Raw genomic sequence first — 124,898 nt, 5'->3', positions numbered from 1 at the left:
AGTAAATGTGGAGACAGAAATTGTTATAGAGACTATTCCAAATGGCACCGACACCTGTATTTATGAAATTTTTAAAAGGGTAAGTTAGAGTTGATTTTTAAAAAAAAAAAAATCCCACTATAGTAACACCACATCATCCTAGGTGCCCAGTTCTATCCAATTACATAAGATGGAGAAAGAGAGCGAGAGAGAGAGAAACAGAGAGAGAGAGGAGAAAGAGAAAGAAGAAAGGAAGAAAACCAAGTACTTATGTGTAAAGTGTTGCTCCCAAAGTTTGAGATTATACTCAAGCATCAATGAACAGAAGGAAAACACTTACAAATTTACAAATGTATTTCATTTATGGTATGAGGGACACAGGTTTAGATTTGCAACACGCTCCCACAAGGGTCAAATTGACCACTTTTTTTCTATCTAGTTGCTCTTGAGAGAACAAAACAATTGAAACAGATGCCATTCAATTCCAAGTCTATAGCTTAGACCATGTCACTGCACATGAAATATTGTTCATTCAGAGTCAGCACATAGCAAGAGTAATTTATACTCTCAGAGTGTTTGCTCTCAAGTCAATAGCAGAGAAGCCTTGACTAAAAACGTTCCCATTAATTGCCATTGTAATATATCTTACTTATAGCCCATGAAACAGTGGTCAGGGGAGATTTAGTCTTTGGACACCATACTATATAATCTCTCCACTTTAAGCCATCCCCCACTCGGCGATTATTTTTTAAATATGTTACTCGTAGTCAATATTAATTTACATTTAATCTTTCTTAGCATTAGGAGAGTATTATTTTATACAGGCTCAGAAACAAATCTCCCGAAATTCCTCCCTGATGCTCCCTTCAGGCTGAAAATGCATTGCAGGGTGGCTGCAAGTGACTTACTTCTAGTTGGCAGAGCCCTGGCCACACACTAATTTCATTAGCCTCAAACTCCTGGATTTGAAAGATCCACTGAATATGATTCCTGTCCTCTGACATGTCACTTACTAACCAATTCAGTGTGCATACAGAGGAGAGAAAGGACTTGCTCAGCTCTGGCCCACCGGCAGGCAGATGAGAATTCCCAGTCAGAGACACTGTTTACATCTGAGTGGTCATTCTTGCCCGGGTCCTCATTTTCAGGAAGGAAGTTCAATCCAGGCTTTGCTGGCAGCTGCAGCATCTGTTACATCCATTACTAGCTCCTTGTTCCTTCTTGCCCCCCAGTGCTTAGCATCCCCCATTTCAGTCACTAAGTCTTCCTTCCCCCAGCCTAGAAGCTTACCTCACTGTAAATTTTTATCTCAAATGATAGGTTTGGCACATTCCCCACAGCAACCCACAGGGACTGGGGAAAAGAAAACTCAGATCTCTGGAGAGCTAAGAATTCAACCATTTAGAGGAGTTTCTTTTATACAGGACAGTCTTCATTGAGCTGAACCCTGCAATCCCAGAGAAGATTCACCTACCCGTTCTTTTCTTCTTTCCCTAAAGTGACTGTGTCTTTGAACAATGGGTCTGTGTTCCACTATTCTCTCTATTCATTTTGCAGGTTTACAGAGGCTGGGAAACTGGGGACTGGACTTACATGCCAGGAGCTTCTAAGATCACACGCAAAAATAAGGCTACGGGAAGAGATTGTTGGAATCTATCTCTGTATATTTGAACATGGGCAGTGGTTAACCAGGATGCTCACACCAAGCTTATATCCAGCTTGCAGCACAAGCTACAAGTTGGTGCATCCCTCCTACTACCAGCCTCTTCTCAAAGATGCAGGTGAAAACTGGGGGCTCTTTTCCCTCAGCTGTTCAATCCAACATGAATAGCTGCAATTTGCAAATTAGAGGAAAATGACAGTGTTTTCTCTGAATGGTTTTGGTCCCAACCCACACTGCTAATGTTGGCATTCAGTTCCTTTCCTTCCCAGCCCAGGGAACGGGGGAACTAAGCATAAGGCAAGCGTTCTCTTTTCTTGCAAGTGCCTCAGATCCACACACCAGAGAAGGAATCAGCTCCCCCTGGAATCTTTTTCAGCAAACACAATCCTTCAGCCTAGTCGGCAAGCTCTCTCTTGACTTTAAGATTTCACTCTTTTTTCGACAGGCAGGCCCATCTGCAGTACTGCCCAAGCTCCAAGTGAAGGCACCAAAATAATTTTAAAAATGTCAAACAGCAAATGTGCCTTCAACCCCCAGAGCTCCAGTAAAACTACTGTGAGTTGCCCCTGTGGTTCTCAGGTGACCTCTGGCCTCATCCTCCCTGCAGCGCTGCCTCCTCAGGTTCTCTAGTTTAAGCTCAGAGGTAAAGGAAGTGCTTCTGGGTTTTGCTTACAACAACCCAGTCTCTTCCTGAAAGCATTACCTCAAAGTGAAGGCTGCCCAGAAGCACTTTTGGCCTTGCAAACATCTAGAGATCTCCATGGTGGCATACTCAAGAGGTGCTAGAGATGCTCAGAGGCTCAGAGGGGCCATACCAGGCTGCAGCTTTAGACAGGCACCCCTCCTTCTGGCACAAACACAAGCTTCATACTCCTGGGTGCTGATGTAGTGACAGCTTGAATCACAAGGAGTCCCCTCCAGAAACCCAACATGCTTCAGGAAAGGCACTTGAGAGGGAGCCAACTTTTTAGCTATGGGGAGCATAAGGGTCAGCCAGAACATCTGGAGAAGGGACTAACTGAGCTTGGGTCCTACCAGGCAGGGAGAGAGCTGTGCATTAGGAAAGGATCACTTCAAGACAGAGATGAACAAAAAACTTGGATATAGGGGTAGAGAAGGAAAAGAGAGGCAGAAATTGAAAGGGAGAACATAAAAACAGAGAGACCAAAAAAAAAAAAAAAAAAAACAGCAGGGAGAAAAGAGACACAAGGAGAGAGACACACAGGAAGAAAGACAGAGAAACAAGAGAATCCATAGTCACGCAGACCCTGAAACTCAATTTCTTCATCCAGAAGCCATCCATCTATACCCAGGGCGGCACAGGAGCCGTGGGGCCGAGGCTGCGGGAGCAGGCGGTGAGAGAGCACTGCAGCACCGCCCACGGCTCAGCTGGCCCGATCCGCCGTCCTCGCATCTTCCGCCGTTGCCCGCCTGCACCCGGAGCTAGAGGACCGCCCGGCCTTGCTCAGCGCACCCTACTGCCTCCCTCCAGGCGCCTTCTTGTCTGGCTCTGAGAATCGTCCTCAAAACCCAGGACTGGGGTTGGGGGCTGCGTTAGGGAGGTCGTGGGAAAGGATGGGCACAGGGTGGGTGCAGAGAAAGCGATTGTGCTTCGCAGTTAGCATGAGCTCACCTCCGGGCTCTGAGCTGGCAGGAGTAGAAAGCTGATCGCCCGGCTCCTGCCAGTGGCCAGATCGCAAAGGCAGTTTAGACGGTGCAAACAACTGCCCAGAGCAAATCGCCTGGGGGCACGTCTGCGGGTGGCTTCTCCCCGCTTGAGGACAGTCCCCACGCCTTCCGCCCCATGCCCTCGCAGAGACAGGTTACAGGTCGGGAAATCCAACCCGAGCGAAATGGGCAATTCACGTCCAAATGTAGGTGAAGACCTAGCCTTCGGTTTAAGAACTGCCTCCCTAAGCTCTTCTCGAAATTTTCCAAGGCAGCTGCAGCTTGTCGGGCGGCTTGGGGCAGGGAAGCTGGGGAGTTGAGAAATGCCTAGTTTCTAGGCGTCTTCTCATCTTTCATATTCCTTGCGCCTAGGTGGCTCTCACAGGAGCCCGGCACTTTTACAAGCCTGTTTTGGAACCATATTTCACTCGAATGCAAACCCATTTAAATCATCGCCTTGTTTTTCGGAGACTGTTTCTTCTAAATGGGGCCATAAATCCAGAATGTCAAGCCGGATGGAGTGGAGCGCGGACAGGGGAGAGATGAAAGGGAAATGAATCAAGCAGGGAAAGTACCTCCTCGGGTGAGGTGGGAGGGATTCGGCAGGATCTCCAGGGTGGAAATGAGCGAAGGCTGACCAGACCCCGCACCCCTGGAGTCCAAGCCAGCCTTCAGGATAAAGAGCGCGGGGAGCTACGGCGCGCTCTGCCCCGGAGGGAGCGCCCCCCTACCTGGAAAAGCCTCAGGATGTTGGCTACCATGATGGAGACCGAACTCCCCGAAGCCCCAATCACTCCAACTACTTTCTCGGGCTTGACGAAAACCGGAGGCTCGCCGTTGGTGCAGCGCACTTCGGAGGTGTCCTTCTGGATGAGCGCCTGGACGAAAGTGAGCGACTGTTCGAGCGCATAAGTGTCCCTGGAACAAGTGTCCAGGATCCGCGCTCCCAGCGTCACGTTGGGCAGCAGGTTGGGATCGCTGTTGATCTGGTCCAGGGCGTAGAGCATCGCTTCCAGCCTGTGGATCCCGTTCTCCCTCTTGATGTCGCCGCAGGGCACTCCGCTGGGACCCTTCGCGTGCACCGGGAACAGCCCCCCGAGGGTGACGTCCCCCTCGATCCGAATGGAGTGCGGGGCGTACGTCTCCTGGCCGCGCGCCGCCGCCGCCAGCGCGCACAGAAGCACCTCCAGCACGCAGCAGGGAAACTTCATCAAAGTCAGGGCGCGGAGCAGCTTCCCCAGCTGGACCGTGCTGCTCCCGCGGCTGCGGCGGCGGCGGCGGCGGCGGCACTGGAGGGGACGGTGGCGGGCCCGCCGGAGTCCTGGCCCCTTGGGGTGAGCTCCTCCGGTGAAGCCCAGGGTCTCCTGCGGGCGAGGAGGGTAGGGGCGCCCGGGGAAGGGCAGCCGGCGAGGGTGGGGGGTCCCGCGGCGCCTGCCAGCTTGGGGCGCCGTGCGCTCTCGGGTTCCCCGGCCAGCGCGCCGCGCTCGAGCTCGCGCTCGGTGGCTTGCAGCTCGAGCTCTCCAACAGCCCAGCACTGGGGAGAGAGCGAGGATGGCTATCGCTTTAAATGCGCGTTCGGCTCCCTCTCCTCCTCCGCCCACTCCCTCCCACCCTCGCTCGCTCTCAGGCTCTCCCCACCCTTCCCAGCGCCCACCCTCCCCACGGTTTTGCAACATCACGCAGGGAGGGGCTGCGTGCTGAGGTAAGGGGGGAGGGAATGGGTGGGCGGCTGTGGGGCGGGGGGAGTACCTCCGATTGGGAGTTTCGAGGTCCCCAGGGAATCTGGGGATTGCAGGTCGCAGGCGAAGGCTGAGCTCCTGCTTCGGTCTCACTGTAGAAGCCGCTCGCTCGCCCGCCTGCACCCACATGCACATTCTAGGCACAGGGTGGCATCAGCTCCGGACAGGGCGGTTCTAGCTGGGGCTGACTGCTTCCAACCCTGAGGTCCGGAGCCGGGGCTGTCAGCGCCGGGAGAATGCGAGGTAGTCGAAGGTGATGCCGCCAAGCATGAAGGGTAGTAGGGAGACCCCAGTCTCTACTGCTAATTCGTCTGTGCCAGTTTTTCCTAAGAAAAACACACATACACACAGGAGCCTGATTTATGACCTAAAGAACCTTTACGCAGAGACTTCTCCGGGGCCAGGCACTGGGCTAGCCTGTAGGGAAAGACGCCAACAAGAAATGCTGGGAATGGAAATGCATCTTTGGTCTTCAGGGGTTACTGTGGCCGGAGCCGGATGAAGTAACCCTGGTCTCCAGTAAATCTGTGGCGGATTCGCTCCTTTTCTTCCTTTCATCGCAAGAGATGGAACAACTGAGAACTCTGCAGAGCGCACTTTCTTCTCTGGCGCTGACAGGTGTAAGGCTCCCTCCTACCCATTTCCAGAGATGCTTTTGGGCTGATGTCAGGTTTCCTCGGGCAGGAAATAGCAAGAAAGAGGTGACAGTAGGAGGAGCAGACAGAAATCTCCCCATCGATCCAGTGATCCAGTGATCCATTCTTTTTTTTTTTTTTTCTGGCTGAAGATTTGGGGGGTTTGGGGAGTGGAATCAGGATGCCAGAGCAGGTAGTAGTGCAGTTAGGAAGCTGTTTTTCAAAGGTGTCCCATCCTGCAGGTCCAGCCCAAACTTGGCCCAGCAACAAGTGGCCCTAGTTCCTACACAAGGAAGGGCAATGTATCTGCCCTTGGTGCCCACGTGTACTGCTTATGGTGGTCTCTACTCTTGCTGAGCCTTTCCGTTGGAGGGCAGCGAAACTGTCTTATACAGAATTGAGGGCGCAGAGAAAACCAAAACAAGACTATACTTTCTGTTGTAATGTTAGTGTACTAAAGAAAAATGTCCTTGCACATAAACAAAACAACACACACACACACACACACCTAAAAAGTCAGAAGTTGGGAAGTTGGTTGTCTCTTCCACCAACCACCTGTATGACCTTGGCACTTCTGTTCCTGTGCCTGAGTTTTACTTTGCCCATCTGTAAAATGATGAGATTGAATTGAATGTTTTACAGGTTAACTTTTAACTTTCAAATCCTCTGTTGAAATAGGCCATGCACCTTTGGCCATGGTGTTCTTTTTAGACCAATATCCTTTGTTGCTTTAAGTGTAGGGCACCCGTTTTTTGATACCCAAACAACACTTCAAACATTTCCTGGTACAGAGGATATTTTTTTTCTTGTTGACCACCCATTTATCGTCCTTCTAGGGAGAGTCCAGTCCATCATTTTCTTTTCAGACATGCCCCTCCTCCAGGTTTCAATACTTAAGGTTTGAGGAGGAAAAAAACCTTCTGGCTACAGTGTTCAAGGAAGGGAATAGAGGCTAACAAGAGCTATGCAGGACTAATCCCTGGAGTTCTGCTGGAGTAACGAGGGTGATGACATAGGGTTACCACTGTCCAATAGACAATCCGTGCCGGAGTTAAAAGAAAAAGGAGCCTCCTTCCTCTGAATGCTTTATGTATATCTTTTGGACAATGTTACACTATTTGATTTTGTAAAAACATACCATTTTACTGCCATCTTCAAGAAAAGTGATGTAAAAGCTATGCGAAGCTACCCCTGTATACAATGTGATCATCCATCACTCATAGATGTGATGCCCTGCTATATAAGTGCACACCTTGTGCAACCTTATGCTGTGATGCGCCCGCCCCTTCCAGCCAGCCCTGGAGCTGCGAGCGTATAAGCCTGCAGCTGTGCCAGAAGCTCCCACATAAACAGGGAAATATTTGAATCCCATAATGAGAGACACCAGAGAGGAGAAAAGGCAGAGAGAAGAAGGGGTGGGGAAGAGAGAAAGGGACCTGGTTAAAACATGTGAACTCCTGGATCCACATGTGCCTGAAAGATTGCCTCTTTTTTTTCAGTTATATAGTATTTTATTTCTGTTGTTTGAAGTCAAAATATCCTCTTGTAACTCACCTATTCTGCTATTCAATACATTGGATCAAAAAGGCTGGAACAAGTGAAATAGATATCCTGTTAAGGCAGCATTAGCTAATTTGGAAAGGGGGAAAGAAGCAAAGCAATAGAAAGGCATCCTTGGGAACACAAATACTGTGATCCTAGTATTTAGGCATCAGTACCTCAGGCTATATTTGATAGAGACTGTATCCTTATTTAGTTTTTAATTTAAGGCTATTTAGTAGGCACTTGGTGCCAAAAAATATATTTGAAGAGCTGTGTTACAAGTAATAGCACTTGATTTTTCACCTGCCCATGTGAAGATCTATGTTCTCCTCTTCCATTTCCAGGTCACAGCTTGCAACTGCTCAACAAATAATTCTTGGCTGACTGTTGAATGTTGCCTTGTTCTGTGTTCTCTCTTTGCTCTACTCATTCTCCCCAAACATCTGGCAGCAATCATTATCTTCTTTTTGTTGCAGTCATCTGTGTGCATGTTTTATTTCCCTTGCTAAGCTGGAAGATCCTTGAGGGTTAGGGGCTAGGTATTATAAGGGGCTAGGTATTATTTATCTTTTTACCTCGGACAATGTTCAGAATGGTGTTTTGTACCTAAGAAGCACTCATGTGTTGAATGAATCAGAATTGGTTAGCCATTCCCCACTGTCTTTATCTCACAATAACAGAAACATAAAGTGGGCAGAGCAGAAACGACGGCAAATAAATTGTCCTCTTAGTCACAGAATGCAGTTTCTAGAACTTAAAGAATAATTAGTAGATTTTGAAATAATTTTGTTTTACAAAAATTTCATAAGATTGAAATACTCTAACCTTAAAGCTCTCGATCAACTCTAAAGGAGGGCTTTAATTGGCTCTTCCTGAGTCAAGTGTTTATTCCTGGGCCGATAACTGGGGCCATTGTCATAATAGAAAGTGTGATTTGTTACCAGAGAAAGAGGAAAGTGACGCTGGGCTTGCAAGATATTTATATCTTCAGCCAGAGTGCATAGGATCTGGAACTTAATTGGTGACGCAGTGTTTGTTTGAGATTATATGAATGAAAAATCTTTGTGTAAGGGTGATTAATCTAAAACTTGGCCAGTCATTGTCCTAGTGTCATATTAAATTGCAGGAGAATCTAGTTTTAGGCACAAAGATCATAAATATAAAATGTGTTCCCAGGCTTTGTTCTGTGTAGTCAGTAATCTATACTCACCCAGTCATTAACAAAAATGAAAGTTAAGGACTCAGTCCTAACTTATATGCTTAGCATTGTATTTTGTTAACAATCTCAGTTTTATTTTCTTTGTTCTCCCCTGTCCATCATCTTCTGCAGAAAATAATGTCTCCACTTTCAATTCCCTGTCTATTTAAATCCGATTTGTAATTTATAAAGTTGTCCTCCTTAAGGGCTGCTGCTTCTGCCACAGTAATGTACTCTGGCCATTATTATACTCTTCCATCTTTCATGTAGGTCTCCATCCATGGGTTTTGGTTTCATAGCTTTTTTTTTTTTTGGCGGTACGCGGGCCTCTCACTGTTGTGGCCTCTCCCGACGCGGAGCACAGGCTCCGGACGCGCAGGCTCAGTGGCCATGGCTCACGGGCCCAGCCGCTCCGCGGCATGTGGCATCTTCCCGGACTGGGGCACGAACCCGTGTCCCCTGCATCGGCAGGGGGACTTTCAACCAGTGCGCCACCAGGGAAGCACTATACTTATGATTTTATATTTGCTTATTTACTTTTGTCTCCCCCCTCAGCTCAAGAGAGACTATATTCATCTGTGTTAATCACTGCTGTATTTCCTGAACATGCCTATAAATCATACTGAAGAATGGTGCCTGAAATTTGGTAAGGAATCAATCAATTTTCTTGGCTGGATGAAGAAATGTGTTCATAAATTAATGAACAGATCTTCGGGGCTTCTGACTTGAGGACTAATGGGAAGAGGATGGCAAATGTTTGGGACAGGGTACTGCAAGAAGTAGTATTTGGAGTACTCTGATAGCTATCCTAACAGATAAGATTGTGTTCATTTAAGTAGTTTTAATGAGAGAGCTGGGAACTAGGGACACACAGCATTAAGGTTTTTATAATGCATTCTGTAGAGTTCTTTTTAAGTCTGTACAAATATCATTGAAAATATATGCATACATATACACCTCTGTTACTTTACTTAGTGCTTTACAAGAGCCCCTCAAGGAAGGGGTAGTAGCAACTCTCAGTATCCTTCCTTTATGATGAGCTTAATTTATTCAAAGTTACATCATAATTTATTTGTAACTGTGAAACTAGACTTAGTTATTGAATAGACCGTCCCTAGAAACGTATGACATTAATAAAACCAACAAAAATTTGTTCAGTTTCCAATGACAGACACACTACAGACTCAATTTTGGGCCATCCAGTTTAATGAAGGGAAGAAGTGATTTAACAAATATAGAGCAAACAGAATATGAAGTTTTATCCTCCATTAATATTAGTAACGGATAGTGTGGGCTCCAATGCCTTCAAGATAGCTTGAGACCATCATCTCTGTGTCATGGGCAGGGGGATGTTCAGCCAGGATGTCTTTCACTGTCACTGAGAAAAATTTCCATAATATATAATGATACCTACTGAAACTGATATGGGGCATTCGGGTAATAAGGAATCCGTTAGCATATTTTTCCGGAAGCCTTGACTACAAAATGAAGACAGTAGATTTGGACACTTTCAGCCATGAAGAAGTTGTTTGGATATTCATCCTTATGCCTAATGAAATAAGCTTATTTCATCTCTGCAGCTTCCCATATACCATTTTCCCACCTCTGTTTTATGTTTGGAAAGACTTTTAGAAATTGAAAGTCAAGTTAAAAAGTGAGTGACAACTTAAATGATATATGGAATATTTTGCTGACTTACAAGAGCATGCAGAATTAAATATGACCCAGTTCAAATGTTTATTTTAACGTGCATGTTGAGGTGGAGTTTTCAAGGTGCCAGAAAATGAGAATTCACCTTCCAGTGTGTGTTACCAGCTCTGTTCATTGCACAGAATCATCTTCATAAAACATACTGTTTTCTATGTACCTGGTATATATCTCAATTAGTTTGAAGAATTTCTCAGATACCTCTTAACATGTAATGCTCCAATTCCAATCTTGCCATGTCCTGTACCAGTGACACAGCACACAGGAGTTTTATTTCTCTTTATTTCTCTGGGTTGTTCAGAACCCAATGAAAGAACAATGGAATGGGATCAAAGAGATCAGGGTTCTTGTCCCAGATTTACCATAAAATAATTGTGTCCTCTTGGGAAAATTATAGTCATTCTAGGTCCCTTTTCTTTACTTTGACAGAGCTGCACTAGATGACCCCAAGTAATATAGCACTCTTTCAGTAGTAGCTTAGATGTTATCGGTATTCTGAAACAAATGAAGACAATGACACATGGAGCTGTGCAACATCTCTGTAACTCTGTTGTCTTAGAGTTGCCTCCATTTTACAGATGATAAGATGACTGTGCATAGAAGTAGATGTTTGGAACCAGCAGTTCCAAAGTAAGTGGAGGTAAACCACAAATTTCCTTCCTTCCTGAAGCTCACTTAGCCAAAACATAGGCTTCTGAATATTAAGCTGTAGAGCATATTATCAGTACATTTTAAAAGAAGCTATTCTTCTAGGATTTCCAATTAATAGCAGGAGGTTTTGAAATTCTTAAAAGATCATCTAATTTTGTGAGATTTACAGCTCTATTTTCCTGTCAAGCAAGTTGTATTAGTGCCAGACAGTCATCTGAGCTTCTGGATGCTTCTCTGAACCTCTTGAAGTTTTCTTCTTGCTATCTGAAATTCATGCCAGATAAGCCTTTTTCTAGAGCGTATGTACAGACTTGTGTATTTTCATATAGGAAAGCGATGCAGTGAGTCAAGTCGTGGGTTAAGCCCTCATTCTCAGAGTGGTATTGAGCTCCTGGTGAAATATAATCATCATTTCCTCAGAATCGAAAAGCAGTTATCTCAGGTGTATAATCCCATTAACTATTTATACATTTACGTATGATACATGTATTTATTGTACCTACGAGGTGTGTTCTCTTTGGGAAGTACAAAGCTCTTAGAGACATAGGTTGTTCATTTTTTTGTTTTCCCACAAATACTGTGACCCTTTGAGCAGGAAGGTCTATATTTTACTAACATCTAGAACCAGCAGTTAACACGGTGTCTAAGATGTAGTCAATAATTATGAAATAGATAAATGAACACATTTTTATGCAAGGGCCAGGACATGGACAAATAGAAATTTTTCATTTTCAGTCACAAAGCAACAACAGACGTAAAAATGATACCGACAACAAGTGCTACGGTCATTCAAAGAAGGCATAGAATAGATAGAAGGATCTCCTCTATGGCACAGGGAACTATACTCAATATTTTGTAATAACATCTGCATGGGGCACCTGCTCCACACCAGGCCCTATGACAGGTGCTTACATACTTTCCCTCTCCCCCATCCTATGGGGAAAGTACCTCTGCTATAGATTTAACATTTGCCTCCCCCAAAATTCATACGTTGAAATCCTAACCCCCAAAGTGATGGTATCAGGAGGTGTGGCATTTGGGAGGTGATAAGGTCATGAGGGTAGAGCCCTCATGAACAAAATTAGTGCCCTCATAAAGGAGACCCCGCAGAGGTCCCTCGACCTTTCTGCCATGGGAGGTTACAGAGAAAACATGCCAACTGTGACCCAGGAAGAGGATACTCACCGGACTGTGAATTTGCTCGCACCCTGATCTTAGACTGCCAACCTCCAGAACTATGAGAAATAAATTTCTGTTGTTCATAAGCTACCCAGGCTCTGGTATTTTGTTATAGCAGCCCAGATGGATTACGATAACCTCTGTCCTTAGGTTTCAGACCCAGAACCTCAACTTTGTAGAGGTTACGAGGACCCTAAAGCCACTCAACCAGGCAGAGGCAGATTTGAAATTTAAATCTCCAATTCCACATGTAAGTCTATCAGACCCTGTCTCCAGACATGATGTCATGAACAAGAGCTAATGCAACAAAGAGTTTACATGCAGCAAAACAATTAGCAAACAAAGTAAGAATATAGTAGACCGACTGTTTTTGTCACCCAATAGCCATTCACCACTCTTCCAGTTGAACAGAAGCCATGCCCTGTGGGCACATTCAGCCCTGCTGTTTTCACTTCCCAGATTTGAGGGGTAGGAAATTATTATCCCTCCTGGCCATCAGCACCCTGACCTCTACCACCCACCGGGCCAGCTTCAAGAACAGCTGGATCCACCTGTTCAAATGAAACAGGTCTGCTCTCTGTGGTGTTGGCTTCTAGTTCAAGCAGCTCTCCCCACATGAGAGCAAAGCTGGCTCCCAGCAGTTGCAAGCATGAGTCCTACCAGCCTAGCAGTCCCAACAGATACCTTTTAAGTATTTTTTCCCCAAAGCTCCAGTTAAAAGTCCTAGGCTGATTCCAATTTGAACTGCTCTGGACAAACATTTTCTTTAGAACCAAGAAGGCTGCCAGACAAAATACAGGATGCCCGCCTCGTTAAAGCTGAACTTCAGATAAACAGTAATTTTTTTAGTAGAAGTATGTTGCATGCAATGTTGAAGACACCCTAAAAAGTCGTGGTTTTCATCTGCGGTTCAGCTTTAACTGGGCGCCCCGTGTGGGCTTTGCCGGCTGTGGTGGGCGCCGAGCGGGGTCGGCGGGGACGGTGGGGGACTGTGGCCCGAGCCGGGTTGCACACCCAGCCCACAGCGTGCAGGGAGAGAGGGGCAGCCTCGTCTCCGCTGCAGGAGCTGAGACGGGGAGAAAGGGAGCGCCCCAAAAGGAAACCAGCTGCCCCTCCCAGGAGAGAGGAGATGGCTGTTCAGCAGCCAGAAACAGCAGAGGAGCCCGAGCACAGAAGCGGCGGCCTCTGAGGACGCGGCGCACATATTTCTGGTGGGCGAGGGGCACGCGGGCCGGTCCGTGGGAAAGAGGGGAGCCCGCGCCGGCCCCTCCGCCTCCCGAGCCTGTGCGTTTCCCTAAAAGAGCAGCAGCTGTGCAAACTGACGGTTCACAGTTGTGATAAATCGCCTTAGGAAAGCACTTCGATTAAAGTCACATCTAACTAGAACGCAAGAAGTCATCCCTGAACAAATCAATTGCGAGAGGGGCAGCTCTGGGCGCGCACCCACCCCGCTGCTGTTTTGCTTTCCCCGCAGGACGAGGGCCGCTCACCGGGTCGCGGGGACAGCGCGCTGTCTCAGCTGGGGAAGAGGCGCTTCCTCAGGACACATGCAAAACCCAAATTGTGAAAGGAGGCCTTTATTCCATTCCTTTGGGGGATTTCTTAATGACGTAAAGCCCAACTTGGTTTCAGATCTGCCTGTCGTTTCCGTGACAGAACCTTCCTGGGGGGTCCACCACCAGCGGCGTGGCCAGGCGCCACAGGGCTGTGCTCTCCTTCCCAAGCCAGTTCATCTCCATCTGTAGCATTTTCAGAGAAACTCTCGGATAGGTTTTCTCCAACAGGTTCTTTTTCCTTCAGTTTATAAAGTCATTCTCCTGCACAAAATGAACGGCCTGAAGACATCACTGAGCCTCTTTTTCTCCCAGGGTCAGGGCCAGCACGGTCCCCAGACCACAGGAGCGCAGGGCCTCACAATGGGCTTCAGGCCTTCCCCTCCCCTTCCGCCCCTCCCCCCCCGCCCTACCCCTCCCCTCCTCCCCTGCAGAAATCACATCCCTTCCTCCAGACTCCCCACTTCAGCTTGACTTCCAGCAGATCTTTACCCTGCCAGTTAGTAATTCAGGACTAATTAGGTGATTGCTTTCATTTATGGTAGCAGTTGGGGTGGGGGGGATGAAATGGCTTTGCCCTTGTTCTTGTTGGAAAAATAAATTACACCCACTGTCACTTGAGATCTTATTTTCCCCCCAATCAAGCAAATTCGCAGCGTGGTTCATTTCCCCAGCATTCACTCCTGAACAGAGGGCAGTGCCCTGGAACGTGGCTTAGAGCTGTGTGGTCAGTGCAATTGTTTGGGGCTGTTTGTGCCGACAATGACAGGAGACGCCTGTCTCCCGAAAGAAGAGTGGCCCTTGTCTTGCTTAGGCCAACGAGCTGCCCAGAGCGCTGCCCGCCTGGCTTCTGAGGAAGATGTACACCGCCATCTAGTGGAGATGGGGGCTCCCTGCAGTGTGCTCGTTCTCCCGCCTTTCCTTCTGGCCGGTAAGAACAAGCAATAATGCTTCTTGTAAGTTCCTAAAAATAGGGGAGGTCTTATATCACCAGGAGTGAAATGTTTGCCTCAATGTCTGCAATGAAAGTGCAACCCCGTGCTTGCACAACGTCTGTCTTGTCAGTAGCCCTCTTTCATCCCGATGTTTAGGTCCAAGACAGGATCGTCATTGTCTGAGCAATGGGTATCTCTCCGAAGCTGGGTAGTTCTCCCCTGTCCCAAGTAGTGTGGGAGGAGACAGTCAGCACCTTCACAGACGCCTTCATCTCTGCAGCCTCGCCATCACTCCTCATCTCGCCCACAGCAAGCCCGATTCCAAAGTGCACAGGGTAGAGGCGTTCGAAAGTTGGCTTGTTCAACCAGGGGCATTGCCACTTCCCAGAGGGAGCCAGAAACACACCCACATCCTAAGACTCTTTTAAGTCTTGGCGTTGAGGGGGTTCCCACTCTGTCCCCTGACTACACACAAGTCAGTGTCTTTTTCCTTTCCGTTCATTCTACCTACATGAAGAGCACGTTGATCTCCCCAGTTTTAACACAGGAACCATGATTTTCCTGGGTTTTGTGTATGCGGGGGGAGAGAATGGGAGAGAGAGCAAGTACATCCCAATATGGAAGGGTTTGGGGCCGTGGTTCTCAACCAGGGGCAATTTTGCACCCAGGAGACATTTGAAAGTGTCTTGGGACACTTTGGATGGTCACAGCTTAGGGGAGGCTAAAAGTCCTTCCATCACAGGACAGGCCCACAGCAAAGAAGCATCCAACCCCACCCAGCAGTCGTGCTGAGGCTGAGAAAGCCTGGTTTAGGCTCGCAGATATCGCCCTCCAGCAAGCCGGTTAGAACACTGATTGTCCTCAAATGGCCCACACTGCAGAGGCTGTGGATAGATAATGCATCCTCTCCCAAGTCAGTACTGACCGCCGTTTTTCTTCTTTGAGACTCTTCCATTTTAAACATAATTTAGCTGTCTCTTTTTTTTCTCTCTGCTCTGCTGAGAAGAGAAAGGATTGGAAAGGGGGAGGGGAAGGTGACAGAACAGGAGGATTAGAGGCCTGACCTGTTTCTCCTGGAGAAGCTGGGCACATTCCTCTCTCACACGTGCTTTGTGACCGAGCAGGGTACAATTAAAGGCACAATAATTTGCTTGTTATTCAAGTCAGGCATTAGTCCGGGTAATGGTGTGCTTGGTGTAGAGATGGATTTCCTTGTTCGGAGCTAAGCACAGGACTAGCTGAATTCTCCATGGAGAAATCTTGATTTGTTCAGGTCTTTCATGTTTTCTACAGAGAAGGGATTATGTCTTCCTAAAGAGGGGCGTTGCTTAAAAAGCTACAAAGTATAAGAAAAGGATTTAGGGCAGAGGGGCCTGTGGTTACGTAGCTGAGGGGTACAGGGAATTTCAGAGCCAAGGATTATTTAAAGCCATAAAGTTAAAGAAATAATTGCTTTAGGGACTTCCCTGGTGGTGCAGTGGTTAAGAATCCACCTGCCAGTGCAGGGAACACGGGTTCGAGCCCTGGTCCGGGAAGATCCCACATGCCGTGGAGCAACTAAGCCCGTGTGCCACAACTACGGAGCCTGCGTGCCACAACTACTGAAGCCCACGTGCCTAAAGCCCGTGCTCTGCAACAAGAGAAGTCACCCAGTGAGAAGCCCGTGAACCGCAACGAAGAGTAACCCCTGCTCACCACAACTAGAGAAAGCCCACGCGCAGCAACAAAGACCTAATGTAGCCAAAAATAAAAATAAATTTTAAAAAATTTATTAAAAAACATTGCTTTAGCACTACTGCATCAGTGCTGGCGAGTATACTGTAAAGGCAATTAAGCATGAGCTAATATTCATTTTACTTTGCCTAATTACTGCATGGATCCAGGAGAGGGAGGGGAAAGAAAACATGCCCCTTCCCTGGCAATCAGGGAGGACGTTGGTTTTGGTTTCTTTGCCTTATAGGCACGCTTACTAGTTGGGGTGCCCAGAATCCAGCCATCACAAGGGCCTTATTAGTTAAAACACAGGAAAATTGTTCTCTCAAGGCAGAACAGTGAATGCTCTGCTGTCCCAGTGACCAAGCAGAAGCCACTATTAGTTTTAACTCCATCGATTATTGTTAGCCAGAGAGGACATGACATACACAGTCCTGACTTCACCCATGTGCCTGCTGAGCCTGGGTCAGGGGCTCTCAACCCAGAGCAACTCTGCCCCCCTCCCCCCAGCTCCCCGCGCCCCGGACAATTGACAAGTTCAGGAGCCATTTCTGCTGTCACAGCTGGGGAAGGACTGCTGGCGTCCGCTGGGCAGAGGCCAGGGATACTGTAGGAGTATCCCACAATGCCCAGGACAGCCCACAGCAAAGAATTATCGGACACAAAATGTCACCAGTGGCAAAAGTAAGAGGTCCTGGTGTAGACAGAGGCAATTTCCTCTCCTTGAGTAGGTGAAGGTCTTCAGAATCTTCGCTTCCTCAAATACATAATGGACAAGTCATCAGATGACCGTATTTCATGCTAACTAACACGCTTTTCTTCCCCCTTTGCTACACTGGGTATTCATTCTCCCACTTCAGGAAATCGAGTGACGCTAAGAAAAACTTGCCCTGGAAGAATGGTCCGCGGGGGCGAACCGAGACCCAAGTTGGTGCCCGCCCTCTCCTTCCCCGATTCACACACACGCACCCAAGAGAGAAGACAGCGAGCTTCTCTGCAATCCCCTGGTTCGGAGTTTTGAGAAGTTTTATTCCCTTCTCTGAGATTACCCATTCTTCCCTGCATGAAGCATGTTCAGCGAAGTCATTTGTCCTGCAGCTTTACAGGAGTTAAGAGCCCGCAGCAGTGAGATATCCATTTCCTCCCTGGAGAATGAGGACTCCCCCTGAGGGAGGTTAATGCTCAGGACAGGAGCATCCCTGGAGCTGGTGACAGCCAAGGGGCTGTGACTCAGGACTGTCCCAGGCAGGCCATCAACTCTCTGGGAGAGCCTCAAGGATGCACTTCGCCTCCGTTTACAGGAGGTGAGGAGGGCAGAGTGCTGCAGACGGGGAGCGGGGCGCCACTCCCAGACTAGACCCTAGCCGGCACCCTGCAAGAGACAGAAAACCTCTCCCCTCAGGTCCCACCAGCCCTGCTCTCCCCTTCTGTGCACCCCTTTCAAATGCGTTTTTCTGCTTTGCCCCCTCCCATTCAATCCGTTCTAGGTACAGTGGTCACGGTGATCCTGGTAAGTCCCAAGTCAGATCGTGTTGCTCGGAGCTCAAAACCCTTCAGAGGCTCCCATCTGGATTCGAATAAAAGCAGTCTTCTCCCTCTCTCCCCCTCCCCATCCCCCCCTCTGTCTCTCTGTCTCTGTCTCTGTCTCTGTCTCTGTCTCTCTCTCTCTCTCTCTCTCTCTCTCTCACACACACACACACACACACACACACACACACACACACGCCCCGTCCCTCCCCTTCCCTCAAGCCCTTCCAGACACACTGGCATGCTGTCCCTGGCTGTTCCTAGCAGCTCCCTCCCCATAGCCTCCTGCACTTACTATTCTCTCTGCCTAGAATATTCTTTCTCTCCATATCTACAGGGGCTGCTCTCTCCAGTCCGTCCACATGTCCCCTTCTAATTAGGGTAGCCCTCTTTCCCTTTGATGCTTTATTGTTCCCGTAACCTGCATCATCTGGTGACATGCTAAAAACTTCCATGCTTTCATTTGCGGGTCCTTCCCTACCCCACCTCTCACTCCCAGATTGCAAGGCTCTCTGTATAATGTTTTCACAGCTGTCTATCTCGAGGACCAAGTACAGTGACTGGCTCCAGCAAGCACTCAGATATTCGTTGAAGAAATTAGGAAATGGACCAGGCTACTTAGCTTCAGAAGCTCTTTCATGGAAGTTCCCATCCCCTCCGTACCAGTTCTCAGCTAGTTGACTGAAGACTAGCACCCTGACAATGAGGCAGCGCTAAACTGTGAATGACAAAAATATTTACTGTGTCTCCGAGGGCCACTTGTGTTTGGTGTTTTATTTTTTTAATAGTTTTTAAAAATAATTTTTAAATTAATTAATTAATTTATTTTTGGCTGCGTTGGGTCTTCGTTGCTGTGCGTGGGCTTTCTCTAGTTGCGGCGAGCAGGGGCTACTCCTCGTTGCGGTGTGTGGGCTTCTCACTGTGGTGGCTTCTCTTGCTGCGGAGCACGGGCTCTAGGTGCATGCACTTCAGTAGTTGTGGCACACGGGCTTCAGTAGCTGTGGCTCGCAGGCTCTAGAGTGCAGGCTCAGTAGTTGTGGCGCACGGGCTTAGTTGTTCCGCGGCATGTGGGATCTTCCCGCACCAGGGCTCGAACCCGTGTCTCCTGCATGGGCAGGCGGATTCTTAACCACTGCGCCACCAGGGAAGTCCATGTTTGGTTTTTAATTGTAGTGAAATGCACATAAAATTGTATCATCGTATCACTTATGAGTGTAGAGTTTAGAAACGTTCAGGAGATTCACGTTGTGCGGCAGCCAATCTCCAGAACTCTTTTCTTCTGGAAAAACTGGAACTCTCTGCCCTCCAGCAACTGCTACCCCCAGCCCCTGGCACCCACCATTCGAGTTTCTGTCTGTATGAACTTGACCACTCTAGGTGCCTCATGCAAGTGGAATCGAGAGCATTTGTCTTTCTATGACTGGTAGGTTAGCATCATGTCCTCAAGATTCATCCATGTTGTAGCCTGTGTCAGAACCTCCTCTTTAAGGCTGAATAATATTCTGTTGTGTATACACCCCGTTTTGCTTATCTATTCATCTGTCAGTGGGCAGTTGGGTTGCTTCCACAGTTTAGTTATTGTGAACAATGCTGCTATGAACATAGGTATACAAAGTATCTTGGAAAACCTGCTTTCACTTGTGTTGGGTATATACCCAGAAGTGGAACTGGACCATATGGTAATCCTACTTTTAATTTTGAGGAACCACCATGATATTTTGCACAATGGCTGTACCATTTTACATTCTCACCAGTAGTGCACAGGGTTCCAATTTCCTACATCCTCATCAACCCTTGTTATTTTTTGTTTTCATAGTAGCCACCCTAATGTGTGTAAGGTGGTGTCTCACTGTAGTCTTGACTTGCATTTTCCTAATGATCAGCATTTTCCTAATGATCAGTGATGCTGAGCATCTTTTGATGTGTTTATGGGCCATTTATGCATCTTCTTAGCAGAAATGTCTAATCAAGTCCTTTGCCCATTCTTTAGCCAGGTTGTTTGCTTTGTGGTTGAGTTTTAGGAGTTCTCTGTACACTCTAGATATTAATCCCTTATCAGATATATGATTTCCAAACATCTCCTCTCATTCTGTGATTGCCCTTTTCCTCTGTTGATAGGGTCTTGATGCACAGAGTTTTAAAAATTTTCATGAAGTCCAATTTCTCTATTTTCCTTTTGTTGCCTGTGCCTTCAGTGTCATATTCAAGAAATCATTGCCAAAATCTAATGCCATTAAACTTTGGGGCACTTGTGCTTTTTAAAAGGACCTTTTAATGACAAGTTCCCCAGTTTGGGGAGTTCAGAGCCCTGAAACCTAACTATAAGTGTTCCCAATACAGAAAGTACATAAGAACCAGAGTGCTTAATCAACATTTCTGTTGGCAAGCGAGGTCCCAAGGAGCGTGTGGAAGCACAGCAGAAGTAACATGGAGGACTTTTAGGAATGTTCTCTGCCACCTTAGTTTCCTCCCTCTTTCTCCATATATCCCTCCCATTTTTCCTTCCTTCCTTTCAGATAACATGTCTGGGGCAGGATATGGTGAAGAAAATGCTTTTACCTCACTCCCCTATAACAACACTGACCACCCCATGAGCCTTGGAGAAGCAATTTGCCTAATTTGGAGACAAAAACTCCATTCAAGCCCTGCTGGGATGCAAGTTCAAATCTGCGTGACCACAAAACCCACGTTCATGGACCCACTTGCCTCTATTGCTTTTTTAAGCTATAGGAATGCTGGATGAGGAATGTTGTCTGTTATTAACTAGAAAAACATGATCCCCCTTTGAGCCTTCATGTCATTACCTATAAGATGAAAATGGACAAGCACAGCACATTTCCAGTGTTACTTTTGAAGTTTTCAGTGCTATCTTACATGAAAATAACATGAAGAAACAGAAGCAAACCTGCCTGATTCCCCCTTATGCCTTGACTACTTGGCCTGCAGAGAGGCCTCCAAGACCCTCCTTGGACGATCCAGGGTTCAGCCCAGCACTGAGCTAGACGACCACGGGCTCCCCTTCCAGCCCAGTGAGTCTTTGCATGACTGTTTTGGGTTTTTTTTTCTAGACTCCCATTTCTTAAAAGTTTGAGAGCCAGTCACAGATCTCCATTTCACCCAAGGGCTGGCATGTCACGAGGTCACCAATATTTGTTTTATGTACTGCTAAGAGATTAAGGGGCAGTATAATTTCAGAGAAAAGTTAGGTTCCCTGGAAGTCAGGAACCCCAGCATCCTGCCCTTAAACACTCGAATGACCTTGAGCAATGAAAGGTCTCCAGACCTTCATTTCTCATCTTCAAATGAGAAGACAAATTGGACAACATCACTGTTTCCTAAAGTGTGGTGTGTACACCGCTGTGGAAAGTAAGCAATAAGTAGAAAAAAGTTAGGTGCTTTTATCTTATGTATATATCTATAAATACTTAAATAGCCTCTCAGCTCTACAGTATCTTAGCTATTATTGCTACAGCAAGGCTGAAGTCGGTGACACACACACAAGCAAGACCCAATGCTAGTACATGCAGTGAAGGTATCGCACCTTCAGGAATTGTCCTTTCCACCCAAACTGTCCAGAAAGATTGACACCGATGAAATGGATCGCTATTGTGGATCCTCATATACCAAATTCCCATGAGCTTTGCTGAGAAGACCTCAGCAGTGCATCAAAGCATCCCTTTGATGCAATGTGAATAAGGTTTAAAAAAGTTATTAATGGGGGAGGCAAATGTTAAATCTATAGCAGAGGTACTTTCCCCATAGGATGGGGGAGAGGGAAAGTATGTAAGCACCTGTCATAGGGCCTGGTGTGGAGCAGGTGCCCCATGCAGATGTTATTACAAAATATTGAGTATAGTTCCCTGTGCCATAGAGGAGATCCTTCTATCTATTCTATGCCTTCTTTGAATGACCGTAGCACTTGTTGTCGGTATCATTTTTACGTCTGTTGTTGCTTTGTGACTGAAAATGAAAAATTTCTATTTGTCCATGTCCTGGCCCTTGCATAAAAATGTGTTCATTTATCTATTTCATAATTATTGACTACATCTTAGACACCGTGTTAACTGCTGGTTCTAGATGTTAGTAAAATATAGACCTTCCTGCTCAAAGGGTCACAGTATTTGTGGGAAAACAAAAAAATGAACAACCTATGTCTCTAAGAGCTTTGTACTTCCCAAAGAGAACACACCTCGTAGGTACAATAAATACATGTATCATACGTAAATGTATAAATAGTTAATGGGATTATACACCTGAGATAACTGCTTTTCGATTCTGAGGAAATGATGATTATATTTCACCAGGAGCTCAATACCACTCTGAGAATGAGGGCTTAACCCACGACTTGACTCACTGCATCGCTTTCCTATATGAAAATACACAAGTCTGTACATACGCTCTAGAAAAAGGCTTATCTGGCATGAATTTCAGATAGCAAGAAGAAAACTTCAAGAGGTTCAGAGAAGCATCCAGAAGCTCAGATGACTGTCTGGCACTAATACAACTTGCTTGACAGGAAAATAGAGCTGTAAATCTCACAAAATTAGATGATCTTTTAAGAATTTCAAAACCTCCTGCTATTAATTGGAAATCCTAGAAGAATAGCTTCTTTTAAAATGTACTGATAATATGCTCTACAGCTTAATATTCAGAAGCCTATGTTTTGGCTAAGTGAGCTTCAGGAAGGAAGGAAATTTGTGGTTTACCTCCACTTACTTTGGAACTGCTGGTTCCAAACATCTACTTCTATGCACAGTCATCTTATCATCTGTAAAATGGAGGCAACTCTAAGACAACAGAGTTACAGAGATGTTGCACAGCTCCATGTGTCATTGTCTTCATTTGTTTCAGAATACCGATAACATCTAAGCTACTACTGAAAGAGTGCTATATTACTTGGGGTCATCTAGTGCAGCTCTGTCAAAGTAAAGAAAAGGGACCTAGAATGACTATAATTTTCCCAAGAGGACACAATTATTTTATGGTAAATCTGGGACAAGAACCCTGATCTCTTTGATCCCATTCCATTGTTCTTTCATTGGGTTCTGAACAACCCAGAGAAATAAAGAGAAATAAAACTCCTGTGTGCTGTGTCACTGGTACAGGACATGGCAAGATTGGAATTGGAGCATTACATGTTAAGAGGTATCTGAGAAATTCTTCAAACTAATTGAGATATATACCAGGTACATAGAAAACAGTATGTTTTATGAAGATGATTCTGTGCAATGAACAGAGCTGGTAACACACACTGGAAGGTGAATTCTCATTTTCTGGCACCTTGAAAACTCCACCTCAACATGCACGTTAAAATAAACATTTGAACTGGGTCATATTTAATTCTGCATGCTCTTGTAAGTCAGCAAAATATTCCATATATCATTTAAGTTGTCACTCACTTTTTAACTTGACTTTCAATTTCTAAAAGTCTTTCCAAACATAAAACAGAGGTGGGAAAATGGTATATGGGAAGCTGCAGAGATGAAATAAGCTTATTTCATTAGGCATAAGGATGAATATCCAAACAACTTCTTCATGGCTGAAAGTGTCCAAATCTACTGTCTTCATTTTGTAGTCAAGGCTTCCGGAAAAATATGCTAACGGATTCCTTATTACCCGAATGCCCCATATCAGTTTCAGTAGGTATCATTATATATTATGGAAATTTTTCTCAGTGACAGTGAAAGACATCCTGGCTGAACATCCCCCTGCCCATGACACAGAGATGATGGTCTCAAGCTATCTTGAAGGCATTGGAGCCCACACTATCCGTTACTAATATTAATGGAGGATAAAACTTCATATTCTGTTTGCTCTATATTTGTTAAATCACTTCTTCCCTTCATTAAACTGGATGGCCCAAAATTGAGTCTGTAGTGTGTCTGTCATTGGAAACTGAACAAATTTTTGTTGGTTTTATTAATGTCATACGTTTCTAGGGACGGTCTATTCAATAACTAAGTCTAGTTTCACAGTTACAAATAAATTATGATGTAACTTTGAATAAATTAAGCTCATCATAAAGGAAGGATACTGAGAGTTGCTACTACCCCTTCCTTGAGGGGCTCTTGTAAAGCACTAAGTAAAGTAACAGAGGTGTATATGTATGCATATATTTTCAATGATATTTGTACAGACTTAAAAAGAACTCTACAGAATGCATTATAAAAACCTTAATGCTGTGTGTCCCTAGTTCCCAGCTCTCTCATTAAAACTACTTAAATGAACACAATCTTATCTGTTAGGATAGCTATCAGAGTACTCCAAATACTACTTCTTGCAGTACCCTGTCCCAAACATTTGCCATCCTCTTCCCATTAGTCCTCAAGTCAGAAGCCCCGAAGATCTGTTCATTAATTTATGAACACATTTCTTCATCCAGCCAAGAAAATTGATTGATTCCTTACCAAATTTCAGGCACCATTCTTCAGTATGATTTATAGGCATGTTCAGGAAATACAGCAGTGATTAACACAGATGAATATAGTCTCTCTTGAGCTGAGGGGGGAGACAAAAGTAAATAAGCAAATATAAAATCATAAGTATAGTGCTTCCCTGGTGGCGCACTGGTTGAAAGTCCCCCTGCCGATGCAGGGGACACGGGTTCGTGCCCCAGTCCGGGAAGATGCCACATGCCGCGGAGCGGCTGGGCCCGTGAGCCATGGCCACTGAGCCTGCGCGTCCGGAGCCTGTGCTCCGCGTCGGGAGAGGCCACAACAGTGAGAGGCCCGCGTACCGCCAAAAAAAAAAAAAGCTATGAAACCAAAACCCATGGATGGAGACCTACATGAAAGATGGAAGAGTATAATAATGGCCAGAGTACATTACTGTGGCAGAAGCAGCAGCCCTTAAGGAGGACAACTTTATAAATTACAAATCGGATTTAAATAGACAGGGAATTGAAAGTGGAGACATTATTTTCTGCAGAAGATGATGGACAGGGGAGAACAAAGAAAATAAAACTGAGATTGTTAACAAAATACAATGCTAAGCATATAAGTTAGGACTGAGTCCTTAACTTTCATTTTTGTTAATGACTGGGTGAGTATAGATTACTGACTACACAGAACAAAGCCTGGGAACACATTTTATATTTATGATCTTTGTGCCTAAAACTAGATTCTCCTGCAATTTAATATGACACTAGGACAATGACTGGCCAAGTTTTAGATTAATCACCCTTACACAAAGATTTTTCATTCATATAATCTCAAACAAACACTGCGTCACCAATTAAGTTCCAGATCCTATGCACTCTGGCTGAAGATATAAATATCTTGCAAGCCCAGCGTCACTTTCCTCTTTCTCTGGTAACAAATCACACTTTCTATTATGACAATGGCCCCAGTTATCGGCCCAGGAATAAACACTTGACTCAGGAAGAGCCAATTAAAGCCCTCCTTTAGAGTTGATCGAGAGCTTTAAGGTTAGAGTATTTCAATCTTATGAAATTTTTGTAAAACAAAATTATTTCAAAATCTACTAATTATTCTTTAAGTTCTAGAAACTGCATTCTGTGACTAAGAGGACAATTTATTTGCCGTCGTTTCTGCTCTGCCCACTTTATGTTTCTGTTATTGTGAGATAAAGACAGTGGGGAATGGCTAACCAATTCTGATTCATTCAACACATGAGTGCTTCTTAGGTACAAAACACCATTCTGAACATTGTCCGAGGTAAAAAGATAAATAATACCTAGCCCCTTATAATACCTAGCCCCTAACCCTCAAGGATCTTCCAGCTTAGCAAGGGAAATAAAACATGCACACAGATGACTGCAACAAAAAGAAGATAATGATTGCTGCCAGATGTTTGGGGAGAATGAGTAGAGCAAAGAGAGAACACAGAACAAGGCAACATTCAACAGTCAGCCAAGAACTATTTGTTGAGCAGTTGCAAGCTGTGACCTGGAAATGGAAGAGGAGAACATAGATCTTCACATGGGCAGGTGAAAAATCAAGTGCTATTACTTGTAACACAGCTCTTCAAATATATTTTTTGGCACCAAGTGCCTACTAAATAGCCTTAAATTAAAAACTAAATAAGGATACAGTCTCTATCAAATATAGCCTGAGGTACTGATGCCTAAATACTAGGATCACAGTATTTGTGTTCCCAAGGATGCCTTTCTATTGCTTTGCTTCTTTCCCCCTTTCCAAATTAGCTAATGCTGCCTTAACAGGATATCTATTTCACTTGTTCCAGCCTTTTTGATCCAATGTATTGAATAGCAGAATAGGTGAGTTACAAGAGGATATTTTGACTTCAAACAACAGAAATAAAATACTATATAACTGAAAAAAAAGAGGCAATCTTTCAGGCACATGTGGATCCAGGAGTTCACATGTTTTAACCAGGTCCCTTTCTCTCTTCCCCACCCCTTCTTCTCTCTGCCTTTTCTCCTCTCTGGTGTCTCTCATTATGGGATTCAAATATTTCCCTGTTTATGTGGGAGCTTCTGGCACAGCTGCAGGCTTATACGCTCGCAGCTCCAGGGCTGGCTGGAAGGGGCGGGCGCATCACAGCATAAGGTTGCACAAGGTGTGCACTTATATAGCAGGGCATCACATCTATGAGTGATGGATGATCACATTGTATACAGGGGTAGCTTCGCATAGCTTTTACATCACTTTTCTTGAAGATGGCAGTAAAATGGTATGTTTTTACAAAATCAAATAGTGTAACATTGTCCAAAAGATATACATAAAGCATTCAGAGGAAGGAGGCTCCTTTTTCTTTTAACTCCGGCACGGATTGTCTATTGGACAGTGGTAACCCTATGTCATCACCCTCGTTACTCCAGCAGAACTCCAGGGATTAGTCCTGCATAGCTCTTGTTAGCCTCTATTCCCTTCCTTGAACACTGTAGCCAGAAGGTTTTTTTCCTCCTCAAACCTTAAGTATTGAAACCTGGAGGAGGGGCATGTCTGAAAAGAAAATGATGGACTGGACTCTCCCTAGAAGGACGATAAATGGGTGGTCAACAAGAAAAAAAATATCCTCTGTACCAGGAAATGTTTGAAGTGTTGTTTGGGTATCAAAAAACGGGTGCCCTACACTTAAAGCAACAAAGGATATTGGTCTAAAAAGAACACCATGGCCAAAGGTGCATGGCCTATTTCAACAGAGGATTTGAAAGTTAAAAGTTAACCTGTAAAACATTCAATTCAATCTCATCATTTTACAGATGGGCAAAGTAAAACTCAGGCACAGGAACAGAAGTGCCAAGGTCATACAGGTGGTTGGTGGAAGAGACAACCAACTTCCCAACTTCTGACTTTTTAGGTGTGTGTGTGTGTGTGTGTTGTTTTGTTTATGTGCAAGGACATTTTTCTTTAGTACACTAACATTACAACAGAAAGTATAGTCTTGTTTTGGTTTTCTCTGCGCCCTCAATTCTGTATAAGACAGTTTCGCTGCCCTCCAACGGAAAGGCTCAGCAAGAGTAGAGACCACCATAAGCAGTACACGTGGGCACCAAGGGCAGATACATTGCCCTTCCTTGTGTAGGAACTAGGGCCACTTGTTGCTGGGCCAAGTTTGGGCTGGACCTGCAGGATGGGACACCTTTGAAAAACAGCTTCCTAACTGCACTACTACCTGCTCTGGCATCCTGATTCCACTCCCCAAACCCCCCAAATCTTCAGCCAGAAAAAAAAAAAAAAAGAATGGATCACTGGATCACTGGATCGATGGGGAGATTTCTGTCTGCTCCTCCTACTGTCACCTCTTTCTTGCTATTTCCTGCCCGAGGAAACCTGACATCAGCCCAAAAGCATCTCTGGAAATGGGTAGGAGGGAGCCTTACACCTGTCAGCGCCAGAGAAGAAAGTGCGCTCTGCAGAGTTCTCAGTTGTTCCATCTCTTGCGATGAAAGGAAGAAAAGGAGCGAATCCGCCACAGATTTACTGGAGACCAGGGTTACTTCATCCGGCTCCGGCCACAGTAACCCCTGAAGACCAAAGATGCATTTCCATTCCCAGCATTTCTTGTTGGCGTCTTTCCCTACAGGCTAGCCCAGTGCCTGGCCCCGGAGAAGTCTCTGCGTAAAGGTTCTTTAGGTCATAAATCAGGCTCCTGTGTGTATGTGTGTTTTTCTTAGGAAAAACTGGCACAGACGAATTAGCAGTAGAGACTGGGGTCTCCCTACTACCCTTCATGCTTGGCGGCATCACCTTCGACTACCTCGCATTCTCCCGGCGCTGACAGCCCCGGCTCCGGACCTCAGGGTTGGAAGCAGTCAGCCCCAGCTAGAACCGCCCTGTCCGGAGCTGATGCCACCCTGTGCCTAGAATGTGCATGTGGGTGCAGGCGGGCGAGCGAGCGGCTTCTACAGTGAGACCGAAGCAGGAGCTCAGCCTTCGCCTGCGACCTGCAATCCCCAGATTCCCTGGGGACCTCGAAACTCCCAATCGGAGGTACTCCCCCCGCCCCACAGCCGCCCACCCATTCCCTCCCCCCTTACCTCAGCACGCAGCCCCTCCCTGCGTGATGTTGCAAAACCGTGGGGAGGGTGGGCGCTGGGAAGGGTGGGGAGAGCCTGAGAGCGAGCGAGGGTGGGAGGGAGTGGGCGGAGGAGGAGAGGGAGCCGAACGCGCATTTAAAGCGATAGCCATCCTCGCTCTCTCCCCAGTGCTGGGCTGTTGGAGAGCTCGAGCTGCAAGCCACCGAGCGCGAGCTCGAGCGCGGCGCGCTGGCCGGGGAACCCGAGAGCGCACGGCGCCCCAAGCTGGCAGGCGCCGCGGGACCCCCCACCCTCGCCGGCTGCCCTTCCCCGGGCGCCCCTACCCTCCTCGCCCGCAGGAGACCCTGGGCTTCACCGGAGGAGCTCACCCCAAGGGGCCAGGACTCCGGCGGGCCCGCCACCGTCCCCTCCAGTGCCGCCGCCGCCGCCGCCGCCGCAGCCGCGGGAGCAGCACGGTCCAGCTGGGGAAGCTGCTCCGCGCCCTGACTTTGATGAAGTTTCCCTGCTGCGTGCTGGAGGTGCTTCTGTGCGCGCTGGCGGCGGCGGCGCGCGGCCAGGAGACGTACGCCCCGCACTCCATTCGGATCGAGGGGGACGTCACCCTCGGGGGGCTGTTCCCGGTGCACGCGAAGGGTCCCAGCGGAGTGCCCTGCGGCGACATCAAGAGGGAGAACGGGATCCACAGGCTGGAAGCGATGCTCTACGCCCTGGACCAGATCAACAGCGATCCCAACCTGCTGCCCAACGTGACGCTGGGAGCGCGGATCCTGGACACTTGTTCCAGGGACACTTATGCGCTCGAACAGTCGCTCACTTTCGTCCAGGCGCTCATCCAGAAGGACACCTCCGAAGTGCGCTGCACCAACGGCGAGCCTCCGGTTTTCGTCAAGCCCGAGAAAGTAGTTGGAGTGATTGGGGCTTCGGGGAGTTCGGTCTCCATCATGGTAGCCAACATCCTGAGGCTTTTCCAGGTAGGGGGGCGCTCCCTCCGGGGCAGAGCGCGCCGTAGCTCCCCGCGCTCTTTATCCTGAAGGCTGGCTTGGACTCCAGGGGTGCGGGGTCTGGTCAGCCTTCGCTCATTTCCACCCTGGAGATCCTGCCGAATCCCTCCCACCTCACCCGAGGAGGTACTTTCCCTGCTTGATTCATTTCCCTTTCATCTCTCCCCTGTCCGCGCTCCACTCCATCCGGCTTGACATTCTGGATTTATGGCCCCATTTAGAAGAAACAGTCTCCGAAAAACAAGGCGATGATTTAAATGGGTTTGCATTCGAGTGAAATATGGTTCCAAAACAGGCTTGTAAAAGTGCCGGGCTCCTGTGAGAGCCACCTAGGCGCAAGGAATATGAAAGATGAGAAGACGCCTAGAAACTAGGCATTTCTCAACTCCCCAGCTTCCCTGCCCCAAGCCGCCCGACAAGCTGCAGCTGCCTTGGAAAATTTCGAGAAGAGCTTAGGGAGGCAGTTCTTAAACCGAAGGCTAGGTCTTCACCTACATTTGGACGTGAATTGCCCATTTCGCTCGGGTTGGATTTCCCGACCTGTAACCTGTCTCTGCGAGGGCATGGGGCGGAAGGCGTGGGGACTGTCCTCAAGCGGGGAGAAGCCACCCGCAGACGTGCCCCCAGGCGATTTGCTCTGGGCAGTTGTTTGCACCGTCTAAACTGCCTTTGCGATCTGGCCACTGGCAGGAGCCGGGCGATCAGCTTTCTACTCCTGCCAGCTCAGAGCCCGGAGGTGAGCTCATGCTAACTGCGAAGCACAATCGCTTTCTCTGCACCCACCCTGTGCCCATCCTTTCCCACGACCTCCCTAACGCAGCCCCCAACCCCAGTCCTGGGTTTTGAGGACGATTCTCAGAGCCAGACAAGAAGGCGCCTGGAGGGAGGCAGTAGGGTGCGCTGAGCAAGGCCGGGCGGTCCTCTAGCTCCGGGTGCAGGCGGGCAACGGCGGAAGATGCGAGGACGGCGGATCGGGCCAGCTGAGCCGTGGGCGGTGCTGCAGTGCTCTCTCACCGCCTGCTCCCGCAGCCTCGGCCCCACGGCTCCTGTGCCGCCCTGGGTATAGATGGATGGCTTCTGGATGAAGAAATTGAGTTTCAGGGTCTGCGTGACTATGGATTCTCTTGTTTCTCTGTCTTTCTTCCTGTGTGTCTCTCTCCTTGTGTCTCTTTTCTCCCTGCTGTTTTTTTTTTTTTTTTTTTTGGTCTCTCTGTTTTTATGTTCTCCCTTTCAATTTCTGCCTCTCTTTTCCTTCTCTACCCCTATATCCAAGTTTTTTGTTCATCTCTGTCTTGAAGTGATCCTTTCCTAATGCACAGCTCTCTCCCTGCCTGGTAGGACCCAAGCTCAGTTAGTCCCTTCTCCAGATGTTCTGGCTGACCCTTATGCTCCCCATAGCTAAAAAGTTGGCTCCCTCTCAAGTGCCTTTCCTGAAGCATGTTGGGTTTCTGGAGGGGACTCCTTGTGATTCAAGCTGTCACTACATCAGCACCCAGGAGTATGAAGCTTGTGTTTGTGCCAGAAGGAGGGGTGCCTGTCTAAAGCTGCAGCCTGGTATGGCCCCTCTGAGCCTCTGAGCATCTCTAGCACCTCTTGAGTATGCCACCATGGAGATCTCTAGATGTTTGCAAGGCCAAAAGTGCTTCTGGGCAGCCTTCACTTTGAGGTAATGCTTTCAGGAAGAGACTGGGTTGTTGTAAGCAAAACCCAGAAGCACTTCCTTTACCTCTGAGCTTAAACTAGAGAACCTGAGGAGGCAGCGCTGCAGGGAGGATGAGGCCAGAGGTCACCTGAGAACCACAGGGGCAACTCACAGTAGTTTTACTGGAGCTCTGGGGGTTGAAGGCACATTTGCTGTTTGACATTTTTAAAATTATTTTGGTGCCTTCACTTGGAGCTTGGGCAGTACTGCAGATGGGCCTGCCTGTCGAAAAAAGAGTGAAATCTTAAAGTCAAGAGAGAGCTTGCCGACTAGGCTGAAGGATTGTGTTTGCTGAAAAAGATTCCAGGGGGAGCTGATTCCTTCTCTGGTGTGTGGATCTGAGGCACTTGCAAGAAAAGAGAACGCTTGCCTTATGCTTAGTTCCCCCGTTCCCTGGGCTGGGAAGGAAAGGAACTGAATGCCAACATTAGCAGTGTGGGTTGGGACCAAAACCATTCAGAGAAAACACTGTCATTTTCCTCTAATTTGCAAATTGCAGCTATTCATGTTGGATTGAACAGCTGAGGGAAAAGAGCCCCCAGTTTTCACCTGCATCTTTGAGAAGAGGCTGGTAGTAGGAGGGATGCACCAACTTGTAGCTTGTGCTGCAAGCTGGATATAAGCTTGGTGTGAGCATCCTGGTTAACCACTGCCCATGTTCAAATATACAGAGATAGATTCCAACAATCTCTTCCCGTAGCCTTATTTTTGCGTGTGATCTTAGAAGCTCCTGGCATGTAAGTCCAGTCCCCAGTTTCCCAGCCTCTGTAAACCTGCAAAATGAATAGAGAGAATAGTGGAACACAGACCCATTGTTCAAAGACACAGTCACTTTAGGGAAAGAAGAAAAGAACGGGTAGGTGAATCTTCTCTGGGATTGCAGGGTTCAGCTCAATGAAGACTGTCCTGTATAAAAGAAACTCCTCTAAATGGTTGAATTCTTAGCTCTCCAGAGATCTGAGTTTTCTTTTCCCCAGTCCCTGTGGGTTGCTGTGGGGAATGTGCCAAACCTATCATTTGAGATAAAAATTTACAGTGAGGTAAGCTTCTAGGCTGGGGGAAGGAAGACTTAGTGACTGAAATGGGGGATGCTAAGCACTGGGGGGCAAGAAGGAACAAGGAGCTAGTAATGGATGTAACAGATGCTGCAGCTGCCAGCAAAGCCTGGATTGAACTTCCTTCCTGAAAATGAGGACCCGGGCAAGAATGACCACTCAGATGTAAACAGTGTCTCTGACTGGGAATTCTCATCTGCCTGCCGGTGGGCCAGAGCTGAGCAAGTCCTTTCTCTCCTCTGTATGCACACTGAATTGGTTAGTAAGTGACATGTCAGAGGACAGGAATCATATTCAGTGGATCTTTCAAATCCAGGAGTTTGAGGCTAATGAAATTAGTGTGTGGCCAGGGCTCTGCCAACTAGAAGTAAGTCACTTGCAGCCACCCTGCAATGCATTTTCAGCCTGAAGGGAGCATCAGGGAGGAATTTCGGGAGATTTGTTTCTGAGCCTGTATAAAATAATACTCTCCTAATGCTAAGAAAGATTAAATGTAAATTAATATTGACTACGAGTAACATATTTAAAAAATAATCGCCGAGTGGGGGATGGCTTAAAGTGGAGAGATTATATAGTATGGTGTCCAAAGACTAAATCTCCCCTGACCACTGTTTCATGGGCTATAAGTAAGATATATTACAATGGCAATTAATGGGAACGTTTTTAGTCAAGGCTTCTCTGCTATTGACTTGAGAGCAAACACTCTGAGAGTATAAATTACTCTTGCTATGTGCTGACTCTGAATGAACAATATTTCATGTGCAGTGACATGGTCTAAGCTATAGACTTGGAATTGAATGGCATCTGTTTCAATTGTTTTGTTCTCTCAAGAGCAACTAGATAGAAAAAAAGTGGTCAATTTGACCCTTGTGGGAGCGTGTTGCAAATCTAAACCTGTGTCCCTCATACCATAAATGAAATACATTTGTAAATTTGTAAGTGTTTTCCTTCTGTTCATTGATGCTTGAGTATAATCTCAAACTTTGGGAGCAACACTTTACACATAAGTACTTGGTTTTCTTCCTTTCTTCTTTCTCTTTCTCCTCTCTCTCTCTGTTTCTCTCTCTCTCGCTCTCTTTCTCCATCTTATGTAATTGGATAGAACTGGGCACCTAGGATGATGTGGTGTTACTATAGTGGGATTTTTTTTTTTTTAAAAATCAACTCTAACTTACCCTTTTAAAAATTTCATAAATACAGGTGTCGGTGCCATTTGGAATAGTCTCTATAACAATTTCTGTCTCCACATTTACTGTGTTTCAGCAAATTTACCTAACAGATGGTGAGTGGGCAATTTTTAAAGGGGCATTTTTTTAAAAGAGCGGAGAGGGAAGGAATTAGAGACAGGCACATACTATATTTGAAGTTACCTCCACGTGTATTTTATGTACGTATACCCATACAATTAAGAAGTCTTTGGATGTTTTATCTTCAAGAATAATTCAGATAATGGATTACTTGAATATCATAAACATTTAGGGTTTAACAGATTTGTTACATACAGACGTTGTATCATGGATTTAAAAGACCATAGCCAGCGGGCAGCGGCGGGCGGAACGACCGAGGGGCGACGCGGGCTGGGCGGCGGGTGCGGGGGTCCGTGCTTCCTCGTGGTGGAGGGCTGGGGTTCGCCGGAGACGCCGGGTTGCTCCGCGTTGCCAGGTTACCGAGCGCGTGCCCCGCGCCCGCTCTTCCGCCCGGGCCGCCCTCGGCGCCGCCTGAGCCGTGGTGCGGGCTGCGCGGGGCGTCGGTTCCGCGGAAGCCTGGGTAGGGCGCTGCGTGCGGGACTCTCGTCGCTCGTGGACGGGGCGCGAGCGCGCGGGGGACGTAGGGCGCCGACCTGGGGCTCCCCGGCGCTCCGGCTCCGCTCAGGGCGCCCGCTCAGGGGCCTCCGGCGCGAGGCCCCCTTTCTGGTCAAGATGGCGGCGCCCGGGCGGGCCGCGCCGGGATGAGCTGGAGCTGGGCCCGGAGAGGGACGAGTCTGCCACGCCCAGGACCTGGACCCCGCGCTGGTCTCCAGTCTCCCGGGGAGCGGCGGGTGAGTGGGTGCGGCCGCGCGTAGGTCCTTCTCGTGGGGTGGTCAGCTCTCCGTGCGTCCGCAGACTTCTTTCCTCTGATAGTCAGATCTGGGGTGGCCCAGGTTGGAGGCGAGGGTGCTTGATTGGGGAAACCTGAGGGGTTTAAGGACTCTGTTGGGATCGTTTCAGACCCTAGCAAGAAGCTGAGCAAGTTTTCTCCTGACTCTCTTCCCGGCTAAGTTTTCTCCCTTCTCTGAAGACGCTAGCTTTTCTGAATCACTTTGTTACCCGGGGGGATACAGTTGGTGGTTCTGACCGTGGAACGTAGGACCCGGCGCAGGGAAGCCTGAGCTGGTTCTAGTTACTTTGTTTGCAAAGCACTTGTCTTGTCTTTGGAATCTTTGTGTATGTAACCAACGTTGGGAAGAGCCAGCGTTTTCTCCTCCAAAACACTGCGAGGGGTAACTTTATACGTAAGAAACAAGTGGGCGTTCACATCCATCTCTTTTCCAACCACTGAGCCTTGGTTGTGTTTCCTTTCTTTAAGTTTGTCTCGTTTTGAAGTGATAACAAAAGCAAACAAAAAAGACCATAGCCAATTACACAAAGTATACTCTAGTCTCAGTCCTGCCATTAATTAGCTATGTTACCTTAAGTCATTTAATTTTTCTAGGCCTCATTTTTCTCATGTGATGTTTTTTCTTTGAAAAAGTATAGTTTCTAGAAGCCTCTAATCTCTGTGTCATAGTTCAGCTTGGAGAAAACCTGTTCTTATCCAAACTCCATGACATTGTATTTCCAGCTCCAACTTTGGACTTTGAGTGAGTTGGGGGCAACTTTTTAAGGATATTTTCACACAGCTTTTTTAGTTAATATCAGTCTAGCTGACTTGTCATACTCAGACTTTCTCCCATATTCTTTTACCAGTGTGTTCCTTAGTCATATATATAAAGACTGTTGTGGGAAAAATGACCTCCTGGGTCAGCTTACTGCATGGTCATCGACACGGGGCAGGGAGTAAGATTCTGTGGATTTTACAGAAGCAGATACAGGTTTCATTATCCATGTCCTCTCCCCTTTCATCTTACAAAAACAGCAGGCTTTTCTTGGAGAACTGCCGGATAATGCCATCCTGCCTCCTCACGGGCCCCGGGGATGAGTCGCCCAGGGACTGAACTCCAGTAAAGCAGGTGATTGGCTCATGGGTAGGCATCTGACCTCGGCTAAGTCTATCAGACTCCTCCCCAGGACTTTTCTCTCAGAGAAACATGGAAGAATTGTCTTTTCTCTCTGGAATTTCTAAGCTGGGGAGATATGACTCTGGGACTCCCAGTTACCATCCAGCACAAGAAGAGACTTTCTGTAAAATAAAGTCTTGCAGAGGTAAGCAGGGCTGAGCGATGGAGAGAGAGCTGGAACCCTGCTGATACTCTGGAACTTCCAGATCCAACTGTATCTGAATATGGCTGCATCCCTGAATTTCTAGTACTTGTTTGTTGAGGTTGTTGTTGTTGTTTGGTTTTTGTTTTTAAATTTCCTTTGACTATTTTGAATTTGTTTTCAGCCATGTGCATTTGAAAGCATCATAGCTAAAAGAGCTAATTTCCTACATTAATGTCAGGTTTGCTGAGTGGCATTCCTGAAGTGAAAAATAATATCCGCTATTTTCTTTAAATAAAATCCTTCTAGCTCAGGTTTGAGATATTCAAAACTCAGCCTCCTACCCCCCTCTTTTCCAACATTTACTACGTCACCTTGAAGCATTTGTGACCACATCTTTCCCATCTAGACGCAGTTGAGAGAGAGAGCAAAGACTTCTGATATAAACTGCAACCTATACGCCTCCTACCTGGAAGCTTTAGAACATACTTGATTCTTGTCATTAAAGCAAATCTTTTGTTGTTGTCTCCAGGGCACAGAAGCATTTTCATGGCATAATGGAGTACAAAGTACATTAAGCCTAACTCTACTTCTCACCCTCTTTTACTTTAAATAGGCAGAAAAGAACAATCTCAAACACATTTTCCCAACAAATAAAACACATATACGATTATGTTTAGAAGACGTTTATGCAGCATATAGTTAGACTGATTAATTAATGGACCTTTCGCCAATTGGCACAGTAAATATATATGTTCAATGTGCTTAATTAAAAAGAAGACAATAACATATTTTTACAGGTTAATTATCTGAGAAGAGTATTGTGCCAGCACACTTGATGCTACAGTATTTCATGTTTGACAGGTAATCTTCTTTCAATTCTATTTACCGCTAAATGTTTCTTGGATCGAGCTATTAAATTATAAGGTCAAAAGTAAAATGATATGAAATTACAATGATAAAGGGGCACATATCCCACTTTATGAGAATAGAAGTTCTAATTTCTTTTCAATGCTACTAGTAGTGACCACAGTACTAATTTGAGCCCTTACTATGAGCCACTGTGCCCATATACATTTAGTTCTTACAGTAGTTCTGCAAAGGGCATATAATAATCCACACTGTAAAGCTGAAGAAAGTGATTCTCATAGCTGAAAGTCACATAGCTGGTGAGTGGCAAAGTCTAGATTCAAACTTGGAGTCGTCTGACAATGCCCGGGTTGTTGACCACTATGTACACTGCTCAATTGTTGCACCAATAAAGAAGTGCTTGAAATAATTATAGATTTGCCTACCCTGAAACTGCAGTGATTTAAAGACATCAAAGTTGCCAGTTGCTTAACCACATCTACTTACAGTAAGAAATTATATTTTATTTCATTTCTCAAACAAGATTAATTCTGCAGGCCCATAGAAACTTGAGCACACAAATCCTACCTCCAAATGAAAGATGCTTGTTTTCCACTATTCAACAGATGGCCCTGTACAGAGGCAATAAATATATAGTAGAATTTTCATTCAAATAAATGAGAAGAGAGGTTTCTTCTTGTCCTGATTCAGTGCCCATCATTATGGATTATGATGGCTCTTCCCAAACTTTACTTCATTCACTCCACTCTTTCTACAAAACTCCAGTAATGGAATCCATCATTCAGATATATGTGCAAAGCGAAAGGACTGTATTAATACAGTTGCTGAAAGTCAAGTTGATAGAGCACAGGAAATACATCCTAATAAATGCAACATTAATGTTTGTGTGGGCCTTGGAGTGAGGGGTAGAAGAATTTTCAGTTTAATGGAATATTTTGCCTCTTGCTATGAAAGTGTGGCTTAATAGTCTTGTAATTGGTCATTTACAGAATCCTCCATCTCTGGGTTTCATGCTTTCTTTACTCTGCAGCTGTTGATTCCGTCTCTTGTTCTGGATGGAAGATAGCAACGAAGCCACTTCAAGGGGCTCAGCCTGCCTTTTTGTGTTATTGTTTAGATGAAGATATTTCCATTTATTAAAGCACACTATTTAAACATTTTTATCATGTTTCAAACTTGACTGTGTTCTGAAGGTATGAGCACAGGCAGACATAATGGGGGATGTTTTCCAGGAGAGAACATAGACCATACCCTTATCAAAGGAATTATCAGAATTTTCATGTATGGATTGAGAATCAAATTCTGGAGTTAGACCTGAATTTAAATTCATACTCACAACTTATTACCAGTCTCATCTTGATTAAATGGTTACCACACTGCTCATCAATTTCCTTATCTTTGAAAGCGGAATAAGAGAAGTATGCCTGGTGGAGTTACACATAAAGCTCATCTGATAGAATATTCATAAGGATTTTGCACAAAATATACATGGAAATATTTTAGCACCGAGTTTAGCATGCGATTCGTCTTCAGTACATTTAAGAGCTATTATTTTATTGTTATTATGCTATCATTAAATATCACTATTACTTAAATGTCATTATTGCTAAAATTGCTGTAAAACTACCGCAATAACGCATGATGAATTGCCCTCTTCTGTTTCCTTTGTTTAAATGGAAAATATATATATAAATCTAGACAGAGAACACTTTAGTGATCCTATTCAGTGGAGTGAGAATTTCCATGGCCCTGATTAAAACAAATCCTGAATTGCATGGACTTAAGATAGCAGAGAGGGGCTTCCCTGGTGGCGCAGTGGTTGAGAGTTCGTGACCCGATCCGGGAAGATCCCACATGCTGCGGAGCGGCTGGGCCTGTGAGCCATGGCTGCTGAGCCTGCGCATCCGGAGCCTGTGCTCCGCAACGGGAGAGGCTGCAACAGTGAGAGGCCCGCGTACCGCAAAGAAGAAAAAAAAGATAGCAGAGAGGCTAAGAGATTTGAAGTTAGACATCCCCAAGTGTGAATTCTACTGTGACCCTCTTCTAGCTCTAGAACCTTGAGGAAGTTACTTAAACTTTCTGAGCTTTACTACTAGTTTCCTCATCTGTATCTTTTTCAGGACTATTTATCAAGGATCTTCCTGTTCTCTATGCTTGGACGTATCAATGAATAAATTAGACAAGAGCCTTTGCCTGCTTGCGCCTTCTTGCATGCTTTCTCCCTCCTTACACTCTCGTGTGGAAACGGATGTTATAAATAAATTCTATGCTTTGTCACAAGTTGATGGACGCTACGGGATAAGGAAAAGGATGTGAAGCTCACTGAAGAGGCTTGGGTTGGGAGTGCTGGAGGAGTGTACAGGTAGGTTCTGATTTTAAATAGGGTAGTCAGGGTGGATTTTATAAGTTGACATTTGAGCAAAGACTTGAAGTGAGGGAGTTGTCAGAATGTATGATGGGGAGACCACTCCCTGGGAGCAAGAATAACCAGAATCCTCCATCTCTGCCAGAGTTTTCTGCCAAAACTCTAAGGCAGAAATATGCCGGGCAACTTGGAGGAATATCAAGGAGGCCACCCTGGCTGACTTAGTCAGTGGGGAGGAAGAGACAGCAGGAGGGCTGGAGGTCGGATATGTGATGGGATGGCTTGGGTAAGTCCTGGGAGGCCATCACATGCATTGTGTCTTTTACTCTAAACGTAGGCAGCCAGGGGCAGGATTTTAGCCGAGGTGTGGCATGAACTGTCTCTTGTTTGAAAAGCACAACTCTATCTGTGGCCTTGAGGATGTGGGGAGAGAGTGGAGTCAGGGAGAATCTCGGGAGGCGACTACAGGATCCTCGGGGTCTATGTTGGTGGCCTGCACCAGGCTGCTAGCGGCTGGTAATTCTCAGAAGTGGCACATTGGGAAGGTTGTGACAGCATTTCGTGGTAGATTGAATGCAAGAATGGAAAGGAAGAGGGGGTCAAGGGTGAATTCGAGATTTAGGGCCTGGGGAACTGGAAAGGTGTGGTTACTGTCACCTAAGATGGAAAAAGTTTGGGGTAGAGCATGTTTGGGGGATTAAAGACCAGTTTTGGAGGTATAAGATTTGAGATGTTTTCGTGACGTCCAAGTAGAGATGCTGAGTACACAGTTGGATACACAAGTCTGCAGTTCTGAAGAAAGGTGTAAACTAGAGATACACTTTAATACAATGGAGATATTAAGAATAATTACATGGAAGCGCTATTTTAAAGATAAAATGAAGTAATGCAATTAGCACTCTGTCTTCTCAAAACATTTAATAACTGTTAGCTAAAATAATTACCTGCAATGAAAAAATACCTATAGTTTGTTTTGTTGTTTGCAGTAAAAGTGAATAAAATGTCACAATTATTTTAGTAGTATTTGTGACACAGTAGTTTTAGTTAAGACACCATGACTACAAACATTTACAATAAACCTTTCAGCCTCCTACTTTTCACTCTGATAGGGTACTTGGAACCATATTTTGTAAGGTTTAAGTTAGTTGTCATAGGGTACCTCTTTAATTAGAAGTACTTCTGAACTGTCTAGTTCCATGCAGTTTTATATACATATATGTATAATTATTATTTTATGATTTATCAAACTCAGTTGAAAATTTGCATCACTGATATACATTAGAATTTAAGCATTTACCCAGGTATTCAAGGAAAAAAATGTACTTGTCTTGTAATTTCCATAGGGGTACTTACTTTCACATCTTCCCTTCACTTTGCAGTCGAAAACATGGCAGGGGAAATATTATCTTACTGGTCTTTGAGTTCCCCTTAGCTATCTGCAAGTCCTTAAACAGCCTTTGTGGCTTAACCAAAATTCTCTTCCATCTTCATTCCGCTAACAGATATTGGTCTAAGCATGTACTTATACTAAAAAATGCATGACCACGTTGTCTCTACACATCTATAATTTTATGTTAACACTATCATTATGTAAGCTATACTTTAATTGTAATTATAACAGATTTTATGTCAACACACATCCATTTCTAGTGTTCATCTGGTGTTCAAGGGGAGAGCAGCATCTCGTAAATGTTATCAAAATATAACATCTGAAGAATAGAACAGAGGGTAATTGTGTAATTCTGTATTCACTCTAATTAAGTTCAGTGGAGTTGGCATAATAGAATTAAGATGAAAAAAAAAAAGACATTGAGGTACCATGGCTCCCTCTCCTAACACACCCTTTTCGTATCCGAGAGCAGAGACTCAGCACCTTTCTGTACAGAAATGGAGACAGGAAGAGGCCAGAGGATGAATGACAGGCACGAATGAGGTGGAACTTTGAAGAGCAACATGGAAATGAAATACTTCTTTTGTATTTGGTAGGTGGGGAAAATGTACCAGCGTGTATGCCTACTGGGACCACGTTTTCCAGAACAGTTAAGCCCGGTGTCAACTATGCTGTCCCACCTTCCTCGTAAGTAGGAACATACTGTTACTTGAATCTTTGCTTCCTGTTTCTTGATACCTGGTTGAGAAGATTATCACAGGAACTGCATCTTGTTAGCAAATACACTGTTTTGAAATGATTGACACTCACTGAAGAGTGGCAACTCCAAGCTTGCTCTCTCTTGATCTTGGACTATTTAAGTCTGGAGTGCAGGAGTGGGTTATGGGGAAAGACCATTGGAATTCTTATGTCTTCAGCATAATGGTTATAGCATAATGGTTAGGAGTGTAGGTGCTGGTTCAAATCTCTGCTTTCCACTTGCTAACCATATGAGCTTGGGCAATTTACCTGATTACCTGAACCTCAATACTCCTGCCTATAAAATGATGTTAATAATATTTCATCCCCATAGACTTGTTTTCAATGTTAAAATGAAGTCACTTACACCAAGCACTTAATACAATGCCTAGAGCATAGTAAAGTCTATTATTATTACTATTACTACTACTACTACTATTATTATTATTACTATCACGATGCCAGGTGCTATTTTTCCTATGCCTTATTCCATTATCTTCTGCCCTGTCCCCCCATTTCTGTCTTGTTTCTGTACCAGGGTAGGTTTGTCACAGAGCATTTTCTTTCCCTAGTGTCTGACTCTTAGTCATCAAGGTGACTGGTCCACGACCCGGCATTCATTGCTGCTCGTTGAAGCAACCCATTTTGAGAAGGGGAGTTGGATGTTGATGCCAAGTTGGGTCAAGGAGAGAGAATTTTCTCTCTTCTGCACTCAGAGAGCTAAGTGAAATATTCAGCCCTCAGAAGGAGAATCAGGCAAAGGGCAACATGCTTAATTTCATACCTTAGTGATTAAGAACAAGTCAGACAGGCTGGATTTGAACTCATTTCCGTCATGTACTGACAACGGGATCTTAGGTGCTTTTGTAACCCGTCTGAGGCTCAGTCAACATCTGAAAGAGACGAATAACATTATCAGGACCTAGCTATGTATAGCCTCGTTGTAATAAGTGAGTAAATCCTTTTAAAACGTTCAGCACGTTGTTTGGCATATAAACACTTAATAAAATTTAGCTTCTTTGACTACTACCGCTGCTAATATTATTAAGTAGCTGAGCAGATCCGAGGCCCATTTTTTTCTTAGATTGCACATAATCATTTGGACAACCAGCTCACATTGATCAACCGTTGCTTATATATAAACCCCCATGAACCCAAAGGTGCTTTAACTCTCTCCCAGTCAGAGCCTGTTCTGGGGGCAGAAGCAACACCGGCACTACCCCCATCATCTTTGCCTTTATTGTCACTACACTGGCCTGCCGTACTGAGCACTTTCTGTTTGCCAGGCACCAAATTTAGCCCTGCGTATGCACTATAGCATATAGTTCTCACACTCAGGTGGGAGACATTATCATCATCCCCAATTTTCAGATAAAGACGCCAAGGTGTTGGAAAGGTAAGAAACTTGACCCACAGCAAGAGATGGAGCCGGAGTATTCAAACCCTTCTCTCTGACCTCAAGAACCCTTAAATATTAGCATACTACTACATCCTGGTAAGAAAATCTGCTTCCAGCCACTCTGGTGAGAGTAGAAATGATTCTCAGTCCCCACATTCCTCTATTGCCCATGCCACCCTAGCCTCAGGACTAGGGGGGAAAGGAAGTGATCTCTTCAAAGAGCAGCCAAAGGGAACCTACTCCCTTCTGCCTTTTCGGAATCAACTAACCAATATTTTATTTCCTTCTTAAGAGTCCCCACATGTTCCTTTTGGTACTTAGCTTGGCCTTTTAGAATTCTGACATTCTGTGCATGACTCATCCACTGTATTTCACGTTAATTTATTGAGGTCAAGTATAGGGTCTTACTCATCCTGAAGTCCAGTTATCCCCTGTCACATCTAACTCTGTTCTTTTCTTCTTGTAGGACATCTGCAGGTATTTATTTGAATTTTGTTGAATTGTTCTCATCAATAGTACATTAAAAGTTATACAGAAAGTGCTTTCTTATAAGGAAAACCATCTAAATAGATTTCTAGCTCTTTACTTTTTATAGCACTATTGTAGAGATTATAGATCTCCAGGTAATATTTTTTAGATTGAGTTCTTCATATCATCTTATTTTTACATATAATGATAAATCTGAATTTTCTCTATCAAACCTCCGAGACTTCACTGGCTTGTAACTTAGCTTGTTGATTATGTGTTGCTGACTTTTCCATTTACAATGATATTTGATCCTGGTAAGGATGGGGCTGGGTGGGAAGGTACATCTTAGGGCCATAAATTGGTTTTGTAGAGAACTAACATAAAGATCTAAAGTCTCATCATATTTCTGCAGAACTCATGAATCATTTTATTATAATTCCATTCATTCAGGGAGTATAAAACCATTTTCAAATTGTTATTCCTAATTTGTTCATCTTCTCTTCCTTAGTCGTAGTGAGAAGAGAGCAGGCTGAATGGAAGAAAGTCATTATGACCACTGGGGCCACTAGGGTAGGCATCAGTCCCAGAGTTTTGTTTTCATCTCTCCGCTATTAATATTGGCTAATGTCTTGAGTGCTTACTTGGTGCAAATTACTTAGCCGACCATGGCAAATGGATTGTGTCATTTCATCCCCTGATAGTCATACAATTAATGTATGTATTATTATGATATCCCGTAATGCATACATGGAACAGAGCCTCAGAAGTAGTTATTTGCTCACGAAAATATGGTAGATGTGGAATTTGGACTCAGGTCTGATAGACTCCTAAATCACTCCTAGTGATTTTTACCACTAAATTAAAGTTGTATACCTCTGGAGAGTAGATAGTTTCTAAAATTTCCTCAGCTCTAACGTTTTATAATTAAATTTTTGTCTGATGGCAAGCTTAACAGTTAAGATGGGTAGGAAGGAATGCCAGCCTGTTGAATGGAATTTCCCTGAAATAAGCCTGTTTTATGACACCAGTTCACTCATTCATTCACTCAGCATGTATTGAATGTTTGCTCTGTGCAAAGGCATTTTAGGCATCACAGTGGAGTGAGCGCCCCTTCCATAGACTCTCCTGCAGCACTCAGAGAAGTCTTGGACTGGTTTGCCTGTTATGGAATGGGGCTTGGTGATAGAAGCCTGGTTTGTCCTCCACTGATAAAACTAAGACATACTCATATGAGTTTGTAGGCATCTTGAAGCCGTGGGATAGTAACACACATGAATCTTACCATTTTTGCCTGGGATTAATGATATAAAGGTTTTGGATTTGGGTATGGAAAATGGGTGCAATTATGGGTGTGTTGGTTCTACATATATATGGACATCACGTGTCATCAGCCTGCAGCTACCTGCCATTCCTCACTACTCCTTCTTTTCACAAACCAAACAAGTACCTTCTTATCTCTCCTGTGGATAAGCTCTTGACAGTGGCACTAGGGCCTCCCTCAATAAGTACATCATTGGCTAAACCAGTGGTTTCTCAGATATGCTCATTGAACAACCCTTAAGGTGGATTGACATTCCACTGCCTAGAATAGAATATGGTGTTCTTTAGAAATCGGGGGGAAAAAATAGGCCACCGGATGTACTTTCTTTAATTTAAATTGTATATATATATATATATATGAACAATTGTTATATATGTGTATGTATCCTTGTTCATATATATGAATGATTTAAAATTGAAGATATATATATATACACGCACACATATATATATGTATATTTAAATTTTGGCTTCTGTTAGCAAGTAGTAAATTAAATTATTAGCAGATCCATACTGCAGGGAAATAACCAATCAGATTTCATTCAATAGCTTGCTTTTTTGTAGATTTATGGTTGTGACTTTATATCTGCAGGTATGTTTGCTGAAGAAAATATTTCTACCACTTTACACAAAATTAAATTCATTTAATACCAATGCGGCATGTCTCAAATGTCTTAATACAGTTTTAATCTTTAATCGCATCAGAAGTATGAAATTAGAAACATACCCCAAAATCATTTGAAGATATAATTACTTTCATTTCCCTTATACTTTTGAGACTTTTGAAAAATAAGTATTTAGTTGTACTTATCTGTTTCTGTCTCTCTAAGGGATAGCAAACACTGAAACACAATTCTTTTTAAAAGTCAATATTAAAAATATATTGTCCAAGATGATCAAAACTAAGGAAGTGGCAAAGAAATTCAAAAATTTAAACTTTCAAAGGGTGCTTTTTTTGTGAATGTGTAGTACTTGTTCTTCTGAAGGAATTAATCTTTTTAAAAATTTAATTAACTTATTTTTTATTGAAGTATACTTGGTTTGCAGCGTTGTGTTAATTACTGCTGTACAGCAAAGTGACTCTGTTATACATATGTATATACATTCTTTTTCATATTCGTTTCCATTATGGTTTATCACAGGATATTGAATGTAGTTCCCTGTGCTATATAGTAGGACCTTGTTGTTTAGCCAATCTATATATACCAGTTTGCATCTGCTAATCCCAAACTCCCAGTTCATCCCTCTCCCACCTGCTTCCCCCTTGGCAGCCACCAGTCTATTCTCTATGTCTCTGATTCTGTTTCTGTTTCATAGATAGGTTCATTTGTGTCATATTTTAGATTCCACATATAAGTGGTATCATGGTATTTGTCTTTCTCTTTCTGACTTACTTTGCTTAGTATGATAATCTCTAGTTGCATCCATGTTGCTGCTGCGAATGGCATTATTTCATTCTTTTTTATGGCTGAGTAGTATTTCATTGTATATATGTACCACCTCGTCTTTATCCATTCATCTGTTGATGGACATTTAGGTTGTTTCCATGTCTTGGCTATTGTGAATATTGCTGCTGTGAAGATCAGGGTGAATGTGTCTTTTTGAATTATAGTTTGGTCTGGATATACGCCCAGGAGTGGGATTGCTGGATCATATGGTAGGTCTATTTTTAGTTTTCTGAGGAACCTCCACACTGTTTTCCACAGTGGCTGCACCAACTTACATTCCCACCAACAGTGTTGTAGGAGGGTTCCCTTTTCTCCACACCCTCTCCAGCATATGTTATTTGTAGACTTTTTAATGATGGCCATTCTGACTGGTGTGAGGTGGTACCTCATGGTAGTTTTGATTTGCATTTCTTTAATAATTGGCAGTGTTGAGCATCTTTTCATGTGCCTATTGGCCATCTGTATTTCTTCTTTGGAGAAATGTCTCTTTAAGTCTTCTGCCTATTTTTTTGATTGGGTTGTTTGCTTTTATTGTCATCAAGTTGTATGAGCTGTTTGTATATTTTGGAAATTAAGCCCTTGCTGGTCGCATCATTTGCAAATATTTTCTCCCATTCTGTAGGTTGTCTTTTCATTTTGTTTATGGTTTCTTTTGCTGTGCAAAAGCTTGTAAGTTTGATTCGGTCCCCTTTGTTTATTTTCATGTTTATTTCTATTGTCTTGAGAGACTGACCTAAGAAAACATTGGTATGATTTATGTCAGAGAATATTTTGCCTCTGTTCTCTTCTAGACGTTTTATGGTGTCATGTCTTATGTTTAAGTCTTTAAGACATTTTGAGTTTATTTTTGTGTATGGTGAAAGGATGTGTTCTAACTTCACTGGTTTATATAAGGCTGTCCAACTTTACCAACACCACTTGCGGAAGAGCCTGTCTCTTTCCCATTATATATTCTTGCCTCCTTTGTCAAAGATTAATTGTCAAAGATTAACTGAGGTGTGTGGGTTTATTTCTGGGCTCTGTATTCTGTTCCATTGATCCATATGTCTGTTTTTGTGCCAATACCATGCTGTTTTGATTACTGTGACTTTGGAGTACTGTCTGAGTCTGGGGTGGCTATGCCTCCAACGTTGTTCTTTTTCTTCAGGATTGCTTTGGCAATTCTGGGTCTTTTATGGTTCTGTATGAATTTTAGGATTATTTGTTCTAATTGCGTGAAAAATGTCATGGATAGTTTGATAGGGATCGCATTAAATCTGTAGATTGCTTTGGGTAGTATGAGCATTTTAACAATATTAATTCCTCCAACCCAAGAACATGAGATGTCTTTCCATTTCTTTGAATCATCTTCACTTTCCTTTATTAATGTCTTACAGTTCTCAGCGTATAAGTCTTTTGCCTTCTTGGTGAGGTTTATTCCTAAGTACTTTATTTTGGGGGTTGTGATTTTAAAAGGCATTGTTTTTTTACATTCCCTTTCCGATATTTCATTGTTGGTATAAAGAAATGCAACCAATATCTGTATGTTAATCTTGTATTCTGCTACCTTGCTGAATTCGTTTATCAGTTGTAGTAGTTTTCATGTAGAGTCTTTAGGGTTTTCTATATATAGTATCATATCATCTGCATCTAATGACAATTTTACCTCTTCCTGAAGGAATTAATCTTGAAGTTCTACTAAGACTTTTGGGATACCTGTTTTAATGAGCCACTACTTCCTGCCTGAGATTGCACTATGCACCAGAGATTCTAGAATTAGCATAATAAAACTAATAATGCAAACAACAGCAACAAATCTTCACAAACGTTCCTTGTAAGGAAGTAAAGTCCACTGGAAAAACAGACAAGTGAAACACACATTCAAAATGGCAGTGATTCGCAAACATTTATGTGCTGAAAAATCACGACAAGCATGATAACCAGGGCAATTACTAGACCCCTTCTCCAGCTGGTCAGGTGTAAGGTCCTGTAACTCTATTTTTGGTGAATGCCTCCAGGAGAGTCTGAGACAGATGTTCTCAGTTGTCGTCAACCTTTAGTGTGCATCAGATTTGCCTGAGAATATTGTTAAAACACAGATTGCTGGGCTCCAGTGCCAGAGTTCTAACCAGTTCCCAGGTGTGGCTGATATTGCTGGCCCAGGGACCACATTTTGAGAACCACCTTTCAAAACTCTGCAGTATGCGGTTGTGTGTGTTGTGAATGAGACGGGCCCAGAGAACCAAAGGAGGGCAAAGGGACTCTGGCCTAAATTAGTCAAAGGTAACAATAGCAGCTAGAATTGATTGACCCGAGAAAAAATTATAAGAACTTTACCTGCATTTGCTCATTTAATCCTTTCAGTAAGGTACATAGGTGCTACTTAGTGTTCCTCTTTTACAGGGGTGTCCAGAGAAGGTAACTACTTTGCCCATGTCCTAAACTGGTAAGTAACAGATTAAGAATTCAGGTCTAGGAAGTCTGATTCCAGAGCCCACACCTCTACCCTTTCTGCATGTAGAGAGGAGTAAAGGGTTGTCAGTGAAGCCTTCCTGGGGGCCCTGGCCTCTGAGTGTAGATAGAAGGATGAGTGGACATAAAGATCATTATTTGTGTGTGGTGGGGGTAGGGGAGGAAGTATGAGGGCTTCCAGAAGAGCCCACCCTCCCCATACATCTGCTATAAGCAAGTCTGATGATCAGGAGTCCGGAACATGAGTATGACTATGGGATACTGAGAAGGGTTCTAGAACCCTGAGGTTAGAGTTCTGGATCAGTTAGTAGGTAACAGAAAGTGAATGAGTGATTTACCTTACTTTCCACGGGTAGCAGGAAGTTTGGAGATAGTCCCTCTAGCGTTAGTCCAGCTGCTGAAGGGCATCACCAGGGGACTGGGTTGCTTCGCTCTTCCAGCTTCCACATCTCTAGCACGTCCACATAGCTTCAAAGTGACCCCAGAATCTCCAATAGTGTTCCAACAATTTGGGCAGGAAGAAAGAAAAGGAAAAAAAACAGAAATTAAGTAAGAAAAAAAAGGCAGTGTCTAACTCAGAGAGCAAATTTTTTACCACAGATGGTCAGCAGACTTGCACTTAGATCTCATCAGCTCGGATTTTAAACTGGCCACCTTAGCCTTAAGGATAATGGGGTCTCCTAAACCAGGGCTCTGATAGTAAGGAATAAGGAGAGAGTGGTACTGATTAGCAGTGCCTGCTGTCCCAAACAAATATTATCCCCAAACTATTTTTTTATCCTATATTTTACTTTAAAGAATGGAGGGGAAACATTATGTATCTGTAAATAGCCTTTTAGAAAGGGTACAATTATATAGTTATACAACCCCCTGGAGGGCTCCTTTCTTCTAAAATCTCTTTAAAAACTGTTCAAGGTTAAGGACATTTTTATCTTAATTTAGTAACTCGCAGTCGATTATCTTGGAATGACATCCTCTCTCTGCAGATGTTCTGTCAGGCTTTAGAAAATTCTAGAAGTGGACAGAGAAGTGTTATGGTACATGTATTTGCAACATGCACGTCTTTGAAATGAAATCCATTTAGGGACCAAAAGGCATTTCATGTCTTTGCTATACATTTTCACATATTTGCCTTTCCAGAATTCCTTTGAGCAAATCTGTTAGATGTAACCCATCCGTTTCTCCCATCTGAATTCTTTATTACTAAACAGTCTTCAGTATGCTCTCACTCCCCTCTGTCAAAGGCGTTTCTCTGGGTCCTCACCCTTCTCATCTCATATGTGAATGCGTATCTTAAACTGAAGCAACAGTCTGCTATGACTTCTCCATCACTTGAAGAACCCGTCTTTGTGGGAAAAAAAGTAGACTTACTAAACTTAGAAGGTAAAATGCGCGCAATGTTTCTGAGAATTAAAAACTAAGATAAAAACATAAGCAATGGAAAAAACTTCCAGTGGATCCTTTTCAAAGACTTTATTTTACAGAGAAGGCAACTGAGGTTTAAAGAAAAAATGCGTTAGTTAAACACTAAATAATAAACCTTAAACCTCAGTGGAGCAACACATGGACAGTTCATTTCTCACTCACTCAGGAGTGTAGTATGGGCTTTGGTGGTCTGAGGGTCAGTTTTCTGCTCAGTTATTCAGGGACCCACCACCTTCATCAAGTGGCTCTACGTTTGTCCTAAAAAGGAAAGGAGAGAGGAAGCTGCAAGCTACAATTATCAACTCGTTATCCTTCAGACATAAACTCTTCAGGTCACCTCTGGTCACGTTCTTTGGGATAGAACCATACCCAGATGCAAGCGGAGATGGAGAATGTTGTTCCTATCTTGGTCCTAGTGATGCCTCTACAGGCTGGAGGAGCTAATTAAAGTGTAGTCAACAGCTCGTTGTTTCTGCCACAATGAGTGATTAGCCTAAGACTGTGGATTAATTATGTGTGTGTGTCACATATACATATAATACACACAAACATATATATGTGTGTGTATATATACATTTTTTAGCATGAGTTGACACATGGGGCTTCTGCCGTATCAAAAGAGTACAAACTGCCTCTTGTTGCTTTTTCTTAATTGAAGTTGACTACTACTATCTATTTCCCTTCATTTTGCTACCTCCCCCCCGCCTTTCAGTATTATATGAAAATTCTGAAAGAAAGAATTTCAAAGTTTCCAGTGCTTTTAAAGGTAATAGAATACTCAGACCTTAACAATTTTCCTGTGTGAAACTTTTGCCAGACTAAAATAGTTAACTTATGAAAAGTAAATTTAGATTGATACAAAAGAGAAAATAAGCTGATTTTTTTTTTACACAAATGCCCTGAGTCAGGGTGGAAAATAAATGGAAAAGTGGAGGAATTTAGATCCTTTTGTTGTAAATTTAAATATTTTTAATTGTAAAAATAATACAGGCTCATTGCAGAAACTCCAAAATTGAAAGGATTTAAAGAAAAAAGGAAGAATAACTCAAAATCCCATTTCTGATAAATCATCTCTGTAACATTTTTGAGGGTACCTTTGGAAACGTTTTTGTGACGGGGTGCATATAAATACAATGCAAGTGTAAAATACCTTTAATTATTATATCAAACTACAAAACAGTTCTATAACATTTTTATTTAGTAATATAAGTATGATTACTCATCACCTAATAAAAATCTGCAGCATCATTTTTAATGGTTGAACAGCATTCTATTATTTACTTAACCAGTCCCTACTGTTCAACATTTAGATTATTCCTGTTTTGCTTTGCTAAGCAATGAGACAAGCATCCTTGTTCATGTCTTTGAGCATTTGTTTATTTCCTTAGAATGGACTTCTAGAACTTGAATGGCTGGTTGTCAGTTCTGGTACATACTGACATATTGTCTTCCAGAAAGGTTACCGTGCTTTTTATTTCTACCAAGAATTTAACATCCAGTGTGGTTTCTTACACACACTCATCAGTACCAGTATTATCAATATCAATACCGGTATTATCAAGTTTTTTAAAACTGTGTCATTCTAGTCAGTAAAATATGACACCTGAATTATTTTATTTGTATTTCTTTGATTAATAATAGCAAGGTTGAACATATTTTCATATCTTTATTGGCTGTTAATACTTTTTAGTTTGTGACTTTATGACATCCATTTTTCATCGATGTATAACAGCCTTTTATATATCAATGTGTTTATTTTGTTTGTTGTAAATGCAATTTTTTTCTCTTCATTTATTAATTTTTATTTTGTGTGTGTTGAACTTCTTTAATACTGTCAAGTCTATTCAAAAACCCTTTAATGAACACAACAAATGTGGAAAATCAGTCATTCTCCTGCATTTTGTAATCAATTTATTTCCTTTTGGGCAGTACAGAAATGTAAGTTCTTATTTCATCTTATGGTTGGAAAGAATCTATTCCCTCGGAAAGGGATTATAGTCTCCATGATGCAGTAATGGGAGATTTTATAGGGTAGGCAGGGTCTACAGAAGAAAAAACCCTAAATCACACTCCATTGGTGGTTGCCTTATTTATAAAAATGGCATTTGAGGTTGTGTGACTGCCATCAGGTAAGCAAAATTAATTTTTAGCATGAAGTACTCCTATCAGCAAGAACAGCCTAGGATAGGCTAGCAGTAAGAAGTGAGGGGTTATGGGATTGGGGCATAGCCTCTGTTTCCTCCAATGCAGCTGGAAATTTAAACTCTGGGGCTCCTGCTTGATCCAATCAGCCCAGGTAGTATGTGTTGCCAGGTAGGGTGAATAGACTCAGAAGTACAAGAGCTCATCCTTGGTCCCCTCTGGAAATGAGCAGAGAATACTGTGTCAAGCAGAGGTGATCAGTCCATGGTCTGGAGACTTGGATCTCCTCACATAGTCCTTAAAGTCAGGGTGAGACAAAATGCCAATACAAATTATATTGATGACAGTATCAATGAGGTGACATTGAGTCCTTTGACCCAACGTGTGTCTGCAGTGTGCCATCCATTAGTAAATGGGCAAAGCCATTTGACAGATCTATCTGATACAATGAATGAATCTGACACTCATATTTTGAAAAACTGAAACTGTATCCATTTGTCAAGAACAGTGGCTACTTGTTCTGCTTTATTCCCCCTGGTAGAACTAGGTAACATTGCAGGCAGTAAGACGTTCCGGCATTTCACCCTGGAGTAGCCCCAAAACTGAAGAAGCTGTCTTATCGGTAGTTAGCTCCTTGTCACCAAGAATGTTAAAGTAGATTTGTATGATTAGCAAATTAAAGAGACTGTAGTGCCTACCACTACTGTATTCACTAAGGCACCCAAGTTATTCTAAAGAAATCCTAATAATACATTAGGACCGTTTTGAATATTTTTATTTGATTAGCCGTAATCTTCTAGTTATAACATCCATCACCATTTTGACCACTGAAACTTGGCCTTCTTTTCTTACAGCCTAGCCCTGTGGTCTTGGGCTAATCACTAACCTGCTTAGATACAATTTTCTTCTCTATGAAATAGAAACAATATTATATACTTTGAAGGACTGCAGGAAGATGAGCTGTAATGTTTATCAAGTGCCTAGTAAGTAGCCTGGCCCATAACAAATACTTGGCTAATTGTAGATGTTAGTTTCATTTTTAGTTTTATTTCCAAACATTGCTCTTTACTTTTGGAACTCTAAAATTTGTTTTGAGAGTGGAGGACTTGTTGTTTGGATTCCTCCAACACTCTCTGTATATTCTGTACTTCTATCCCTACATCATTTATATTAATGGAATAAATGATCTTTGGTCTGGTGATTCCAAGGTGACGAGGAGCTAAGTGGAGGTTCAGTATACACCTGGAAGTATGGATTTTCATGCCCAGTGCAAATGTGGGAAAGGCATTATTCCCACATTATAAAGGGGGTAAAGACCTCCAACTTGAGGAGACTCTGGGTTGAGAGATGAGAGATTTACAGGTACTGTGTTTATCCTACAGGGTACCACAGGGGCTTTTATGTTCTGTAGCAAGAATTTGCACCTTATACCCTTGTAGTTAGATGTAAAGCATACCACATAACTAATATCTAGTAAGCATTAGAGTTAGAATAAATACCATTTATTTAACGTTTCCTTTGTGTTAAGCATTTTACAGTTACAACATATGGATGGATACTATATTGTAATGGTTAAGAGTGTAGTTTTTTGAGCTGGATAATCCTGGATTGGAGTCTCATCTTTATTACCTCTTTTTTTCTGTTTTATTGAGGTATAATTGACAAAATTGTAAGATAGTCAAAGAGTATATCATGATGATTTGATATACATATCTGTTGTAAAAGGATCCTTCCCATCACGTTAATTAATACATCTAACAGCTCATGACACCTTTTTCCTTTTTTTCTTTTTTTGGTGAGAACACTTAAGTTCTATTCTCTCAGAAAATGTTAGTTATACAATACAGTATTATTGACTGTAGTAACTATGTTATACAGTAGATCCTCAGACCTTATTCATCCTGCAGCTGAAAGTTTGTACCCTTTTACCAGTCTTCCCCCCTTCTCCCCACCCACACCCCAGCCCCTGGCAACCAGTTTTCTACTCTTGTTTCTATGAGTGTGGCTTTTTTTCTTTTTAGATTCCCTATATAAATGATATCATTCGTATTTATCCTGTCTGGCTTATTTCATCAGCATAATGCACTCCTGTTTCATCTATATTGTCACAAATGAAAGGATCTCCTTCATTTTTTTTAAGGCTGAATAATATTCCATTACCTCTTAAATGAGTGACTTTTGGTACATTGTTTACACTTTCTAAGCCTCAGGGTTTCTTTTCTTCTGTAAAAAAAAAAAAAAATTATATATATATATATATATATATATATACACACACTAACTGATATGTGGAATGTTTGTTGAATCAACAAATAATTAGTTGAGATCATAAATGTGACACTTAGCACTGTATTAACATTTATTAATACTCTCCCTGTTAATTTCTACAATAAATTGTATAATAAGTAACAATAATAATAGTACTACTGGTAGTTTTAGAAAATGCATAGGATGTGCCAGGCATCATATACTGTACTACCCTCCTTCATGTGTACCACAGGTTACATGTGGATATCATCTTCCACGTTGTTTCCTTTAAAGAAAATTGAAGCTCAGCAAGATTGAGTAGCTTGCTCCAGATGTGAACTCAGGTCTGAATCACTCCACATATAGGTTCTTAATGACTCCATTTCTTTAATTCCACATCTGCATTTGTTTGTTGTTGTTGTTTTTAACTTTCCAAGCATCTGATCTGAAATTCCTTTCTCTTTGGGGAATTTTCCACTTTGTGGGTCTTGGTGTGAAACAGAGCCTTCCTCTCGTTATACAAGCTGAACATGTCAGATACACTGTTTACTCACATGCTCAGTCTCCCTTACAGATGGAAAACAGTCGGGCGACCTCAGGTTGGCCAACTGCACCCCTCTCTTGGATTTTGAATTACAAATAAATGATGTAAAGAAGCAAGGCCAGCAGTGCTGGGTCAACCTCCTGTTTCCTGTTCCTGCTTGGTAGCAAGGCCAGCTAGGACTTATAACATCACTTTGGCCTGATCCTATAATTGCAATAGCATAGCCTTGGCTTTCGGTTGTTTAGTCTGCTTCTAGTTACTGAGACCTAACCATAAACTTCCAAAAGTTTCCTTTTCTGCTCAAATTAGCCGTATCTGGTTCCTGATGATTACAAATAAGACCTTTCCTGATGTACAATGGTGACCTACTTATCCAGGCAGATGTAACGTCGTCCTGGCAGGGACAGAGGGCAGGCAGGTTCCTTGAACAGCTGAACAAGAAGAAAAAGACCTAAGAAGCAAGAATTGAAGCCAGTTCTGCTTGTGTTATAATTCTACCCGCAGCTGCCTCTGTTTCACAGACCATATGCTAAGGACCATGTCCCTTCCCCTGTAACAGACGAGCAAAGTAAACCCAGGCCTTCCAACCCAGAGACCAGCTGAGCTGTACCGTGGACAATCTAGGATGTGAAAGACTTCACTCAATGTCTTTGTCACTTGACACATTGTTCCTCTCTTTGGGAAGTAGCTTCTTTGTGTGACAAGAATATGCTAAACCAACACTTAAGTGGACAGAGGTGAAAGATGCCAAAATTAGCTACAGAAAAAAAGGCGTAAAGACTTGTATTTTCTGTTATTTGAAGGTGTTAAGACCCCACATAGAATATGAGTCCTTTAAAGGAAAGTTGTGAATGGACCAGGGAATGTTGAATTTCCATGTGGCAATATGTCCTTGATCAGTCATGATGATGATGATGGTAGCATCAGTAGCATTTATCAGTGTTTCCTGGGTGAGAGGCACTTTATCCTAATGACCTTTTATCCCCATGACGACCCTGTGAAGTAGGAAATACTGTTTCAGCATCTTCAGGGTTTCTCTTTTTCTTTTTTTTTCCATCAGGAATTTACCCTAGATCACAGTTGGGTAGTAGAACGACCAGAACTGGACACTAGCCTTTCCTGAATTCCCAGCGTGTGATCTTAGCAGTTGTATTGCCTGATGCAGAGCCATGTAAATGTTGCCAAAGCAATGAAACGTGTACCTGTTTCTAACAGATTCTAACTCAGAAGCTCTGGGGTTAAGTGCAGAGCAGTTGAGTGTGATTGTCTTTACAGACAGTAGATAACTTAAGAGAAGTTGTTTAAAAGTATATTTGCATATTGCACTACACTGTCATATCTGTGATTGGTTAGCTATTGAGTAACTAACACAAATCCCAATCCCATCTCTAATCTCATTCATCTCTTGTATGATATTTGACCTAATTGAGGCAGTTTTTTTTTTGTTCTTTCCCACGAACACACATCGAACATCCAAAACATGCTTACCATTTATGAGCATATTCTCTTAGTTATTTAGGAGTTGAGTAAGAGTGAGAGAGAAGGGCTTCCCTGGTGGCGCAGTGGTTGAGTGTTCTGCCTGCCGATGCAGGGGACGCGGGTTTGTGCCCCGGTCCGGGAAGATCCCACATGCCGCAGAGCGGCTGGGCCCGCGAGCCATGGCCACTGAGCTTGCGCGTCTGGCGCCTGTGCTCCGCAACGGGAGAGGCCACAACAGTGAGAGGCCCGCGGACCGCAAAAAAAAAAAAAAAACAAAAAGAGTGAGAGAGAAAAAGACACATAAATATGAAATACGGTCATCATTTTTTTAATATCCTTTATGTTGTTAATCCCTCTTAGCATTTACTGCCATTCACTCATTTGTATTATTTGGGGTATAGCAGTTTATTCACACAGCATTTTTACATATGGCTTATCATTTGTATTCTATTTTAATAACGCTAATAATTATAGACTATTGACAAACTCATCAGACCCTACATATTCATTTCAAAATCATGAAAATAAGGTGGAAAATGAGGTGTAAAGTGGAAAATCTATGTGTATGTTTTCATTGGTGGAATGAGGAGCTACCTGAATACCACTCCTTTAGCTTTTCCTTCAAATGGTGCACTTTTTCCTCCATGCATAGGAGTCCCTTCCATTAGGTCAACAGTAGTCTTGAGGGCAAACCTCAGAAGTAGAAACAGGAGAACTTTTCAGTTATGGTAAAATCAAACATATTTTTCTTCAGTAGTGAAAAAAAAATTCTTCATGAGAAGTTCAACCACCGTGAGTTCCATGGTGAAAAACTTTCCACTTATAGATGCAACTTCCCCCAGAATTCTGAGAAATGTCGGTAGTAGAGAGGGGTGTTGCATACACCTGTTTCATTTCCCTCTGACTTTTCCTTCTCCTTTCTCTATTGACATTAAAATCTATAGTGAAAGCACATAGTAAGCAGTCTAGGACAATTGATATGACATTTGATCTAAATCTCCAAAGTCTATTTTAGATGGGGATGCTATGAGAGTCACAGGAGGGGAAAAAATCTAGAATTATTCTTATGTGATCAAATGTACTAAAATAACAAAAGCAAATCTTATTTCTAGCTAATAAAATCACATTCCTTATATGATGTCATATTATGGCAGAAAAGAAATATATGCGTCTATTTTCTTCTATATTAAAACTGCTAAGGAGTGGGGACCAATGAACTAAATCAATTGTTTTGGGTTCAAGTTGTAGTTTTTAGTAGCCATCCTTCTTAGCAAGTTTTCAGAAGCAAATGTAGTTCGTGTACTATCACCACTAAATGTGCAATTGTGTAGATTTGTGGAAAAAAGTATTATCAAATATATATACTTTAAAAAATGATTTGTGTAAATTTATCTATTCATATTATTATTCTCCCCAAGTAAATCAAAATCTACTATATACTGTGTTTTTCTTCTATAGCTTAAAAGGGGAATGTATGTTGAAACTTATTCAAATATTTATTAGGTGTCTACTAAGTGCCAGGCACTCTACTAGGCAGTAGAGATGTTGTATTAGAGGTGGAAAATATCCTTGACCTCCAGAACTGATACTCTTGTAAGAGAAATACTGGGTCAAACTAAGTCAACAGTTTCTTTGCTACAGAGCTTTTTACAAGTCTTGTGAATTATGAGTCTCTGATAAGGAGATGTAGTGGACAACAGATCCCAAATTTATTTGAAATCTTTTCCTTCATGGACTGTCTCATAGGATTAATGATCCACTGAACACACCTTGAGAGACACTAGTATTCTGCAGTGGTTAGTTAATTGTTTTCTATTAAACAACTATATACTGAATCCATGATATTATTATCTGGATTTTTTGGAGGATACAATGATGTACATGGCCACTGTGATGATAAGGGGGTCCAGTTTAGTTAAGAAGAGAAACCACAGGAGTTATAACTTAATGTAACAAAGAAATACACACACATATACATATATTTATATGTAAATTACTATTTATATAGTATACAATGTCTTCTGAAGAAGATAGAGTTGTTTGTAACTTGGGATCTCACAGGAGGTTTCACAGAGAAGGTAGACCCTGAGCTGGGCAGAATTTCAGTAAGTTAATGTGGTTCTGACCGTACGATAAAATCGGGTATTTGCACTGGTCAATCTGACCTTGATGGAACAGCATTCCATTTGCAGGGAATAGTGTGATCAAACATGCAGTGGTGGAGATTGCCAGCTTGTAATATTCCAGTACCTGGAAAGTGTTGGAACATCTGCTTTCTCCACGGTCTAGAAAAGTGAATCTCGAGTGAAATGCAAGTATAATGGAGGCCAGTGCTCTTTGCTTTGTACACTGCTTTGATTCTACAACACGCAACAATGTAGTGATCTGTTTCAGATTGTCATTATTCGAGAGGGTTCTTAGTAACAGGAGTGGAAAAGGAAGCCCTCTCTTCCTGTGTTTCTGCCCTATGCTCTTAAGCCAGAAAAGGTACCAACATCACTGACCTGACCTTGTCTCAGGTATCTATCAGGATCTACTAGAATCATTCTAGTGAAAGGTAACTAGACGTCCAAAGGACTTAAAAGATACACTATAACCTTTGTATACTTTATATACCTGGTGAAACAAAAATGTCACCTGAGTGGTCCCCTTCCCTAGAAATACGAGTATGTTTTTCCAGTGCATGGCAGAACTTTGCAGGTAAAACTGGGATAAAGGTGAAGAACAGTCTTAAAATTCTAGTCCTTGAACAGCACCTAAGACACAACAGGTTTTCAATAATCTTAGCAACAGTATTCACAAATAATGACCATCAGCGTAACTGCTCTTTTGTGCCAAAATACATTACCATATTACTTTTTTTTCCTTCAGCTTTACAACTTGGGTTCTATTATTGTTTCCATTTTACAGATTAGGAAAGTGAGGCTCAGAGATGCTAAGTCACTTGGGCAAGGTCACAGAGCTTGTAAGAGATAAACCTGCACCCTTACTGTTGGATCCTACAAAGCAGACCATAATTTAAGTCCTTCAAAATATACCTCAGAACATTTGAGTAAATTAATGAATAAATCCTCCTAGTCAGACTGACCAGATCATTATATTAGGTTCAGCTCTAAGTGGAGGAAAGTCATAATCATAGTTGGACAGTTAATACAGTAATTTACTTGCTTTGAATTTTCTAAATGATGTTTAGCTGGTAGTTTCATGATGATAACCATCGAATAAAAACAGGCATATTTTGGTGTTTGGAATAAGATCTCATATTGAGTAAAATACATATTGATTCCTAGACCTATATGATGTGAGTAACAGATGACATTGAGATGTCATCTAGAAGTACTCCTGTGCAGTTCGTCATGTCAACCCAGCTAATAATTTTAGAATGTTCAGAGTGAATAATATATGCAGCCATAAAGCATATTTCTAATCAATGCAAATAATATTTTTCCTGTGCTAAACCCAGAGTTAAGTTATAACACGCATCATAAGATTAATGGGCCATTTTTTCTTCATCACTTTGCTAAATGACTTAGTCTGGAAACCATTCAGAAGGTTGCGAATTGGAGCTGAGCAGTAGTAGTGAGACTGTGCCTCTGATGATGAAACTATTTCCACCCCGACCCCTACCGCTCCCTTCTTGGGAAAGAAGGCAACATTTCTCCTAGAAAAAGTCACAGGTTCATAAGCTGGCTTGTATAATACGTTTGGAGGAATAGTGTGTCTTTTAAGCAGAGCCTATCTCGGCATATAAAATAATTTTTACCTACCATTTAATGAAATTAACACTCACTTTGAGGCTAGGTCTTTTGCCATTTGACTCCTGGATCACGTCTGTGGATATATTTTTTTCTTGAGACGAAGTGTGAACCCAACATAGTATCCATCATTCAGTCTGTCTAGCTGATGTACATCATCTGAAGCACAAGCTCCCTGAGGCCAGGCACTTTATCTGCTCCATCAGTGTAGCCCTGATGCCTAGTGTCTAGCTTTTGGAGATTCTTAATAAACATTTGTACTGAATAAGGTATGTATATGGTGAGCAAAAGTTGGCTTCCCATTTTACAGTCAAGAGTATCCCACTCATGTTCTGTGAACACTGGATACCAGAATCTTACTATGTTATTTTTCTGTTCCCTTTGCAAGTTTCCTGAAAGGGCATTCCTGTCCTTAGAATGTCCATCTCCTCCCATCTTCCTGGAGAATAACTCTTCTTTCTTAAATACTTAGCCCCATTATTGACTCTTTAAGATTGAATTTATTACCTCCTTACAAACAGGAAAATGCAGTGCTTTTTTTTCGACATTTATCACCAGAAAATTATTCTAACACCTGAAATTCTGGACCTAAAATGCCTGGACTAGTGGTTCTCAAAGTCTGGTAACCCAGACCAGCACATCAGCTGCACGTAGGAATTTTTAGAAGTGAAAGTCTTGGGCCCTGCTCCAGACCTACAGACTTGGACACTCTGGGGGTGGGGCCCACTACCTGTTTCAGCAAGCTCTCTTGGTGATGCTGATGCATACTCAAGTTTGAGACCCACTGCTTAGACCTAGAACTTAAGGTTTAGGCTTTGGACAGATCTGAGTCCTAAACACTACTGAGACACTGGAGTGACCATGAGCAAGTTACTTCTGGGAACCTCTTAGCATCTGTGTGCCTTGCTTAGCTAATAGTGATTTAAATTAATTAGAATAATGCACACGGTGTACTCAAGAGAGTAACCAAAGCATGCTTTATGTTCCATAAATTCTAGCTGTTTACCATTATCACCAATCAGAGCTTACTGACACATCCTGAAGACATTCTTCTAATAAGTGTAATAATGTGGTTTGTAAAATTAACAGCTTAGAAGAGCATATTACGAAGTTCATCAGACAGGGTCTCAGCAGGAAATCAGGGGTACATCAATAAGGATAAATTGAGCCCAATGTAGAGAATCAAGAGATAGTGTAGTGCCCTGGGTTCAGTAAAAGTATGGCTACTTTATAGGAGATGAAAGAGAAAGGAGGGCTTGCTGGAGAGCGAGTCCTCCCCAAAGATGCTGTGACGCCCCACAGAGAAGCACTATATGTTAGCTGGGGGATGCAGCCAACTGCCAACAATTTGGCAAGAATTAATACCCTAACTTCACTCCCCTCCTTCGTTCCCTACAATCTTCTATTGGTACTCTTCATTGGTGAGCCAAACAGAAGCCAGAGCAAGGACACTTACTAAGATAGGCCATGCAAGCCATCCATATAGAGTTGGGTGGAGAAAGGATGTGGAAGGGCAAATAGGACATATTTCCCGCAGGTGGTGAGCGAGCTGTAAAATCACTCGCCCTTCTAACATCATTGCCATTGCAGGAGCACGGAGGAGCAAGTGGTTAGTTCTGACTTGGCAGATCCAGGAGACTGCAGGACAGAACTGGTATATGAGTTGGGCTTTAAAGGTAGATTTGAATTTTAATGGAGAGTATGGAGTAAGAAATGGTGAAGAACCAAGGGAAAGGGAGATTCATTGCAAATGGAGAAAAGAAGAGTGGCATAAAGACAAGAAAAGTCAAGACTTACGGAAGAGATAGCAAATACTCTGCGTGTGACTGGAGCAGAGAATGGGTAGACGAAGGCTGGAAGTTAAGATGAAGTCATCCTTGAATAACATTAAAGTTTCCTCCTTTAACCTCAGTTTCCACCTTCTACTCCCTTCACTAACATTGGAAAATTAAAAGTGAATTTGACTGGGTTGGTGGCAATGGTAGTATGAAGCAAAGAGAGGAGAATAAGAGTAAAAAATTTAGTAGTACCTTGGTGAAGCTGGGTAAATGATGGGTGGTGGTGTCACGTCAAAGCATGGGCAAGTGATTGTGACAAATATAGGCTTATTTCTTGACTATATGACTTCAGTTAAGGTACTTAAGCCCTCTAGGCTGCAGTCTCCCAACCTGTAAAATGGGGATAAAACCTCGCTTCCTCCAAGGTTTCTGTGAGGATCTAATGAGAAATGGAAGTAAGAGTTGAGTCCAGTAATCAGTTTTTAATACATATAAACTAATGTGAGGATAAGGGTAAGAATACTTGCTATCATTTATTGAATACTTATTATGTGTCCAATATTGTGCTAGTCTATTTACATATCTTTTCTCATTTAGCTTTCTTTTCTCTTATCTGCCTTTCTATAGGCAAGAGATAACTGATGGCTCAGTTATGAGGAAACGCAGTTGTGAGGAAAATGTCAGAGGGAAAATGTACCAGAAAGTTAATTCCTAATGGATCTGTCAGCCTTAAACAGAGCATGTCTGTGCTAAAATGTGTAAAATATCTGTGCTAAAACTACTCAATTGGACAAGTTTTGATAAAGTATTAACTTAATGAATAGGCATAAACAGCTTGGAGCTTTTTGGAGGGTATGTGGTAATATTAGTATTGGTGTGATGACTTTTCAAAGTTCTATGGTGTATAGAAGTCAAAAAGAAGACCCGGAAAGGGGGAAAACTCTCTCTGAAAGTTATTGGGGAAGTCTGGCTAGTAAGACTCCAAAAGGGAGAATCAGTAAGAGGCCAGGTTATTCATAGGCCTTCTAAGAATGTGTCCATGAGAAATATTTACAATGATTGGATGCCGGAATAAAGGAGAACACTGGCTCCATAAATGGTAACTTATTTTATACAAACAGGCTAATGATAAAAATAATGAAAATCTGATGGATTTTTGAGAGTTTCATTGACCAAACTGAGACAAAAGTACATAACAGCTAGATGCTCATAGTTTTAATCAGTTCACTTTGGAGTCAAGCAAAGATAGCACCTGAAATGGTAAGGGACGTTTATGCAAGGTCACAAAGATTTTTGGTTGTGCATTTGGGATATAAACCCATTTCTGTAAGAATTCTTTCAGAAGTCAAATGTTTGCTTGTCAAAAATAGCATGAACTTACTTCCAGGAAAAGTTCCTAAGAAAAAATAATTTGAGTAATGAAGAACACTGATGTAACAGTTAATTTAAGAACCCAGAAATAGAGGTAAAGAGTAAAGCAATTATGGGTTAAGAGTCTGCGTAGGCAGAAGGAGCGGAGCGGCTGCTGCTCAATGGCGGAAAAGCCGCCGGTGTTCTGACCTCTTCGTCCCCCTAGCAGTTGCGGGGGAGTTTCCTGCCGGCGCGGCTGGAGTCTCCTGTTTCTCAGAGTTCGGTGGCTGAAAGATGCTCCAGAGAGACGAGGCTGCGGCGGAGGAGGTGGCGGCGGCCGAATCGGCAACGGCGCTAGGGTGGAGAGAAGGCGGCAGCGGCGGCGGCGTGCGGGGCCCAACGGTGTAAACAGCCCCGGAGGCGGCGGAGGCGGTGGCCAAGACCCCGAGGGGGAAGCGGCGGCTGAGCCAGGGTCGCGCCTCCTTTGGAAACCTGGGCTGAGTGCAGCAGAGGGGTTCTGCGGCGGGCGCGAGCGGACGCCCTAGACCTCGCCTCCCTCCGCGCCCCAGGTAAGGCCACTGAGCGCCCCGCCGCAGGGGGAACGGCTCGCGGGCACCGCCGAGGCCCCGGACCGTTTTCGGGGTGCCGCCGAGCTGCGGCCGGGACCTCTCCCCGCTTAATCCTCGCCTCTTTCCCTCGGCCGCGGAGCCCAGAGGAGCGGGACGCCGGGCCTGGCTCCTGGCTAGGCCCCTTCCCCAGCCGCCGCCTCCGCGCTCGGCCGAGGCTGGGAGAGGCTCGGGGCAGGGAATTTTAGTTTGCTCCAAAGCTTGGAAGTAAACTGCTTGTCCCTGTTCTCTGCGAGCATCTCTTTCACCTGAAAGCACTGGGGCTACTCCAGGCCGTAACTCGTCCCTTCCTGGTGCATGCCTGTTTGAAAACACTACCTTTTCCCATTTGTTTCCTCATTAGCGTCTGCCTTCCTCTGCGCTCCATTTCACTTCTTCGTTAAATCTTCTTTCTCGCTCTTCTGTCTATGCGTCTCACCACCTCCTTCCTCCTTAGCGACTTTATTTAAATCGTTTCTCTTTTTCTTCTCAGGAGACTCCGGTCTTCTCTTCCCTGTCTTCCCCAGCAGTCCTTTTCGGATGTCATTCTTTTTAGTGAAGTTCTTAAATGAAACTGCTATCATCAGTATCCCAAATCTACCAGAGGCCCATTAAGAATAGACTCACCAGCTTTAAGGGGCAGATCAGTTTCTGATTTCACCGAGCCTAACATCCTTTTTAAAAAAATGGTATTATTAAATGTAGAGTGTGGAAATAGCCCTGAAGTTATTTTTAAAATGAAGGGCTCAATGAGTGTTGGAAATAGTTATTTCATTTTTTCAAGTTGCATGACCTCTAATGTCAGATTGAGCAGATCTAGAACATTTTTGCCCATCTTGTCTGGCAGAATGCTTCTTAAGCGTTTTGACAGCAGCTCACATTCATCACTATTCAAGTTGACTTAAAAACAGTTTGAAAACTTTAGAAAAAAGACATTATGAGAACAACTAGGAAGCTGTTTTGATGAAGTCACTGTTAAATACCTTTTAAAATAGGCTTCACATGTTTAATGTATCAAAATAAAGTTGGCGGGAGTCTTGTAAAAAGGATTATTTAGGAATTTGAGTAGTCTTAAGAGTTATGTAGCTATTTTGGGAAAAACATTCCTTTTCTGTTAACAAACGTTTACAACTCCTGTGATGTGAGAATTACCGAGGTTTACTGTGGGATTAACACAGGAACTCATTTTATTTGAGCTACCACATGGATGTAGAAGTGGTAAATTGCTCAGGTTAGCGTAAATCAGTATGTAGAAGGAAAAAAAAAAGAAGAGTCTGCATAAATTCCCCTGGAAGAGGGATATGGTCAGAGATGGCAATTTGAAAACAGTGAATCACCAAAAGTAAAAGTAAATTACAAGCTGTTTTGGGGGTCTTCAAGAGAGATTTTATAGATTGAACAACAACAGCAGCAAGGATAAAATATAACGCTGTCATGTAGACTGCAGCCTGAAAAGAAAGCATCGCAGAGAAGCCACATCATCCTGAATTTATATTTCCGTGCATTTGAACAGATTGGAGAGCAGTAAAGTTGCTTTAAGAGCGAGTGATTTAAGTCAGCCAGCTTGTGAATAATACAAGATATTTTTGCATTTACATTAACTTACGTCCATAAATAACGAACTTTAACAATGAACAAAATCCATAATCCTGATAATGCTAAGAAAACTGGAAAGATACCTTTACCTTGAAAAGACAGGGTAAAGAAGACAGCATAGAAATTTAGGGAAAATTTTGGAAAAATTATATTAACATTTATTAGCTGCTACAGCTTTGAAATGTGATGATTTAAAGAAAGAAGTAGACTGTCGATTTCTAAAAGGTAATGTGTTGGCTGAAAGAGAAGAGAATCTTGTTGAGACCTAAAGTGTTCTTTTAAGGATATATTTCAATGTCATTTCAAAAAATAAACACATTTCCCATAACAAAACAGTGAGGTTAATGGAATAATGCAGGTGAAAGCTTTTTGGCCTGAAGGAGTTCCATCCTTTGGAACAAAGTTTTATTGTTGAACACACCATGACCCAGGCCTGTGAGTGCCAGCACAGTGGCTGTTTTTACAAGATCTGGTACAATATTCACAGTAGTTCTGGCCTTAGCGCTAGGCAAGGATCATTCTTTTTGTATCTTCCTGATTGCTTCCTCTACAGAAATGGGATAATCCCTCCTCTTCTAAACTGGAAAGTAGTTTCTTCCCTCAATAAAACTAGTTTCTTCTCCAGGTTGAGCTTTTCCAACTCTTAGAGGTCTAAAATGAATGATATGAAACATACTATATTTGCATCTATTTTTATTTAAGAGTTATCTAAGGAGATTTATCTAATTAAATAGGAATTTCCTAACAGATGCCAAAATAAACAATCAACAAGTCTTCTTTAGAGATCATATATATTATATAACAAGATCCACCTAAGAGTTAAAATATAAGTAGGTATACAATTTAACTATTTGAAGATAATTTTTCTTCTTACCACTGAAGCAATAAGCAGGTGGTAGTACAGTTTGGGGAAAACAATATTTCTGGCTTTTGTTTTATTTTAATTTGTGATATTCATGAGATCTTTTGTGAATCTTTTGGGTATATAGTAAAATTAATGGGTTTTTAACTTTGTATTGACTCGTATTTTTGTAGGTTTAAAATTTTTCTTCTGGCTTTAACTTATACTATCTCCTTTTACTTTTTCATTTAAAAATAATGTATTTTTCTCAGGATTGCAATCTCAGTGCAGTCCTCTACTTTTCTATTTGTTGGACGTTCTCTTAGACGTCTACATTTTTGTCTAGTTAGTACATTTCTAGTTTTTTATACAATTGATAAGAACTCTTTAATCTTATGAATTCTTTATATTTTCTCTTTGGAGACAAGACTTATAGGGATTTCCTTGGGCTTAAACTAGAAAGAAAAACGAATTTGCATATGAAATGTTGAAGGCTTTGTTACAAAGTGGGTTAACATTATATGTGTGTTTGAAATAAACTACTTCAACCAGAGCACCTAGCTGTTAACCTCCAGATTAATATCTATCATAAAATATGTGCATGCTTCCAACACATGGCATTGCCTCCTATTACTGCATGTCCAGGAGAAATTGTTTTGTCTTGTAGCAAAAGGCATTAGCTCTTTGCACATTTTTTTTTTTTTTAATGACAGCTATCCAAAAATCAAGCTGAACCCTTGTGTATGAGGACAGAAAAGGACAATTTTTGGACAGGTCTAATATCCAGTTGTACCTTTCAGTCACTTAGAGAGAAGGCTTAGACCCCTGAAGCCCAAAGTCACAGGTTTTTTAGGATTATGGTGGTATATACCTCCAGTTTATAGAAAAAAAATGCGTTGTAGAAAGTCCAAGTTAAATTAGGACTAAAATCCAAGTTAAATCTAGAACTAAAGTTTTACTGCCCCAAATACTTGTAAACTCTAGGTTACTGCTCTGTTGTCCATTTCATCAGTTGCAAAACATTCAAGTTAGTCTTTCAATGCTAACAAGAACATAAAAATGCATTATATCTAAAAGCAGAACGTGATTGCCAAGCCAGATCTGCGCATTACCTGAGAGTTTGGGGGGCCACCCAAGCGGCATCTACTTGTTTGCTACTGACCTTCAGTTAGACTTGCTCAAGAAGTGTTACAATGTAATAACATACACCCTTATGTACTCTTGAGTTTATTGAAAACACACAGCAAATGTGCACACACACACACATACACACCAGCACACCAGCACGCACCTACTCTAGAGCCTAGAATTTTAAGAGTCAGAACTTTTTACTTGCTTCTGGATTAAGATGGACCCTGTATTTCCTCAGCATGCTAATTAGAAACTCTATAAACAATTCAAAACCAGCTTCTTAAAATTCTGTTTTAAAAAAATTGATGTTAAATATTATCCTCAGAGAGTTCTACTCTGACTTTTCAAATTGTTTTTTTCTCCCTTCATGGGATAAACAGTTAGGGTTTCTTTTTGTTTGTTTTCTTATCTCATTGTAAAAAATTCTATCTTAAAAGCTGATTTATTATTTCTTCCTTAGCATGGATGACATGGGAACAAAGATGATATTTCATCAGTCTTGTTTTTATTTAAGTTGAAAGGTTATATATTTCTACTATCTACTGCAATAATGCTAAATATTTTTATAGTGCTTGTAAATCTTATGACATTATTTTTTTAGTTTGTATTTAAGGCATTTACTCAAAAGGGACCATATGCCTCAGTTCATGTTACTCTATCATCAGTGTGTACGGTCACTCTATTTTCTAATACTTTTAAGATTGGTTTTGGCCCCGACGTTCCTCTGCCAGATTTATTTCCTTTATTTTCCCCTATATAGTACCATTTGGGCCATTTAATATGTAATTTCCCAACTCACCTTTCATAGTTATTTTAAACATGTGTATATATTTGAAACACCGAATTGTTTTGTATTTTCTAATTTTTGCAAAAGTAGTATCGACTAAGAATCACATCCTATTCTTTTATTTTTTCTACACAAAATTATTGTTTTAAAATTTGTCTGTGTTGCTCCATGGAAATGATTGCTTGTGGCCACTGTCTAATATTCTACCATATGTTAATACCATGTTTTGCTTATCCATTACCCTGGTGATACATACTTAGGCTATTTTCAACACTTTATGTCCACCATAAAGCATTAATACACTCTTTCCACATGTCCCCTTGAGTAACAGTGCAGAGTAACAGTGCAGCCGTGGAATGGCTGAGGTAGAAGTCATATATATGCCTTATTTCACAGATTCCTCCCCAGAATAGCTGTACCATTTTCCCCTCACCAGCAATACTTGGAATTTCTCTCTTGCCATATCCTTTGTCACCACACGCTGTTAATCTGCATTTTTAAAAATTAATTAATTCATTTATTTTTGGCTGCATTGGGTCTTCGTTGCTACACTCAGGCTCTCTCTAGTTGCAGCGAGAGGGGTCTACTCTTCGTTGCGGTGCGCAGGCTTCTCATTGCAGTGGCTTCTCTTGTTGCGGAGCACAGGCTCTAGGCACGCGGGGTCAGTAGTTGTGGCTCCCAGGCTCTAGAGCGCAGGCTCAGTAGTTGTGGTGCGCAGGCGTAGTTGCTCCACGGCATAATTTGCATTTTAACTTCTGGAAATTTGGCATGTGTGGATTCATAGGAAGTAAGGTGTTTTAATTCTGCATTGCTGATTGTAGAAAAGTTAGGTCTTCATATACTTTCTTGCTATTCATGTTTTCCATTCTATGAATTGCCTATCATGACCTTCGCTCATTTTTCTATTGAGTATTCTGTGTCTTTAGAGATGTAGAAGTTTTTGTATTCAGATGTTGAGTCCTTTATTGGGTTTTAGATAATGTATATGTCCTCTACCCATCAACTGTTTTTCAGTCTGACTTTGGTATCCTTTATTGTACATAAAATTCTAATTTTTTTATTAAAGTATAATTGATTTACAATATTATGTTAATTTCAGGTGTACAACATGGTGATTCAATATTTTTATAGATTATGCTCCATTGAAAGTTATTATAAAATATTGGCTATATTCCCCATGCCCTACAATATATCCTTGTATCTCGTTTATTTTATACATAGTTGTCTGCACTTCCTAATTCCCAGTCTGTATCTTGCCCCTCTTGCTTCCCTCTCCCCACTGGTAACCACTAGATTGTTTTCTATATCTGTGAATCTGTTTCTGTTTTGTTGTATTCATTCATTTGTCTTATTTTTTAGATTCTACTTATAAGTGATATCATTACAGTATTTGTCTTTGTCTGACTTATTTCACTAAGCATAATACCCTCCAGGTCCATCTATGTTGTTGCAAGTGGCACAATTTAATCATTTTTTATGGCTGAGCAGTGTTCCATTGTGTATATATGGCACGTATTCTTTGTTCATTCATCTGTTGATGGACACTTAGGTTGCTTCCATATCTTGGCTATTGTAAACAATGCTGTTATAAACACTGGATGTGGGTGCATGCATCTTTTCAAATCAGTGTTTTTGTATTCTTCAGATATGTACCCAGGAGTGGAATTACTGGATTATATGGTTGTTCTGTTTTTGTTTTTTTTGTTTTTTTTTTTGTGGTACGCGGGCCTCTCACTGTTGTGGCCCCTCCCGCTGCGGAGCACAGGCTCTGGGCGCGCAGGCCCAGCGGCCATGGCTCACGGGCCCAGCCGCTCCGCGGTATGTGGGATTCTCCCGGAGCGGGGCACGAACCCGTGTCCCCTGCATCGGCAGGCGGACTCTCAACCACTGCGCCACCATGGAAGCCCCTGTTTTTGTTTTTATTAACATCTTTATTGGAGTATAGTTGCTTTACAATGGTGTGTTAGTTTCTGCTTTATAACAAAGTGAGTCAGCTATACATATACATATGTCCCCATATCTTCTTCCTCTTGTGTCTCCTTTGCACCCTCCCTATCCCACCCCTCTAGTGGCTACATCAGTTAACATTCCCACCAACAGTGTACCAGGGTTCCCTTTTCTCCACATCCTCGCCAAGGCTTGTTAGTTTTGTTCTTTTTTATGATAGCCATTCTGACATGTGTGAGGTGATCTCTCATTGTTGTTTTGATTTGCATTTCCCTGATGGCTAGTGATGTTGAGCATCTTTTCATGTGCCTGTTGGCCATCTGTATGTTTTCTTTGGAAAAATGTCTATTCAGCTCTTCTGCCCATTTTTTAAAATCAGATTTTTTATATTAATAAATTTATAATTTTAATATAGTTAAATTCATCACCTTTGCTTCATACAATGTATGCGTCTTTATTTTTCAAAGATCTATTTCATCTCTTACCCTGAAATCACAAATATATTCCCTTGCAATTTCTTTTACTCTCTCTAGATTTTATTTTTCACATTTAAATATTAAAACTATTGTATTTTAGTTTTGTACATTAGGTGGAATTATATAACATAATGGTTAATAGAATGATTTCTGTGGGGTTTAAGTTCCAGCTCCACCATGTACTTCTTAGGCTAGTCATTTTATCTCTCATACCTCAGTTTTTCCACCTGTAAAATGAAGATAATAGTTTATGCCTTGTGGATTTTTTTGTGAAGATTAGGGGAGCTATATAGGACTGGGTACAACATAAGTGATATCACTAGGTTAAGATCCAATCTCATATCTCTTTTGAAAATGAGACTGTTTCCCCAAAAGCTGTAATTCAACTTCCTCCATTGGACTATGATTCCATCTCTTTCATGTGCCAACTTTCTATCTGTATACAGCTCTATTTCTAGGCCACCTGTTTGATTTGTTTTCTTGTTTGCTGTTTCTTCCAAGGGCATCACACAGTTCTTATCTATCATGACTTCCCAATATGTCTTAATGTATAGGGCACATTCTCCATTTTGAGCTTATTTTTCAAAACTACCTTAGCTGTATGGAGAACTTTATTCTTCCAGGTACATTTTATTTTACTTTATTTTATTTTAATTTTTTTATAGGAGATAGAGCAATGTGCTCTTTTTTTTCCTTTTTTTTTGGCTGCATTGGGTCTTCATTGCTGCATGTGAGCTTTGTCTAGTTGCAGCGAGGGGTGGGGCAGGAGGCTACTCTTTGTTGTGGTGCACAGGCTTCTCATTGCAGTGGCCTCCTTTGTTGTGGAGCACAGGCTCCAGGCTCATGGGCTTCAGTAGTTGTGGCTCGTGGGCTCTAGAGTGCAGGCTCAGCAGTTGTGGCGCACCAGCTTAGTTGCTCCGTGGCATGTGGGATCTTCCTGGACCAGGGATTGAACCCGTGTTCCCTCCATTGGCAGGCGAATTCTCAAGCACTGCACCACCAGGGAAGAACCCCAGATACATTTTAGAATCACTTTTTTATGCTGTCCCTCAAAAAAAGAAAAAAAGAGCTTGGCCTTTTATTACAGTTGCATTTAATTTTATAGATTAATAGAAGGACATTTATATTATTATAGTAAGTCATCTCATCCATACCTGTGATATAAATTTCTTTTACTCATGTGTCCTCTAATAAAGTTTTCATTATGAAGATTTTCTGCATAATTTATTAGGTGAAACCCCATACTCTCTATAGGTTTTGTTACTATGGTAAATTCATCTTGTATTGTATCTAGATATTGATGCTATGGAGGAACACAATTGATTTTGGTGTATTAATTTTTTTCCAGCCCCTATGTTGAGCTCTTTTCTTAGATTTAATAGCTTATTGATTTTCCTGTGTTTCCAATGAAATACATAATCAAAACAATCTATAAATATGACATTTTTATCTATATTCTTCTAAACCTTCTCTTTCTATTTCTCTCAATACACAGCTCCAAAAAGGTCAGTTCGAATAGACCAGTAATGTTACAAATCTTCATCTCAATTCTCTCCTTAAAGGAAATGCTAATTTTTTAAAAAAATTAGTAGTATAATAATTTTTGTTAGTGTATACATGTGCCATGTATTTTTGGTATATAGCCTTTATCAAGGAAAGATAGTTATTATTTGGATCTAGTTTTATAAAATTTACCCTACCCAATAGATTTTGAACCTCATGGGATGCTTTTTATCTCTTCTGTCTAAAAAGAATGATGATATGATTTTCTCCTTTTATTTAAGTAATACAGTGAATCACATGATTTGACTGGCTGATACTGAACCAACCTTGCATTCTCAAGGATAAACCCACTTGACCAAATCGTATTATAGTATAGATTAGCTTTTGCTGTATTACAAACCACCTCAAAACTTAGTGGCTTAGGGAGATCAGCTTGGTGCTTTGTGACCACCTAGAGGGGTGGGATAGGGAGGGTGGGAGGGAGGGAGACACAAGAGGGAAGAGATGTGGGAACATATGTATATGTATAACTGATTCACTTTGTTATAAAGCAGAAACTAACACACCATTGTAAAGAAATTATACTCCAATAAAGATATAAAAAACAAAACAACAACAACAAAAAACTTAGTGGCTTAAAATAGCAATTACTTGGCAATTTGGGACTGGATTCATCTGGGTAGTGTTTTACTTTTGGTTTTATCTGGGCTCCTTCATGCAGTTTTAGTCAACTGATGGATCAGCTGAGTGAGAGCTTGTCTGAGACAGCCTCGCTCACAGGTTTGGTGGTTGGCATGGACAGTGGGAGCACCTGGTCTACTTGTCTTCAGAACCTAGTGGGCTAGTCCTCGGCAACTGAGCCATCAAGCTCTTTTGCTATTGTCTCATCATGTGGGTTGAGTATGCCAAAGCCCAGTCCTGCTGAAGTGGTGACTCAGGAATGAGGGTGCCAGAAGGGGATTGTACCATAATTTTTGAAACATCCTATCACAATTTTTTTTTTTTTACAATGTTTTTAATATACCTTAAAACTCTGTGGAATAATATTGTATTTAGGTTTTTGACTTATATTTTTAATAAGGAAAATTTGATTGTAATGTTTTTTTATATTGCCCCTGTTTGGTATAGTATTCTTCTTGCACCTCTAGCCCCATTATTCTAGCTTGGAGTACTTAAAATGTATTGAAGGGGATAGAAATGAGTATTGCATCTTAAATAAAATAGTCTTGGACAAGTGGTTCCCACTTATCGCTGAGGTTGTTCAAAAGGCTGCACTCTCACAGTGGACTATTGAACCCTTATGCACACCAAGCATTACATCTCACTTATACCTTATTAGCATTCTTGTGCTGGTTCCTTGATTTTAATTTAAAAAGTAATAAGTCCTTGAAAAAATACAAAGTAAGAAGCAAAAACCCTCCATCGCCCTAGTCTCTTTCCCTCACAGGGGAAGCAACTATAAAGTTAAGATGTCAATTAAAAAATATTTACGAGATGAAAATGATTCTTAAAAGTCCTTGGGGGCATTTAATCATTGAAGGGTATGCTGAAGAAGGTAAGTAACAGTTTGACCTCCAATCCAGAGACTGTTGGCAATAAGTGTAAACAGTGCTCTAACAACATGGCCTAATAGAACTATAGAACTAAAGAAAAAGCTAGGATTAGGATTATTGGGCCCGAATTCACATTGTTCCTAATGAAGAACCTTAAAATCATGGAATATTGACTGATCTCTAATTCTAAGTCATTCCAGAATGCTATTTTCTATGTCGAGGAGTGGAGTTTGAGAGAGAAATAAGAAGGAATAAAGTCCAATTTGGTTTTAAAGAATCATGGAGAAATGAAGATTATTTCTTTCATAATTTCCCTGTGGATAGAGCTCTTCTATGACTGGCTGTTTCACTATAGCAGGGAAATACAGGGTGTTATCCAGAAAATCATATCAGTTTACTTCAAGTCAGTCCTCTTCTGGGCAAACACATCTTTAACTTCATTTGTATTATATAGTATTTTAAATTATGAATTGTTTTGTCTTCTCAGGTCAGTTTCTTTGAGCCACGTGGGTTTGTTCTCTGTTTATTCCTTCCTCCTTCCCTCTCTTCCTTCTTCTCTCCTGTACTCCCTTTTTTATTTGTGAATTGGAAAGACGATTTCCTTATATATGCTAAACTATGCAATAGCAAAACCCCAAAATATAACTAACATTTTATGAAGAAGACAATAATGAAAAAAAATTATAGTGGAAAAATCTTAGGAAACTGGAAGGAATTTGGGGGTCTTTCTGTCTCGAAGTAGATTTGGAATGTGAATTTCAGGTTCTCTTTTTTAATGCAGGGTTGCTAGTTGAGCCTTTATTTTGTTTCCAGAAAAACAATCAGCTTACATATTTTTTTTAACAAGGTTTTCTTCACCTTTGGAAATTAGTAATGATTAAAAAGAATATTATATAGTTAAGTGATGTCTAATTTTTTTCCTCATGGGTTCACCGTAGTTCAGGTTATAGCCCTGATCTGTTTAATCCTCCAACAATCCTGAGAGGGAGCAAAGGGGCAGATGTTCTTTCCTCATTTCACAGATGAGAAAACTGAGGTTCAAAGATTCAAAGTGAGGTTAAGTGCTTCTGCCAAGGTCATTCTCTGAGGTGAAGCCGGAGCCAGGAATAGCACCTCATCCTCTTGTTTTCTCTCATGTGATTCTCCATCCGCTGACCCACTCTCACTATAAAAACACACTGTACCAGGCCTCACACAATCCCTGAAACGTCCTTTTAGTAGGACACTATGGTAGTGACAAGATTGAACAGATATAAAGAATGCTGTAAAAAAGGACCTGTCTTTTTTATTGACTCCATCCCCTAAACTTCCACAGCCACACTGCATGAGAAACATGAGACATCCATTAAGATCATGTTCCCATTAGTTCCCAAAATCTAGCTAGAACTAGATTTTGCAGAAATTGAAGACACATCTTGTGGCCTGACTGCTGAAAATGAGTGTCTCAGGAGTCAGAGAGGCATTGCTGCTCAACGAAGTCAAGAATGCCCTTTGCTAATTGTTTCTCCTCCATTTCTGAGGGAATTTAAATTCATGATCGGCACCATATATTATACTTCAATACTATTCATCATCCATCTTGTACATATTTGCAGGAAAGAATGTTGCCCAAGTCATTATATCTGGCCATGATTCACAGTCATATGACCTTAGGTGGCAGCTCAGCAGGAGCTTACCGGTGCCTTAAATCATCCCTGTTGTGGACATACAAGAGCGTGACCTCCGACTTCCCAAGCTGTCTCTTCATGAAATGAAAATGGAACTGAGAGTTTAGGGGAACGTTTTGAAAGTGTCTGGCTCTTGTAGTCATCTAATGAGGTCCTCATTTCTAGCTGCTAAACATGCCCTTTAATTGGTGGTCATTCAAAAATCAATGATAATATAACTGTCCAACTCTTTGGAGGTATTTTTCTCTCCGCTTTCTATCCTGCAAGTGCACGATAAAAGAAACCACCCATTCAGCCATTATCTTGTGTCACTTACTATTCAGAGATCAGTCTTCCTTTATGTGCTCCTTCAGGAAAGACCTGGGTTGTATTTTTCACTTGCCTTTCAGGCAGAGAGTAGAGTCCTTGGCACAGATTAAGTCCTCAGAAATGTTAGATGGGTGGATGGGTGGGCAGTGGATTGCAGCACATGAGCAACTACAGTAACATTGTGATTTTTTACTGTACGTGACAAGGAAATGACCTCAGTTGGGGAAATAAATGCCTAGCACATATGCCACCACTTTCCCCTTCCATCTTCATTACAGTCCTTACTAATCTATTATGACATTTTTTCCCATTGGGTCTAGACATGACCTCAGGATGCTTGTAGAATATAAACAGTCCTGTGCAATGTAAACCTTGTATAATGTAAACAATGCTTTACTGTTTGATTTGAGTTGGGACACGAGAAGCATCCTATTTTCCATCCGTAACATAGATGTTGGGAATAATAGCTAATGCTTATGTAAACATATAGATTCATAGGATAGAAAAAATAATTTTTAAGAAATGACCTAGTACAGACTCAGGGGGAAAATATATGTTAACTTGATTATAGAAATTTGGTTCAGCCACTCAGCTTCAGCCTTCAAAAATCATGTCACTTTTTATTTTAAACCAACATATGAAACCAAGGTATAGCAAACTAAACCATAAACCTTGCAGAACAGGGCCCTTCTAGATACGATCTCATTAGGACCTGATCCTCCATGGTTGTATCTACACAGAGGGGTAATGCCAGGTCCCCTACTGGGAAGTTGAATTGGAGGAAGAGATAGACATAGAGGTACTATGGGTAATTCTAGACTGACATGGTCATCAAGAAGTCCTATGAAAAATAATTTCTGGTGAGTATAGAGTAAATCAACAATGAGAAATGGAGAGGATTGGAATTAAGTAGACTCATCACTAGTCCGTGGTTATTACCAGTGTACCAGTTTAGCAATGAATTACTCAAGGTAATTGATGCTAGGTAGTCTAACAAACACTCCTGAAAGCCAAGTGTCTTAACTTAATAAATGTTTATTTCTCTTGTCAGAGACCAGTGTGAATTAGGTGGTTCATTCTTAGCAGATTGCTTTCAAGTAGTGAATCAGGAACCCATGCCCCCTCCACCTTGAGGTGTTGTCTTAAATGCATGACTACCTAAACTACAGCAGAAGGGAACATGGGCAATCATGCATAGTATCTCCTGGCCAGGCCTGAAAGTGGTAGACCCATACCCTTTCAACAAGAATGCAAAAACTTGACCTCTGCCTGGCTCCAAGGGAGGTTAGAAAAGGTCATTGTTCTGTGTGTCCAGGAAGAGGAGAATGAAATGCATCTCACTGTCTCATCCATAGCTGAAGGCAGGTAATCTGTGAGAGAGAGCAATGTTTGCAGATGGTGATACATGAAGTTTGAGGAAGATTGATTTCTCAATCATTGAGGAGTACTGTTCCATCTGACTGAGTTCTGAATGGTAATAAAGTCATCCACTGAAAACTTACCAATCTAGTTTGTGTTGCAAGATATTATGAATTATAGTCTTAGCGTTAATTTAGCAGACCCACAAATATTTACATCTACCAAGCACCGTGCTGGCAACTGCAGCTTACCAGTACTTCTTTCCTGGGCCCTGGATAATTTCCAGTAGTTGGTATCAGGATCTAAGCTATCCACTTGATGTGGACACTAGTCCCCTTGTAGCCCTCTCACAGGAGCCTTTAACCATTCGTGGCCAAAAACAAAGGAAATGGGAAGAGTTACTGCTATGCTTATCAGAAAGTGTCTCCTAAAGTCTTGTCTCCTAAATCATTTTTCTGGCCCCTTTATAGTAATTCTTTCTTTATTCACATGTCTTGGCCTACTGAACACTATAATCAAATCCTCCCTCGATTTTCTTTTTTCTGAAGTATATAAAACTACATTTTCTTCAGCCTTTTTTAAAAAAAATGATAATTATCTTGTTTATTTGTATTTGGAAAATCTAATGAGATCACATATTTAAAAATCACATACTATCAAAAGATAAATAGTAGTAGTAATTCCTTCTGGAATATTTTTCCCCCTCATCCAACCAACGTTAGGTCCCTTACCCCCTTTCTTAGCAACTTTTATTAATTTCTTTTGTGTCTGTCAGAAGTTTTTTGTGGCAAAGGTACACGTGTATGTTTCAGAGGTTACTGTTGTCATGAATTCACAGAAGCCAGAGCCTGGAAAGCATTAAGTGGTCCTGAGCACCGCATTTCCAATGAGAGAGCGTAGCAGTGCTCAAACGGCTGGGTGTCCTATAATTCAACTCAATTCTGGCACTATCTACCTGTAGATAGCATCAGATCTCACACGTTAAGGGCTCAGTCCAGCAGGAATGCACACACACACTTCAGGTGCCAGTCACCGAGTATATGTTGTCACCTGTGCTTCTGACCCTTGTACCACAGATCAGAGGTTCCAACGACCCCCTTCTTAGCTTTAATTAATTTGCTCAAGTGACTCATAGAACTCACAGAAATATTCTATTAACTAGATTAACCGGTGTATTATAAAATGATAAAACTCAGCAACAGCCAGATAGAAACCATGTATAGGACGAGGTATGGGGAGAAAGCATGGAAGCCCACTCTCCCCAAATCTCCATGTGCTTACCAACTGGGAAGCTCCCTGAACCCTGTCGTTGGGGGTTTATGGAGGCTTCAGTACACAGGCGTGACTGAATGACTCATTGACCATGGGCGATTGAGCTCAATCTTGAGTGGCTCTTCCCTGCCCTGAGGTCAAGGGGGTGGGACTGAAAGTTCCAACCTCTAATCACAAGGTTGGCTCCACAGGCTGCCCGCTCCCATCCTTAGGTGCTTTCCAAAGATCACCTTGTTAACGTAACAAAAGACACCATTATCATCTCATCACTTAGGAAATCCCAAGGGTTTTAGAAACTGTGGCAGAAACTGGGACAGAGACCAAAAATATAATTCTTATTACTTCTAAATCACAGTTATCTAGGTAAATGTTTGTATTACCCCAAACAGGCAGTAGTCACGAGGGAAAATAAATTAATTGCCAGTCTTTTTTATTAATTTTTAAAAATCAGATTTAAGAAGAGAATTTTTTTAATGGCCAGTGAAAATGTCTCTTACTTTAGCTCTTGCCTTTTACTACTTATTATTTATTTTTTTCAATTTTAGTTTTAAAAAGTGTCTTTAAGTTATTTTAAGGTTAGAACCGAACCTTCCAGGGTTAAAAAAATATTGCGTCTCTTGAAAGAGATTATTTTAGACTTAGTGAAATGGATTTGATGCTAGAGAGCATGTGACATCATACATTTGACCTTTTTGAAATGATTTACATTATATCAGCTACATTTTAAGTCCAGCAACTGTAACCCAAAAAAAGAAAAAAAAAACCCTACTAATTAAGGCAACTTTGCAGATTGATGGCATTAGATTATCAATTAAGATCTCAGTTTTAAACCAGATTTTTCCTCTAAATAGTGATCCAAAGAACACTAGTTTTATGGTCAGTCTAATTAGTCAGACAGCCTTCTGATTGTTTAGTGCGTTCACTTGAAGTTTGTTAAATATTTTGAATATCACCTATGCTCCCATGGGACATTAGTGAATGTGAAGTCAACAAAAAAGGAAAAAAAGTAAGAAAAAGGATTTTGTAGTAAAATAAACTTGAGAAATCCTGGGTTCAGTAAATTTAAACATGTTTTGTGACTGGAGGACTTTTGAGATGTGGAATGAGCTATAATGTGCTCTGTGAATTTCACTGTTAAGTAGAGTTTGGTCTGAAGTGTTTTTAAACTTTATTTGGCTCTACAACCCTTTGTCAGTGGAACATTTTAAAGGACTCTTTGTTTCTAGCAACTTTGGAAAATGCTGTTCTGGTCTCAGTTAAGCCCTTGAAATCTTGGCATTTGGAAGGAGATCCACACACAAGCTCATCCAATTTCTGGTACAGAAATCTACCATGTATCCATGCTATAGGCTCACTCAGCTGTGGATGAGTATTTTGATAACAAAATGCTCACTATCCATAAATCAGCTGATTCTATAGTCGGAATGCTGGTCTGTTAGGAGGTTTTAACTTTTTAAGTGCCTTTTACTATTGGAAAATTTTAAGTTTTAAAATTTTGTCTATTGGACCTAGATCTGATCTCTGGATTAAGATAAGTACTTTACTCAAGTAAAAGAATCCTTATTTTTCAAGGATGATTTGTACATGAAAAAAAAAATCGATATACTTAAAATCATCTGTAAATAGTGACTGAAGAGTAATTGAAAATACATTTGAAAATAATTTTCATTTGAAATTTATGTCAAAATATGTTGTTATATAAACGAATCCAGTATATTTTCTCTTATAGCCAGTAAAATTTAGGTTAAATTTTAATTAAGCACAAGTGCTACAATTAAAAAAAAAGAATTACATTCTGTTTTGAGTGATTATTTCAGCAAAACTGGTTTATGGGACAGTAAACTGTCCTTCACTGCATGTTCAATGTTAGCAGCTCAAACAGGCTAATTCTGGTAAAAATTCAACAGTTTTCCAAGGCCTTCTCTTAATTATTTGATACTCAATTGTTTTTTCTTTTACTTCTATTGTATCTCTTTTTTAAATTGTTAACTACACATCCTCATTTATCAGTGGCTTTGTATGTTTAACCCAGCAGATCTCTGGTATTATTTACAATGGCTTCATGATATTATATCTTTAAAATTCAGAATTTCACTTTAAAGTTGATTTGAATTTTATTTCTATTATACGGTATTATGTTTATATTATGAATCCATCAGTGAGTAATTTTCTGAAACAGGATGAGCAGTTTGCTGACTTAGAAGGGCTGGAATCTATAGACACCTTAAAATTAGGATGTAGATAACGAATAGTTGGATGACAAGAAACCCTGTTATATGAAAACAGGAATAATAATGAGTGTTCCAAATCTTATCTTTTCTGTTCTTTCTTTTCTCCAAAGGTTAGTTCTAGAGTCCTTCATTCTCCATTCAGTATTAAATGATTGACTATTTGCAGCCTTCCCACCATTCTCCCCACTTCTAGGTCTGAGTTTGATAAACCTTTTGCTTTCATCCTTTATTTGTGAAGTAGTGTTCCTAGTCAAGCCAGAAGGCTGTTCCATTGAAGGTTTAGCATTTTAGTGATTTTAGTAGTAAGGGTAAGGTTAAGTGGTCTTCAGCCCATCACAGTCTTCCACCCAACCTTTCTTCATATGAATTTCCTGCAGTAGAAAAATTAGACAACCAGGCTGAATGATTGAGTCCCTGACTATGACTAGCAATGAACTACTCAGCCCTGGCTTCCTGGGCATGCCATCCTTCAAAAACAGCCTGCCAGGTGGAATCTCAATCCCCTAGCTTGGCGTTCAAGATACTCATACTCTAATCCACCAAAATCCACTTCCAGTAGTTCTCCCCACTTCTTTCATACAGCAAATAATCCATTCACCCAACTGCATTCACTTATCTGGAGTGCAAGTTCTTTTCCTTATATTCCAATATATCCCTATTTCATCTGCCTAGGAAGTCTTTCAACTTCTTCACAATCTTAAATCCTACATGGTCTTTACTTTCCTACCTTTACAACTTGACCTTAAGAAAATTTTTGCTTTCCAAGATCTAGAAGTCAATCAATCAGTAAACCATTAATAAGTTCATAGGCTGCTTCAATACAGTTCTCCTCAATACAAATATAGTTGTCAATCCTTAATAATAACAGCTTATATTTGATCACATAGAAATGTATTTTAACTCACATATTTGTTATCTAAAATGATAGTATAGCACTCTTCATTTTGTTGGTTATTTTCTCACATATTTTAATGTCAATATCACCTCTTTGAAGACTTAAAGTATATGTTGTCCATTTTTTCAGTATTTTAGTGTCCTGCCCTGTTTTACACTTAGTGGGTGTTCAATAAATGACTTCGACACTTCACAGAATGGAGAAAATTTTCCCAAAACCTACAAGCGTTGACCCTCTCTGACTTTGCACATCACTTGTTAATGGCAGCTGGGTAGTTGTGTTTGATAGAAATTCAAGAAAAAATTTCTGCATGTTTCAAGACCAAAGCCGCAGTCATATGAGGACCTTAGTCAGCATCATGAATATATTTGTAAACAAATACAATGGAGAATTGCACTTTTATGATTTTGTGATGAATCCCATGTAAAACAGTCATTCACATTTTATTTATTATTATTATTTTAAAATATCTTTATTGGAGTATAATTGCTTTACTTTATAATTTACTTTATAATTTACTTTATAATTGCTTTTTGTGTTAGTTTCTGCTTTATAACAAAGTGAATCAGCTATACATATACATATATCCCCACATCTCCTCCCTCTTGCATCTCCCTCCCACCCTCCCTGTCCCACCCCTCTAGGTGGTCACAAAGCACTGAGCTGATCTCTCTGTGCTATGTGGCTACTTCCCACTAGCTGTCTATTTTACATTTGGTAGTGTATATATGTCCATGCCACACTCTCTTTGTCCCAGCTTACCCTTCCCCCTTCCTATGTCCTCAAGTCCATTCTCTATGTCTGCGTATTTATTCCTGTCCTGCCCCTAGGTTCTTCAGAACCATTTTTTTTTTCTTTCTTTCTTTTTTTTTTAGATTCCATATATATGTGTTAGCATATGGGATTTGTTTTTCTCTTTCTGACTTACTTCACTTTGTATGACAGACTCTAGGTCAATCCACCTCACTATGAATAACTCAATTTCGTTTCTCTTTACAGCTGAGTAATATTCCATTGTATATATGTGCCACATCTTCATTATCCATTCATCTGTCGCTGGACACTTAGGATGCTTCCATGTCCTGGCTATTGTAAATAGAGCTTCAAAGAACATTCTGGTACATGTCTCTTTTTGAATGATGATTTTCTCAGGGTATATGCCCAGCAGTGGGATGGCTGGGTCGTATGGTAGTTCTATTTTTAGTTTTTTAAGGACCCGACATACGGTTCTCCATAGTGACTGTATCAATTTACATTCCCACCAACAGTACAAGAGTGTTCCCTTTTCTCCACACCCTCTCCAGCATTTATTGTTTGTAGATTTTTTTGATGATGGCCATTCTAACCGGTGTGAGGTGATACCTCATTGCACTTTTGATTTGCATTTCTCTAATGATTAGTGATGCTGAACATCCTTTCATGGGTTTGTTGTCAATCTGTATATTTTCTTTGGAGAAATGTCTGTTTAGGGCTTCTGCCCATTTTGGGATTGGCTTGTTTGTTTTTTTGATGTTGAGCTGCATGAGCTGCTTGTATATTTTGAGATTAATCCTTTGTCAGTTTCTTCATTTGCAAATATTTTCTCCCATTCTCAGGATTGTCTTTTCATCTTGTTTATGGTTTCCTTTGCTGTTCAAACGCTTTGAAGTTTCATTAGGTCCCATTTGTTTATTTTTGTTTTTATTTCCATTTCTCTAGGAGGTGGGTCAAAAAGGATCTTGCTGTGATTTATAAAGTCATAGAGTATTCTGCCTATGTTTTCCTCTAAGAGTTTTATAGCGTCTGGTCTTACATTTAGGTCTTTAATCCATTTTGAGTTTATTTTTGTGTATGGTGTTAGGGAGTGTTCTAATTTCATTCTTTTAAATGTAGCTGTCCAGTTTTCCCAGCACCATTATTGAAGAGGCTGTCTTTTCTCCATTGTATATTCTTGCCTCCTTTATGAAAAATAAGGTGACCATATGTGCGTGGGTTTCTCTCTGGGCTTTCTATCCTGTTCCATTGATGTATATTTCTGTCTTTGTGCCAGTACCATACTGTCTTGGTTGCTGTACCTTTGTAATATAGTCTGAGCCTGAGAGCATAATTCCTCTAGCTCTGTTTTTCTTTCTCAAGATTGCTTTTGGTATTCAGGGTCTTTTGTGTTTCCATACAAATTGTGAAATTTTTTGTTCTGATTCTGTGAAAAATGCCGTTGGTAGTTGGATAGGTATTGCATTGAATCTGTAGATTGCTGTGGGTAGTATTGTCATTTTCACAATGTTGATTCTTCCAATCCAAGAACATGGTATATCTCTCCATCTGTTTGTATCATGTTTAATTTCTTTCCTCAGTGTCTTACCGTTTTCTGCATAAAGGTCTTTTGTCTCCTTAGGTAGGTTTATTCCTAGGTATTTTATTCTTTTTGTTGCAGTGGTAAATGGGAGTGTTTCCTTAATTTGTGTTTCAGATTTTTCATTATTAGTGTATAGGAATGCAAGAGATTTCTGTTCATTTATTTTGTATCCTGTTATATAACCAAATTCATTTATTAGCTCTAGTAGTGTTCTGGTAGCATCTTTAGGATTCTCTATGTATAGTATCATGTCATCTGCAAACAGTGACAGCTTTACTTCTTCTTTTCCAATTCGGATTCCTTTTATTTCTTTTTCTTCTCTGATTTCTGTGGCTAGAACTTCCAAAACTATGTTGAATAATAGTGGTGAGAGTGAACAACCTTGTCTTGTTCCTCATCTTAGAGGAAATGGTTTCAGTTTTTCACCATTGAAAACGGTGTTGGCTGTGGGTTTGTCATACATGGCCTTTATTATGTTGAGGCAAGTTCCCTCTATGCCTACTTTCTGGAGGGTTTTTATCGTAAATGGGTGTTGAATTTTGTGGAAAGCTTTTCCTGCATCTATTGAGATGATCATATGGTTTTTCTCCTTCTATTTGTTAATATGGTTTATCACATTGATTGATTTGCATATATTGAAGAATGCTTTCATTCCTGGGATAAACCCCACGTGATCATGGTGTAGGATCCTTTTAATGTGCTGTTGGATTCTGTTTGCTAGTATTTTGTTGAGGATTTTTGCATCTATGTTCATCAGTGATATTGGTCTGTAGTTTTCTTTCTTTGTGACATCTTTGTCCCGGTTTTGGTATCAGGGTGATGGTGGCCTCGTAGAATGAGTTTGGGAATGTTTCTCCCTCTGCTATATTTTGGAAGAGTTTGAGAAGGATAGGTGTTAGCTCTTCTCTAAATGTTTGCTAGAACTCGCCTGTGAAACCATCTGGTCCTGGGCTTTTGTTTGTTGGAAGATTTTTAATCACAGTCTCTATTTCAGTGCTTCTGATTGGTGTCTTTATATTTTCTATTTCTTCCTGGTTCAGTCTCAGAAGGTTGTGCATTTCTAAGAATTTGTGTGTTTCTTCCAGGCTGTCCATTTTGTTGGCATAGAGTTGCTTGTAGTGATCTCTCATGATCCATTGTATTTCTGCAGTGTCTGTTGTTACTTCTCCTTTTTCATTTCTAATTCTATTGATTTGAGTCTTCTTCCTTTTTTTCTTAATGAGTCTGGCTAATGGTTTATCAATTTTGTTTATCTTCTCAAAGAACCAGCTTTTAGTTTTATTGATTTTTGCTCTCCTTTCCTTCATTTGTTTTTCATTTATTTCTGATCTGATTTTTATGATTTCTTTCCTTCTGCTAACTTTGGGGTTTTTTTTGTTCTTCTTTCCCTATTTGCTTTAAGTGCAAGGTTAGATTGTTCATTTGAGTTGTTTCTTCCTTCTTGAGGTAGGCTTGTATTGCTATAAACTGCCCTCTTACAACTGCTTTTGCAGCATCCCGTAGGTTTTGCGTCATCGTGTTTTCATTGTCATTCGTTTCTAGGTATTTTTTGATTTCTTCAGTGATCTCTTGGTAATTTAGTAACATATTGTTTAGCCTCCATGTTTTTGTATTTTTTACAGTTTTTTTCCTGTAATTGATATCTAGTCTTGTAGCATTATGGTCAGAATAGGTACTTGATACGATTTTAATTTTCTTACATTTACCAGGGCTTGACTTGTGACAAGTCAATATATGATCTATCCTGGAGAATGTTCCATGAGCACTTGAGAAGAAAGCGTATTCTGTTCTTTATGGATGGAATGTTCTATAAATATCAGTTAAGTCCATCTTGTTTAATGTGTCATTTAAAGCTTGTGTTTCCTTATTTATTTTCATTTTGGATGATCTGTCCTTTGGTGAAAGTGGGGTGTTAAAGTCCCCTCCTATGATTGTGTTACTGTTGATTTCCCCTTCTATGGCTGTTAGCATTTGCCTTATGTATTGAGGTGCTCCTATTTTAGGTGCGTAAATATTTACAATTGTTATATCTTCTTCTTGGATCGATCCCTTGATCATTATGTAGTGTCCTTCTTTGTCTCTTGTAATAGTCTTTATTTTAAAGTCTATTTTGTCTGATATGAGAATTGCTATTCCAGCTTTCTTTTGATATCCATTTGCATGGAATATCTTTTTCCATCCCCTCACTTTCAGTCTGTATGTGTCCCTAGTATGTGTCTGAAGTGGTTCCTTTGTAGACAGCATATATAGGGGTCTTGTTTTTGTGTCCATTCAGCCAGTCTATGTCCTTTGGTTGGAGCATTTAATTCATTTACATTAAGGTAGTTATTGATATGTATGTTCCTATTCCCATTTTCTTAATTCTTTTGGGTTTGTTATTGGAGGTTTTTTCCTTCTCTTGTGTTTCCTATGTAGAGAATTTCCTTTAACATTTGTAGTAAAGCTGGTTTTGTGGTGCTGAATTCTCTTAGCCTTGGCTTGTCTGTAAAGGTTTTAATTTCTCCGTCAAATCTGAATGAGATCCTTGCTGGGTAGAATTATCTTGGTTGTAGGTTCTTCCCTTTCATCACTTTGAATATGTCTTGCCACTCCCATCTGGCTTGCAGAGTTTCTGCTGAAAGGTCAGTTGTTAACCTTATGGGGATTCCCTTGTATGTTATTTGTTGTTTTCCCTTGCTGCTTTTAATATTTTTTCTTTGTATTTAAGTTTTGATAGTTTGATTAATATGTGTCTTGGCATGTTTCTCCTTGGATATTTCCTGTATGGCACTGTCTGCGCTTCCTGGACTTGATTGCCTATTTCCTTTCCCATATAAGGGAAGTTTCCAACTGTATTCTCCTCAAATATTTTCTCAGTCCCTTTCTTTTTCTCCTCTTCTTCTGCGACCCCTATAATTCGAATGTTGGTGTGTTTAATGTTGTCCCAGAGGTCTCTGAGACTGTCCTCAATTCTTTTTATTCTTTTTTCTTTATTCTGCTCTGCAGTAGTTATTTCTACTATTTTATCTTCCAGGTCACTTTTCTGTTCTTCTGCCTCAGTTATTCTGCTATTGATTCCTTACAGAGAATTTTTAATTTCATTTATTGTGTTCTTCATCATTGTTTGTTTGCTCCTTAGTTCTTCTAGGTCCTTGTTAAACGTCTATTGTATTTTCTCCATTCTGTTTCCAAGCTTTTGGCTCATGTTTACTATGATTACTCTGAGTTCTTTTTCAGGTGGACTGCCTATTTCCTCCTCATTTGTTTGGTCTGGTGGGTTTTTTCCTTGTTCCTTCATCTGCTGTGTATTTCTCTGTATTCTCATTTTGCTTAACTTACTGTGTTTGGGGTCTCCTTTTTGCAGGCTGCAGGTTTGTAGTTCCTGCTGTTTTTGGTGTCTGCCCCCAATGGCTAAGGTAGGTTCAGTGGGTTGTGTAGGCTTCCTGGTGGATGGGAGTGGTGCCTGTGTTCTGGTGGATGAGGCTGCATCTTGTCTTTCAGGTGGGCAGGACCGCATCCTGTGGTGTGTTTTGGGGTGTCTGTGACCTTATTATGATATTAGGCAGCCTGTGTGCTAATGGGTGGGGTTATGTTCCTCTCTTGCTAGTTGTTTGGCATAGGGTTTCCCGCACTGTAGCTTGCTGGTCGTTGAGTGGAGCTGGGTGTTAGCGTTTAGATGGAGATCTCTGGGAGAGCTTTCGCCTTTTGATATTACGTGGTGCCGGGGGGGTCTCTCGTGGACCAATGTCCTGAACTTGGCTCTCCTGCCTCAGAGACACAGGCCTGACACCCTTCGAGCACCCAGACCCTGTCAGCCACACAGCTCAGAACAAAAGGGAGAAAAAAAGAAAGAAAGTAAAAAATAAATAAAATAAAGTTATAAAAATATTAAAAATTAAAAAAAAATAAAAAGTAATTTAAAAAAAGAAAGAAAGAAAGAAGAGAGCAACCAAACCAAAAAAGAAATCCACCAATGATAACAAGCCCTATAAACTATACTAAAAAGCAGAAAAACAAAAGACGTACAGACAGAACCATAGGACAAATGGTATAAGCAAAGCTATACAGACAAAATCACAGAAAGTCCACCGCCTCAATTTTGGGATGATTCATTGTCTATTCAGGTATTCCACTGCTGGGATAGATTTCCCTTTTTCTTCTTTGTTCGCACAGCTCCTGGGGCTCAGCTTTGGATTTGGCCCCGCCTCTGCGTGTAGGTCACCTGAAGGCGTCTTTTCTTCACCCAGACAGTACAGGGTTAAAGGAGCAGCTGCTTCGGGGGCTCTGGCTCACTCAGGCCGGGGGGAGGATGGGGTACGGAGTGCGGGGCGAGCCTGCCGCAGCAGAGGCCAGCGTGATGTTGCACCAGCCTGAGGCGCGCCGTGCGTTCTCCCGCGGAAGTTGTCCCTGGAATTCGGGACCCTGGCAATGGCGGGCTGCAAAAGCTCCCGGGAGGGGAAGTGTGGACAGTGGCTTGTGCTTTCACACAGGATTCTTGGTGGCTGCAGCAGCAGCCTTAGCATCTTATGCCTGTTTCTGGGGTCCGCGCTGATAGCCGCGGCTCGCGCCCATCTCTGGAGCTCATTTCAGCAGTGCTTTATTAATCCCCTCTCCTTGTGCACCCCGAAACAGTGGTGTCTTGCCTCTTAGGCAGATCCAGACATTTTCCTGGATTCCCTCCCAGCTAGCTGTGGCACACTAGCCTCCTTCAGGCTGTGTTCACACAGCCAACCCCAGTCCTCTACCTGGGATCTCACCTCTGAAGCCCGAGCCTCAGCTCCCAGCCCCCACCTGCCCTGGCAGGTGAGCAGAGAAGCCTCTGAGGCTGGTGAGTGGTGGTCAGCACCGATCTGTGCGGGATGCTCTCCGCTTTGCCTTTCGCACCCCTGTTGCTGTGCTCTCCTCCGTGTCTCCAAAGCTTCCCCCCACCCACTGCTCCCTGTCTCTACCAGTGAAGGGGCTTCATAGTGTGTGGAAACTTTTCCTCCTTCACGGCTCCCTCCCAAAGGTGCAGGTCCCATCCCTATTCTTTTGTCTCTGTGTTTTCTTTTTTCTTTTGCCCTACCCAAGTACGTGGGGAGTTTCTTGCCTTTTGGGAAGTCTGAGGTCTTCTGCCAGTGTTCAGTAGGTGTTCTGTAGTTGTTCCACATGTAGATGTATTTCTGATGTATTTGTGGAGAGGAAGGTGATCTCCACGTCTTACTCCTCTGCCATCTTGAAGGTTCATTCATATTTTAAATACTCTTCAGAGCACAATTTTTAAACTTCTATTTCTCTAAACATAATTATTTAATAATTAAGAGGTGTCAAAATATTACAGTTGGTTTTTCTTGTCATTCTGTTTGTTTGTTTGATCCCAGATTGTATCTTGGAGATTTTGGGGCAACTTATATTCTGTAGCAGTATACAGTATATATGCACAATGTTTTAAAAATCTGATGTATAAATGTTGAGTTTTACTGTTACCTAGATGGCAGATATGCAAAAAATAAATTCATTAAAATATTTCTAATGTCCTGGTTTTAAAATAGGAGCACTTTCTCAATGTTCATCTCCTCGCATAGTCATAAAGTTTCCTACTTTAACAAAAGTCACTTGGTTCTCTGCGCGCCAATGAACTTGAATGTTAAATTTACAAGTTCATGCTAATGTGTTCTTTGCTAAATTTGGGAAAGTTTCTTTCTGTGTATCCATTGATATTTCACTATTTATCATGGTGGTGTAAATGCTTGGGTTAGCTTGACCTAAAGGCATCCAAATTCATGGAAATGAATGTGGAAATGGGACGATATAATTAAATATCACAATTAATGGGCTTGATGCTCCTATTTCATTCTTCACACAAACATATTAAAAGTAGATTTTTTTTTTATTACGTAAGACTTGGTTCTATATATAGTTCAGCCAGAAGTAAAATTATTCCTAAATCACCCTGTCTCTCAACCTAATGCATCAGCTTCAGCCTGTACACATAATGACAGTCAGACCTTGATTGGCTTTTTTCTCTTCCAACTGGTGGTGTAGACAGCAAACAGGAACCCTGTCTGAGAAGAGTTTGTGTATAGACCCAGAGAAAAATTTTAACATGGCACTGTTGTTTATGTTATGATCAACCAAATTTATTGATCCAGTCATTTATTTATTTGTTCTTACACAGTCCTGTATTCATCCATCCAGCACATTTCCTGAATACTTACCATGCACCAAATACTGAAACTACAGTAATAAGCAAAACAGACATAGCCCACGTAGTCCCGGATTTCATAATTTGGAAAGCACAGCTGGACTAGAGTTACCCTTATGAAAAATACGTTCAAATATAATTAATCACACAAATATGTGAAATGAATAATAAACATATGATGCTGTAAAAGCAACGAGACCCAGTATTTTCAGGAGGTCAAAGAAAGGCTTTGTTGTGTCAGTGCCATTTGAACTGAGATGGGAAGGACGCATTAACTAAACAATGGCGGTGATGGGGAAAGTAATCACTAGCTATCTGACCTCAGACAGGTTACTTAACCAGTTTATGCATCAGTTTTCTCATCTATCAAATAACAAGGTTAATAGTACCTACTTTATAGGGTCTGGTGAGGATTTGGTAAGAGTTTAGGACTATGTTCACTACATGGGCTCTATGTAAATATTACATATTGTTGTTACATGGCATTTTTACCCATAGTTTGCTAAGTTAGAAACATACTGAAGAAAATAAAAATAATTAAATAATACTGAATGTTGATTTCAGATTTATTCAAAGTAAGATGCAAGTGATAAATAAAACTTTCCATACAAAAAGTCACAGTTCAGGTAGGGAGACAACATGGAAAATGTTGAAAGCGATGAAAATGATGATGTGAACTGCTTACAATAAATGCATTATGAAATGACACCTAGGAAAACTGGAAATCAATGAAGTTGTTTTAATTGCTGTTTTTTCTGGAAAGGGAAGATGGATGCTTGCAATAAACTTAAATGAAAGATTTTTAAAAATGGTGCCCTGGGAACAGAGAGGCACAAAAGCATGCTCATAATTTTGTGGCTTGGGCTGAAGCATTTCTCAGATGTCCTTGAAAGTTTCCAAAGACAGTCTTTCCTCAGGAAAGTATTTCTCCTGTGAGTAAATAATGTTCTTGCCTAGAAATGAAATGCAGTAATATATTACATTGCAAGTGAACTGTTAGCAAGACTGGCAGCAGCAGTTCAGAAACAAATGTCGCATTGCAATCTAGAGTTTGAGGCTCTGTATCTGAACTTCCATAACTTCTAAAGGGATGCCCTTTGTATGAAATCAAAATAGTTCAGAGAAGAAGTTTGACTTCTCTTTACTTAACTATTAGAAGGATTTATTTGGAATTATTATTGTGTCATGCATGTTCTGCCTTAAATTTTCTGTGGTTGAGTTGCACAATTGATAAGCTAAGGTTTCTTTTCACCATAAAAAGGCTCCTTTTAAGGAGTCCTATAATAATGACATTTAAAATACTTGCTTGCTTTTGAAGAAAGCTTCATGCTTGGGCTTCCCTGGTGGTGCAGTGGTTGAGAGTCCGCCTGCCGATGCAGGGGACACAGGGTCGTGCCCCGGTCCGGGAAGATCCCACATGCCGTGGAGCAGCTGGGCCCGTGAGCCATGGCTGCTGAGCCTGCGCATCCGGAGCCTGTGCTCCGCAACAGGAGAGGCCACAACAGTGAGAGGCCCACGTACCGGAAAAAAAAAAAAAAGAAAGCTTCATGCTTTCCAAAGTGCTTTATAAACGCATTTCTATGAGGCAGGTGGAACATGTCCTGTCAACAGTATTTTACAGAAAAGAAAATGGAGGCTGTAAAGGAAAGCTGCTTGGTCAAGGTCATTCAGTGCGTTAGGCGAGTTTTCATCACAGGAGTACTCACAGTTGAGCAGGGAATCCAGCAGGGAAAGCTTAAGGCTTTAGTCTATCTTTACACACTTATTTTTGCATAAATGAAAAATTTACCCAAAATGAAGTGCATTAGGTACCTAGCACTGCCTTCTTGTTCCTTAGAGTCTGGTGACGGATATAGACTGAGCATATTCTATCCCAATGAAGATAACTTAGATTATTCTGAGGATGATCACTTGGGCTTCAGAATCTGAATTCCAGCTTGACCCCTTACATGAAGGAAGTTACTTAATCTTTCAGAGCCTGTTTCTCCATCCCTTAAATGGCAATTTGAATGCTCTCTTATATGTTAATTAACTCATTCACTTAACAAAGCACCTGCTAGATCTCAAGTACTCTGCTAAGAATGGTGAAGCTTTTCTAGGAAGCCAGAAGGCATCCTTCAGTGGATAGCGGAGGTCAAGAGAGGTTAGAGTTAACACTTGAATTTGACAGTGGGAGAAGATGAAAGGTTCACACGGCAAGGAAAAGAGAAAAAGACTATTATACAGGTTAAAGAGCTAGACCTGGAGATATTTGGAGTGACAAAATTTCTGAATTTTGATGTACCATACTTCCTGCCTCAGTTTCCACATCTTGGAAATGGGAATAATGATTAAACATGTTTCACAGTATTCACTTGGTAGAGATTAAATGAGGATTAAATAAGCATGGAAAGTGGCATAGGACAAATTTGATAAATTATTATGTATGAAAGTGTGTATAAATAAAATCAATTGCCATGACCCCTCTTCGTACCGAGTGATCACAGCACGCTTTAATTTTCTAGCTGAGTCTGGATATGGATTCGTAACTTTATTCAAACAGTGTATCAGGCACCACTTAACCTTTGGATTGGCTGGAAATTTTTGCTCCTCTGCTCTAATACAATTTAATTTTAATTTTGGTTTTTAAGGTACATGGGTATAAATAAGAAGAGTGTTAAAGAAATGTATTTCAGATTTTAAATTAAAAAATGTAGAAAAACTTTCTTTTACTATTTTTCATTTTACCTTTGGGTGCACTGATCAGCTACGTTTTCTTCTGCACCCAGGCAAAAGGGATTCTGAAGAAAACACTTTAAAATTTTGATTTCATATATAAGATAGTGGGAGCCTCTGCCTGCTTGATTTACATTTGTGCTCACCTTCCACTTTATGTGGGAAGGGGCATACGAGTAAAGGAAATTTTTATATGATTTCAAGTTATTTAATTCCTGATATTATATTTAGCCATGATAGAGTGTTATGATTTGCCTACAACATCCATCCTTCCTTTTCTGGTACCTTACCTTGTTCAGAGAGGACTTGTGCCTGTTCTGCTTTGAATTTCTCAACCAGTTCAGCTGCTAAAATCACAGGTGAAGCTTAGTTTCTGCTGATTTAACCCACCCAATCGAGATAGAGTTTCTCATTTTATTCAGCAAATATTTACTATGCCTTAAAAAAAGATTTTAAAAAAAATGCATGGCCTTATTTGCTAACGCTGCTGGGAATTAATTAATTAAGTTTTAGGTTCACAGTAAAATTGAGCACAAGGTACAGAGATTTCCCACACATTCCTCTGGTGGGAATGTAGTAAATTGGTACAGCCACTGTGGAAAACAGTACGGAGGTCCCTCAAAAGCTAAAAATAGAATTACCATATGATCCAGCAATCCCACTCCTGGGCATATATCCAGACAAAACTATAATTCAAAAAGATACATGCACCCCAATGTTCGCAGCATCATAGAGGCGTTATTTACGATTGCCAAGACGTGGAAACAACCTGAGTGTCCATCAACAGATCAATGGATAAAGAAGATTTTATATATATATATAAAATTTAAATTTATATATTTGCATACATATATATATAAATACTACTCAGCCATAAAAAAGAATGAAATTAATTTTGCCATTTGCAGCAACATGGATGGACTTGGAGGGCATTATTCTAAGAGAAACAAGTCAGACAGAGAAAGATAAATACTGTATGATATCGCTTATATGTGGAATCTAAGAAATAAAACAAACTGGTGAATATAACATAAAAGAAGCAGACTCACAGATATAGAGAACAAACTAGTAATTGCCAGTGGGGGAGGGGGGAAAGGCAATTTAAGAGTTGGAATTGGGAAGTGGGAGGTACAAACTATTTGGTGTAAAGTAGGCTCCAGGATGTATTATACAACAGGGGGAATATAGCCAATATTTTGTAATAAATGGAAAGTAGTCTTTAAAATTGTATAAAAATATTTTCTTTTTTAAAAAAGATACTTCTTAGCTGATAGAAGCTTTAGAAGTCTACAGAGGCAGATAATTTTTAAATTGCAGCATATAACTTCTGGAGCCTGGCTGACATTCTCATAGGAAGCCGCATGAAAATTACTTTCAAAGGCATTCATCACCTTAGCTTGCAGGAGTCTGTTCCTTCAGTGTGTATTAGTCCATGGTGCATCCTTACTTTGACTTATCTGTGAGGTTCACTTCTCGCCCCCAGGAGCAAAGCCTGCAGAGGGGCAACTTGTTTGGCTTGGGAGCCTGCCCAATATGAAAAGTTTGCAGGCAAAATCAGAAAGAACAGCTGCAGGAGGAGAGATGAGGGTTGCCGACAGCTAATGATTCAGAAAGCAATTTGCATGAGAGCCTTCTGCTTAACAGGAGGCAGCATGTGCTGGGCAATGGTTTACCATCCACTGCCAAGCTGGTTTCTACACCCTGAGTCCTCATTCCATCAAAACACGTGTCCTGAGGGAACGCCCAGCCACCAGCTTCCACTTACCTGAGTTAGCATGACCTGCCATCTAGAATTTCAGAGAGCTTTTCATTTATTAACTCACATGAATCTACTTTATCCTGAGGCTCTGGATACTAGTCCCATGCAAACTGACTTAATAACAAACATTTAAGTGCACATCCAAGGTCATCTAGATAATATTCTTTGACAGCTTATTGCATATGAGGCACTGCACTGTGCACTTTTTATACCATATCGGACTTCATAACAGACCTCTGAAGTGGGTGGTTAAGTTTCCTGCCAAGGGTTCCATACACAAGAAACGATAATCAGAAAAGACCAAAGTATTATTTATTACTAGTGAGCTAGCCGCTGTTACTTCATTTTGGAATTCTAATTGAGGCTTTCCTTCTCTCTTTTCTCTTGCCCCCAAATCACAGATGACTAGGTCATGGGACAAGCTTAAGCTAACATGCCTTATTCTGTGAATCATAAGCTGAGCTACTGGGACAGAACCATGTGACACGTTTGTCACTTTCAAATGTAATAATTCTACCCATTGCTCCATAGATGTTCTGGTTACTGACCAATAACATTAACAATTCCTCTTCCAAGAATAGGATGGAGGGGAAAGGCACTGGATCTCCTATGCCTCCCAAACATGTGAAGGCCGAAGCATGGTGGGAGGAGAAGCATATCTCTTAGTAATATGTTTTATTCCCTGTTTTATAGATGTGCATATGGAAGATTAGAAAGGCTGAGTAACTTGTCCATGTCATGTAGCCCATGCTTTTAACTTTTTTATTATACCACTTATACTTCTCACCTATCAATTTGCCTTTTATACTGATGTCCTGAGAAACAGACCACTGTATGGTATAGAAATGAACAACCATAAATAAGCTGGAAATGCATTTCTATTTACATTAACTAAGATAGTCACTTGTTTCTTTTAAGTGAGGTCCTCCACCTTTTTAGGGACCTGAGTAAACTAATGATGTGCTTCCATTGATTAAACAAGAATTCTCCAATATTCCATAGAAGAATCATACATTTCTTTAAGCCCTGTGTGTGCTTCTAGGGTTTAGATTCTAAATCAAATAGGTTTCTGTTTTTCATTAAAAAAAAACGAACACAGGACTTCACTTGTAAATTTATTAACTTTTTTTTTTCTGTCTAGCAACAAGCAGTGACTATTGTTGGGTTGGTGGACATAATAAAGATGGCCATTCAGAAAATCACAAATTTTAGGAACTCTAGCATTCATGTAGCTCAGAACTGTAAGAAGAGACCAGAGGAAGATCAACATGCTTTAAAGTATATTACAAATCAATATTGAAATAGAGCTTAACATATAATTCATCTGGAAAGAAGCTCAGAACATGATTGCCAGTTATTTAATATTCTGGTCAAAGACAATGGAAGCACTATTAAAGTATGGCATTTTGACTGCCATTGGAAAGGTCAGGTTTCAAACAGCAGTGCACTAGTTGTGCTCAAAATGACTAAAGAATGATGAATAATTAAGTGAAGAGGAAATGGGAGACCTGCATTCTAATCTTGTTTTGGCCACTGATGGGAATCATGTGGACTGTAAGCCCATCACACAATCATTTACCACCTTGGTTTTCTCACCTGTAAAATGAGGGAGTGACTATAGTTCTTTAATAATCCTTGATGATCTTTAGCGCTATGATTCTAGAAGCATCTTGATTTAATACAGTTTGAGGATTTATGTCTAAACTCTAGCAAGCAGAAAAATGTTCTTTTATTTCTCAAATGGACTTGACATTGCGTTAACAGAGCAAATGAAATCTTTTGAAGATTGTTCAAAGAATCACCAACTTAAAATTCATCTCCATTGTTGGTTTTTATTGTCTGTTTAACTCTTACTAGATCTATAATAGTTTTATTTATTTTCCTTTGCACCTGGACTGGCAGCCTGTGTGGTTGGAGAAACACATCACCATTTATTTTAGATACTTTGTTATCAGAGCCAACTCTGTAATCTTTGCTCTGCCCGTGAATTATTTATTTAATTTGATGTGTTTTTTCCTGGATTCATAGTACATGTGTAAATGTACATAGTACATTTCCTTTTGTCATGATGCTTCTTTCCATTTATGGGACTGTAAATACAGCTGACTAAACCTCTCTAGTGGCCGAATACATATCAGGTCTTTTGTGTGAAGGATGCTAGCTAATCTTCCCGTTCATAGGCTGACTACATTTTTAGTCACTTGCTTTTTTTCTACTCACTCCTGACAGTAGTATCTGTGGAATAAATAAAATAATGATACCTACTACTTATTTAACTCAGATCAGAAAACTTGACCTTTTCCTAATTTTTTACATTTGCTAGCTTTGTGGCAATATGCACCCCTATTTTTCTCTGAATCTCAGTTCACCCTCTACATGGGAATAATTATGCCTACCATACAACGTGGTGATCATAAAAGAAATTCTACCCATCTGCTACCATATTGGGGAAAAATATTTGGATTGACTTTGACCAGACTTGGAGGCACATGTTTGCAGTGGCCTGTTTGAAAATACTGACTACATGGGTTACAGTGGGATACTCTGAAGGCACCTTACAGAGGTAGATAATATCTCTCCCAGGGCATCAACGCTAAAAGTGAGAAGCATTTTGATTTCTCATCAAGAAAGAAATGTTCTATGATGTTAATGGTTCTTAACTTTTGGTGATCCATTGAAATCTCCTGGGGAGCTTTTGATACTCTTAAAGCCCAGCCTGTAATTTATACCAATTAAATATGAATTTCTGGGGGTTGGACTGAGGCATTGGTATATTTTAAGGTTTGCAGAATGTAATGGTTAATTTTAAGTGTCAACTCTCAACTATATCCTGAGATACACAGATATTTTGCTAAACATTATTTCTGGGTGGGTCTGTGAGGGTGTTCCCAGATGAGATTAGCATTTGAATTGGTAGATGGAGTAAAGCAGATTTCCCTCTCCAGTGTAGGTGGGCCTCATCCAGTCTCTTGAGGGCCCCAAAAGAATAAAAAGTCAGAGGAAAGGAGAATTTGCTCTCTCTGCCTGAGTGTTTGATCTGATCCCCTGCCCTCTGACTGTGGCTTACGTCAGTTCCGAAAACTACACCCCTGGATTTCCTAGTTTCCAGCTTATATTTAATATACAATATATTTAATATGTTTAATATCAATTACATATGTTAAAGCAATTACATATATTACATTATATTTATTATATATCTCCTATTGGTTCTGTTTCTCTGGAGTACCCTGACTAATATGGTGCTTCCAATACACTGTAAATATTGAGAACTACTATATATGTTAAAATACTATGGCTAAGGTATTACAAAAGTGGATGCCCTGACAGTGCAGTTCTGCTTCTTAAATGGGCAACTCAATGAGGATAAGTAGCAATGTAAATTATTTTTTTCATTTTAAATGGTGGCCAGTCATATATATATAAACACTTTGGGAGGCTATAAGACACTAATTAAAAGAACTTACAGGATATAAGCACTAAAACCACATCGACTCGCCACTCAGTAGAAGGAATTCTAGGCCCCAGATATAGAAACCTCCATACCTGAATCACTGGAAAAGATGTAGAAAAGACTCTAAAACGATTGAAATTTTCAGAGATCCCTTGTGACCCTTTTGGAGGTCATGATATCAGGACTCACTGTCCCCTGAGTCTTGTTTTGTAATACAGAGAGGGACCCACAGTTACATAGTAAATTGACACCTGAGACTTGTTATTTTTTCAGCTAGAAGTGGAAAGGAGAAATATCTTTCACTGAAGCAGAGAGTAGAGGTATAAGTGGGGAAGACAAGGTAAAGAAAGAGAAAAGAAAAGAATCCATTTAGAGAAGACTTGCTCTTGGGGCAAGCCCTGGACATACAGTCATTTATATATCCTATTTCAGGATACATTGCATGCTTTACTGTAAGTAAGCATTTAATGATTTGTCTTCCACATACTTTGCTTCATTAAAGAGATTCACTTCTGCTGGCATTTTGTTTCATGGGATCCCAGGCCCTTAGCATAGTCCCTTAGTAAAGTATCTGTGGAATGAATCAGTCAATATGTCCTCAAACTCAGTACCCTTCTCAAATCAGTTACCTGCTTTATACCATAACTGAGATTATATTATCATAGTGTTAGGACTCAAAGGGAAATATGATCTCGATTTTAGAAGTTGACGTCATCTGTTTTATCACCTCATCCAATGTAAGAATTCATGCTATAAAAGTACTGGTAATCTGGCCTCTGTTTGAGCACTCCTCGTATCTTGAATGCTCTACTTGGTGAGTTAAGTCATCCAGCATACGAACAGCTATAATTTCTACAAAGTACTTCCTTATAGTTGCCTTCCTGAAGCATGTCACCCATTGGTCTTAGCTTGACCTGATGGAACTACAGAGAAAAATATTTGAGTTTCAAATACCCATGTTTGCACTTCACATCTTTGTAGTCCATTATCACACAACTGAAGTCTACTTTTCTTCAGGAAAACATCTAATGTTTTTTCCTAAAAATCCTGTGAAAGTATGTCTAGGGCCTTCCCCATCTTGTTTATTGATGTTTGTACTTGCTTTTGTTTTCTAAAATACTCCCAAAAAGGCAATGCTCAGAACTGGATCTAGTGCTTCTGACATGGTCCTTTTGAGACAGAATGAGACAACGTATGCAAAAAAGGAAATCTATATTTCTATTAAGTATAATTGTCTAATTCTTATATCATAAAATCTGCATGTGTTTGTTTCCAAAATAAAAATACAGAATAGTATAAATATACAATATTTTATATAATAGAATATAGATATAGAGTAGTATGGAAAAAGCCCCCTAAAGTCATTCAAAATAACCCATTACCCAAAGAAAAGTACTTTCAGATCCATTCATCTCTGCTTTTTATCTCCCTATATTGTGTGTATGTTCATTTGTGTGAACATCACACAAACATACTAATATATACACATAGTTTAACGTAAATAAAAACATAATGTTTTAAACCCATTTTAAAATTTAATGTAAGCATTGGACATTATTACATAGTTATAAATTTAATTCTGCATCAAAGTTTGCAAACTCTTGGCTGACTAGTTAAATTCAGCCCGTAGACATTTTATTTCCCACCCCCCAGTCCCACCCCCGGGCCTGCACAACATCTGAAAAGCCTAGGCATGTTGCAGCTTCTCCTGAAAAGTGGACAGTCTGGTGATACTTGGTGTGCAGCCTTACCTGGATGTGGGGGAAGTTGAAGCGCAGGTACATCTGATGCCCTGGGAGGTGTTCTCCAACGAGAGCTTCATCGTCAGCGTTTCCTGTTTGATGCAAACAGCCTGCAAGAACAGCCCCTCCTGGGTGAATTTGTGTTCCCGGAACATGATCATTTTAATAGCTGTAGCTCTAGGCAGTGGTTGTATACCACCATTCATTTCATAAATCCCCTTTCGGTAGACCTTAATGTTGGTTCCTTGTTTCTCCTATTATAAACAGTGTTGCAGCAAATATCTTTTTCACCCAGTTGCTTGATAGTCTTATGATGAACTCCCAGACTAGATGTGGAATTGTGTGGCCAAAGTAGACTTCGAGGTCTCAGAACTTGTTTTAGTCTTTTACACATCATGAGAACCACAAAAACAGCCTTTATTTTTCACTTGCACTCTGTTAAGCAAACACGTGACCACTCTATATGTAAAAACAATTTTAAAAAATAGAGTTGTTCAAAAATACATAGTAATTATATTAATATTTTATGGTAGAAAAATTATAAAATACAGAAAAATGTAAAGGAAAAATATAAATACACTTGCAGAACTCTGAGATAAATATTATCTTTTCCATTTTTGCATTTTCCCACTTATATATGCATATATATTTATATAAACATATTTATATATATTTTATACATACATTATTTAATAAGGATAAGATATACTGTTTATATAATTTTTATTTCTAGTACCTTTTCACCTAATGTTATCATGACAATTTCCCACATGATCTAATATTCCTCATTTAGAAAATTTAAAAATTATTTAATATTTCAACATATGATATCACTTATTTAAACAATACCCTATTGTTGGAAACAAATTATTTCCAAGTTCTTCTTTTTTACAAATAGTATTCCAGTTAATGCCATGGTACCTAGATTTCTGTGAAATCCTTAGAATAAATTTCTACACATGTACTCACTAGGTCAAATATCCAACTCGTGCAGACAATTTTTAAAAAATCTATATTCAGACCTTTACATTCACAACTATATTAAGTATATTGATTTCACTTGTTTTGCTCTTTTGTTTTCACCCTGTTGATAGATAGGTAGGCAGATAGAGAGAGAGATAAGCATTTCTTTTAATTTAATACGTCTCTCATTGATCTTGTTGCCTCATGTCTCTGCCTCTTCTAAATATTTTTGCACAGTTTTGGCGTTAACTGGGTGTTTTGCCAAAAAGTCAGTTCAGTGTTCCTCAGATAGTTGTTCAATACTGCCCACCTCTTCAGGTGCTGAAAAAGGAAATTCTAATGATTTGTTAACACTTGTTAATATAGATAAGATTAAGGCCCCAATTTTCTTATGAAAGCTTACTACTTGGGGCTGGTTTCACAGAAATATCATAACATTATATGCAGTCAAGTTGCACTGATATTCCATATGAGGAAACAAAATCTGTGAAAGGATTTAAATATGAAAATAATTATGTAAATGATAAGTATTATTTATTATTAAGTATAATTAGTAGTTGTCAAGCAGATCCTTTTCTCCCAAAGAGCCACAAATCTTTCAAAATGAATGCTTGCAATTAATAATATTTAGATAGGGGAAAAATGAGTTTTTCTCAGCTTTTCCATCATAGCCTAGATACTGCCAGGCAAACAACTTGATAGAATCAGTGGAAGCTTAAACAGGTGATAATCTCCTCTTGCTCTCCAATTTATCACTAAATGGCTTTTCTGTGGATTGCAATCATTGAAAGGTTGTAATTGTAGCCTTCTGCTATATTTACCATTAGAAAATTTCTTTTTACATGGAGCGCGCTGTTCTAATAAGCAGTAGGTTTTTCACAAACTGGTTTATCATTCACAATGATTAGGTTCCCCCTTATTTGAACTGGTGCATAAAATGCCACTTATGTTTTTTTTTTAACTTAATTTTATTTATTATTTTATGCAGCAGGTTCTCATTAGTTATCCATTTTATACATATTAGTGTATATATGTCAATCCCAATCTCCCAATTCATCCCACCACCACCCTCCCCTCACCACTTTCCCCCCTTGGTGTCCATACATTTGTTCTCTACATCTGTGTTCTCTACATCATGTTTTTAAATGATTTTTTCTCTTTGCCTTTCCTGTTAGTGTAACCGGAGGTGGGGTCTAGCTGCTCACCGCTCAAAAGCAAGTAAAGAGGCAAGGTTGGTGGAAAGGAAAGTTTACTTTGTTTTGGGTGCCGGCGACCAGGGGGTGTGGGAGGGAGGACGCCTGTCCGAAGGCCAACTCCCCGCACCCACCCAATGAGGGGGCAAGAGCTTTTATAGACGGAGGGAGGGGGGCTACACGCAGAAACAGCACAGTCAGCTCTGACCGTCATCTTGAAATTGGTCATCGGTGGTCTGACCAGTGTCATCTTGATTGTTTTAAGTACAGTTAGTCTTCAGTTCCAGGGTCGGTTCGTTCTCATTTCTTTGAGGCCAGTTCTCAGAATTGTGAATTGTGGCAGCTTATGTCATGCCTACAGTCTGCTCATCATGTACTTAACTTCTTCACCTAGTGGGGTTTCACACAGCTCACAGGATATGGCTCAGAATATTATCTATAGCCATTGAGGAGGAACTAAAGGTCCTTAACTTTGCTTACTGATAAATTATTATTGTTTTGTCCTGTTTGACTGCTTTTATTTTTTGCTTCTGCATTTTCTCACTTCTCTGATTAAACTTAATTTTGGGCTAAAGTTTTTCCACAGACAAAAAGCAGGCAGAGGACATGGTTAGGGGAAAGGATCATAGGGTCCTGCTCTGTCTCATTAGGAGTCTCATTTAGCGAAAATCAGGAAACGAGTGAAAGCATCTGTGAGCTAAAGTGGAATAATTATATCTCGGTACCCTGTTTATAAAGATATATAGCAGACTTCCTGCCATATTATCACCCAGTAAGTGTACTTTATTTTTTTTCCTTTTAGTGAAGAGAGAATGCTTTTATGTCAATCTATTCATGCTTAAGACTCACAGTGCCTATTGTGTATAACTGTGAGATACTACTCGGGAAGGATATAGATGGAGTATTTGGCTTCAATAAAGTGGGTGGAGCAGGAAATGGGCCCTACACCTGGCCCTGTTTACAACGAGTGACTTGTTAAAAATGAGCATCTATACCAGGAAAAATTAATCAGCATATGTAACCATAAGGAAGGTGGAAAGTGCTGATCACATACATTGCTCAGGTGCTGTCAGAGAGATTCCGGGGCTGATGGAGGCTATACAAGCCCTAGCATCAGATGGGAACAACTCTCTCCCCCACAAGCTAGCCCGCTTTCCCCCTTCCTAAAGGCAGGCCCTTACAAATGTGGTGTCTGGGGTGGTCCTCTAATTTTCCCTAATCTGTGTGTGCCTGTGGAATGAGATAGAGCTAACGTGCAAACAAAGGGTAGTGAAAATGACATGAACTCTGGAGTGAGACAGAACTGCATCCAGATCCCATCCCTATCATGGATTTAGTTACGTAAATTGAACAAGTTCCTTAAATTCTCTGAACTGCAGTTGCCTTGTCTGTGAGGTAGAAATCAGGTCAGTCTTTACTGGGTTATTGTATGCATTATAAATAATATATATAAAAGGCCTAGCACGGCACTGACATAAAACAGACACTCAAAGTGGTAACTATTACTATAACTCAGGAAAACTACTCTGCCCAACATAGGCAGTTCTAAAGTGAAACAATATATAATAAAATCTTATTCAGAAGAACTTACAAGTAGGCAGTGGATTGGGTAGCTATATCCTATGGCTAGGTCTCAGTGCATCAATTCATATCCAAGGAGATTCTCAACATGTAGTAGATGCAACGTATTTCCAATTAATATCATCATAAGAACTAAACCTCTGTATTTCTTTGGTTTCTAAGAAATTTTCAACCTTAATAATATGTTAGAGTACTTCTGGGTTTAGCTCTTACTAAATTATAAATAAATGCTATCATTTTATACCTAAGATGCATGGTTCACTCAGTGCAGGTGGGGGAAAACTGAATGTTTTAGACTGGCTAACTCTGGCTTGCTGAAGTTCTGGTACACGGGCTAAGTGGTGAAGTCAGTAAAGCTGATGAGGTTTCATTTCTAAATGTACTAGGACTAGGTCAAGATGCTAGTTTCCAACTGCATATATCCTTTCTGATGATGATCTTTTTTTTTTTTTTTTTTTTTTTTGCTTGAGTGTAAAGATATTCTTTTCTCTGTATTTTTGAGAAAATGTTAGCTTGGCTGTCCCAAGCTAACATATGACGTTATGTTAGCTAAAAACTATGACGTTATGAAAGAGTGACTTCAGTGACTCAGTGCTTCCCACTTGGTAATTTCTCTCACCCTCAGGAGTAGCCTCAAATGCTAGCTCCCATCAATTACTGGATGCCCCATATTTTCCCAGCATCATTATAATCACTCCTATCAGTTCAGCACCCGTAATGAGCCAGGCTGCTTATCCATTTACAACCTTCACTGCTTTATATATATTAGCTCAGTTTGCTACCTCTTGTCCCCCTCAAGCCAATATCAAATGTTTATTAATTAGGTAAAAATGGTATTAACTGCTTACATCAGGAAGGGCAAAAGGGTATCATCTTGAGTGCCCATTTTGAATGAGTGGTAATGGTTGGCAGAAGCACTGAATTAAGAAACAAATTTAAGCTCTGTCCAGCCTTAGGGGGGAAGAATGCCGTGATTGATTAGCAATGTCTGCCTTGGTTAAAAGAAAAAAGAATAGAAATAGGTTGAGTGAATTGCAGGATGGAAAGGATGGTGATTCTCGGGCTCAATTTCCTTGCTGTTTATAAGCTTCTTAGAGACACAGGTAATGTTTCAACTTTCCATCATGTTGCCACAGTGTTCATTTCCAAATCATTTATTTCTTCACTCCTCCATTTATTCCTGCTGAATTCTCCTGGACTCAGAAACTTCACACACTCTGTTCCCTTATGTTGAGCCTCACATACTTCCAAGTGGCTTCCAAGTGGCCTCCAAGGGTGGCCTTGTCCTGTTTATCCCGAGAAATTCCCCCAGGTTAATATGTGTCGCAACGTCTTTCTCTTTTATACTATAGAACTTGTATGAATTTGTAATTATTTGTTAGAATGTTTTCTTGTGAATTTACTGTTTCCCTCACTGAACTCTAAATTCCATGAGCCCAAGAACCGCATCTCTCTTTTTGACAAGCCACCTTATTTATACCCGGCACACACATCTGGGAAAGAGTAGACATTTAATAACTATTTGTTGAAACAGCAAATCCACTAAACTTTGGAGATTCAAACTTAATAAAACATGGATCCTGGCTTCACAGAACTCATATTGTAGTGAAGCAGAAAGTTGATTAAGTAAATGATTATGATGCAATGTGATAAAAGAAACATAGACGTAAGGAAATATCACTGCCTGCCTGGATCAGGGGGCAGGTGTTGGGGACGCATTCTAAAAGTGATGTCAAGATTGAAGAGTAAGGAGTAAAAATGGACCTTTTAAGAAAAATCAAGTGCTGCAACTTGTGCGATTTGAATTTGATATGTTCCACCATTAAAGTTTTTTTTAAATCAAGCAGGGTATATTAACATGCATCTGTAGTATTGCCCTAAAAGCATTTTAAAAGAAATATGGATGTCTTACCTACAGAGGCACACAATTAGGCTTTTCCCTCAAGGTATTCTTAGTGTTAACCCTTTATATTGCTTTTTACTTGATGTACCCACTAATTGTTCTGATCCAGTGACCTTGATGAAATTTTTGGTCATTTGCAAAAGTGTCAGTGGGGATTATGTGAGCACGAGTCTTTCAGAATTTTAAGTAGAGAATGGCTCAAGCATCTCCTACAGTTAGGGTACATGTGGTTACAGTAGAATAATTTAGAGAAGTGAAATTGGGTTTGTCTCTTTAGGTTTAAATATATGACTTGGGGATAATAAAGGAAAGTCATTACTAGCACAACAAGGGATATTTAAAATAAAAGATGGTTTTAGGTACACCACTAACTTTCTTACAGCATCAATGATAAATTGTTAGGTATTATATTGATGGTAGCAGGCGGTAACATGTCCCTTTGTAGTTGAAGCTTTTTTTAAAGCTTATTTTTATTTTTTTTAACATCTTTATTGGAGTATAATTGCTTTACAATGGTGTTAGTTTCCGCTTTATAACAAAGTGAATCAGCTATACACATACATATATCCCCATATCTCCTCCCTCTTGCGTCTTCCTCCCTCCCACCCTCCCTATCCCACCCCTCTAAGTGGTCACAAAGCACCGAGCTGATCTCCCTGTGCTATGCAGCTGCTTCCCACTAGCTATCTATTTTACATTTGGTAGTGTATATATGTCCATGCCACTCTCTCACTACGTCCCAGCTTACCCTTCCCCCTCCCCGTGTCCTCAGGTCCATTCTCTACATCTGCGTCTTTATTCCTGTCCTGCCCCTAGGTTCTTCAGAGCCTTTTTTTTTTTTAGATTCCATATATATGTGTTAGCATACAGTATTTGTTTTTCTCTTTCTGACTTACTTCACTCTGTATGACAGACTCTAGGTCCATCCACCTCACTACAAATAACGCAATTTCATTTCTTTTTATGGCTGAGTAATATTCCATTGCATATATGTGCCACATCTTTATCCATTCATCCGTCAATGGACACTTAGGTTGCTAGTTGAAGCTTTTTTGTACAAATAAGCTGGAGGGGGTTTTTTTTGGCTCGATTGTATATTTATTCTTTATATATTTATTCTCTGCCTTATTCTAAGGCAGAGAGGAAGAAAGGGAGGGATAGACTAAGAAAGTATGGAGCAAAACATTTCCTTAAATCACATTTAAAATAAGGTAGAGTGTAGTAAAATACAGGAAGGTAGACTGAAAGGCAACAGTAAATTTTTTTTAAAGAACTTTTATAATTACATTACATCACTTGACAGAGCTGTAGTGCTTTGTGTAGGCCTTTAAAACTTCCCCCAAACATGTTCATTCACCTTGATTCAGTCATGTGCACAGAAGTTCCTTGTTGGGTTGGTAAAGCAGAATCATATCCAGGCTCTAGCTAGATCCAAACGCTTGCAGTTCTGTACAAACCTGTGTGGTATGTACAGATAGAAACAATAATATGTAAACCTGTTCCCCTTTGGTACATTGATCATTTCCTAAACTTATTTCACCTGTACCCACCACCCCTCCCCCCCCCCACACAAAGCACTAATACCCCTGTAAGATATATTAAATGTCTTGATTTGGATAACTAGAATTTGATTGACAGAATTCCTCCAGCAAGAGGGAGTTTTAGGTAGAATGGAAGAGAAACTCATGGAAACGCTTGAATGGTCCTTTCCTTGATTCCACAGAATGAGTAAGACTGATCGAGTCCCTTTAATATGCAGCATCCATATTGCATTTGTTCTTACATTTTATGCTGTAATTAAATAGAGTAAAAGTTATTGAGTGAATAGTAAGTTTATTGGGTAGCTGAGTTGATAATTGTATTTTATTTTTGTGCATTGGAAATCTATGTACATTTATATTGTAGGAATATGGCAATGCTCCAAGAAAAATGAGAAATTCACTGGTAATTTCCCACCCAAAGAGAGCCATTGTTAACGTTTTAATATTATACTCTTTGTGTCAGTTTGTTTTTTAGTCAAAAATGGCATCTTATTGCTTGAATTTGCATTTCACCGATTATGTGATAAAAACTCCTTTTTAGGGCTTCCCTGGTGGCGCAGTGGTTGAGAGTCTGCCTGCCGATGCAGGGGACGCGGATTCGTGCCCCGGTCCGGGAAGATCCCACATGCCGCGGAGCGGCTGGGCCCGCGAGCCATGGCCGCTGAGCCTGCGCGTCCGGAGCCTGTGCTCCGCAACGGGAGAGGCCACAACAGTGAGAGGCCCGTGTACCGGAAAAAAAAAAAACAAACAAAACTCCGTTTTAATTTAATTTTTCTTAAGGTAACATTGGTTACCGCCTCTCAGCTGGAAATTCACTCTTTTGTTACTTGCTCTGTGAAAAGTGCTATGGGTCCTTTAAATAGTTTTTCCTTGGCCAGCTCGTGTGATGTTAGGCTTTCCTAATTGATGGCACCTGAGGAAGGTGTTGCTTCGTGATGCCCCGGTGCTTGCTGGGAAGGCTCTTGGTGGCGTCTTCAGCACCCACTCACTCCTGCAGCTCCGAGGGCGTCGTCAGCCCTGCTCCCGGGGCTCACAACTTCTCCGGCAGTCGGCTTCAGCAGTGCGCAGAGAGAGCAGTGGACGACAGCTTCCGTCGGCATCTTCTATCAAGCAGTTTTGGAGTAGCGCCTCAGGTGAGAAATCTCCCCGTGCATAGTTTTACTGGAACCCTAGAATGTGGATTTCCAGCAACTTACAGAGGGCATATTTCCAGAAAGTTCCACCATGAGACACCACAGCAGCTTCTTTACCATCCAGTGAGCCACAGTCATGCTCTTTTCAACCGGGTCTGGACCTCAGTCCTGTGGGCAGGGAGCCAGGAGGTCTTCTTTTCAACTAGAGGGTTAGCGGCTCTCCTTATTTCTGCTAACTGTGTGTTTTGGCATTCTCTTTACTTGTTGCTGGCCATTCCTTCCTTACTCTAATCCTCCTTCATAATTAATAGTTTTTTCATTACACTTTCCATACTCAAATTACTGTTTGTTTTTCTTCTGGTTGGACCCAGAATAATAACTAAATAATCTAATATTAGTGTGTTATTGTTTTATTTTAAAACCCATTTTTTTGTTTCTACATCATTATTTTAATGGTTTCATAGTAGTCCATGTAGTAGTAAATACTTCATGCCTATTGTTATACAGTTTATAATATATGTTTTCATTTTCACAATTGTAGACAATGCTTTAGTGAACATCTTGGTACACATCCTTTGCTCCTATCCATAATGATTTTCATTAATTCTCAGTCATTTGGACATTTTAGTCAGAGGCAAATGATGAACACACCACGTAAAGTGCTTTACATATATCCAGGGGAATACTGAACATATTATTTAGTGCCATAGCAAAACATCAGAAAAAAGTGAGGAAATCATGATTTTTATTGTCTTCTGCCAGACTCTCATAGCAAGAATCTGAAAAATCTCTGGTGAAACACAACTGAAACTAGATTTGAGATTGAGCCATTAAATCCCAGTTATCACCAATCACTTCTGGCTGCTTCTGATTAAACACTTTCTTTGTGTTTACGATTGGGGAATCCACCTCATGAAAAGAATGGCAAATGGGAAAGAAGTAAATGATTCAGAATATCTTGGTCGTTCCTGGGAGAGAGTGCTCTGACAAAGCAAACGGTTTACCTGAATGTCTTAAGCAAACTGAGCTTGGCTGATTTCCTGTGCTTACAGAAAAGAACCGCTGTAGCTTCAGCTGGAAACCCTAAGCCAGTGGCTCAGTGGTGGTTTTTTTGACGTGCCTGCGTCACAGGTATAAACAATCTGCGATGTTGAGCTAAACGTACCTAAACTGCTGGGGATCTTTCAGGTTAATTTAAACCAACAGGGAATGATCCTGACTGGCAACAATAGAAGATTCTCTCCCAGCAGGAAGTGCATGGGGGCATCCCTTCTAGATCAGACATGCTTCAGAGACTGCTTCTGGAAGCGGTCGTCTTAATTGAATGTTTGTGTCTGAATGTTTGTTGCTCACAGATGTTTCTCACCAATACTGTTGAGCCTTTTGGTGGTTTCTAAAAGAGGCTATGTTAATCTCAGAACAAGGAGATACAACATATATGACGTGTAATCACACTATAATGATAAAAATAGACACATGCCATCATTGTTGTCATGGGCATTATCAACAACACAACACAATCACTGTAACTTATTGGGCACCTGTTATGTAGACAACGTGTCTCTTGTCCATGGATTAGTGTAGTTAATCCTCACAAAGCTCTTAAGAAATAAGTACCAATAATATCCCCGTTTTACAGATGAAGACACTGAGGAAGAGAAAAGTTAAGAATTTGCCTATGATCAGTTATCCATCTGTTCAGCCAGTGCACAAATTACACTGCCCAACTCCAAGATCAGGTGAGTACAATGGCCTGAACACCATGCTTTACTGCTTCCCACATATTTAGGAGCTAAAAGAAATCAAGTAGTGGACCTTAAAGAAAATCTTCCTCTACCTTCGTTCAACTCTTTTCGCTTTCATTGTGGTGGAGTCTGTGAGAGACTTAATGTATCATGTAGAATTATCAAGTTAAATGACTGCATTTTTCCCCTTAATTGACCATTTTGAATTGAATTGCTTGGATTTATCAGATTTTTTGTAATGCAGTGTGGTCTACAATAGCTATTACCAGCCTCTTTCCCACCATCACTACACCTGAAAAATAAAGTTCACACATATGACATTCTATCATGTGCTTATCCAGAATTAATGCACAAAGCTGCATAAGTAAAAATCTGTGGTTTATGCACAGTTTCTTCCAGGCCAGCTGCTGTGTCTCCCAGTCACCCTAGGGTCTGCAGTTAAGGACCTGCAAGTCTAGAGAAACTGAGAGAGACGTGTTGGCTTGGCCAATAGATCTTGAGCACCTATAAAGTGCAAGGAGCTGGATCACTGTGGTGGACTTGTCGGGGATTTAAAAATAATAAGACAGCCTAGGAGACAGGCTTTGACACCACTGACAAAAATACACTTCAATTACCAGGCAGTGAGAAAAGGAGGGACGTGGGTAGAGGAACATGTCAGCAGGGTGTGCTGCGTGTGGCCCATCTTCAAGTCTCAGTTGAATCCTACTGTTCAAATGTGGGCCACTTGTGGGAAATTCTGTACCATGAGGGTTTTGCTTAATGTTTAAAAAGTCTTACAAAAAGATGAATAGGAGACATAGCAGGTGGCAAATCAGAAAGTTGTGTCTTGTAAACAGGGGGAGGTCAATTCAACCTCCAAATCCCAAAATATATCAATATCCCATAATAGAGAATCACTATCAGGGAACTTGCTGTTTGTTTATTAGTGGCAGCATGGCATAAAATCAGGATAATTCAGCATTTAAAATCCCTACTTTGTTTGAATTTATAACTAGTATAAATACTTCTAAGATTATATACATTTAAATTTTTTCTGCAACAAGTTAGACAGGATCACAAATTCACATGATGCTCAAAAGAACACTCAGAAATATTTAATGAAAACCTTCATTCTAGTGATGAGGAAACTCTAGCTCAAATAAGAAGCAAAAAACCATACTCAAGCAAACAAATCTGTAAAAGAGTTGTAATCAGAAATATCCAGTTGTCCTACCTCCTAATTTTGTGATCCATCTGCTTCACCATCAGTCAAAAAATCTGATTCTTCGAAGAAAGAACTTCGGCTTGGCTTTAGAGAGTAAGATTAAAAAAAAAGAAAAAACCAAACACTTAGGCAAAGGAACAAACAGCCAAAATTAAGTAAATGTGGGATTTTTTTTAAACCAGCATTGTCTGCATTGTTATTTTGGGCTCAGAGCGATAGCTTGATGCCAAATTTAAATGGAAAGCATTATCTACTCCATATTTATAAATCTTTAGATTCTGCATGTGTCATGAAAAATGTAAGTAAATTTTATAATAGTAAGGTGTGTGGGATTAATTTGTATTCTATGTTGAAAAGCTCCAGGGTAGGCAATTAATTCATGAAACACCAGCGATTGCTGCCTTAAGGGCTACATTGCTAGATAAAATTACAGACCTCAAATCTTATTATTACACTGGTATCTATTTTTTGTGTGGTCTAGGGAATATATCATCTTAAATTGAATATTTACCTAATCAGTAGGCTAAGGGTATCTTCTGGGTTCTGCCCCCTTCGACTCTAGAACACATTGTCTAGTTGTGAATATTAATATGCTGCTTATCTAGGTAGGTACTACTGCTTACTGTTTTCACTTCATGGCACACTTATTAAATGATACTTGTATGCTATACTAGAATAAACTAGAGGGGATCTAAATGGAGCTTGGTAAAAATTGTATAGCCTTTATATTAAACAATGATAAAGTAAAACAACTAATATAAATAAAAATTTAAAATAACAAGCCATAATAAAGTATAAAGTATTGGGAAAGATATCAAATACTTAATTTACATAATTTTCAAGTAATGCTTTTCAGGATTTTTACTGAGAAACTTGTAGTTGCTTCCACAAACATAAGTGTTTTTTGGTTTTTTTGTTTGTTTTGTTTTGTTTACCAGGTCTTACTCTTGAAGTTGTGACTGTAATTCTAATCAATGTTTTAATAACATCTCTCTATTTTTGATCGTCACATTAGACAAGAAAATTTTAATCATTTTTACGATCAAAAATTTTCAAGCCAGTGTTTTTCAAAGAATCTAGTTTCTTCTTTCTTTGGCACACAAAAACTCATTGCAGTATCATCTGATGATGTGTATGAGACTGATTTCGTTCCAAGTTGGTGGTTGCTTTTGTAAGGTATGTCCCAATAATGATGGTAGAAGGCACAGACTGTGGTAGAGCCTTCACATCCACTAGGCGGTCATATCGTCTTTACATGAAGACAGAGATGGGCGGGTAACCACCTAAACCCACGCTGACAAGGTCTCCTGGGACTCCCGCCCCTGACCTGCTGTATCTTTGCTCTGGATCATTAGTTCTTGTAGCAATCCTAGCAATCTCTTGTTCACCATGAGCATTGGCATACTCGCCGCTGGCTGTTGCACAAGTTGATGCCCACTGGCTGAATGGCGAGAGAACTTTGATGGACCCATGGGTGTGGCGTTTCTCACTGTGTCTGCCATCCGAGACCACTTTTGACCTTTTGTCTGACTCTCTCTCTCTCGGGTAACCTTCCTGGGAGACCCTAGAGAGGCTATTTGTGGCTGAATGTGAATAGTTGCAGGGTTCTGGGTAACCCAGGCTGTACCAGGCAGCCCCAAGGGTTGAGGGGATCATTATCTCATGTCCCACTTACAAACATTAGATTCAGAACTGTATACCTAAGCAGACTGCTTGGTACCCTCTGATTCAGGTATGTGACTTAAAACAGCCTTGAAGAACTTTGAAAGTCATATAAAAAATGGCAAACTTCTCTATTTTACCCTTTCTTTACCTAGACTAAACCTGCAGCCTCACAGGAGCTGAGAACATATTTATTCTTTATCTTTTACTTAAGACACTCAGCAGGAAGGTAACACACTTTGAATGAAAAAGGACAATTCAAGTTAGGTTGGTGCTTTGCCTAAGCCAGAAAGGTTTAGGGAGAGAAATTGAGGATGAAGAACAAAAGAGACAAGCTTTTTTCTTTTCTTTTTTTAACCTCTCATGGTTTGACTTAATTCTATTATTTGAATGATTTTGAATTGATTTGGACACACCCACATTTAAATATAAGTTCCAAAATGCATTCTAAAGTCAAATGGAAAGTATTTTGTGTGGTCTTGTTATGAAAATAATTGTTTTATTCTCTGTATACTCCAGTCTCTTCACTCATTTATTCATACTTGTATTCATCTATTTACACATCATTCATATATTCACAAAATATTTGTTACTGTGGATACTATACCTGGTATTGATCTAGGTGCTGAGCTGGAAAGGTGAAAAAGTCATTATCATTACCTTGGAGGGTCTCCCAGTCTTGAGGGGAGTCATAGAGGTTAACACATAATTATTGTACAGTTGGACAAGTATCATTATAGTCTTATGAACAGAATATCAGGAGAAAAATATTTTATTTAGTCTTATTATGTATTTGAGTATTCACCTGCCCAAGATGGAAATCTATCTAATAGAGTTTGTGCTTTTAGGGACATAATCCAACATGATATTTTTTTTTATTTGCTGAGATCTTTTCTCCATGAAGTGAATTACGAGCCCAGGCTTCTTCTGTGTCTTGACTCTATTTCCTAGGGCCTCAAAGCCTTTGGAATGTAGTTGGAAGACAGAGGAGAAAAGGGTGTAGAGGCTCTGCTCTTAATCACTCCATCCCAGAAGTGACATTCATTACCTTTGCTCACATTCCATTGACAGGGTATACATGCAGGAGGTGCTGGGTCCTGCAGCCCTGGCAAGTTAACGTCTAGCAATAGTTTTACACAGACGAAGGCTAGGAGCTCTTTGCTGAATTGCTCACATTCTCTGGACAAAAGGAAGTCTGTGGCTGTTTATCCCCTTCTCAAATATATGCTTCAAAAAAATATATATATTTTTTTCCATCCCTCTAACTCTAATCATGGGCAGCAATATTTCTTCAATATTTTATCCACTCACACTGTCCAGGGAGGTTTCTTCGGCACAACAAGCAAGGCACGCTGGGTTTATTTTTATAGCACATTTCCCACAGTCGTATCAGATAAAATGCTTTACATCTCACCAGGTGACTGCTGAATAATCTCACAACTGTGGCTTCCATGTGAAAGGCAGAGATGATTAGCTTCCAAGGTGTTTGTGGGCCAGAATTGCTCTGCTTCCCTTAACTAGGTAGGTTAGTACCTGTTCGAGTTCTTTGAGCTTTGTATACTGTTCCCTTGATTCACAGGAAGAAATCATAGACTTAATAGTCTGGTTGTGAGGATTAAATGAGATATTTTATATAAATTGCTAAGCATGGCTTTAGGCACATATAGAAAGCAATCCATAATTGAGGCTCTTGTCATTGCTAATTAAGGATAGGCTATTAAGCGAAAATGGAAGTGTCCTTTTTGTGGAGGAGGATGATATACTGAAACATTTAAACGTATTATTTCCTGTAACTAATTTCTAATGAGATTTCAATGTGTGCTTGCTGTCCGATTCCCCAAGAGAATGGATTTTCTCCCTCACTTTATCACATAGATATTGCCTGAATAAGGTCCTAATACCTGTAACTGAATTCACTTTTAGGATTGCACTATCCTTTAAGAGGCAGCAAAATATATTAATAAAGAGTGTTAGTTCTAAACTCAGATTTCAAGTTCTAGCTGGGTTACTTATCAGCTGTGTGACCTTGATCAACCTGTTTCTGAATCTGTGAATGTTAGCCAGTGATATTCCTTTCTAGGGACATTATGCTGGGAATGAGATGATTTATATAAAACACTTAGCAGAGAAGATGGCATAGAGCAAGTACCTAATACATGTTACTTTAATCATGATGATTACACAGAATATTGGGATTGGGGTCAGATGACCTGAGTTTATATCTGTGTTCTGTTGCTTTTAATCTTACTGAGCCTTGGTCTCCTCATCCATAAAATTGGGCTAATAATATTCTCTTCACACAGTTGTTACGGTGATTTTAACGTATGTGAAAGTTCATAGAATATTGCCTAGAACCTGTAAAATATTAAATACGTGTTAAAATTATTTTCTTTTATTTGCGGTATCTATGGCCCTAGGCAAGTTGATCTGCCTCTCATATTGGTTATGCCTCCTACTTGGCCTGTTATAGTTAACATCAAAAACAAAACAACAGGGTTTCCCTGGTGGCGCAGTGGTTGAGATTCTGCCTGCCGATGCAGGGGACATGGGTTCGTGCCCCGGTCCGGGAAGATCCCACATGCCGCGGAGCGGCTGGGCCCGTGAGCCATGGCTGCTGAGCCTGTGTGTCCGGAGCCTGTGCTCCGCAATGGGAGAGGCCACGACAGTGAGAGGCCCGCGTAACGCAAAAAAAAAAAACCAAGAAAACAAACCCTCAAGCAACTCTAAAAATAGTACTATATCTAACTTTATTATTTAAGAAGAGGATGGCATTCTGTTCCTGAAGGATTTGGCCATTGGAATTGTGGAGGAAGACCATCTTGGGATTTGTGTGGTGACATTTCTTAAATGCATGGTATAGCATGGGTTGCTTTCATCACACAGTAGGGAAATACTAATATCTATAATTTTATAATCCCTAACCCAGATTAACTTTAAAGCCATTAGTAAAGACGAATTCCATTTTGATATTTAGTACCCTGCTAGAGTATCTCTCACTACAGAAGTTTAAAATAAGCATTAAAATCCAGAAACAGATAAAACTAGCCTGTGCTGTGGAACACCATATTCGCAGACAGTCCAATCTGAGGTCCACAGTCAAAAAGGGTTTTAATCTATGAACTATGTGTAGTACAGTGGGTGTTGATGGGAGACAATGAGAAATTGACGCCTTTTTACCCTCCCTCTGTCCTGAGGTGGTTTCTATTTCAGGTTCGATCATTACACCATTATAGAGAAGCCCTGCCTATGCTAATATTTTTCTTAGACTTTGAACACACTCAGACACCATAAGATTTTTTTTTTTTTTAACAAGGAGGGAAACCTGAGAGCTTTCTGTGGTATCTCTCTTGTACTCCTCCTGTTCTCCTATGTGGATGCCCTTCTCTATCTTATATCACTTCCCCAGTTCAAGAATCCTTCAAGAGTAGCCTCAAAGCCCATCTCTTCTTTGCAAAGTTACTTGTTCCATATTGCTTACATAGATCTCTCTTCTTCCAACCCCCTTGAAACACTGTTCTTATCTTTCAGTTGAGTGTTGAATCACAGAATTTCTATCATATTATTTAAGTATTATTTAAGTAGCGCAGGGAGAGGCTAATCCTTGAAATCAGGAAATAATTATATCTTAAATTATAATTTACAGCTCCGTGGCAGTGAACACAGTGGCTAAATAAATAAAAATTTAATTAAAATGGTATGCAATGAGGGCCTTACAAAAATGCCGTTAAGAATAACATTGTTTGCATAAAACTGAATATCTAAAAACAGCTAGATAACTATCTAACTTTCCATTTGTATGTATAGATAAAGCACAAGGATTTGCCCATTAGGATTTTATTTCCCATGGTAGGTCATTTCAGATGCTTTAAGTGACCCTACAGGCATCTTTTTAAGTTTACCTTTGGACCCTGGTTTTTCATCTTGGGACTGCCGCCACGTACAATCCTAAAATGTTCCATAAAGGCTCAATCTTGCTTTTATTTCATGAGCCGTTTCCATTTAGTTAAAATTAAACTCTCAGCTACAGGAATATCTCCCAGGACTCAAAGCTTTCCCTTCTCAGTTAAAGCGTCTAACCTGCTAGCTTCCTGAGGGCAGTGAGCTCAGAGTGAAGCTGAATGACAGTGAAACCCCAAAGTGACGTGACATCGCTTCATTCCAGAATGGGTGTTCCCTGACGGCTGCATCTAATATATGCACAAAATCTCCCTCTCCCAACACCATTCCTAAAATGTAAGCATTGTTCTTTGGTGTCTCATAGGTAGCATAGATTAAATGGGATAGTTTTTATATTGTGTTCCACCTCCACGTAGATTTTTCTTTACTGGTTTCTACATGTGTCTCAAATTAAAGCATTGTTTCCTAACTATCTCACTCCCTCTCCTGTTTACCCACCAGTCCCTCACTTGCATATGAGAGCACCGTAAGCAGACACCTTTCCTAGTATCCACCATTGATCCATCCCCTATTGCCCTGTCCTCGTAGGACCTGATGTGATAGGAAAAGGTGTTCATTCTCAGATATTTACCAGCATGAGTGAGACTACCAATGCTTCATCCTTTCATTCACTGTGTTAGGTTTGTAAGAGACACATGGAACAAAAGGGGCTTAATCTCTTTTGGCGCCCAGCTGGAAATCCACAGGGAGAGAAGGAGCAAACAGGTATGCTGCTAATTATCAAACAGGTTGTTATGATGGGACATAGAACAGGGAATGAGAGCTCACCTGGTTGGAAGCAGGTGATCAGGGGGTTGACTTTTTAATAACTTTATTGAGGTACAATTTACACACAATACATTGTTCATATTTAAAGTATACTAAATACTGTGAGTTTTAATATATGGGTAGACCCACAAACCCATCATCCCAATCAAAATACCAAATATGTTATAATTCCCAGTGTTCTCTTGTGCAGCTTTGCAATTCTTTCTTCTCTCTATGCTTTACTCACTATATATTAGTTTACATTTTCTAGAATTTTATAAAAATGGCATTATGCTTTTTTTTTTCTTGGTCTGGGTTATTTTACTCAGCATAATGATTTAGAGATTCATTCATGTCGTTGAACATATCAATAGCTTACTCCATTTATTCACTTACTTATTTATGGCTGAATAAATATCCACTACAAGGATATACCACAATTTAACTTTGCACTCCCTGATGGGCATTTGGGTTGTTTCCAGTCTTGTCTTTTATAACTAAATCTGTTAGGAATATTTGTCTACAAGTCTTTGTGTGGATGATATACTTTCATTTCCTCTTGGTAAAAATTTAGAAGTGGCCTTGCTGGGACATACTATCAGGACTTTTGACTGATGGAACAGCATAAGAGGTTGGAATACACACAGTAATGGGCACCTTTTGGTCCCTTCCCAGGGGATAAGTATATACTTCAAAGGTACCTCAAATTTGCCAAGTTTTGAGTCTCAGTTCTCGACCTTCTTTTTCAAGTGTGGTCCCTTGTCAGTATTCCTTTGTTCAGTAAATTGTACCACCATCTGTGAAGTTGGGCAACACAAAGTCAGCCTTGACACCTACCTCTCTTTCATTCCCTTTATTCTATTGGTCTTCAAGTCCTACCATTTTTCCCTCGTGAAAATCCCTACCATTTGTACTGCCCACGCTCTAGTGTGGGTCACTGCAGTCTCCCCCCACCCCCGGACCACTGGGCAGCATGCTCACCGTCCCCCATCCCTTGACTTGTACTCTCCATCCATTATCTGTGGTTAACATAAAATGACCTTTGAAACATGATATACTCAGCATAAGCCTGAGTATATCACTTCACAGATTAAACCTTTAAACAGCCCTTCATAATCCTTGGAAAAAAGCCCAAAATCTTTACCATGGTTTACACAGTCTGCATATCCGTGTCCCTGCTTAATGTACGTACTCAGCGTTACAACTCAGTATTATCCTCCGGTTCCATTTTATGTTTCGCCTACAGTGAGCTTTATTCAGGTCATCAACTTTTCCAAGTTCTTTATTACCTCTGGACGTTTACACTTCCAATGTCCCTGCCTTTCTCTTCACTTATTTGTCTGACTCTTACTTAACCAAGTTAAATATCATTTCCCCTAGAAAACTCAGGTCTAGGTAAAATAACTTAAGCCTGATCCTCCACACCAATCTTAAGATATTACAATGGCGAAGATTCTGGTCAGCCTCCCTAATTAAAAGTAGGGCCTAGCTCATCACTTTTGCATTCCTAATACCTAGTACAGCAGCACATCTTGAACATATTAAGTGCTCTAATGCATTTGATCATGAAATAAAAGGCTATGACAGTGATCTAGACTTTATATAACAGATGCCTGACAAATATTTGAAAAGTTGAGATGAATTCAAGAAATGTTTCTCAATAACCAACGTGGATGTCACCAATTTCATACACTAATATCCATGACTTTGCTTATGACAGAGGCCCTCTGGTTCTCATTCAAAATTAATTTTATACTTAGCCTACACAGTCCTAGTAAATTCAGGTATCAAGTTTGTTATACCAGAATATATTAGAAACAGAAAATCCAGTGGTTGAAGAGAAAAATTAATGCAGTTGTGTATAGGCACACACACTGCAGCAAAGAGTGAAGATACTGAAAAACACGGAACTGGAATTCAAAACCTCAGTAGTCTATGGTCATTTTGTCGAGGGTCATATGATCTGATGCCATCATTTGATTGGAGTGGAGGCAGATTTTGATGTTACTAATTAAGGTGCTGATCTGATGAGGCTACTGATAATCACAGGTACCCTTGATTGTGTTGTGTGTGACAGAAATGGAGCTAAGCTCTCTTTGCATTATCTCATTAAATTCTCATAATGACCCTATAAAATTGGTATTGACTTTATAGAAGAGAAAAGGAAAGTTGAGAGAAGTTAAATATCTTGGCCTTGGCTACCTAGCTTTCAGATATGACTCTAGCCTGCTTAGTCTAAGTAGTCAAGAAAGGATTAAATTATGTTCTTTTACCGTATTTAAAGAAACAACAAATTGTAAAAGAAGTTCATTGAAAACAGATTTTTTTCTTTAAATTTTGGATTCTCCAGGGGGATGTTTGAGTTATCTAAAATAATAAGGTAGGAACATTTATTTCCCAATCATGCCAAATAAATGAAGTTTTCCTGTAAATGCTTTCCCATGATTACATTACACTTCATGATTATCTGTAAAATTACGAAAAGACTCTAGCGAACAGTGCTTCCTGAAAAGTGGCAATAGCATGATGCTAATACTAGACAATGTATTACCCTATACGGGCTCATTAAGGGGCCTGGTTTTCATCTTTAACTGCAAAGAACATATATCCCTGATGTGAGTTTGTAGTCATTTTAATAAGAAGTACCAGAAGTGTGAATAGAATCTTATCACCAGATCCACTTAGAACCCATTTATCTTTATGACTATATGTGTTATGGATCATACAGACCCCCATCAACACTCATCTTCCTTATGGCAAGTGTAAAATGCAGTGTCTCTACTGGGAGATGAAATTTTTTTCCACACTTGTGAGTGATAGACTCCTATGTTCCTAAACATATTTTACCTCAACTAATTAATTCCAGCGCTGCATTAGGTAAACCTCTACTCCCCAGCTCTGTCTTTTAAGGAGTGCTCACCACCAGGTAATGACTCAGGGACAGCCCACCCCCAATCAATTTCTCCTCTCTCCCCAACTTCTTCACATTGTCTGATTCCCGACCTCCACTGTTTTTGATATATTTTACTCTCTTGGATTTAATAAATCGCCACCCCCCCAAATTCTGTTGTCCAAGTCAATATAGACTTCCCCTTCCCTAGCCAGAACCCCACCTCCATTTAGCATTTTGAAAGCCCACCAGTATGGTGTATAACCAGTACTCCCCACCAGTGCAGTCAGCGTGTCTCCATATCTCTGTTTTCACCACTTACCTTCCCCCAGAAGACCAGCAGGATTAATCTCATCATGCTTTTATTCCCATTTTACTCTGTAACTACCAAAAGTCCAAGCATTCAAGATATTTAAATACTAATTTTTATCCCCATAACCTCTTACATCTCTTGATCTGATCTAATCTCCCGTCTCTTTCCAATCCCTCACTCCCCAAATAGTTTCTGTGTATCCTTTAGAATATATAGTCTGTCATTACCAAAATTCCCAATCTTCAGTATTTTCCTTTAATGTTTCCTTTATCTTCTGACTTGAATAAAAAACTGATTTCCAGCCTTCCCTGGTGGCGCAGTGATTGAGAGTCCGCCTGCCGATGCAGGGGACACGGGTTCGTGCCCTGGTCCGGGAAGATCCCACATGCCGCGGAGCGGCTGGGCCCATGAGCCATGGCCGCTGAGCCTGCGCATCCGGATCCTGTGCTCCGCAACGGGAGAGGCCACAAGAGTGAGAGGCCCGCGTACCGCAAAAAAAAAAAAAAAAAAAAAAAAGAGAGAAATGCTCACTGGAGTGTAGGAAAAGAAGACAATGGAGAGGGTGGTAGAAGCCAGATCATGCATGGTCCATGTATGTATAGTAAGTGCTATGGTCTAGTCTTTGTGTTCCCCTCCAAATTCATACATTGAAATCTTAATTTCCGTAGCTGATAGTATTAGTAGGTGGGGCCTTTGGGAAATGATTATGGTATTAGTGCTCTTATAAAAGAGACCCCACAGAGCTCCCTAAGCTCTTCTGCCATGTGAGGATACAATGAGAAGTTTGTGATTCAGAAGAGGGCCCTCATCTGACCATACTGGCACCCTATTCTTGAACTTGCAGCCTCCGGAACCGTGAGGGAAAAAAATTCCTGTTGTTTATGAGCCACCCAACCTGCAGGATAATCTTACAGCAGCCCAAAAGGACAAAGAGTTTGGATGTGAGATTTTACTCCAAGAAAGATGGGAATCCGTTGAAGGATTTTACCCGGTAACTTAGAAGAGAGAAAAGTTTCATAACACAATCAGGTATTTTTATAAGAAAAATTTGTTTCTTTTTCAGAAAGATCACTCTGGAAATACTGTGACTAGATTTTTGGAGAAGTGTGATGGCAGGCCCGGATATAGAAAGATGAGTTAGTAGTCCATTAATATAAGTCAAACAAGAAAGTGGATATAAAAAGTGTGAATTTGTGGCTGAGAGTTCTTTTCTTTTACTACTTGAAAAATGTTATGTCAATGCTTCTGACTCCATAATTTTAGACAAGAAATATGCTGTCATTGGAATTGGTTTCTCAATAAGTGATGCATCGTTTCTGCCTGTCCACTTTCGAGATTTTTTTTGTCTCTACTTTTCAGAAGTTTAATTATGAGGCGTCTTGACAAGGATACCTTTGTGTTTTTCCTCTTTGGATTTGCTCAGATTCTTGAATGTGTGCTCATGTCTTCTAAAAATTGGGAACGTTTTAGTCATTATTTCTTTGAATACTTTGTCAGTCCTATGTGCTCTCTTTTTTCATTCTGGAACTTTGATGATATGAATGTTAGTGCTTTTGTTACTGTTTACAGGTTCTTGAGATCCTGTTCTTTCTCCCATCTCTACCCCTCAGCCTATTTTTCTCTGTACATTTGGTACACTGTATTGATCTCTTCTAAGTTCATGATTCTATGCTTTGTAATCTCCAGTCTACTCTTGAGCAAAGTTTTTTGATTGTTGTATTTTTCAGTTCTACTGTTCTCATTTGTTTTTATTCTTATAACTTCTAGTTCTTTGTTTACATTTTCTATTTTTCCCATTTCCGTCAAGGAACACATAATTGCTAACTGAAGCACTTATGTGACAGCTTATTTAAAATCCCTGTCTGATAATTTCAATAGATGTTTTATCTCAGTGCTGGTGTAGGTTTATTGTCTTTTCTCATTTATTCTGTGATTTCCTGGTTCTTGGTGCCATGAGTATTTTTCAATTGGATTCTAAACATTGTGGGTTATTACATGACTCTGTGATTTTATTATTATTTACTTTTAATTTTATTATTTTTAATTTTATTATTACTTTTTAGAAGGAAGTCATCCTATTGGAGGTGTAGTATGAGGACTGGGGGGTTACGTACAGATTTCCATTGGGCCCTACTGTCAATACCCCAGCAAAAGTGGGCACTTACATTCTCTCACTGCAGACAGATCAAGTAGAAGTTCAGCTATCCTATTGGCCCTTCTGACACCTTCCCCCCAAAAGTGGGAACATTAATATCACTGTGTTGCCTTTTAGTAGGAGTGGAAGTGCATCTCCCCAGTAGATTTCTTGACACCAGGGGAGGGGAGAAGTGAAGTGTTTGCTGTCCTTCCTCCCACTTCATTCCTTCTTGTTGATGCCGGGTGTGGGTAGAGGGTCAGCTACCTGCTGGCCCCACTGACACCAGGGTAAGAGGAAGAGAACTGCCAACTAGCCCTGCTTGTGCCATCTCATTCTGTCTTACTGCCTCAGGACGGTTATGGGGATTCAGCACCCCATTGGGTCTCACTGGCACCATGTGTTGGGGGTTAGTGGGGTGCCTACTCCCTCCAACCTGTAACATCCTATTCTTATCGATGTCGGGGAGAGACGGAGGCTAGGTCCCACCACTGGACCCCACGACTGTGTGAGGGCAGCCCAGTGTTAACTAGCCTGTCAGGCACCACCTTTGAAAGTCTCTTTGCTAATGCAAAGGGGTGGAGGCTCAGCTCACCACTGCACCACACTGAAACAGCCCTGGTGGCGAATCAGAGCGCTGCCTCTTCTGGAGGGCAGGAGTGGGGTGGTGTGGAAAATCAAATCCTAGCTTGGCCCAACTGAAACCACAGGACATAGGGGACGGGTGCAATATTCCACTGGCACTTGGCTCGAGTAGTGTGTATATTATTGCCCAAATGCCTTTCTGTCTTTGGCAACCCCTTTCCTCACACCTCGGCTAGGGGGAACGGGGGTTTTGTGTTTTCTTTTTTGAAGCTTTTTCGTCTGTTGTTCTGTTGGGGGTTATTGATTGGGGGTTCCTGTAATACCCTCTCCAGGATGTATGGGAAGCAACAGGAAACACAGGGGACTCATCACCGTGTTATTCCTCAAGTCCCAAAGTCCCTAGTTAAGTCTGCCTTCTCATTTCCACCTTTCAGTGTCTTCCTATGTTTGTTTGTTGTTATGTTCAGGGTTTTAGTTTTAAGTGGAAGAACCTGGGAGAAATGGGCTACTTCATCTTCTTGGAAGCAGAGGTCTGGAGGCCTATGGATGTTACAAAGTACTGCTGACTGTAAATTAAAATTTGATGATATACACCTTGCCCTTAAAGAATTATTCTCCTAGATGATGTGGCTTCCCAAAGTAGCTACAATTTGATTTCCATACTTCTAAAAGGCAAGTGTTTTGCTGGAGTTGAAATTTAAAGATAAGCAAGAGATGAGGCTACGATGGTCTATGTGGTAACAGATTAAAGTTGGAAACATCAATATACATTCATGTTTAGCTTAATATTGCTTCATATTACCTTAATACACATGGTTATGTAGAGAGATACTTATAGATATGTGCATATACATGGGTAATGTACACACATGTTATCTCTTGGCTCTGTCAGCTGAGATCTAGAAGCAATGACATCCGGGCAGCAATCAGCACACCCCACACCCAGATCCTGCTGTCTAATACTGTTCTCCACTAAAAAGACCTAGTTATCCTTGAAGAAATAGCTGATTCTAGGACTGGGGCAGTAAATAGACAAGGTTTATATACAAGACCATCTTATAGTGTCAGAAAGTAAGGAAGTTCCAAAAAAATATATAGGATGGGGATACCTCAGAGTGGCACACGAGCCACTGAACTGAAAAGAGTTCACAAGGGTCAGGACTAGAGCAATTTGAGGAACAAAGTAACTAACGCAGAATTAGATTATAACCCAAAGTATAAAATGAAAATCCATGAGTTCTTCTGATATAAATAAATGATTGGATACGTAAATAAATGTGGGAGAATACATAAATCTCCAGTGCAAAAGAATTCCAAATAGTTTATGTAGTACTGCATCTTAAGCGTAACTCTCCATTCCTTAGTTGTGGGCTGAGCATATTGACTTCCTTTCAAAAAATACAATATGGAGAAGGGAAAACAGTAATTTTACAATGGAGAAACCTGAAAAACACTACCTCAGCCTGGTGATCAAGGTCGACCTCAGCATTCATAATGCATATTGATACTTTGTACACTTGATGTGATCTGACAAAATAACCCTTCTACTCTTGTGGTCTTCCTCCCCAAAACACATAATCCCAATATTATCATGAAAAATGCATCAAACAAATTCTAGTAGTGGGCATCCTACGCAAACCTAACTACTCAAAATTGCCAAGGTCATGCAAGGAAAATCTGAGAAGCTATCAAACCCAAGAGGAGCCTAAGGAAACATGGCAACTGAATGTAATGTGATGTTTTGGATGAAATCCTGGAATAGAAAAAGGACATTGGGTAAAAACTAAGGAACTGGACTAATGTATGGACTATAGTAAACAATAATGTATCAATATTTGTTCATTGTAACAATGTAACATACTAACATAAGTTGATCATCATAGAGGGAAATGGGTACAGTGTATATGGAAACACTTTATACTATCTTGTCAATTTTTCTGTAAAATTAAAACACTTCTAAAAAATAAAGTCTATAAAAACGTTGTGTTGTTTTATGATTATGTGCCTGTATTTCCTAATAAATATGCAAATTTGCTTTGCCTTCCTTGATACTGATATTAAAGAAAATACTAAGTAACTCTGAAAGAATTTGTAACTCCAATTTAACAAGCAATAATTCTTGGTATTAACATTTTAGGAGAACCCACTGAATAAATCAAAGCAAATTGTCTTAAAGGCTGAATTTCTTTTCAGTGTTTAATCTTTTATATGATTAATGCATACCACAAGCATGGTTCTGTTTCAAAGGGCAGAAAACATTGATTGTAGGCCATGTCTAAAATACAGTGAAACATTAATGTATGATGCTATAACAGCTTTAATGTATTTTATGTTTTCAAAATGATGAATTGTTATTTCAGTCAATAAAGTATTCACTTTTATACATTTCCTACCCACCTTTTCCCAGAACACCCACAAGGAAATGATACTATCATCTGATATTAGGTTCATCAATTTAAATTGGAGTTTTTGGTAGCTGTGGTTGCCAACGGTACTGGAACGTGTGATACTTTTACAAATCCTCT

The 124,898-nt window shown here is 40.7% G+C and overlaps 1 protein-coding gene and 1 long non-coding RNA gene across 2 annotated transcripts; both read left to right on the top strand.

The window, feature by feature from the left end:
• The first annotated feature begins 33,833 nt into the window (after positions 1 to 33,833).
• Positions 33,834 to 37,522, top strand: LOC309829604. Its single transcript, XR_014297419.1, has 4 exons — positions 33,834 to 33,950; positions 35,027 to 35,135; positions 36,111 to 36,174; positions 37,211 to 37,522. It is a non-coding gene; the product is annotated as an uncharacterized lncRNA (long non-coding RNA).
• A 1,011-nt stretch (positions 37,523 to 38,533) lies between these two features.
• LOC309829603 (uncharacterized protein) lies at positions 38,534 to 109,823 on the top strand. Its single transcript, XM_082665613.1, has 5 exons — positions 38,534 to 38,542; positions 40,532 to 40,622; positions 62,709 to 63,048; positions 106,542 to 107,133; positions 108,773 to 109,823. Exons 2-3 carry the CDS (start codon positions 40,555 to 40,557, stop codon positions 63,022 to 63,024), a joined length of 384 nt encoding a protein of 127 aa, XP_082521739.1. The 5' UTR covers positions 38,534 to 38,542; positions 40,532 to 40,554; the 3' UTR covers positions 63,025 to 63,048; positions 106,542 to 107,133; positions 108,773 to 109,823.
• Positions 109,824 to 124,898: the final 15,075 nt, after the last annotated feature.

Source organism: Grampus griseus, assembly GCF_964374135.1.
Source record: "Grampus griseus genome assembly, chromosome: 11".
Taxonomy (NCBI): Eukaryota; Metazoa; Chordata; class Mammalia; order Artiodactyla; family Delphinidae; genus Grampus; species Grampus griseus.
Note: the sequence above shows the minus strand (reverse complement) of the source record. Positions and strands in the feature narration are given on the sequence as shown.

Coding starts and splice junctions, on each gene's coding strand:
- LOC309829603 (XM_082665613.1), top strand. CDS start 40,555: ATGCCTACTGGGACCACGTTTTCCAGAACAGTTAAGCCCGGTGTCAAC. Junction 40,623..62,708: donor TATGCTGTCCCACCTTCCTC/GTAAGTAGGAAC, acceptor TCCCCCTAGCAG/TTGCGGGGGAGTTTCCTGCC.